Source organism: Rhinoderma darwinii, chromosome 2, assembly GCF_050947455.1.
Source record: "Rhinoderma darwinii isolate aRhiDar2 chromosome 2, aRhiDar2.hap1, whole genome shotgun sequence".
Taxonomy (NCBI): Eukaryota; Metazoa; Chordata; class Amphibia; order Anura; family Rhinodermatidae; genus Rhinoderma; species Rhinoderma darwinii.
This window is the reverse complement of record NC_134688.1, coordinates 352,023,985-352,168,163: the sequence shown is the minus strand read 5'-3', so window position 1 is coordinate 352,168,163 and position 144,179 is coordinate 352,023,985. Positions and strand designations below refer to the sequence as shown.

Here is a 144,179-nt window from a genome sequence, read left to right as displayed (position 1 = left end):
CAGCCCCAATCCCCCCTGTAGATAACGCCATACAGCCCCCTGTAGATAATGCCATACAGCCCCCTGTAGATAACGCCATACAGACCCCCCTGTAGATAACGCTATACAGACCCCCCTGTAATTAACGCCATACAGACCCATTGTAGATAACGCCATACAGACACCCCCTGTAGATAACGTCATACAGACCCCCCATGTAGATAACGCCATACAGACCCCCTTGCAGATAACCCCATACAGACCCCCCTGTAGATAACGCCATACAGAGTCTCCCCTGTAGATAACGCCATACAGAGTCCCCCCTGTAGATAATGCCATACAGAGACCCCCTGTAGATAACACCATACAGAACCCCCCCTCTAGATAACGTACCTCGGACTTCCGGCGTCTGCGCAGTTCAATAAAAATGAAAGGTGCGCTGGTCACGGATGCGCACAAGCGCGACCAGTGCACAATTCATTTCTATGGAGCTGCAGATAGACCCCGGAAGTCCAAGGTTTGTCATGGAGAACTTCGGGGGACTTTCGGTCCCCCGTTCTCCTTATGGCTGCTACAGCGCGACGCCACTGAAGGTCTCATGCTGCGGGCCCCATAGCGGTAGTTACGCCACTGGAGGCGTGGCTTAACAGGAAAATAATTTGCTTCACCCACCACATAAGTTGACCCTCTTGACAATACTACAAAGTTGGGAGGTTTGGTGATAGGAATCCAGGACCATCTTAATCCTGGTATCTTGTTTGTCATGGGGTTGTGGAGTCAGGAGTGGCATGAAAGAGGTTTAGATGCCCAGTCACATTGCGGCCGCCTTGGTATCATGGTGTCACACATTGCTTTTGCCAAATCTTGTGATAGATTGAACTGTGTAGTGACACATTGTCATACAAAGCTCTAGTTACATCATAGCCCCTGCTGCATACAACATTCCTGTTGATTTCTTCATATTCCAAGGGTCATTTGGGATCGAACACGTAAACTAGGAAGTAGAAGGAAAGACGCTGTGTCCCCTTACATTGAATGACAATGATCAGCGAAATACAGAGTGAGTGTGAGAGCACCTGGTAAATCCTTTTAAACTCTGCCTTCATTGAAGTGATTGAAAGTATAAAGCGTATGTCTCTGACCATATCTATTAATATAATGTCTCTTCTATTTCCGCTAATTATTCTTTCACTATCAAGTACAGGCTGGACCCGGCAGAATGCCATAGGGGGAGGCCACCATGATCAGGGATGTTAGGAAGGGAAGGAGTTAAGGAGTTAGGGGTGTGGTTAGGAGGGGGCGGATGTGAGGGGGGCGAGGTCAGTTTACTTAAGGGTAGGAGAGGGAAAGGCGTCGCCATCTTTAGTAACAGCACAGGGAAGCTTGTCCCACCCTCCCTCCCAAAATGATGTGTTCATCTGTGTGACTATTTTGGTATTTCGCTTTGTTGCTCGTTGTTTTTGTTTTTCCGCAGGTACCAGAGGATGCTGTGGAACAGTTTTGCAATGTCGCAGCAGTTGTATGGCGGATTGGGGGTCCTTGGAGTTGGTGGTAAATTACTGTGGGGGGGGGGATTCATAGGGGGTATGGTCCCTCCCCAATTTATTATGGTTGGTAGTCTGCTCAATTTGGGCTCCTGCTGGGTGGTGTCCCGAGGAGTGGTCAATTAGGGCTCCCGCTGGGTGGTGTCCCGGGGAGTGGTCAATTTGGGCTCCCGCTGGGTGGTGTCCCGGGGAGTGGTTGCGGTTGAGGTCAGCCAACTGCAGGTATAACGGTGCCCCTGAGCCAGTAGGGTGACGGCTGGGAGTAAAATACTATGCAGGTGGGCTGTTTCGTGACAGACTTTTGTAGCTCCAAGGACTCCCCTTCCATTGTTATTATTATTTGTAAATTGTTGTTCTTGATGTTTGTTTGTAAATAAAATGGCTGCTGTGGCCAAATTTATCCAACCCAAGTGTCTGAGTCTTATTAGAGGGACAGGGGGTTTGGGAAAAGGTATGGCCATTAATGGGGAAGGTGAGTAGGTGAAGCCACTTCCCCCCCCGGTAGGAGTGTACGCACTCTACAGTCCCCTGATCATGTACTGATGTCTGCAAGTTGATGTATCCCCTCTTGAAGTCTCACATGATGAGCACAGAACATACTGTACTCTGCTCCTGTGACATGTCTTATTTTACAAAGATGTGCAAAAGAGATCTTGTGAACCACCAATGTGCACTCGTTTGTTTTTTTGTTTTTTTTTAACATACTATATACTCAAGCCTCAGAGAAGCTTCCTGGCAAGATCCCTTCATAGACAGTCTTTGTATGCGTCTGCCTGGATTAGCTTCCTTTATGAAGATATAACAGAGATCTTATCTCTAAGGCTCTTTTGTAATACAAGACATATTCTAAAATAAAGCACTGTATTCTCTGCTCTTACACTCACCATAGGCATGCAATAGCTGTGAGCAAAACTATTAAACATGCATGTTTGACTTAATTGAAAGTGCATGTTTCAATAAGGGGAACATTGGCGTACCTGGTGGTGCTGAAGTTACACTCAGGCCCTGGTGCCTATGGCGGCCCTTAAATGGACACTAACTTTTTAAATAACTTATGGTAATCTAATGGTAAGCCTGGTAAGCCTGTTATAGTAGTTGTTTTATCCATGCAAATGATGTGTGAAGTTACTGCCACTAGGTGTCTCCCTTCCTGTAATCTGCTGTCCACCCCCTGTTGTCAAGCAATGTCCGTCCCTGGTTACAAAGCAGAATTGATGGCTGCAGAAGGTGGAGGTTTGCCACTTCACTTGTCACTGTACAATTCTATGGAGAAGGAAGGGGGAGCAGGAGGGAGCAGAGAGAAATAGAAAGTCAGCAATACATGTAAGTCTACAGAAGGGGAAGGGTGAGCAGGGGGAGGAAGCAAGAGCAGAGTGAGAAAGACAGAGGCTGCTGGCAAGATTTCTATGTCACCCCAGTGCTGAATTCTCAGCTACACTGGTCTGTACTGCTGCTTAATTTCCTCCATGCTGCTGCAGATTATATATATATATATATATGTATATACATATATATATATATATATATATATATATATATATATATATATATATATATATATGTGATAGATAGAAATAGTTGAGCAGGATTCTCCTCTACTATGTGTGCAGTGTACAGAAAACATTATGGACGTTAGGCTCCGCCCACTAACCCAGCGACTGAGAATTAGAGCCCGCAGAGAGGAAAACTGCTAAATAATGCCAGCTTATTCTGAAAAGTCACCTAAAAGTTGGGTGGGCTTTAACCCCTTAAGAACACAGCCGGTTTTGGCCTTATGGACCAGGTCACTTTTTTCAAATCTGACATGTGTCACTTTATCTGATAATAACTTTAGAATGTGCTTATTTTTTCACGCGATTCTGAGCTTGTTTTCTCGTGACGCATTGTACTTTATGTTAGTCATAAAATTTGGTCGATACATTAACATTTTTGAACATTTGCAAAAATTAGTACTTTTCTAATATTAAATGTATCTGCTTGTATGACAAATAGTAATACCACACAAAATAGTTACTACTTAACATTTCCCATATGTCTGCTTTATGTTGGCATCATTTTTTGAACATCCTTTTATTTTTCTAGGACGTTACAAGGCTTATAACTTTAGCAGCAATTTCTCACATTTTCAAGGAAATTTCCAAAACCTATTCCAAAACCCCCCAAAAGTGATTTTGCTGGATAGGTGTTAGGGTGCAATGTAGCATTTGCAGAACTCCCTTAGATACCAGAGTACAGTGGAAACCCCAGAGAAGTGACCCTATTTTGGAAACCACACCCCCAAGGCATTTATCAGTTGCCTGGACATATGATAGGGTTTAGGAGTGAAAGAGCAGCATATGCATTTGAGGCCTATTTTGATGATTTTCACAGCATTGACCCAAAATTGCAGGGCCTTGAGGTCAAATAGTAAATTAAACCCCCAATAAGTAACCCCCATTTTGGACACTACACCCCTTAAGGAACTTTAAGGTGTATAGTGAGCATTTTGACCACACAGGTGTTTTTTCATTAGAAATTAATGCGCAGCAGATGGTGCAAAGTGAAAATTTAGATTTTTCACTGATATCCAATTTTAGTGCACAATATGTTGTGCCCAGTTTGTGCCACTGAAGACAAATACCTCATAAAATGTTAAGTGGGTTCTCCTGGGTATGGCTATGCCATATGTGTGGACGTAAATTACTGTTTAGTTACGCTGCAGGGCTCAGAAGGGAGGGAGCGCCATTTGGCTTTTGGAGCGCATATTTTGCTTGGTGGTTGTTCTGTTTGGGGTTTTACTGGTATTTCAGTTTATGATATGGGGGCATATGTAATCTGTGCGGAGTACATCAGGGCATAATAAGAGGGTATAATAATGCAGTAAATAAATAATAATCTGCAGTGTGCAATGTGTGGCCGGTGTCACACTGATAAATGGTGACCAATCTTATCCCCCTTTTGGAACACTCTGCACATTTTGTGTCGTCATATTCTGAGAGTCAGAACTTCTTTTTTTTTTCGCCAAAGGAACAGTGTGAGGGCTTATTTTTTGCGGGACAATTCTGTAGTCTTCATTGGTACCATTTTGGGGTACATGCAACTTTTTGATCACTTTTTATTCCTTTTTTTTGGCAAGCAGGGTGACCAAAAACAAGCAATTCTGACAATGTTTTTTGTTCTTTTTTTTTTTTAGTCTTTACCATGTGCTGTAATTGATATTTTGTATTTATTCGGCAGGTCGATACCATTACGGTGATACCATATGTATATAGGTTTTTTATGTCTTGCAGCGTTTGCACAATAAAATCACTTTTTTAAAAATCATTTATATTTTGTGTCGCCATATTCTGAGAGCCATAACTTTTTCATTTTTCCGTCCAAAAAGCTGTGGGAGGTCTTGTTTTTTTGTGGGATGGGCTGTAGTTTTTATTGGTGCATGTGACTTTTTGATCAAGTTTTATTCCATGTTTTGAGAGGGGTGGTGACCAAAAAACAGCGATTCTGGAATTGTTTTTTAGTTTAAGGTGTTCACCGTGCGGGAAAAATAACGTGATATTTTTTATAGTTTGGGTCGTTATGGACGCGGCGATACCAAATATATGTATTTTTTTAAAAATGTTTTCTGTTTTTTCCTATAATAAAAGACTTATGGGAAAAAAGGCAGTTATTGTTTTTTTTTAACTTGAAACTTTTATTTTTATACTTTTGTACAACATTTTTATTTACTTTTTAACTCTTTTGTTTTGGTTTCCAATATGGGACTTGAAGACATGAAGCCCTGATCGCTATTCTAATACACTGCACTACCTACATAGTGCAGTGTATTAGAGCTGTCAGTTATACACTGACAGCAAGCCTATTCGGCTCAGCCAGGATGCACTGGAACAGTTTTTATAAGGGGAAAATAAAGAATCGGACATGTTAAAATTTAGAACCCCTTTTAAAAATAATTGCATTTATATTGCAGTTGTAATTACAGGCATAATTTTAGTTGCAGAAAAATCGGTTGCTATATTTATACCATGTATTCCTATGGGTGAAAACAAACTTTGCAACATATACATGGTTTAAATTTTGCCACTGCAAAAATACTTTACGCAGCATTTCTGTATGTGCTGCAGATTTTGGATGCAGAATTTCATCATAGAGTTCAATGCTATGTGAAATTCAACAATGAAATATGCAGCAGAAATACACATCAAATTTGCCACAAAAGCCACAACAGTAATTCTGCTGCGGAATTTGCTGTGGAATTACTGTAGCATATTTTGTGGCGTATTTTTATGCCATGTGTGACTTCACCCTTACTGGTCCCTTATTAAAGCTCTAGAATTACCTTAGACGGGGTCCATGCTTAAAATTAATAATATGGTATTGATTCAGTACATGAATACACAAGCAGAGGATCAAACTTTTACATGACCTGCCTAAGTAGAGTCGTGTGTTAACGAACCTTCCCTTACCCATCCTATCCCTCCACCCCTACCTTTAGGAAAGACACGTGACACCGAGGTTGGATGTGAAATGGCCACAGCAGCCGTTTATTAATTTCACAGTTTTATAAAAACAATTTAAATCCGAAACATTCGGATAACTAGTTAGGAATCCACCAGAGAATTCCTCCTAATAATTCACATGACCCAACATGGGTCAGAATCGTAAATAAAAATTTTAACGTTAACATTAACCCGAGCAGAGGAAGTCCTTGAAGCCCTCTCAGATATTCCTTTTTTAAGAACACACCGAGTTAGCCATCTGCAAACCACCAATTACCTCCAGCCGTCAACCAGCTCGGAAGCACCGTTCACCTCTGCAGATGGCTCCAACCACTAGAAGTCCACTTCAAAGGGATAACACCCGATGAAGCCCTCAAGTGATATACCGACCACTAGAAGTCCACTTCAAAGGGATAACACCCGATGAAGCCTTCAAGTGATATACCTTCCACCAGAAGACCACTTCAAAGGGATAACACCCGATTAAGTCTTCAACCATGTACCTTTTTTGGGGGACGCATACCCCCGATGCGACCCCCCCCACCATTTTGTACTGACTGACCTCAAGGACTCCCCCCGCCACAGCGAAACAGGCCTTGACCACCTTAAGCCTGTGAGTTACGCCACACCACCACCGCCCTTTCTATTCCTTCTGCTATCGCCAAGCTCCAAAGATCAATGCCAACCTCGGTCAGATGAACCCCATCACTCCTCCAGAAGTTCCCCACTCCTGACTCCAAATCCCTGTGCCGCACGCAAATGCCCCCGTTTTTTGCTACAAAACGGGACACCGCCCGATTAACTTTAATGCGAGCCTTATTGACTCTCTCCACTGACCTAGCCAACCGCCAATGTTTCCTCGGGACTATGTCCGACCACACTATCACCAACTTGGGATAAGAAACCCACAAACACAACATATCGTGTTTGATGTCCCGCACCAACTCACGAAAGGGGCGGACTCCTAAATCATTCCCCCCCACGTGCAACACTAAGACCTCCGGAACCCTATCAAGCCGGGCATATGTCTGGAATTCCGCCAACACCCTGCTCCATGACATACCTCTAAATCCCAGCCAATGCACCACCGCATCCTGTCGCGGAATGCGCAACTGGCGACCGTCCGGGTGCACGTAAGAATGACCCAGCAACCACACCAAACACGGAGGCGAATCTGAAACAGAAAAACAATTAGACACCACCATATAAAACATTTCTTAAGCGTTAACAACAAACCTCATAACAAATGGGGGCGGACATAGGACTTAAATCTGTTGGACTCCCAACGACCAATGCGCCGAACCCCTTCATCATCCAACCCCCAGCGCCCCGCTTCAGTTGCTGCGCCAATCCTGAAGGAATGAGATGAATATGAGCCCGCCGCGACACCAACCGCCGTCAGACATTTTTTAAATACAGCTCCAAACTGAAACCTGGACAAAAACGACCCGTCCACATGACGTAACAAAGGCAAATCTGGAGACCCCGCTCGCGGCTTAAAAACCCTGCATGCACTCTACTGGGCACATAACCGACCCCGGGAGGGCGAACAAAACTATCAGCTTACCCTTCCCTAATTGGTCAGTTTTTGACCGACGCAACCATACCTCCAGCCGATCTGCGAATAAGCTCACTTCCCCAGATCTCAGCCCCCCTGCCTGTTTGGTACTTGGCGACACCAACTCACCTACTCTAAATGCCCCAAAGAACGCTAACGAAAAAGCTAACCGAAACAAATCCCTTTCGTCTGAAAAACGACAGACCGATGCTAATGAACCGCCCAACGAGCTAAGCAAAGCAAACGACACAGGCCTTCTACTATCCGCCTCCACTCTACCTCGGCGCAACCCCTTCAAAGCCTGTAGCACCAGAAATTCCTTAGATACATCCTGAAAGCCTCGCAACTTAAAACCAAACGCCAGACAGCTTGAGGTTTCTTAAGTTGTTGGTGGTGTTTTTTTATGGAGGTTTATGTGGGTTTTTTCAGCAACTGTATGTGTGTTTTGACAGGTGTATACCCACTAGGACATAGGCATGGTTTGGGCGGTGTTAGAGGTGTGCAGGGGCGTAACTAGGAAAGACTGGGCCCCATATCAAACTTTTGACTGGGGCACCCCCTCCGCTGGGTATCACACAACCCCCTCCCCCTTGTAGATAGTGCCTCCCTATAGATTCCACCACACAGCGCCCCCCTATAGATAGCACCATACACAGCCCCCTGTAGATAACGTCTTACAGCCCCAATCCCCCCTGTAGATAACGCCATACAGCCCCCTGTAGATAATGCCATACAGCCCCCTGTAGATAACGCCATACAGACCCCCCTGTAGATAACGCTATACAGACCCCCCTGTAATTAACGCCATACAGACCCATTGTAGATAACGCCATACAGACACCCCCTGTAGATAACGTCATACAGACCCCCCATGTAGATAACGCCATACAGACCCCCTTGCAGATAACCCCATACAGACCCCCCTGTAGATAACGCCATACAGAGTCTCCCCTGTAGATAACGCCATACAGAGTCCCCCCTGTAGATAATGCCATACAGAGACCCCCTGTAGATAACACCATACAGAACCCCCCCTCTAGATAACGTACCTCGGACTTCCGGCGTCTGCGCAGTTCAATAAAAATGAAAGGTGCGCTGGTCACGGATGCGCACAAGCGCGACCAGTGCACAATTCATTTCTATGGAGCTGCAGATAGACCCCGGAAGTCCAAGGTTTGTCATGGAGAACTTCGGGGGACTTTCGGTCCCCCGTTCTCCTTATGGCTGCTACAGCGCGACGCCACTGAAGGTCTCATGCTGCGGGCCCCATAGCGGTAGTTACGCCACTGGAGGCGTGGCTTAACAGGAAAATAATTTGCTTCACCCACCACATAAGTTGACCCTCTTGACAATACTACAAAGTTGGGAGGTTTGGTGATAGGAATCCAGGACCATCTTAATCCTGGTATCTTGTTTGTCATGGGGTTGTGGAGTCAGGAGTGGCATGAAAGAGGTTTAGATGCCCAGTCACATTGCGGCCGCCTTGGTATCATGGTGTCACACATTGCTTTTGCCAAATCTTGTGATAGATTGAACTGTGTAGTGACACATTGTCATACAAAGCTCTAGTTACATCATAGCCCCTGCTGCATACAACATTCCTGTTGATTTCTTCATATTCCAAGGGTCATTTGGGATCGAACACGTAAACTAGGAAGTAGAAGGAAAGACGCTGTGTCCCCTTACATTGAATGACAATGATCAGCGAAATACAGAGTGAGTGTGAGAGCACCTGGTAAATCCTTTTAAACTCTGCCTTCATTGAAGTGATTGAAAGTATAAAGCGTATGTCTCTGACCATATCTATTAATATAATGTCTCTTCTATTTCCGCTAATTATTCTTTCACTATCATGTACTGATGTCTGCAAGTTGATGTATCCCCTCTTGAAGTCTCACATGATGAGCACAGAACATACTGTACTCTGCTCCTGTGACATGTCTTATTTTACAAAGATGTGCAAAAGAGATCTTGTGAACCACCAATGTGCACTCGTTTGTTTTTTTGTTTTTTTTTAACATACTATATACTCAAGCCTCAGAGAAGCTTCCTGGCAAGATCCCTTCATAGACAGTCTTTGTATGCGTCTGCCTGGATTAGCTTCCTTTATGAAGATATAACAGAGATCTTATCTCTAAGGCTCTTTTGTAATACAAGACATATTCTAAAATAAAGCACTGTATTCTCTGCTCTTACACTCACCATAGGCATGCAATAGCTGTGAGCAAAACTATTAAACATGCATGTTTGACTTAATTGAAAGTGCATGTTTCAATAAGGGGAACATTGGCGTACCTGGTGGTGCTGAAGTTACACTCAGGCCCTGGTGCCTATGGCGGCCCTTAAATGGACACTAACTTTTTAAATAACTTATGGTAATCTAATGGTAAGCCTGGTAAGCCTGTTATAGTAGTTGTTTTATCCATGCAAATGATGTGTGAAGTTACTGCCACTAGGTGTCTCCCTTCCTGTAATCTGCTGTCCACCCCCTGTTGTCAAGCAATGTCCGTCCCTGGTTACAAAGCAGAATTGATGGCTGCAGAAGGTGGAGGTTTGCCACTTCACTTGTCACTGTACAATTCTATGGAGAAGGAAGGGGGAGCAGGAGGGAGCAGAGAGAAATAGAAAGTCAGCAATACATGTAAGTCTACAGAAGGGGAAGGGTGAGCAGGGGGAGGAAGCAAGAGCAGAGTGAGAAAGACAGAGGCTGCTGGCAAGATTTCTATGTCACCCCAGTGCTGAATTCTCAGCTACACTGGTCTGTACTGCTGCTTAATTTCCTCCATGCTGCTGCAGATTATATATATATATATATGTATATACATATATATATATATATATATATATATATATATATATATATGTGATAGATAGAAATAGTTGAGCAGGATTCTCCTCTACTATGTGTGCAGTGTACAGAAAACATTATGGACGTTAGGCTCCGCCCACTAACCCAGCGACTGAGAATTAGAGCCCGCAGAGAGGAAAACTGCTAAATAATGCCAGCTTATTCTGAAAAGTCACCTAAAAGTTGGGTGGGCTTTAACCCCTTAAGAACACAGCCGGTTTTGGCCTTATGGACCAGGTCACTTTTTTCAAATCTGACATGTGTCACTTTATCTGATAATAACTTTAGAATGTGCTTATTTTTTCACGCGATTCTGAGCTTGTTTTCTCGTGACGCATTGTACTTTATGTTAGTCATAAAATTTGGTCGATACATTAACATTTTTGAACATTTGCAAAAATTAGTACTTTTCTAATATTAAATGTATCTGCTTGTATGACAAATAGTAATACCACACAAAATAGTTACTACTTAACATTTCCCATATGTCTGCTTTATGTTGGCATCATTTTTTGAACATCCTTTTATTTTTCTAGGACGTTACAAGGCTTATAACTTTAGCAGCAATTTCTCACATTTTCAAGGAAATTTCCAAAACCTATTCCAAAACCCCCCAAAAGTGATTTTGCTGGATAGGTGTTAGGGTGCAATGTAGCATTTGCAGAACTCCCTTAGATACCAGAGTACAGTGGAAACCCCAGAGAAGTGACCCTATTTTGGAAACCACACCCCCAAGGCATTTATCAGTTGCCTGGACATATGATAGGGTTTAGGAGTGAAAGAGCAGCATATGCATTTGAGGCCTATTTTGATGATTTTCACAGCATTGACCCAAAATTGCAGGGCCTTGAGGTCAAATAGTAAATTAAACCACTTTTTTAAAAATCATTTATATTTTGTGTCGCCATATTCTGAGAGCCATAACTTTTTCATTTTTCCGTCCAAAAAGCTGTGGGAGGTCTTGTTTTTTTGTGGGATGGGCTGTAGTTTTTATTGGTGCATGTGACTTTTTGATCAAGTTTTATTCCATGTTTTGAGAGGGGTGGTGACCAAAAAACAGCGATTCTGGAATTGTTTTTTAGTTTAAGGTGTTCACCGTGCGGGAAAAATAACGTGATATTTTTTATAGTTTGGGTCGTTATGGACGCGGCGATACCAAATATATGTATTTTTTTAAAAATGTTTTCTGTTTTTTCCTATAATAAAAGACTTATGGGAAAAAAGGCAGTTATTGTTTTTTTTTAACTTGAAACTTTTATTTTTATACTTTTGTACAACATTTTTATTTACTTTTTAACTCTTTTGTTTTGGTTTCCAATATGGGACTTGAAGACATGAAGCCCTGATCGCTATTCTAATACACTGCACTACCTACATAGTGCAGTGTATTAGAGCTGTCAGTTATACACTGACAGCAAGCCTATTCGGCTCAGCCAGGATGCACTGGAACAGTTTTTATAAGGGGAAAATAAAGAATCGGACATGTTAAAATTTAGAACCCCTTTTAAAAATAATTGCATTTATATTGCAGTTGTAATTACAGGCATAATTTTAGTTGCAGAAAAATCGGTTGCTATATTTATACCATGTATTCCTATGGGTGAAAACAAACTTTGCAACATATACATTGTTTAAATTTTGCCACTGCAAAAATACTTTACGCAGCATTTCTGTATGTGCTGCAGATTTTGGATGCAGAATTTCATCATAGAGTTCAATGCTATGTGAAATTCAACAATGAAATATGCAGCAGAAATACACATCAAATTTGCCACAAAAGCCACAACAGTAATTCTGCTGCGGAATTTGCTGTGGAATTACTGTAGCATATTTTGTGGCGTATTTTTATGCCATGTGTGACTTCACCCTTACTGGTCCCTTATTAAAGCTCTAGAATTACCTTAGACGGGGTCCATGCTTAAAATTAATAATATGGTATTGATTCAGTACATGAATACACAAGCAGAGGATCAAACTTTTACATGACCTGCCTAAGTAGAGTCGTGTGTTAACGAACCTTCCCTTACCCATCCTATCCCTCCACCCCTACCTTTAGGAAAGACACGTGACACCGAGGTTGGATGTGAAATGGCCACAGCAGCCGTTTATTAATTTCACAGTTTTATAAAAACAATTTAAATCCGAAACATTCGGATAACTAGTTAGGAATCCACCAGAGAATTCCTCCTAATAATTCACATGACCCAACATGGGTCAGAATCGTAAATAAAAATTTTAACGTTAACATTAACCCGAGCAGAGGAAGTCCTTGAAGCCCTCTCAGATATTCCTTTTTTAAGAACACACCGAGTTAGCAATCTGCAAACCACCAATTACCTCCAGCCGTCAACCAGCTCGGAAGCACCGTTCACCTCTGCAGATGGCTCCAACCACTAGAAGTCCACTTCAAAGGGATAACACCCGATGAAGCCCTCAAGTGATATACCGACCACTAGAAGTCCACTTCAAAGGGATAACACCCGATGAAGCCTTCAAGTGATATACCTTCCACCAGAAGACCACTTCAAAGGGATAACACCCGATTAAGTCTTCAACCATGTACCTTTTTTGGGGGACGCATACCCCCGATGCGACCCCCCCCACCATTTTGTACTGACTGACCTCAAGGACTCCCCCCGCCACAGCGAAACAGGCCTTGACCACCTTAAGCCTGTGAGTTACGCCACACCACCACCGCCCTTTCTATTCCTTCTGCTATCGCCAAGCTCCAAAGATCAATGCCAACCTCGGTCAGATGAACCCCATCACTCCTCCAGAAGTTCCCCACTCCTGACTCCAAATCCCTGTGCCGCACGCAAATGCCCCCGTTTTTTGCTACAAAACGGGACACCGCCCGATTAACTTTAATGCGAGCCTTATTGACTCTCTCCACTGACCTAGCCAACCGCCAATGTTTCCTCGGGACTATGTCCGACCACACTATCACCAACTTGGGATAAGAAACCCACAAACACAACATATCGTGTTTGATGTCCCGCACCAACTCACGAAAGGGGCGGACTCCTAAATCATTCCCCCCCACGTGCAACACTAAGACCTCCGGAACCCTATCAAGCCGGGCATATGTCTGGAATTCCGCCAACACCCTGCTCCATGACATACCTCTAAATCCCAGCCAATGCACCACCGCATCCTGTCGCGGAATGCGCAACTGGCGACCGTCCGGGTGCACGTAAGAATGACCCAGCAACCACACCAAACACGGAGGCGAATCTGAAACAGAAAAACAATTAGACACCACCATATAAAACATTTCTTAAGCGTTAACAACAAACCTCATAACAAATGGGGGCGGACATAGGACTTAAATCTGTTGGACTCCCAACGACCAATGCGCCGAACCCCTTCATCATCCAACCCCCAGCGCCCCGCTTCAGTTGCTGCGCCAATCCTGAAGGAATGAGATGAATATGAGCCCGCCGCGACACCAACCGCCGTCAGACATTTTTTAAATACAGCTCCAAACTGAAACCTGGACAAAAACGACCCGTCCACATGACGTAACAAAGGCAAATCTGGAGACCCCGCTCGCGGCTTAAAAACCCTGCATGCACTCTACTGGGCACATAACCGACCCCGGGAGGGCGAACAAAACTATCAGCTTACCCTTCCCTAATTGGTCAGTTTTTGACCGACGCAACCATACCTCCAGCCGATCTGCGAATAAGCTCACTTCCCCAGATCTCAGCCCCCCTGCCTGTTTGGTACTTGGCGACACCAACTCACCTACTCTAAATGCCCCAAAGAACGCTAACGAAAAAGCTAACCGAAACAAATCCCTTTCGTCTGAAGAACGACAGACCGATGCTAATGAACCGCCCAACGAGCTAAGCAAAGCAAACGACACAGGCCTTCTACTATCCGCCTCCACTCTACCTCGGCGCAACCCCTTCAAAGCCTGTAGCACCAGAAATTCCTTAGATACATCCTGAAAGCCTCGCAACTTAAAACCAAACGCCACCGCAGATATAAACCGGTTCACCTTTGCCACTGAAAACCCAGCCTCCCAGGCGTCCCCTAACCAGTACAAAAGTGCCACCAACCTGTCTCTATCCGTATTGACGTCACCCAACGCTCTTACCCACTCCTCCCACCGCCTCCAACAAGCAGAATAAGCACTCCACGTCGTGCGCGCCAAAGACCTTTGTACCAGTTGTTCTACGGGACCGAGACCAGATCCCAAAGATGTTCCGGACAAGCCAAACCGATACGTTCCGCTCCCGGTGCCAATTGCCGAAACCGGTCCCACTGCGAGCGAGAAAGAGCATCAGCGATACAATTCCGTACTCCCGGCACATGCACCGCCACCACCCACGCGTTCAACGACAAACACACCAACACTAAATGTCGCAACTATTGAACTACCGGAGGAGAGGACGCCGTGATGTTATTAATGGCCAGCACCACCCCCATGTTGTCGCAGTAAAAACGAACCTTCTTATCCCTGAGCCTGTCCCCCCAAATGGTCGCCGCCACCACGATGGGGAACAGCTCGAGCAGGGCCAGATTCCGCGTGAGTCCACTGGACACCCAACTAGCCGGCCATTGACCCGCGCTCCACGGACCTCCCCCGTAAGCTCCAAAACCGCCCGCCCCAGCCGCATCCGTAAAAATATTCAAATCACTCGTATCCTGCGCTGGGGCCATCCACAGCGAGCGACCATTGTACTGGCCCAAGAAGTCATCCCAAACCTGAAGATCAGCTCGGTGCTCCTCCTTGAGCCGCACAAAATGATGCGGCACACGCACTCCCGCCGTTGCCGCCGCCAACCGTCTACCAAACACCCTCCCCATTGGCATAATCCGGCAGGCGAAATTCAACTTCCCCAGCAACGACTGAAGCTCCCGCAGCGTCATTTTTTTCAGTCTACAAGCCCGCCGTACCTCCAGCCTCAAAGCACCCAGCTTATCCGCAGGGAGACGACACTCCATTGCCACCGAATCTATTTCAATTCCCAAAAAACAAATCGTCGCTACCGGGCCCTCCGTTTTTTCTGGCGCCAAAGGGATCCCAAAATCCCTCGCCACCTTCTGTAGTGCATAAAGCAAATTACCGCAAACCGGCGAACCCCCCGGGCCAACGCACAAGAAATCATCTAAGTAATGGATCAACGAGTCGACCCCGGATACTCCCCTCGTTACCCACTCCACGAAGCTACTAAACGCCTCGAAGTATACACAAGAAAGGGAACACCCCATCGGAAGGCACCGATCCACGTAAAAAGCCCCATTCCAAAAACAGCCCAACAGCCGTTGGCTTTCTGGATGAACTGGCAACAACCTGAACGCCGCCTCGATGTCGGTTTTTGCTAGCAGCGCGCCCGGACCCGCAGCCCGCACTAAACCCACCGCCTTATCGAATGAGGTATAGACTACGGAGCACAACTCGTGATCTATCCCGTCATTTACCGACGAACCCTTGGGATACGATAAGTGTTGAATTAAACGAAATTTTCCGGGCTCGCGCTTAGGAACAATACCCAACGGGGACACAACTAAATCTTTTACTGGCGAATCAACAAAAGGCCCCGACATGCGACCCAACGAAACTTCTTTTAACAATTTGTCCGACACGACCTTGGCATGCAAGTAAGCCGATTTTAAATTCCTCCGCGTAACCGGAACCTCATAAGGAGGCGGAGGAATAACGAAACCAACACAAAACCCCTCGTAAAGCAACTTAGCCGCCGCCCTATCCGGATACTCATTTAGATAAGGGGCCATCTTTTCCACCCTCACCGGTGACACCCCCTTGACCAGCCGCGGAGGACTGGTTCCCTGACCTCTTTTTTCGCATACATTTTGCCGCCCCGTGTGATGCACCATTACACTCGGAACACACGTGCTTGAACTTGCACGTGGCCCCGAACTTACACTGGCCTTCATTAAATTGCCAGCAAATCCCCGCCTTTCCCCCACCGCCTTGTCCAACCTGACTAGACTGGCCTCCTTGGCCGGCGCTCGCGGGAAAGGACTGCCTAACCGGAGCCGTAACCCGTAACCAGAGAGCAATATCCTTCTGGTCCCACCCAATCGCCGGCCGAACCGCTTTCCGCTGACGGAATTGCTCATCGTATCGCAGCCACGCCTGGCCCCCATACGCCCTATGAGCCTCCCCAATGGCATCAAAATAACAAAACAACGCCGAACAATTTTCCGGCGCCTTTTTCCCTATCACACTTGCTAATATGGCGAACGCCTGCGACCAATTAACGAACGTCTGCGGGATAAGCCTATACCGCCGCCGTTCCTCCTCGTCCTTTTTACTCTCGTCCCGCTTGCTCTTATCCAAATTAAATTTAGCGAGCGGCAAGAGAAAAAAAATCTCAACATATTCGTCCTTCCATATCCGCTCACGCACCTCCTGCTTTAAATGCGCCCCCAACGGACCTTCGAAACAAACATACACCTCCCCGCGAGCACGATCATCAATACGCACCCGATCGCCATCTTTTTGCGCCTCCGTCTGTACCGACACCGCGACCGCCTCTCTAACCGCCGTTACGGGCCGTGCTTGTAACAATCCCACGTCCCTCCCAAACTACCGCCGGGGACACTTCCGTGACTACCGGCGCCACCGCCCTATCTAGGCGCCCGACCAGCTCTTTCAAGCAACCCACTAAATCTGCCAGACCCGCGCCATCACGCCCGCCCGCGCCACTACCGGCCACCGATGCGACGCTAGCAACCCCCCCGCCGACACCCGACATAAAAATCGCTGGATATGACAATGATGGAGTTATACACTCACCGGGCTGCACAGGCGCTGTGTTCCCGTCAGCCGGACCATCCTGACCTCGACGATACGCGTCCAGTTCACCTTCCTCCAGCTCTTCTCTCGCAGACGACTGGCCATCCCACCAACATCTTTGGAATGGAGATGATGAAGCGCTGACCGATGGGCCGGCAACCTGCCGCCCGACCGCTGGAACCCAGACTTCCGACCGGACCTGTTGCCTCGACGTCGCTGTAGATCTAGGCGTCCGTCTTGATGACCCTGAAGAAGCCTGCCCCCTGGCCGGAACATCACCAGGCGGGGCGGCCGTACCTTGTCCTCCGAATCTTCCATCCGATGGGGGAGGGGTGACAGGGAGCCCGGCCTGCGACTCCCTGCATACCGCCGGACCCCGTCGCGGCTTGGGATTCCTGCCAGGACGCAGGGCCTGGGAAGGGGCGGTCCTCCCAGCTGCCTGGCCTGCAGCGTCCGAGATCGGGCTCCCTCTGCGACGCCGTGTCCGCGGGACTGCCTCAGGACTGAGGCGCTCTGGAGGTCGGGACCGCCGGGAGGGACGGGTCGACCCGGCCTGAGTCGCCGTCACCCCCGGCAACGCTCTCTGCCTGCTCCGATCAGGAGCGGTTGTTGCCGACTCCCCCCCGCCGCCATAGTAAGGCTAGGAAGGGGGCCGGGGGAGGGGAGCCTGTCCCCTGCAACAGACCCCGAATGCCGGGCCTGACGTGGCGAAATGGCGTCCGGGATCCTCGTTAATGCAGCCACGGTCTCCTCCAGCCATCCGGGACCGTGGTGCACAGCAGCGGCACGCAGCCGCTCTAATAATAATGCCTCCGACATAGGGAGTAGCGCGGGCAACGGGGAGCTTGTCTCTCCCTGTGTTACTTCTCCCGCTGCTTCCGGCTCAATGCCGAAAACAGCGGGAAGCTCAGCAACGGCCCCCTGACTCCTCCTTGTCCCTCCTCCACCTCCTCCTAACTCTCCCTCCAACTCCCTTAACTATTAACCCTCTCCCTACCAGGGAGGTCATGGAGGCTTCCCCTTAAGCCCTGCAGGCTGCGTCCAGCCTCTTGATCTGCACTGTACATGATGCGATCCCCACATTCCACTTCCATAGACCTGCTGCTTGTACAAAACGCTGGAAACGCGTAGACTGCATACTTTGATACTGTGACTACTTTTCATTCATAAACATTTAAATTACTTAATTTTTGGTCTCATTCCTCTTGCAGAGCTTGGTGCCGGTTTGGCTGGATTTGGTATCTTCTTCCTAATATTTGGTGTTTTACTCTATTTTGACAGTGTTCTCTTAGCTTTTGGAAATGTAAGTATTTTCTGGTTTACTTATTAACCCGCAACAATAATCGGAAAAGATTTAATTGAAACATGTTTCTCTGTTCAACTTGTAGATTCTGTTCCTGTCAGGCCTTGCACTGATTATAGGCCTCAGACGGACGTTCAGTTTCTTCTTCCAACGACACAAACTAAGGGGCAGCTCCTTCTTTTTAGGGGGAGCACTGCTAGTTCTTTTTCGATGGCCACTGATAGGAATGCTTTGTGAATTCTATGGTTTTATCAGTCTTTTCAGGTAAATACCCGTTAAAAGATATAATACAGGTCTTATGTGTATATTTACTGTGTTTGTACATTATAATCATCTTTAAAGGGGTTATGTGGGGACCGAAAATTATTAGCAGTGTACTGACTGCAGTATATGAGTACACCAGGGGCGTAGCTAAAGGCTCATGGGCCCCGATGCAAAAGTTCTTATTGGGCCCCCCCCACGCAAACTCCTCATGGCCGACGGTCCGCAGCTTTCAGCTGCATCGCTGGGTCTCCTAAGTGACCCAACAATGCAGCACTAGCAGCCAGGGGCGTCACTAAGGCTTGGTTCACACACCCTATTTATGGACGTAATTCGGGTGTTTTAGCATTGAATTACGTCCGAAAATGCGGCTCAAAAGCGTCGGCACAAATCTGCCCATTCATTTGAATGGGTCTACGATGTTCTGTGCCAACGGTCATTTTTTTTACGCACCGATGTCAAAAGGCGGCGCGTAAAAAAGACACCCGCGTCAAAGAAGTGCCTGTCACTTCTTCAGACGTAAATGGAGCCATTTTCCATGGACTCCATGGAAAAACAGCTCCAATTACGTCCGTAATGGACGCAGCGAAAGACGCCTGCACATGCCTTTACGGCTGAAATTACGGTGCTGTTTTCTCCTGAAAACAGCACCGTAATTTCAGCCGTAATGGAAGCTGACGTGTGAACATACCCTCAGGGCTTAAAATGTCAGGGGAAATAGCCCCAATACATGTGTCAGCCCAAAAAAAAATGTGTGTATAGGAGACAGCATAGCATATCTATAGCACTACGACCCTATAAACTATGGATAGGATTAGATACATTGGCTCAGCAGACAGTATCACACATGATAGGATTAGATACAGTGGCTGAGCAGACAGTATCACACATGATAGGATTAGATACAGTGGCTGAGCAGACAGTATCACACATGATAGGATTAGATGCAGTGGCCCAGCAGACAGTATCACACATGATAGGATTAGATACAATGACTCAGCAGACAGTATCACACATGATAGGATTAGATACAGTGGCTCAGCAGACAGTACCACACATGATAGGATTAGATACAGTGGCTCAGAAGGCAGTACCACACATGATAGGATTAGATACAGTGGCTCAACAGACAGTATCACACATGATAGGATTAGATACAGTGGCTCAGCAGACAGTATCACACATGATAGGATTAGATACAGTGGCTGAGCAGACAGTATCACACATGATTGGATTAGATATAGGGCCCAGCAGACAGTATCACACATGATAGGATTAGATACAGTGGCTCAGCAGACAGTATCACACATGATAGGATTAGATACAGTGGCTGAGCAGACAGTATCACACATGATTGGATTAGATACACAGCTCAGCAGACAGTATCACACATGATCGGATTAGATATAGGGCCCAGCAGACAGTATCACACATGATCGGATTAGATACAGTGGCTCGGAAAGGCAGTATCACACATGATAGGATTAGATACAGCGGCTCAGCAGACAGTATCACACATGATAGGATTAGATATAGGGCCCAGCAGACAGTATCACACATGATAGGATTAGATACAGTGGCTCAGCAGACAGTATCACACATGATAGGATTAGATACAGTGGCTCAGCAGACAGTATCACACATGATTGGATTAGATATAGGGCCCAGCAGACAGTATCACACATGATAGGATTAGATACAGTGGCTCAGCAGACAGTATCACACATGATAGGATTAGATACAGTGGCCCAGCAGACAGTATCACACATGATAGGATTAGATACAGGGCTCAGCAGACAGTATCACACGTGATAGGATTAGATACAGGGCTCAGCTCGCTGACATTGCGGCTCCAGCGCTGGACCCAGGAAAGGTAAGAATAATAATTTAGCTTCTTTATGTGTTACTGATTATTTTTGTGCGTTTGTTTTTTTACAGGTTCGGTTGTTGGACTTCGGATACGAGGACTTCAATGACGGCGGTTTTTTTATTCTCAATAAAATGGTTAATGAAGGTTGTGTTTTTTTATTTCAATAAAATATTTTTTCTATGTGCTTGTATCTTTTTAAACTTTATTATCACCGCCTTAGTAATGGCCGCTGGCTGATTGACAACCTCCATTACTAAGGCGGGGCTTAATGTTAGCAGGTGCAAAGGCCAACACTAACCACCCATTATTACCCCGGTACCCACCGCCACCAGGGGTACTGGGAAGAGCCGGGTACGAACCAGTACCCGACCATCTGTAGTGACGGGCAGGCACCGGGGTGGCCGCAGGCTGGTAGTATTAGGCTGGGGAAGGCCAAAAACAGTGGCACCTACCACCCTGGTAATGCTGCCTGCTGCTGCTGTGTTGTATCTGGCTGGTTATGAAAATTGGGGGGGGGACCCGACATCGTTCTTTCCAATTATTATTATTTTTTTTTTAAATGACGTGGGGTCCCCCCCATTTTTCATAACCAGCCAGATACAATAAAACAGCAGCAGGCTAGCATTACCAGGGTGGGAAGGGTCACTGTATCTGGCCTTTCCCCTCCTGATACTACCAGACTGCGGCCGCCCCAGTGGCCGACCATCACTACAGATGGTCAGGTACTGAATCGTACCCGGCTCTTCCTAGCACCCCTGGTGGCGGTGGGTACCAGGGTAATAAAGGGGGTTAGTGTTCGCCTCTGCATCGGCTAACACTAAGCCCCGCCTTAGCAATGGACGCTGTCAATCAGCCGGCGGCCATTACTAAGGCGGTAGTAATATAGTTTAAAAAAAAACAGAGACATAGAAAAAATATTTTATTGAAATAAAAAAAAAACCCACACAACCCTCATTAACCATTTTATTGATAATAAAAAAAAAGCCGTAATCGAAGTAGTCCTGGAATCGACCATTAGTCCAACGACCGAACCTGTAAGAAAACACACAAAAAAAACGATTAGTAACACATGTATTAGGCTTAGATACAGGGCCCATGTGTGATACTGTCTGTGGGACCCTGTATCTAAGCCTACAGTGTGGTAGGCTTGTATACAGGGCCCATCAGACAGGCTCACACATGGGCAATGTATCTAAGCCTACCATGTGATTGGCTTAGATACAGGGCCCAGCAGACAGGATCACGCATGGGCCATGTATCTAAGCCTACCATGTGATTGGCTTAGATACAGGGCCCAGCAGACAGGATCACGCATGGGCCAGGTATCTAAGCCTACCATGTGATTGGCTTAGATACAGGGCCCAGCAGACAGGATCACACAATCTGTGATCCTGTCTCATGGGCCCCCTAAGCGCTTGACGTCAGAACCTCCGCTGCGATCCGGAACCAGGAAGGTAAGTACAGTCTGTTACTATAGTAACAGGGGCCCGCGGCCCGAGTTACTGTAGTAACTTTTTATTGATATGGTGCGGGGGGCCGTGGGCCCCCTGGCTTCGGGGCCCGGTCGCAATTGCGATCGCTGCGACCCCTATAGCTACGCCAGTGGAGTACACTGCTGATATATATTTTGATCTCCGGTCGCGCTGATTATGAGATTTTAATAGATTTTTACAGTGCTGCTCGGGGACCGGAAGTTTAGTGGCACAATCTAACTTCATGATGTAACGATTCGTGGTCATGTGACCGGCCCTGCTGCACGCTATGTAATTGCTGTAGCAGTAGTACAGCGCTTACATAGCGTACAGCGGGGCCGGTCACACGGCGACAAGTCCTGTCGTCATGAAGATAGATTGTGTCACTAGACTTCTGGGTCCGAAATGTATATAAGCAGTATACTCATATACTAATAATTTTCGGTCCCCACATAACCGCTTTAATAAATAATACATCCAGTGGCATGAAATAGAAGTTAAACAGTCGTTAGATTTAAATATTCTATTAGGAAGAATAGTGGTAAGTTATTTTGCTATGATGGGAACTATAATTCCAGTAATATAATTTTTCTTCATTGCAAAATATTTTTTTTGTGTTAAGTGCCAAATCAGATTATTGTACCACCGGTCTGTCTGACGTGGCCAGGGTCCATTACTGTCATTGCTGACTTGGCTGCTAGTAATAGGCTGATCCACTAAAATTTCTTGCTGCTTGCTTACTTATCTAGTGCCAACATATTCCACAGCCCTGTACAGAGGTCCCTACGCACTTTCTCCATTCGGGCTCACAATCTAAATTCCCTATTGGTATGTTTTTGGGGTGTGGGAGGAAACTCACGCAAACACAGGGAGTACATACAAACAGATGTTGTCCTTGGTTGGATTTAAACCCAGAACCCCAACGCTGCGAGGCAATAGTGCTAACCACTAAGCCACTGTGCTGTCCAATAAGTGCTCCTAGTGTCAATATGGCCAATACTAGGAGCACTATTATGAAAATGGCAATATTAATAAGAGTAAAGGTTGCCATCAATAATGGGTACTACTATGAGGCTTATATTATTAGTGGGCACCAGTGTTAATCTGGAATTCCTTAGTTCCACCAGAGAAAATGATTCTGACATTCTATCTATACAGAACAAGTGAACATCCATGTAATGTAAGTGGTCTATGGATGTATGTAACTAGCCACAATATAATTTGATTCTGGAGTGAAGGCAGTAAGCCCTTTGAAGTGGCAACAGACATTTATTACATGTTGTTTGGGAAAATCAGGGCCGCACCATCCATGAGGCAAGATGAGCTTCTCGCCTCAGGCGGCGGCCTGCTGCCTCTCTGAGGAGGCAGCGGCGCCAATGAAACCACCACCGCCACCCCCTCCTGCACTAATTGTACCTGCGTCTATAGGATGAAGATACAATTACACGCATAAGAGCTGACTGGCCGGGCAAGTTCCTTACAATGATGCTGATTGGCAGGGCAGAATGACTTGCTCCGCCAACCAGTGCCTTTCAACAATGCTGATGTCATTGCGCCGCTTCCATTGTTGAAAGGCGCTGATTGGCAGGGCAAGTCATTCTGCCCTGCCAATCAGTGCCTTTCAACGACGCTAGTGGCGCGATGACGTCATCTCGTCGCTTGCGTCTTTCAGCCCCAGCAGACCTGCTCATGTAGGTAACAGCAGTGGTTTTTATTTAGAAAAACAATCTATTTTCACCAAGTTATGACTTTCTTAATGCCCAACTGGGCGTGTTTTTACTTTTGACCAAGTGGGCGTTATGGAGAGAAGTGTATGACGCTGACCAATCAGTGTCATGCACTTCTCTCCATTCATTTACTCTGCACATAGTGATCCTGCATTGTTCACTATGTGCAGTCACATGCACACACATTAACGTTACTGGAGCATCTTGACAGTAAATAGACATTGCGTCCAATCAGGACGCGATGTCTATTCACAATTCCGACACTTCGGTATCGTTTGTGTGTGACTTACTCACATAACACATCGAGATCACGCTGTGCTGTCATTTACAGCGAGATCTCGCGAGATTACACTTGCTGTGCTGTAAGTCACACACAAACGTTACCGAAGTGTCAGGATTGTGAATAGACATCCCGTCCTTGTTGGACGCGATGTCTATTTACTGTCAAGACACTTCAATAACGTCAATCTGTGAGTATGTGACAGCACATATTGAAGAATGGAGGATCACTATGTGCAGAGTAAATTAATGGAGAGAAGTGTATGACACTGATTGGTCAGCGTCATACACTTCTCTCCGCAACGCTCACTTGGTCAAAAGTAAAAACACGCCCAGTTGGGCATTAAGAAAGTCATTAGCATAAAGCTAAAATCGCTCATAACTTGGTGAAAATAGATCGTTTTTCTAAATAAAAAACATTGCTGTCATCTACATTACAGCGCCAATCTCATTATGTAGGAAATAGGGCACTTATAATGTGGTGACAGAGCCTCTTTAAATAGTGAGAAGCTGAAGACATCTGAGCAGCAAACTGCAGAAATGGGCTGTGGCCTGGAGAAGTCATCATAGTGGTCTGGACCACCGGATGGAGACAAAAAGAGAAAAAGAACAACTAGAAACTGAGATTGTCACCAGTGATTCAATTAATGTAAATGTTTGTTCTGCCTCTAATCAGTACTGTAGTCTCTGTATGATCTGCAGCGAGATGATGGATGGTATGATTTTTTTTTGTGAAACAGCAACTCCCAGCATATCCTTACCATTGTTCGGGCCATGCTGGGAACTGTAGTTTTACGCCGTACAAACCTATACGGCAGGGGTTGCACTGAGCTGTATTTGTTCTGGTGTTGTATTTATGTATTGAGCTTTGCTCTGGTGCTGTATTTATGTAGTGAGGGTGGTTCTGGTATGGTATTTATGTACTAAGCTTGGTTCTGGTGTTGTATTTATGTGCTGAGCTTTGTTCTGGTATTGTATATATGTATTGAGCTTTGTTCTGGTGCTCTATATGTGTACTGAGCTTTGTTCTGGTGCTGTATATATGTACTGAGCTTGATTCTGGTGTTATGTACGGAGCTTGGTTCTGGTACTATATATATGTAATGAGCTTTGTTCTGAAACTGTATATATGTATTGAGCTTTGTTCTGGTGCTGTATTTATGTACTGAGCTTTGTTCTGGTGCTGTATTTATGTACTGAGCTTGGTTCTGGTGCTGTATTTATTTCAGAACTTCGTTCTGTGGCTGCATATATGTTCTGAGCTTGGTTCTGGTGCTGTATATATGTACTGAGGTTGGTTCTGGGGCTGTATATATGTACTGAGCTTGGTTCTGGTGCTGTATATATATTGAGCTTGGTTCTGATGCTGTAATTATATAGGATATATTTATAATAACAGAATTGCAGGGCTGATGGAGTTGTTTTCAATTCGTTGTATATTTAATGGAAACCTGTCAGGTAGTTTTAACCCCTTGAACCGCCACCATGCGGTAATACATGACCTGACAATATTTCCAAACATTTCCCTGTAATTTTTTTTCAGGTGCAGCAAAATCTATAAAATCAACTTTTAAAACGGTGCACACTATATGCTAATGACTCATTAAAGGGTCATGGGGTGGTGCCGCTATCCTGATGTGTCACATAGTTCTGACTCCAAACCCACCTTTCCATGCTTGATTGACATCCCCCTGGCTGTTATACATAATACCAGTCTCCTCTAACTTTCTCGGATGCGCTATTGCCATGTACTACTTGGGCACGCACAGTGCAGTGAGATGTACTATGCCTGGCTGCACCGCGCATGCCAATACAAGGCAACGGCGAACCCATCAGAGTTGGAGGAGGCTGCTAGTGATGTAGATCAGCCAGGGGATGTCAATCAAAATCTGGGGGCACCATTTTAATTTTCGCCTCAGGCAGCAGAAAAGCTAGAATCGGCCCTGGGGCAATGTATCATGGATAACAGAATTAAGACTGGGGGGTTATCAGTTGGAGAGACAGAGTGTGACTTCAAAGGATTTGCAGATGTACATCCGTTTATCCAAAATGAACACCTATAGTGAGTGGAATTAAGGGATGATGAACAATTTAAATTTCACGGTACTCCCCACCTTTTCACCTCACGGTCCAATCCCCAACATCACATTTGCCTAATAAGTTATTGGACGACTCTAGAACCTAAACCCAGGACTGAGAATATTATAGACTATTACAATAAAAAAATTGGTTCACATGGTTGGAGTCTGATCCATGGGCGGACATATCGCCGCTGCAGACTTTTCACGCTGCGCAGGGCCCCGGAGGGGGTGGGGGCCTGCTCAGCTGCCCTAAACGCTGTGTGCATAGATTGGCACATAGATCGGCACGGCCATGCGGCAGACGGAGGGGGGCCCCCTTCCCTCCCTGTGCAATTTCAGCAACTCACAGATCGGGCCCCCTTTCTTCACATAAGTTATTGCTGCCATCAATAACATGTTAAGGAAGGGGGCCCGATCTGTGAGTTGCCGAAAGTGCACAGATCACAGATCTATTACTTAGAAAACGTATTAGGAGGGCAGGGGCCTGGCGAGGCTTGCTCTGTCTGGTGGTCTTAGTAACCAGCATCACTGTCAGATGCAGTGAAACATCTGACAGTGAAGCTCACTAGGTGACCAAGGCCACCAGATAGAGCACGCCACACCTAGCAAGCAGCATCACTATTTTTGGACCAGTTATTGATCCGGGATAGTGGTGCTGCTGAAATTAAGTTTAATACTGGTTGGTTGAGCCTCTCAGCCAATCAGTGTTAGGGTTTTTCTAGCTCCGCCCCTTGAGCCTGCCGATGCTTTTACTGTTTGGTGTGTATGCTGAGCGTCATGAAGGGGACTGACTGATAATAAAAAGAACTAGGAGTTAGTGGTTGCTGCCCTGTTTGTAGAAAATGTTTGGAGTGGAGCTCAGTGGACAGGTAAAGGGGTTTGCTCTTCTTACGGAGCAGTGTAGCTTCTTTAAATGCCATTCACTTCTGTGGGAGTTATGGAAACAGCGTAGCTCAGCGAGCTTTGCTTTTTTCTTAACTCCTGACCATCTAATCAGGAAGTGGCCAGAAAGCTGCGAGAGCCGAGAAATTCAGAAAGAGGGGCCCCGTTCTAGAGATAGGTACAGGTTCCTGAGGTGGGACCCTCATCTATCAGATGTTTATGACATATATTGTGGATATGCCATAAATGTCCAAGATGGGCAAACTTCTTTAAAGTTTTCACTCACTTTGTGGTCACCACACTGTGGTGGCCTCCTCAAGGTTTGTATAGTGTGCCATCCCCACTTCACCACCACAAATGCACTTATTCTATTAGCTGCTCGGAGACGGGACTCTTGCAAAGGCCAGCATGGTGCAGTGACGTCATCACGCCGGCCTGCGCAGGGATTCTTCCCAGCGCCTTATAGGCTGCAGGCCTTAGCGTGGCCTGTAGCCTATAGTATTCAATTGTGGAGGACGCAGATACAATTGAATGTGGCAGTTCCTAAAACTGGGGCCCTGCTTCTAGCGACACCACCGGGCATGAGGAGGACCCGTGCCGCCCAGCCCATAAATGTTATGTGCCGGACGGCCCTGCCTATAAGAGTAAACAGCAGGGCAGGGAGACAATGTCTCTCTACTCTGCTTCTGGATAAAAGTAGCTCGCTGCCTGGGCTTACCGTTGGATCTGGTGGGCCAGGCCATCGCTGTACGTGGTTGCAGCAGCGATTTGTGTATCTGGGATGTATGGATTGCGTTGGAGTGTGATTTATGCTCAATTTGCAACATGAGTGGAATGTGAGTGCAAGATTGAGTGAATACAAATTAATTAACCCTTACAGTCGCACACACATCCCGTGCTGTGAAGGTGTGTACGTGACCGTCCACTTTGTTGTTATCATTGTACTGCATGACCATACTGTATCATCAATAAACCCTAAAATCCTTTTTGTGAATGAACCCCTAAGAAATAGATCCTAGAGGCAAGTGATTTTAAAGTCAGATCTAAATGGGATAATCTCCTCCTGGAGCGTTTGGGCCCTATTTAGTTAGGGGCTCATTATTGTTCTTCTAGTACTCTGGTGGGCTAGTCAGACCCTGATGGGCACCATTGCGAGAATGACAATACTAAGAATCTGTCACTGTTAATGTAGATTCCTATGGCAGACACTACTATGAGGCTGGCAGTATTAATTGGAACCAGGTTCATAGCTGTAGGGAACCTATGTGGGTATGTGGGTAAGTGCTGGGTGCCAGAAGAGGTACTAACAAGCACTTTTTCCAGGGTATTTAGATAAAGGGCTAGGGCAGCAAACTGAATGAAGTTTTACCTGATTCAATTTTTGCTGATTCGCAAATTGTTTTGTGACTTGTCAGGAGTTAGGGGGCACTGGTAAATCCAGTCTGCAAGTTTGAGATTAGGTTTTGGAGAATTTTGAACATAACTGCTCTATAATGTTCTATAAAATGGCGAATCTTTGAATCAGCAAATCAGTTTACAACTGTTCATTAATCTCTATAGTGAGTTGATCATTTTGCTGTTACAAGAATCCGTGGTATTGATTAATCCAGATATATCAAATGACGTTTTGCTCCATCCTGGACCTTTGTGAAGTCATATCTGGCAGCACAATCAGACGGGGTATGGCCGCGATGTACCACGTATCATGCTGCCAGATACAACTTGATACACAATACAGAATATATGTGATACTGTAGGACAATCAAATAAACTATAATCACTGAGAAACTGTTGTCCTTAAAACATAACCTTTAATAAAGACATTAAAAATTATATATATGCAATATTACAGTAACTGTAAACAAGTTATAACTCAGATTGCATTACAGAGTAATAAATGGATCACAATGTGATTACAAGTCACATAGATCATTTAAATGGTAATTCACCAGATTTGTATTTATTGTGGTGACAGATCCATCAAAAGAGTTACCGGCAATGGGTACGAGCTGGGAATATTTCCTAAAATCTGGTTCGCTGTGAGTGTGGAAAAAATAAAGCGTGGAGGTTTTATGTGGCCTGTCCCTAAGGTAACAGCCTTCAATGTCTCTCTACAGAGCACTGTAGCACAAGGTCAATCATGTACAGTACAGCTATCCCTATTAAACCCTGGAGTCACCTTATCAGAAATACATTGTTGTGTCCCGACCGCATTTCTACTGACATATTGCCAGTGTCATCGGTGGGACTCATGTTATTAAGGAAAGAGTGTAAAAAATATCAAAATGGGAAAAGATTGTAATTCCTCTAGTATAAGGGCTAGGCCATTTTAGCCTGTGAGCATGGTAACAGCCTTACCTTAGAGACAGGATAGAACCTCTACGCTTTATTTTTTCCATAGTCAGATCAAAATGGTACCAATTCTTGCCTACTTCAAACATCTGATGGTCGCTTCCGCAGAGAACCTACAACAAGTTGGTGTGCAATACCGTTTATTCATGATAAGTAACATTAGAGGCTTCATGTGCCAGCTAGACTGGGAGATGCAGCAGAAAGACTAGTATTTGTATAAGCCTGTGTTTGGTCAGGTATACATACTCTATGTACAGCTATCGTGAGGTACACGCTATATTACATTTTCATTTTATGGTGGTAGTTCTAGTTAATGTTTCCTTTGATGTGTTTTTTTTTTTTTTTGTTTTTTTTACAGAGGATTCTTTCCATTAGTGTTTGGATTCTTGGGATCACTGGGCAATATTCCTTTGCTCACCAAGGTAATACTCGTAAGGCGAATTCCCACTACCGCTGTGGCTTCTGTTTATAATAGAAGCCCCAACGCTCTGCCAGATCTGTTGCACGATCGATACCACCGGTACCCGACGAATCTCGTTGCCCTATAATAGAGACCGTCAGGTTCCTTTGTGGCTTGCGTCAAATCTGCCGAGACTGCCGACAGAGGCTTCAAATAGAACCACTGACGGGAGTGCGAATAGAGCTCAACTATCCAGTTAATAAAATACATACATTTGTATAAATGTTACATTTGTGTTATCGGTATGCTGATAATCTTTATTATTTGCCAACACTTTATTTATTAGACAATCTGTTGCTTTGAAAAAAATTATGAAACATTTCCACATTACTGAAAGTTATGGAAAAGGAGATTGTATATTTTTTCTGACCTAAAATACATAACTTAAGAGGATTTTCTGATTTCTGTAAAGCTTAATATCTGTATAATTAAATAGATTTGAAACTTTCTACTATAATTTATTCCTTGCTATTTTCAAAATGTCTGCTTGCTGTTAGTGAATGGTAGCATTAGGGTCCCCACACACATTTTTTCAGAGCATTTCGACAACAAATTCCCGATAAACACTGTGCATGATACGTGCAGAATCTGCTGTGGATTGAGTGTAAGTTCACACGCACTGTTTTCAGACGTAATTCGGGCGTTTCACGCCTCAAATTACGCCTGAAAAAACGTCTCCGCTACGCCTACAAACATATGCACATTGCTTGCAATGGGAATTACGATGTTCTGTTACCACGAGCCTTTATTTTACGCGTCGCTGTCAAAATACGGCTCGTAAAATGACGGCTCGTCAAAAGAAGTGCAGGACACTTCTTGGGACGTTTTTGGAGGCGTTTTTCATTGACTCCATTGAAAAACAGCTCCAAAAACGGCCGTAAAAAAGTTCGCAAAAAACGTGAGTTGCTACAAAAACGTCTGAAAATCCGGAGCTGTGTTCGCCTGAAAACAGCTCCATATTTTCAGACATTTTTGGTCACTACGTGTGAACATACCCTTACAGTGGATTTCACCCCTTCTATCCGCTGTCAACAGATTTAATACATTTTACAGCTATAAATCGGATCCAGTCTAGGCAATTCTCTGGAACAAATTAAAGAAAAGTAAAGTAAGAGAAACTAATCAGGGGGAAAGGGTTTCTCTACTCTGTATAATAAAAGTAAAAGAGTATTTTTTGTATTATTTTTTTTTAGAAGCATTGTAAGGTATAGACACTTTCTGAGCACTACATTAAATATGGCCCTTGAGCAGCAATGTGTTGGAGATCAGAGCCACAATATAGCTTACGTTCTAAAAGCTTTACATACACAAAAGTAACATATAGAACAAAACCAATTTCCCCTGACTCCTGATTTATGAAATCTAAACCAATACATAATTTAGAAGAAAACTAAAACCTGAAAAATAAATAAATACTCTGACTACTAGAAAACAGCTTGTAGTATGCCTAGGCATTTTGTATTGTCATTCTTTATATTCATTGCACACATTAAAACACATAACATACACCATTTATTTTAATTTATTTGTACCTCTTTCTTAATGCTCTAGCTTCTAAGTTACTAATATATGGTTATTTCTTACACTTTGGAAAGAAATTATTTTTAAAAGGACTGGTCCTTTTGTTTATGTCCCACGAGGGAATATGGACCTTGGTACCCTCTTCTATCTACCAGACTGGAGAGTCACTGCAAAAAGTAGCTCCTACTCTGGCAGACTCAATGCAACCATGTATTACATGCTCACGATTCCTTTAAGGCTGGGTTCACACGTGGCGGAATTTCACTTGAATTCCGCTGCGGACACTCCGCAGCGTTAATCCGCAGCGGAGCCGTTTCTCCATTGACTTCCACTTCTATTTAGAAGTGTTCGTTTAGACGATGCGTAAAATTCCGCTGTGGAGCATAGGCTGCGGAGCGGAATTTGGTGTCCGCAGCATGCTCTGTCTGTTGCGGAGCAGTGGCGGACTGGTTGCGGACTCATGGCGGAATTTCTCCATTGACTTCAATGGAGATTCTAAATTCCGCAATGAAGTCCGCAGCTGTCATGCACATGTCATGTGTGCTGCGGATCCGTCTTGCTTTTTTAACTTGACATTTCTTCATTCTGGCTGGACCTATGTATTTCTAGGTCTACAGCCAGACTGAGGAAGTCAATGGGGCTCCCGTAATTACGGGAGCGTTGCTAGGAGACGTCAGTAAATAGTCACTGTCCAGGGTGCTGAAAGAGTTAAGCGATCGGCAGTAACTGTTTCTGCACCCTGGACAGTGACTACCGATCCCAATATACAGCAACCTGTAAAAAAATAGAAGTTCATACTTACCGAGAACTCCCTGCTTCTGTCTCCAGTCCGGCTTCTCAGGATGACGTTTCAGTGTAAGTGACGGCTGCAGCCAATCACAGGCTGCAGCGGTCACATGGACTGACGCGTCATCCAGGGAGGTCGGGCTGGATGCCGAAAGAGGGACGCGTCACCAAGACAACGGCCGGTAAGTATGAAAGTCGTTTACTTTCACTAGGGAAAGTGCTGTCCCTTCTCTCTATCCTGCACTGATAATAGAGAGAAGGGAAGCACTTTTCCCGCAGTCCGCAGCAGCTAGTCCGCATCAATTTACTGCACATTTTGGGCAGATCCGCAGCCGTAATCCGCAACCCGGATTAGGTGCGGCATTGATGCGGACAGTTGCGGAGGAAATCCGCCACGTGGGGGCATGCCCTAAATGGGTGCATGAGTGGCCACAAGCTTTCCATAGTGTTAACAGCTGATCGCCAGGTGTTAGATTGGCTGGACCAATGATGACTATCGAAGCCGGCCCCGTAATCAGCTCATCATGGGTCCGATTACATATATTCCGGTGGTCAGCAACAACTGGCCATATGTTTCCCCTGCATATAGACGCTGCAGGGGTAATATAGTGTAAGGGTATGTTCACATGCAAACTCAAAAACATTCGAAAATACAGAGCTGTTTTCAAGGGAAAATAGCTCCTGATTTTCAGAAGTTTTTTAAGCCACTCACGATTTTGCAGCGTTTTTCACTGCATTTTTTACGCCCGTTTTTGGAGCTGTTTTCCATAGAGTCAATGAAAAACAGCTCCAAAAACGTCCCAAGAAGTGACCTGCACTTCTTTTTCACGGCCGTTTTTTTACGCGGCCGTTTTTCAAAATGGTCACATAAAAAAACGGCCCGTCGGAACAGAACGCCGTTTTTCCCATTGCAATCAATGGGCAGATGTTTGGAGGCGTTCTGCTTTCGATTTTTCAGCTGTTTTTTTGGCAATTTACGGCCGTGTGAACATACCCTTACATTGCATTCATTCAAATAATTCATATCCATTTAATACACTGAGATGTGCTGGGTCCACCAGAGGGCATATGGGCAGTGGTTGTCCTGATGAGACACCCCCATAATTATTATGTTCCATATAAATATTCTAGATGTATTTGCTATCACAGCTAAGTTCATAACATACCAGACCCCTTAATCATGCTGGAACATTTATTTGGTAACTTGGCATATTACTTCTGCCCTGTATTGCAATGCTCAGTGAATATTGTATGCCAATATATAATACACGAGACAAATTCATGTATATCAGTCCACCATGTCTGTGAATATGGCGCACATTCAAGATAATTTGAGCAATTTTCTCTGTAGACGGCCAGCAAATAGCATTTCTAGTTATCTTGTTTTTTAACCCCTCAGCATTTAACATTTGTCTTTTACTGCCTCAGACTGACACTTATAAAGGGCCTGTCCACACGCAATGTAATTGCCGCAAAAACTTGCAGGATTTCCGATGTGGCAAAAACGCACCATTTCCTGCGTTTTTGACTGCAGAAAATGTTGCGGATTTTGCTGCGTTTTCCTCAATGTTGGGGGACGGTGACATCACCTCTGAAAAATGCAACAATTCAGTCCACTATCCGAAGCAGGATTTGACATGCTGCGGTCCGAAAAATCTGCACCGCGGGGCAATTTCTAGTCAGAATTTTTATGCAGCGTGTGGATGAGATTTATTATATGCACTTTACTTTGCTGCTACAGTATTTTGCTGCGTTTTTTCTGACCGCAATTCCTACATGCCGACGAGCCTTAGATGTTATGTTAAATATAGCATCTGAAGGGTCGTCTTTTTGTGGACCCCATACAATCCTTTACATTCCGTATTTTTCATGTGTCTTTTCCATTATGTGAACCCAAACTCTCAGCAGGTCCTGCATGGTTTCTCCCAAACCACAAGTAACCAATCAATCTGATGTCATTCTGTTGCTGTTCATAGTGTCTTAGGCACCATTTACACGTGCGTGATATACGTGCGTGCAACGCGCGTGTCGTACGCACCTATATTAGTCTATGGGGGCATGCAGACAGTCCGTGAGTTTTGCTCAGCGTGAGTACGCTGAAAAAAACTCACGACATGTCCTTTCTTTGTGCGCTGTTCACGCATCACGCACCCATTGAAGTCAAGGGGTGCGTGAAAACCACGCATGCCGCACGGAAGCACTTCCGTGCGAACTGCGTGATTCGCGCAACAGCTGTCAAACTCTGAATGTAAACAGAAAAGCACCACGTGCTTTTCTGTTTACAAACATCCAAACGGAGTGTCATAATGATGACGGCTGCGCGAAAATCACGCAGCCACGCATCATACACTGATGACACACGCAGATGTTAAGTGCCTTTTGCGCACGCAAAACGCTGCGTTTTTTGCGTGCGCAAAACGCACACGCTCATGTAAATCAGGCCTTATACTGTATTAAAAACATTCTGAAATTGTCTACAGCTTTAGAATTGTAAAGCTGTAATGCACAGGCACTATTAAATAAAGAATCCGTATTTTGGGAAGCTGCAAGTGCACAAAAGCACTAACAACATTGTTTAAAAAAGAAACACATTATAGGAAAGTGCACACCCATCATTATAGTAATCCCAATTTTATTAGATATCATAGCGAATTTAAGTGGTTTATAGCTCATCGCCACCTGCGCTGTGATAGCGAGCATGTCGGTGGTTGCTAAGACCACAGGAGGCCTAACAATGCACTCTGGGCCTGACATCTACGGAAGCCTCTTAGCCCCTACCAGAGGCAGGACCTAATAGGCTGCCTGTTAGTGTACAACCGATAGTTGTAATACATTTCACTACATAAGTAGTAAAGTAAAAAAATAAAATATAAATACAAAAAAAATGTTTTAGAAAAATAAAAAATAAAACTTTCAAGTAGTAATAAAATAAAACGTCTTTTGCCTTATCAAGCCCTCTATCATTGGGGGAAAAAATGAAAAAATTAAATAAACTATGCATAATGAGTATCGCTTCCGTAATGACCTGAACTCTAAAAATATTATGTTATTTATTCCGTGTGGTGAACGGCATAAAATTTTTTTTTTAAAAAAATTGCAGAATTATTGTTTTTTGGTCACTTTGATTTCCAAAAATGAAATAAAAAGCCATTAAAAAGTCTCATGCATCCTAAAATAGTACCTATAAAAACGACAGATAGTCCCGCAAAAATCAAGCCCTCATACTCCATTGACAGAAAACAAAAATATGTATGATTTTCAGATATGGCTACATAAAAACATGATTTTGAAAAAAAAAAAAATATTTGTAATGCTATATTTGTACTGACTTGCAGAATAAAGTTAACATGTAATATACTTTATACTTTATACTGCACGGTGAACGGCACATTAAAAAAAAAATGAAAAAAATATGCAGGAACAAAAACATTATATGAAAACTGATCAAAAAGGCAAGTGCCCCCTGAAAATTGTACCAGTAAAAACTACAGATTGTCCAGGAAAAAAATAGTCCTCATACAACTACGTCAATGAAAAAATTTAAAAAGTTAGGGCTCCTCTAAGTCAGGGATGAAAATACATACTGATGTGCAGATCAGAGGGGAACATTTCTTCTATTTCAAAAGGTGGTTATCAAGGTCCTAATATTTGGGAACCACGAAGGGGGAGGCTCAAGCACATATACTGGAAGCGAGGGTGCCCATATTGCACGCTTTCCACGCGAAACACCTGGAGACAAAATGTTTACTACACCACTTGATAAATGTCTTGAGGGGTGTAATTTCCAATATGTAGTCACTTCTCAGGTTTTTTTTTTTTACTATTTGACCTTAAAGCCTCTGCAACTGTGTGCCAATGCTGCGTAAATCGCCAAATTAGGCCTCAAATGCGAATAGTACTCTTTGGGTATGTTCACACGCAGTAGCAAAATACGTCTGAAATTCCGGAGCTGTTTTCTCCTGAAAACCCGGAGCTGTTTTCTCCTGAATTATTTATTTAAAGAATAAATACATTTTAAAAACAATTACGTGGGGTCCCCCCCCCCAATTTTAATAACCAGCCAGATACAACACAGCAGCAGCAAGCTAGCATTACCAGGGTGGGAAGGGCCACTGTTTTTGGCCTTTCCAGCCTAATAATACCAGCCTGCGGCAGCCTCGTTGTCCGACCATCACTACAGATGTCAGGTACTGGATAGTACCCAGCTCTTCCCAGTACCCCTGTGGCGGTGGGTACCGGGGTAATAATGGGGGTTAGTGTTAGCCTCTGCACCGGCTAACACTAAGCCCCGTCTCAGTAATGGACGCTGTGAATCAGCCAGCGGCCATTACTAAACCCGTAGTAATAAAATTTAAAAGAAAATATTAGACATAGAAAAAATATTTTATTGAAATAAAAACCCCACACACAACCCTCATTTAACCATTTTATTGAAAGAAAAAAAAAGCCGCCATCGAAGTAGTCCGTGAATCTGACGTTGTCCAACGACCAAACCTCTAAAAAAACACAAACACAAAGAAAAACCTATTAGTAGCACATGTGGTAGGCTTAGATACAGGGCCCATGTGTGATACTGTCTGTTAGACCATGTGTCTAAGCCTGATTTGGTGGTATGCTATGGGTCGTTTTCGTGCTGAAATGTGAAATTCCTCTTCATCTTCAGCTTTTTAGCAGAGGCCTGCAGGTTTTGTGCCAATATTGACTGATATTTGGAACTGTTCATAATTTCCTCCACCTTGACTAAAGCCCCAGTTTCAGCTGCAGTAAAACAGCCCCAAAGCATAATGCTGCCTCCTCCATGCTTCACTGTGGGTATGGTGTTCTTTTGGTGATGTGCAGTGTTGGTTTTGCGACAATACCTTTTGGAATTATGGCCAAACAGTTCAACCTTGGTCTCATCAGACCATAACACATTTTACCACATGCTTTTGGCAGACTTGATGTAGGTCTTTGCAAAACATAGCCGTGCTTGGATGGATTTTCTAGGTTAGAAAAGGCTTCCGTCTTGCCACCCTACCCCAGAGCCCATATATATGAAGAATACAGGAGATTGTGGTCACATGCACTACACAACCATTACCTGCCAGAAAGTCCTGCAGCTCCTTTAATGTTGCTGTAGGCCTCTTGGTAGCCTCCCGGATCAATTTTCCTCTTGTCTTTTCTAAAGTTTTGAGGGACGTCCAGTTCTTGGTAATGTCACTGTTTTGCCAAATGTAATGCACTTCTTGATGACCGTCTTCACAATGTTCTATGGTATATCTAATGCCTTGGAAATTCTTTGGTACCTTTATCCTGACTGATGCCTTTCAACAATCAGATCCCTTTGACGTGTTCTAAGCTCTTTACGCATCATGGCTTTTGCTGTCACATGCAACAAAGAAAATGTCAGGAAAATCCTAATAGAACAGCTAAACTTTATATGAGGTTACTCAGAATCACATTAAATAATGGCAGCTGTGTACTGACTACTATTTAACATGAGTTTTAGGGTATGTGCACACACACTAATTACGTCCGTAATTGACGGACGTATTTCGGCCGCAAGTCCCAGACCGAACACAGTGCAAGGAGCCGGGCTCCTAGCATCATACTTATGTACGATGCTAGAAGTCCCTGCCTCGCTGCAGGACAACTGTCCCGTACTGTAAACATGATTATACTACGGGACAGTTGTCCTGCAGCAAGGCAGGGACTCCTAGCGTCGTACATAAGTATGATGCTAGGAGCCCGGCTCCTTGCACTGTGTTCGGTCCGGGACTTGCGGCCGAAATACGTCCGTCAATTACGGACGTAATTAGTGTGTGTGCACATACCCTTAATGTGATTGACTAATACTGAACACAACCACATCCCCAATTATAAGATGGTGGTCACACTTATGCAACCACATTATTGTAGTATTTTATTATTATTTTCCCCCTCTAAATGATTTCAGTTTGTTTTTCACTGGAATTGTACAGATTATGGGTCACATTAAAGGTGGAAAAAGCTCTGAAATTATTCATTTTGTACTGATTTTTTGACAAGACAAAAACCTGCCATTTTAACAGGGGTGTGTAAACTTTTTATATCCACTGTACATCAGAATAGTAATATTACCTATCGACTCTATGGATGTGTACAACTTCTGGCTTCTGCATGTTTTTCTGTTGAGATAAAGAGGACACAATGCTATTTTCCATGGAAACAGTTGTAGGAAAATTTCCTAAAATTAAACATGACAGCAATTTAAAAAAAGAATAATAATATTAAAGTTGTTTCATGTCCCCCAGCGATCAGCTGTAATTGTCAGGAGAAGCCACACATTAAGGCCTTATTCACACGAACGTATTTCACGTCCGTGTGCTGTCCATTTTTTTCACGGACACCACACGGACTAATGAAAATCAATGGGGCTATTCACACATGGGTTGTTTTTCACGCAGCGTGTGTCCATTGTGTGAAACTCACTGCATGTCCTATTTCTGTGCATTTTTGTGCACCACGCAGCCCATTGAAGTCAATGGGTGCGCAAAAACAACAGTCAGCACACGGACGTCATCTGTGTGCTGTCCGTGTTTTTCACGCACCAGTTGCTAAAGAAATGATGAGGGAAAAAAATCCCCCACCTCCTTCAGTTTTTTTTGCTGGCGTAAAATCCGCATGACATACAGATGAGATATGCGCGTAAAAACCGCAGACACACACTGTACACGGATGTCACACGGAACTGAAACGCAAGAAAAATGCTGCATTTTTTACGCACGCAAACCAGACACGTTCGTGTGAATAAGGCCTAATAATGTATAATAGTGCATGGCGTCATCAATTGTGTGATCCTGTGATCTCTGCCTCCAGTTGTATAATAGAGGTGTTACCTTTTATTAGGTAGTCCTGTCGTCTGATGATAATGAGAAGACTGATGACCATGTCCTCAGTGTACACAGCACAAGCTGAAAACTGATAGGATGTGTTAGCCTATTGTGAATGCTCAGGGGCCAGTTTGAAAACGACAATATTTTTAAATGATGTTTCATATAGATAATGACATGGAAAACAAACACATTTCGGCTGGGTTACCACTGTGCAGATTTGCTACAGATTTTGCCTACTATTTGTAAGCCAAAACCAGAATTGGATCCAGGAGAGCAGACCTATAAGGCCTTTCTTTATATATTTCTTCTGTTTACGTTCCGTTCCTGGTTTTGGCTTTAGAAATACATGCAAAATCTGCAGCAAATCTGCACTGTGGGAACCCAACCTTAAAAATGAAAAAAAACAGCAGGTCACTTTCTGACAATATATTTCCCTCTATTGCATGAAGTTATACTCAATATTTGCCTTTAAAGCCCTTTATCTATCTGCTCAGCTCTACATCATGCTGCCAACTGATAGAGCAACATTTTTAAATTTAGCTTTATTACAATGTATTCCAACCAAGGACAACATCTGCGTGGCATTTGTATATTCTCCCCATGTTTGCATGGGTTTCCTCCCACACCCCAAAAAAATAAATAAAATACCAATAGGGAATTTAGATTATGAGCCCCAATGGGGACAGTAAGTAAGGACCTCTGTACAGCACTGTGGAATATGTTGGCACTATGTAGTAAGTAACACAAATAATAGTTGCAATTATTCACATCTTTTTTCCTTTCAGCTTTTTCAGAGCCTGGCAGGAGGTGAGACGACCATGGTATAACTATTATAAGATGACCACAAATCAACACACAAGTTCAAGATTAAAAATAGCTGTCTTCTGTAAATGCAGTCTATATTGTGTAAGCAGCACCACGCGGATCTGCATATCTATCCACTATCACAGCCATATGTCAAGAAATAGCCCCCGGAGTACAATGTAATATTTAATATGAAAATAAAACTTTAAACTTGTATCAGTGTTCAAATATTCTGTGTACCTTTTACACGTCTCTTTCAGGGCTTTCTCTGTATTTTCCCTAAGGCCTTGTTCACACAGTGCAGTTTTGATGAAGATTTTGCATGCATTTCTTAAACCAAAACCAGAACTGGATCCAGAAGGCCTTCTTTCAAAAATTTCTTCCGTTTAGCTTCCGTTCCTGGTTTTGGCTCACAAAATACATGCAAAATCTGCATCAAATCTGCCCTCTGTGAAAAAGGCCTTAGGGACCAATTTGCCATGAGAATTTTCCTTTCTTCCCAGCTGATTGCTTTGACTGAAACAGTGCCTTGGATTCACTGCCTCTGAAATGCTCGAGAGGCCTGCGTGTAATGTGTGCTCAACTAAATAACTCAACGTAGGCAGAAAGTCCTGTCCTGGGGAGATGTTGAACATACATTACAATGATCTGCTCAGGAGGGGGCAATATGTTTCCAGGTTCATGTAAATAAAGTATTTCTATGGTACACTGTAAAGTTATGCTACTTATATGCCTTATGTATGATATATTAAACTACAAACAAATAAGTAAAAACATTGGCACCCCTCCAAAAATAAAGCCTGTTCTATACAGGACCGAAACGTTGCATATGGATTAAAATAACCACTTTTTCCACTTTTGCAAATTTGGAGTTCTGCCTTTCCTTTATTCAATTGTAAGAAGATCCTTGGCCTGTATCTTGGGATTTGCCCCCGCCCTGCACATTGAGTGTTATATATACACTACCGTTCAAAAGTTTGGGGTCACCCAGACAATTTTGTGTTTTCCATGAAAACTCACACTTATATTTATCAAATGAGTTGCAAATTGACTAGAAAATATAGTCAAGACATTGACAAGGTTAGAAATAATGATTTTTGTTTGAAATAATAATTTTCTCCTTCAAACTTTGCTTTTCGTCAAAGAATGCTCCATTTGCAGCAATTACAGCATTGCAGACCTTTGGCATTCTAGCTGTTAATTTGCTGAGGTAATCGGGAGAAATTTCACCCCATGCTTGCAGAAGCCCCTCCCACAAGTTGGATTGGCTTGATGGGCACTTCTTGCGTACCATACGGTCAAGCTGCTCCCACAACAGCTCTATGGGGTTCAGATCTGGTGACTGCGCTGGCCACTCCATTACAGATAGAATACCAGCTGCCTGCTTCTTCCCTAAATAGTTCTTGCATAATTTGGAGGTGTGCTTTGGGTCATTGTCCGGTTGTAGGATGAAATTGGCTCCAATCAAACGCTGTCCACAGGGTATGGCATGGCGTTGCAAAATGGAGTGATAGCCTTCCTTGTTCAAAATCCCTTTTACCTTGTACAAATCTCCCACTTTACCAGCACCAAAGCAACCCCAGACGATCACATTACCTCCACCATGCTTGACAGATGGCGTCAGGCACTCTTCCAGCATATTTTCAGTTGTTCTGCGTCTCACAAATGTTCTTCTGTGTGATCCAAACACCTCAAACTTCGATTCGTCTGTCCATAACACTTTTTTCCAATCTTCCTCTGTCCAATGTCTTTGTGCTTTTGCCCATATTAATCTTTTCCTTTTATTAACCAGTCTCAGATATGGCTTTTTCTTTGCCACTCTGCCCTGAAGGCCAGCATCCCGGAGTCGCCTCTTCACTGTAGACGTTGACACTGGCGTTTTGCGGGTACTATTTAATGAAGCTGCTAGTTGAGGACCTGTGAGGCGTCTATTTTTCAAACTAGAGACTCTAATGTACTTGTCTTGTTACTCAGTTGTGCAGCGGGGCCTCCCACTTCTCTTTCTACTCTGGTTAGAGCCTGTTTGTGCTGTCCTCTGAAGGGAGTAGTACACACCATTGTAGGAAATCTTCAGTTTCTTGGCAATTTCTCGTATGGAATAGCCTTCATTTCTAAGAACAAGAATAGACTGTCGAGTTTCACATGAAAGCTCTCTTTTTCTAGCCATTTTGAGAGTTTAATCGAACCCACAAATGTAATGCTCCAGATTCGCAACTAGCTCAAAGGAAGGTCAGTTTTATAGCTCCTCTAAACAGCAAAACAGTTTACAGCGGTGCTAACATAATTGCACAAGGGTTTTCAAGTGTTTTCTAATCATCCATTAGCCTTCTAACACAGTTAGCAAACACAATGTACCATTAGAACACTGGAGTGATGGTTGCTGGAAATGGGCCTCTATACACCTATGTAGATATTGCATTGAAAACCAGACGTTTGCAGCTAGAATAGTCATTTAGCACATTAACAATGTATAGAGTGTATTTTTGATTAATTTAATGTTATCTTCATTGAAAAAAACTGTGCTTTTCGTTCAAAAATAAGGACATTTCTAAGTGACACGAAACTTTTGAACGGTAGTGTAAATATATATATATATATATATATATATATATATATATATATATATATATATATATACAGTATATAGAAAGAAATCCTGCAGCACTCCGGTATGGCAAATAAAGGTGATTTATTTCAAACAGCAAAATAGGATGCAACGTTTCTGTCCAACCTTAGGACCTTTTTCAAGCATGCTTGAAAAAGGTCCTACGGTTGGACAGAAACGTTGCATTCTGTTTTGCTGTTTGAAATAAATCACATTTATTTGCCATACTGGAGTGCTGCGGGATTTCTTTCTATATACATTCATTATCCTTGGATCAGGATTTGGAATTTATCTTTGAGTGCTGCTTTTTTCTATTATATATATATATATATATATATATATATATATATATATATATATATATATACAGTATATAGATTCAGCAGCTCAGCAGACAGTATCGCACATGATAGGATTAGATACAGCATCTCATCAGACAGTATCCCACGTGATAGGATTGGATACAGCGACTCAGTATACAGTACCACACATGAAAAAATTAGATACACAGGCTCAGCTGCCAGTATTACACGATAGTCCTAGATATAGCAGTTCAGGAGACAGTATCACACATAATAGGATTAGATATGGCGACTCAGCGGACAGTATTACACATAATAGGATTAGACACAGGGCCCCACCAGACTGTATCACACTTGATAGACTTAGATACACCAGCTCAGCAGATATTATAGTATTACACATAAAAGACTTTGAAAAATCGGGTCAGCAGACAGTATCACACAATATAGGCTTAGATACACAACTCAGCAGACAGTATCACACATGATAGGATTAGATACAAGGCCCCAGCAGACAGTATCACACATAATAGGCTTAGATACAGGGCCCCAGCAGTTAGTATTACACATAATAGGATTAGATACAGGGCCCTTGGCAGTCAATATCACACATGAAAGACTTAGATACGTGACACAGCAGACAGTACCCAGAAATAGCAAAATGTAAGGCTCGGTTCACACGACCTATTTTCAGGCGTAATGGAGGCCTCGAATTACGCCTGAAAACACGGCTCCAATACGTCGGCAAACATCTGCCCATTCATTTCAATGGGTTTGCCGATGTACTGTGACGACGACCTGTAATCAGGGGCGTAACTAGGAAAGACTGGGCCCCATAGCAAACTTTTGACTGGGGCCCCCCTCCCCCGGGTGTCACACAACCCCCCCCCCCCCCTTGTAGATAGTGCCTTTTTTACAAACCCCCCCTTTTGATAACGCCATACAGCCCCCTTTGTAGATATCTACAGAGGGGGCTGTATGGCGTTATCTACGGGGGGGGGATGTATGGCGTTATCTACGGGGGGACTGTATGGCGTTCCCTACAGGGGGGGCTGTATGGCGTTCCCTACAGGGGGGGGCTGTATGGCACTATCTACATGGGGGGGGCTGTATGGCGCTATCTACAGGGGGGGCTGTATGGAGCTATCTACAGGGGGCTGTATGGCGCTATCTACAGGGGGGCTGTATGGCGCTATCTACAGGGGGACTGTATGGCGTTATCTACAGGGGGACTGTATGGCGCTATCTACAGGGGGGACTGTATGGCGCTATCTACAGAGGTGGCTGTATGGCGTTATCTAGAGGGGGGACTGTATGGCGTTATCTACGAGGGGGGGCTGTATGGCGTTCCCTACAGAGGGGGCTGTCTGGTGTTACCTACAGGGAGTCTGTATGGCGTTCCCTACAGGGGGGGTCTGTAGGGAACGCCATACAGCCCCCCCCCTGTAGGGAACGCCATACAGCCTCCCCCTGTAGGGAACGCCATACAGCCCCCCCTGTAGGGAACGCCATATAGCCCCCCCCTGTAGGGAACGCCATACAGCGTCACCCCCTGTAGGGAACTCCATACAGCGTCACCCCCCTGTAGGGAACGCCATACAGCATCACCCCCCTGTAGGGAACGCCATACAGCCCCCCCTGTAGGGAACGCCATACAGCGTCCCCCCTCCCAAAAAAATGCGACCTACAGTGTGTCATAATAAAAGACATGTATCCCCTATCCACAGGATAGGGGAGACATGTGTGATCGCTGGCAGCGATAGGGAGAACGGAGGACTGAAAGTCCCCCCAAGTTCTCCATCACTAACCTCTGACTTCCGGCGTCTGCGCAGCTCACTAAAAATGAAAGGAGCGCTGGTCACGCATGCGCACAAGCGGGACCGGCGCTCCATTCTTTTCTCCGGAGCTGCCGACACAGACCCCGGAAGTCCGAGGTTTGTGATGGAGAACTTCAGGGGACTTTCAGTCCCCCGTTCTCCCTATCGCTGGCAGCGATCACACATGTATCCCCTGTCCTGTGGATAGGGGATACATGTCTTTTGTTTAATGGCAGAGCGGGGAGATACCTCCCTGCTCTGCCGTACTGTTCAGTGGTGTCCCGCTGTAGCAGCCATAGCGGCTGCTAGCGGAGCCTCCGGCCATGGTGGGGGCCCGTGCCGGCGGGCGACACGGGCCCCCTCATGCCGCGGGCCCCGTAGCTGCTACGGCGGTAGTTACGCCACTGCCTGTAATTTTACGCGTTGCTGTCAAAAGACGGCGCGTAAAATAACAGCCTCGTCAAAGAAGTGCAGGACACTTCTTGGGACGTAATTGGAGCCGTTTTTCATTGAATCCAATGAAGAACAGCTCTAAAATTACGTCCCTAATGGACGCCCCGCAAAACGCGAGTACATGCAATTACGTCTGAAATTCAGGAGCTGTTTTCTCTTGAAAACAGATCCATAATTTCAGACGTAAATGCAGTTATCGTGTGCACATACCCTAAGGAGCAGCACTTTAGCAAAAAAACAAAAACTTGTGATTGGTGCAGGACTTTAAGCCAGTGACCTTCTCCCCATGTGATATAGAAAAAAGATAGTTGGGAAGCAGCACTCAAGTAAAAAAAAAGCGGTTTTACTCACCAGAACATCAGACAGCAACGCTTCACTCTTTCAGTGAGAGCTTTTTCAAGCAGACAGTATCCATATGCGGAGAGCACATTCAGACGTGGCGGCAGGGCCGCTATCAGAAATTTCAGGGCCCCATACAGCTAAATTTTCTGGACCCCTCTACCGTGGCACCGCCTGTTAACGGTACTCCATCCAGCACTATATCATGCTACCCAGGGCCGCCATCAGGGGGGTATTAGGGGTACTGATGTGAGGGGCCCGGCCAAACCTAATTGAAAGGGGGGCCCGGCAACTGCCGCGACTTGCCTTTGGTAGAAAAAAAACAGGCCCCTGCAATGGGGCCCGTTTTTTTCACCAAAAGAATGTCGTGAGCTGCGGGCTCCCCCACTCGTCATGGGGGCCTTCAAACACCGCCCGCCCGCGCAACCGATCGCACGCACCTGCAAACTCCCGCGCGTGCGCTCTCGCGAGCGCGCACCCGCGACCGCACGCATCCGCGACCGCCCGCGCACCCGCGACCGCCTGGAACCGTGCACCGAATTTTGAGGCAGATTTTGACCTGCCCACACTATCTTGCCACGTTTTTTGCCTGCGGCGATTGAGGACAGCAGACAAAAAACGCACCGAAAAATGCATTTTCTGCCTCCCATTGATTTCGATGGGAGGTCAGAGGCGGACAAATATAGTTCATGTCGTGAGTTTTACGCAGCGGACATACGCTGCGTGAAAATCACTGACAGTCTGCACGGCCCCAAAGAGTAACATAGGTCCGTGCGAGGCGCGTGAAAATCACGCGCGTTGCACGGACGTATTACACGTTCGTCTGAATAAGCCCTAACAATAAGACCCAGTTCACAGAGTTTTTGGGCCTTGATATTGACTCAGACACTGCATCATAATCAGCACCAAAAAACTTCCAAAACCCCCTCCCATTGATTTAATCTGAAATCAATGGGAGCCAGTCGCGGAAAAAAGAAAAAGCAGCACGTCCTTTCTTGCCGCGGTTCCGCCTCTGACCTCCCATCGAAATCAATGGGAGGCAGAAAATGCATTTTTCGGTGCGTTTTTTGTCTGAGGTCCTCAATCACCGCAGGCAAAAAATGCAGCAAAAAACGCGGCAAGATAGTGTGGGCAGGTCAAAATCTGCCTCAAAATTCTTTAAGGAATTTTGAGGCAGATTTTTTCGGCCTGCAAAATACTCTGTGTGAACAGGGCCATACATGATCAGCACTTTGAGACACTTTACTCACTGTGTCAGAAGAGCTGCTGGCTCCCACTCCAGTCCTCGTCAGGCGATGTCTTCGATCCAGATGTCCAGTCCTTCACCTCCAGAAAATGGCGGGGATCGTAGAACTCCTGCCGCCGCGCAACAACTGGACTCCTCCCCCTCTCCTTACGCAGCTACGCTGAGGTGGAGGAGGAGGCGGAGGAGGTGGAGGCGGAGGCGTGCCAGCAGGTAACTAGTCTGTGCGCCGCTCTCCCTGTGTGGCTGTCCTTGCCAGTAGTTCGGCGATGTTCTTGTGGTGCGGGCGCACCGCTTCCCTCTTGCCGGCGGGCACGAGCGGGTTGCGTGCCGGCACGCCCGGTCGTGCACGCGCGCTTGTGCGGTCGAGCGCACGCGTGCGCGCAAGCGGGCGGTGTTTCACGGCGGTGTGTGACGAGAGGGGGGCCCGCAGCTCACGGTGGTGTTTGACGAGAGGGGGGCCCGCAGCTCACGACATTGTTTTGGTGAAAAGAACCAAAGGCAAGTCGCGGCAGTTGCCGGGCCCCCCTTTAAATTAAGTTTGGCCGGGCCCCCTACAGTAGTACCCCTAATACCCCCCTAGTGGCGGCCCTGCGTGGCGGAGTTACTGTTGAATTCCGCTGCAGACAGTCCGCAGTGGAAATCTGCAGCAGTCGTTTTTTACATTGGTTTCTATAAATTTTTCGCAAACTTAGTTCAGACGTTGCGGAAAATAACTGTGCGGAATTTGGGCTGCGGTGCAGAATTTTCACTCTGCAGCATGCATATTTTGTTGCGGAGAAGCAGCAGAATTTCACTGCGGATTTCAGCCTTTGCAATGCAATAAATTAAATCTGTGGCAAGTCCGCTGTGATATCTGCAAAGTCTGAATTACCTGTCAAATATGCAAAAGTTGCGGCAGATTTGTTGCGTAATTGCCGCAAATCTGCAGTGACATTTGCAGCGGAAAAATTCTGCCACGTCGGAACATGCCCTTACCTTCCTCGCTCATGAGTTAGGTCTTACCTAGGTGCAGCGCTGGATCCTGATGCCGTTCAGCATCACATCATTATGTACGTCACACATACAACGTGCTGACGCTGACCGACGTCAGAATCCGACTCAGGAGCAAGGAGGGTAAGTATACTGTTACTGTAGTAAAAGGGGCCTTGGTAGTTCACTACATAGGCCCCAGTTACTACAGTAAATGTGAACAGATGTGATGCGGGGGGCCATGGGCCCCCCTAGCTTTAGGGCCTGGTGTGACCCCTATAGCTACGCCACTGCCCTGGACTAACCCCTGTCCTTCTCATATCCTTTGGGATGTGTATTGGTTGTTTTTATTTCCTTTAAAGATTGCGGCCTACCTTTGTTACAGAAGCTTCCTATCGGTGAATACAAAAACTGACGGTCTCCAGCCATCCTTATGGGCTTGTCTGCCTTGTCCACATTGGGAACTTGGTGTCTGTTGAGGCCTTCTGCAGCAGCGGCCTGGATCTGAATGGATGCCATCACTCCACCCTGCAGTAGAGGAAATGTTAGTGTCAGCCCTATAAACTCCTGCTGACATCAATCTGAGGTATTTTTTAATGCCCACTGTCCAATGCCATACAGCAGTTTATGACCACATATGGGATATTGCCGTACTCGGGAGAAATTGCTTTACAAGTGTTGTGGTGCTTTTTCTCCTTTATTCCTTGCAAAAATTGAAAATTTCTATGTTTTATGGAAAAAAAATTAGATTTTCAATTTGACAATCAAATATCACTAAAGTCAGCAAAAAAAAACCTGTGGGGGTCAAAATGCTCACTATACCCCTTGATAAATTACTTAATAAGGGTGTAGTTTGCCACATGGAGTTACTTTTCAACCACAAAAAAGGCCTTACTTACTAAGTGGGAGTGGCTATCACTATTTAATGCACCCTCCTTCTGCAGCATTCTTTGACCTGTCTGCGTCCTGCTGGGAACGGGTTTTCACCCACCCACCCACTTAGTAAGTATGGCCTTTTTTGTGGTTGTGAAGTTATCTATGTCCCATTTTTTTCTGATGGAGTTACTTTTGTTGAGTTTCCACTGTTTTGGTCCCTCAGGGGCTTTGCAAATGCGACATGGTGCCGCTAACCATTCCAGCAACATTTGAGCTCCAAAAGTCAAGTGGTGCTTCTTCATTTCTAAGCCCTGCCGTGTGTGCAAACAGCAGTTTATTGCCAAATATGGGGACTTGCCATAATTGGGAGAAATTGCTTTTAAATGTTGAGGTGCTTTTTCTCCTTTATTCCTTGTAAAAATTGATAATTTCTACGTTTTATTGGAAAAATTGTTGATTTTGATTTTCATGGCCTAAATGCTCACTATACCCCTCGATAAATTCATTGTGGGTGTAGTTTGCCAAATGGTGTTTCCACTGTTTTGGTGCCACAAAACCTCTTCAACCCTGACATGGTGCCTAAAATATATTCTAATAAAAAGGAGGCCCCAAAATCCACTAAATCCACAAAATCCTATGCTTCTGAACCCTGTGCTTCAGTAAATTAGCACACTAGGGCCACATGTGGGATATTTTTTTTAAAAACTGCAGAACCTGGGCAATAAATATTGAGTTATGTTTCTCTGGTAAAACCTTCTGTGTTACAGAAGAAAATTGATTAAAATGAAATTTCAGCAAAAAAAAATTACATTTGTACATTTAATTTTGCTGTAATTCCTGTGAAACACCTAAAGGGTTAAGAAACGTTCTAAATGCTGTTTTGACTACTTTGAGGGGTGCAGTTTTTAAAATGGGGTGATTTATGGGGGTTTCTAATATATAGGGCCCTCAGAGCCACTTCAGAATTGAACTGGTACCTAAAAAAAAGGTTTTGAAAATGTGAGAAATTGCTTCTAAAGTTATAAGCCTTGAAACGTCCAAGAAAAATAAAAGTACTTTAAAAAAACGATGCCAACATAAAGTAGACATATCGTAAATATTTTGTGTGGTATTCATGTCATATTTGAAAAAATTGGCCTGGTCGATGAGGGTATATTCGCATGGCCAATTTTCAGACGTTTTTCGAGCCGTAAACGCCCCGAAAAATGGCTGAAGATACGGGGGCTGAACGCCTCCAAACATCTGCCCATTGATTTCAATGGGAAAAATGGCGTTTCGTTCCCACGGTGCATTTTTTTACGCCCCGTTTTTAAAAAAAGAAGTGCATGTCACCTCTTGAGCCATTTTTGGAGCAGTTTTTCATTGACTCAATAGAAAAACAGCTCCAAAAACGGGCGTAAAAAACACCGCAAAAAAAGCAAGTTGCTTAAAAAAAGGGCTGAAAATCAGGGACTGCTTTCGATGGAATACAGCTCCGTGTTTTACAGCCGTTTTTGGTTTGCCGTGTGAACATAGCCTAAGGCCAATACAGGCTGTATCCTTAAGGGGTTAAACAGTTGTATCATGAGACCTGTATATATATATACAATAGTTATTTGCTTGTATCTGCTATGACTACATATCTAATTGTTTTTATCTGATTAATCAGTTTTTTACTATTTATATATACCATTTTGTTGGTAAACACAAGCTACGAGTAAGGGTAAGGGTATGTGCACACGTCCTATATTCAGCCGTTTTTCGGGCCGTAAACGCCCCGAAAAACGGCTAAAAATGCGGGGGCTGAATGCCTTCAAACATCTACCCATTGGTTTCTATGGGAAAAATGGCATTCAATTCCCAAGGGGCGTTTTTTACAGGCATTATTATTATTGGCAGTTTATCAAAGGATTTTCATCTATTGTAGATACTACCACTGCCCTCACCAAAAAAGGTGCCAATGCCAAACGCTGCCCGGCGGATGCAATCAACGAAACTTTCATCTTGTTGAAAAAAAACTTTTCCACTGCACCTGGAGTTGGATTCCATTGCCACTGGAGTTGGAGCCATTCTATTTAAACTCTTCTCTTCTGGCAGAATCTCCTGGTGAGAGGAATTATCGCAGACCGCAAACTTTTAGCCATCACTCGAAGAATGGCAACATCTATTGGAGGATTACAATCCCCCCTGACGAAAAACAAAAAAAGGAGAGCAAGGGAAGCAACAATCTGTGGTGATACTTGTGGGCATATAGGAACTTTCTCTCTGGCTATGGCAATACTTTGGTGATAGTGGACTTTTTCATCTTTAGTGCATATTAAAAGGTTTCTAATGATACATTATCTTTAGAATTAATTAGAATTTTATGTAATATATGAACTTGACTTAGAAAAGTATTTTATACTATTTATTACATGTCTATTTGCAAACTAATCCTTTGGTGTGTCATATGTTGGAATAATTATGGGGTTGGTCTGGGAGGTGACATTTATCATGCTTGTAATTCCCTGTATTGTTAACTGCATTCACTTTAGTGCTTTTACTCTAATAAAAGTTTGTACTCTTTTTTGATAAATCATATTTGTATTGTTTAAGTGCACATTTTGCATGTTTCACAATCCAGCTGCTCTTTTTTTCTTGGTCATGTTGTTTAAAATGTGTGGCCTTTGTAGCACATTTGTAGCAATTCTTTTTGCTTTAAAATCTTCTCTGACCACATGATTTGACTTCACATTCAATCAGCTATATATATATATGAATCCTCGCCAAGCCCGTTGGTCTCTGTTCTTTTCTTGGTTTAACTACCTACCGCTCCTGGATGCTCTCTACAGAAATTCTGACCACCTGTGTGGCTCTATCTACAGTGGCAGTGTGTGGCACTTTCTATAGGGGGTGGTATGGCACTATCTACAGGGTGTTGTATGTGCTATCTACAGGGGGTGTGGCGCTATCTACATGAGGTGTGTGGCGCTATCTACAAGGGCAGTGTGGCACTACCTACAGGGGGTGTGGCACTATTTACATGGATACTGTGGCACTATCTACATGGAGACTGTGGCACTGCCTACATGGGCACTGTGATACTACCCACATGGGCACGTGTGTAACACTATCTACATAGGCAGTGTGTGACACTATCTACATAGGCAAGGTGTGGCACTATCTACAGGTGGCACTGTGGCACTATCTACATGGGGCTGTGTGTGGCAGTATCTACAGGGGGTAGTGTGGCAGTATCCGCAGGGGGTTGTGTGGAGCTATCTACAAGGGGCAGTGTGGCACTATCTAGAGGGGGTGTGCGGCACTATCTACAGGAGTTTGTGTGGGGCTATCTACAGGGTGCAATGTGGCACTATCTACATAGGCACTGTGGCACTGCCAACATGGGCACTGTGTGGGCACAATACATAGGCAGTGTGTGGCAATATTTACAGGGGGCACTGTGGCACTATATACAGGGGGCACTGTCATTGTCTACAGGGGGCAGTGTGTGGCACTATTCCATAAAAAGTCTTTGTGTAGTCCAGGACTAATAGACAAATGGGTGTTACCTTTCCCATTGTCAGGAGGATGTGTCCCTACACAGTGTGATATTGTCAGCGATGGTTGAAGACTGTTAGTATGTAGTTACACAGCCTTTTGACAAGAGGAAACGTAACACCCATTTGTCAATGCTCACGTAAAAATGTGGGAATGACTATAGACATGGATCGGCAGGGGCAGAGGGAGAAGGGGGGATTTCTGTCGGATCCGAGAATACTACACCTAGTACATGTAGTGCTCTCCTAGTGATGACCTCTGACCACGCCACACTCTAACAGCTCTACCTCCGCTAATCAGTGACGATTCTGGGGATCGCGACCTAGGCACCCTCCTGCAGCAAAGTCCACACCTCTTTGTGGGCTTATTGGTGTAGACTAGGGAATTAGACTACACACCCCAGTCTAGCCTGTGTCAAACGGATTGCAGCTTCTCTCCACATTCTTTTACGTGACAATAACACCTAGCAAATCATCACTACCACAGTGGCCAATCCCTCCAAAACATCTTTTATTGCCACAGCACTCAGAAAAGAAGTTTTGGCCTGGGCACACAGTTCTCTTTTTTTCTGGTCACCTTGGGGCCAAAAAGAGCTTCTAAATTATCTTTAGGTCACATTGGTGGTTCTCCATGAGATGTAATTTTAAAGACTTTTTGGATACTTGTCCCACCTGTGCTCAGCACAAAACCCCTTGAATCACAGCCTTAGTTCCATATCTCTATGGACTTCATCACAGAGTTACCAGGGTGGGTGGTTCTCAAAGTTGGCTTACTTTGTTCCCTTAAAATATCTTTTCCCTTTTCACTTTTCCTGTTAAATGGGTTCTCTGCTTTGGACTGTCCTTACTTGATAGAAGGGTCCCTTGACAATGAGCTGATGATAAAGTGGCCCCCTTGATGGGACCACCATTCTTCAGCCGTAATCTGTGTTGATGCCTGTCAGTAGGTGTTTCATTTCCCTGCAGTGCCACCACAGGGGAAATTAAGTATTACAAAGTGACTATTCATATCAATGGGTTGTTTGTGTAATGCAGGACAGGACAGGTTCTCCAGAGGGAGAGACGCTCTTTGTAACCGCTCTCCACTCTGGCCAAGAGATCAAGATACTGAACTTATGACCCCTTCTATAAACGCAGAATTCCATGATAAGGTGTATGGAAATGGGTTTTTTAAGCTGGACAACCCTTTAAAGAATATAAAGCTGTGGGTACTTTGATCATTAAGTGGGGTTCACACAATCTGCTATAGAGACTTACAATCCATAAGGAATTGCAATCTTAAAATGTCCAATGTGAGAAACCCTGTTAAGTTACTATTTTTTGCTCGCACCTACATTTCAGTATTGGTTTGTTTAGACTACCTAGCACAAAGCTGGTTCTAATACTTTTGAACTCTATTGTTTTATTGTTGTGTATAGTTGGCTATATTGTATTGTGTACCGTTGGATAGCTTAAGTAAGTTAAGAATAGGAAGCTTATAGTAAGATACATAAAATGTCCTCCTTGCCAACCGTTGCTCTTTGCTGCTCAATAAAGAACATTGCAGTACACCTTAGGGTTTAACCCTCGAGTTCTCTTGCTCACACTTATTTACTAAAGTGCCCCTTAAAGGAATGCCTGACCATTACAAAGGAGCATTAATAGATCTTCTGGTTTTCCCATGAAGGACATTTATCACCTAACCACAGGATAGGTAATTAATGTATGGTTGCTGAGGGCCTCATTACTGGGACCACACCGACCCTGTTCCTCCTGACTGCATGATCGCAGTGAGGAGGAGGTTGAATGGAGTGGTGGTCGCGCATGTGCACTGCATATCCATTCATTGTCTATGGGGCCGACTAAGACAGCAGAGTACAGGGGCCCCCAGTGATCATACCTTTATAACCTATCTTGTGGATAGGTGATGAATGTCCTTTGTGGGAAAACCTCTTTAAACAAGACAGGAATATTCTTGGAAAACATTATGTGGTTATTTCTATGCATAAATTACCTATAATGTTTGTGATTGATCTCACCGATCTTTACGGATGACAGTTAGAATATTGTCACCAAATCCTAAATTTCAGTATGTTAATTTATTGGGAACTTTTAGCTGTGCTTATAGTTTCTACCACCCCTGTTTACTATGGAATTTGAAACTTTTTTGGAATAAAATTGGAACATTGCTTCCTTTTAAAACGATCAGCGCTGGATCGTAGTTTTATCCTATCCTCTGCAATAGTTTCTACTGTCAATAGTCACTCACTCCACTTCTTTTGTGCCATACGCCACATTTATGAAGCCACTGCGGCACTTTTTTTTTTTACACAAAAATGTATTTAAAAGGTGAGCTGGGCTTTACGGTCACGCTGAGCGTGACTCAGTTATCAAAGATTTCCGTCACTTTTCTAACAAGAAAAGTGTTGAAAAAAATGAAAAAATTACATATCCAGCCTTTTTGACAACAGCAGAATCTGGAGCATAAGAAACTTGCACACTGCACCAAACATAAGTCTAACACATCTCGTTTTGGGCACACGTTGGTGGTATATGACGATGTATATGTTTTTAAAGTTACAAAAACATATGCATTTCTAACATACGCTTACGTTTTTTGTAGTATACGTCGTATATGTTTTTTATACGTTTGTGTCTGTTCTTACCTCTAAAAACCTATACGTTTTTTGTTATTGAGCTTAATCAAACTTTGTAAAGTCAAGATTTCCTATATATGGTGACAAAAACATATACGTTTTACGTATGCAAACATAGGGTTTAAGATTGCTTACATCGTCCATACATCGCCATTGACTTCAATACAAATAAAAACTTATACGTCTGGTATACGTTTTGGAAAAGCACTGAAAAGTGTAGTAGACTACGCTTTTCAGGAGATAGAAAAAAAAGGATAGAACACAAAACGTAAGCACAAACTACACCATTAGGGCATCCGTCCTGACCATAGAAATCAATGTGCACGCTGTGGTACACGTTTTGACATAGTTTTTTTCATATCAAAATGTGCACGTCAGACGTAGGGTAAAAACAAGATGTGAACTTAGCCTAAGAAATCTTCTCCATTGTCTTAATATAGAAACGGTGTTATTTTCATTATAATAGCCCCAAGAAAATATAAATGTGCGGTGGTGCTGTACAGACATTTTTGCGAATAAGTTTATGGGATATACAGTATGCTATTGAATACGTACAGTATGGAATGGACAATACATTTGTTATTATTTGTTCAAGTTGGTTTACATTGTTCAGGTACTTGTCTTTGAAGGGGATGTCTCTTCAAGTGCTGATGTCAGCTTATCTGGGTATATAAGACAGACATTTGGAGTGGAGAAAAACTCAGAGGTATGAAAGAGCTGACATTCCGTGAGCCTTCTAGAATCCAATTCACAGTAGAGGGACAGCAACAGGATCACCTATTACCTATAACAGAGGTGAGTGACTGGAATGAATTGTTGATGGTAGAAAGTTAATATTGATAGAAAGAGATTACGCCAGTCTTGCTCCTTTACACCGAAAGGTTTGTTACCAGAATATAGCACTATACTTTTCTTGCAAATATTGTAAAAAACAAACAAACACATAGGTCAGTTCTATACAAAATCAATAGAGAAATAAATACTGCTTGACTGAGAATGAATTACAAAGTATATACAATTATTTCAGGGGAGAAGAATTGCAAATAAATTAATGAAGAAATTGACATTGTTTGCTCTTTCTGAAATCTTGATTCAAGCTCGTTCAGCTCTGAGTTTTCCTTCTTTTCACCGTTTAGCTTTTTTTGGAGCAAAGAACCTAAAATTGCTTTGTAGCTAAAGTGATTGTAACTGATGCTTGTGGTCAGTTTGATACAAACTTAAACAAACTAGTATATAATACAAGAGGTAGTCGGTAGTCAGAAATTCTCACTAGAATAGCATTTCTGCATTAAACAGGCGATGAATATCATTTATGTTTTGCTGTTCTGTCTATGAGTACTTGAAATATACTAGGGGAACTAAAAATGGAAATATATTTATGATTAACTAAATAAAACAACTTCTTTTGAGATGTATTTAGGCAAAACTCATGGCTTGGGTGTCTGATTATTGCACTAAATTGTAGAATATTGCTCACCAAGATTATATTGAGAATGCTGAGTGCTGCCCTTGTTATACCCAATATTATAAGTATCCTGCACACTGGATTCTGGACATAGGAAGTGGAATAGTTAAGATGGGCATACAAGACCCCTTATTTGCTACTGGTAATCTAATTGTATCTAAATGTTTAGAAAATTCTTGCTGGAAAAATCCATGTGTATTCACATTATCATTTAATAAAAAGTATATACTGTATACCATAACAATTTTTGTTCATTTCTAAGAATGACATATGTGGTTTTACGCTCCATATATGTTTTTTGGCTTCAAAATACTTAATATCACCCAGTGTGATGTATTCTCTGGTGTTAAAAAAACCTTTTGATTAAGATTAGACAAAAGTCTACTGAAATATTTGAACCCATCTTTAAATCCTGGGGCGGACACAGACAGCAGAGGTCCCGCTGTGCAAAAACACTATATGGGCCCCTGGCTTTCTAATAGTTCAACATAGTGCACCCCCGGTATGTCTATTTAACAATCCAGCAATGAAATCTAATAGACAGTAGGAACCTGCTTCTCAGGTGGCAGTGGGCCCCCTACCTACTTGACCTCTGTGCAGCTGCATAGGTTGCACATATGGTATGTCTGCCCCTGTTTAAATAATTTCACGTGATGTTCCTCTACAGATATTTTAAAGTTTAAATGTAATATGATTTGACCCTTAGGCACATTCACACAACAGTGAAAAAAACAGCCAATAAAAACGGATCAACTGTCATTTTTTCTTGGCCGTTTTGCATCAGCATGTCTCCAAACTTTCATCCATTTCCCGACCATCTGACCGTCTTTAACGTCCGTTTGTCATCAATTTGCCATTTGTTTTTCACGTCTGTTAAAAAAACAAAAAACGGATGAATTTAATTCGTCAGGGTTTCTTTGTCCCAATCCCCTGAAAACACCACAGTGCCCATGTGCCAAAATGCCCCTGTAGCTAGTACCCACATAGATAGTGCCACAGTGCCCAAATAGATAGTGCCACGGTGACCATTGTAGATAGCACCACAGACACCCTGTAGATAGAGCTACACATGCCCTGTAGATTGTGACACCGCCCCCCCCCTGTAGATCACGCCAATCCCCTGTCCGTCCTCTTTGGCCATGCAAGTCTGGTCTCTTCTGATAAAAACATGCCAAATGGCATGGAAGGCAACCAATGGTTCCCTTGCCTCGCCAGTGCTTTCAATTGTATACAATTTAACCCCTTGTGACCGATCCATTCATAACGGCTGTTACATGGATTAATTTATCAGACATTAAAAACCAATCCGTTGACTTTTATAGGGCCGTCTGGCTGTGAAAAACAGCTGTGGGCATACACCCATAGAACTTCATTGTATTAAAAAAGTTTTTAACTGTCGTTTGAATATAGCTATAGATAAAAAAAAAAGAATAACAATAAGAAATGTTTCCTCCAGACTGAAGATCAAGAGAGGAAGGGAGGGAGGAAATGAAAGAAGGATGTGGAGAATAGAAGGAAGTGTAAAAGAGAAGAATGTAGGGAGGAAAAAAAAGAAGGGACGGAAGTAGGGAAGGAAAGGGAGGAAAGAAAAAAAAGGAAAAGAGGGAAAAAGGGATGGAGAAAAGAAAGAAGGGAGGGAGGGAGGAAAAGAAGAAAGAGGAGGGACTTAGGACAGAAGGAAAGCAGGAAGGAAGTAATAAAGTAATGCAAGGAAGGAAAAGGAGGGAGAGAAGGAAAGCAGTATGGGGGCCATGAGTGAAAGAATATTTTTTTCACGTTTAAATAGTTTTTATTGAATTTTACAATATAAAGAAAAAAATCAGCGGAATAATAAAGAAGCAATACAAAGATACATTATATAATATAAACGAAACTATACCAAAATAGAAACAAGTTTACATTTTAAATTTTTATCATAAGCATCAATTAAGATGAGATAGATGACAAAGAATAAGGGTGCTATATAAAGGAGGGATCCAACTAGGGAGATATTTGTAATGACTATTATAAATAATCTCCTCTCGTTACATCTGCAGCCAGTTTAGGTTGAAAAATAAATCTTAACATTTCTTTCAGAATATCTATTTTAGGACGAGGAAATTGCACGGTAGACAGTCCAAGGAGGCCAGTCTTTTAATAAAAGGGATGAGCTGTGATTGTGTGATGCATACATTTTTATTAGCGTCAAAATATGCAATACCGAACCGATTGTTTCCAATATTGAAGGAGAGTTTGGAAGTTTCCAGTTTCTTGCTAGCGCTATCCTGGCAGCTAAACTTAAAGAGGCTCTGTCACCAGATTTTGCAACCCCTATCTGCTATTGCAGCAGATCGGCGCTGCAATGTAGATTACAGTAACGTTTTTATTTTTAAAAAACGAGCATTTTTGGCCAAGTTATGACCATTTTTGTATTTATGCAAATGAGGCTTGCAAAAGTACAACTGGGCGTGTTGAAAAGTAAAAGTACAACTGGGCGTGTATTATGTGCGTACATCGGGGCGTTTTTACTTCTTTTACTAGCTGGGCGTTCTGACGAGAAGTATCATCCACTTCTCTTCAGAACGCCCAGCTTCTGGCAGATCACGCTGTGACGTCACTTCCCCAGGTCCTGCATCGTGTCGGACGAGGACACATCGGCACCAGAGGCTACAGTTGATTCTGCAGCAGCATCGGCGTTTGCAGGTAAGTCGATGTAGCTACTTACCTGCAAACGCTGATGCTGCTGCAGAATCAACTGTAGCCTCTGGTGCCGATGTGTCCTCGCTCGTCTGACACGATGCAGGACCTGGGGAAGTGACGTCACAGCGTGATCTGCCAGAAGCTGGGCGTTCTGAAGAGAAGTGGATGATACTTCTCGTCAGAACGCCCAGCTAGTAAAAGAAGTAAAAACGCCCCGATGTACGCACATAATACACGCCCAGTTGTACTTTTACTTTTCAACACGCCCAGTTGTACTTTTGCAAGCCTCATTTGCATAAATACAAAAATGGTCATAACTTGGCCAAAAATGCTCGTTTTTTAAAAATAAAAACGTTACTGTAATCTACATTGCAGCGCCTATCTGCTGCAATAGCAGATAGGGGTTGCAAAATCTGGTGACAGAGTCTCTTTAAATAGCTAATGACAATTCTGCAATGTCCAAATATTAATCAGGTTCAGGTTTTAGTGGTGTGTGACAGATTGAATTTATGAGTACAATAATGTTTTACAAAAAGGAATGTGCAGTAGGACAAGACCACCCTATGTTGAAATAGGTGCCTATCCACCCACATCCCCTTCAGCAGGGGTTAGATAGTGATGCATTGGTTTTGGAAATTCTGGATGGAGTAAGATAGTAAAGACCTATTAATGCTTTTTTTTGTCTCAAGATTGAGCTCTATGCCAATCATTCAATGTGAATTGAGTATCAAGGCCTTTCTCCTATTTTAACATTTTAGGTGTTCTTTCTCAAAGTCATTGTAGAAATTAGAGATATCCCCTTTCAGGTTTTGAGACATTAAATAGAAAATACATGCAGATTTGGGAAATATAAAAGTGGTTATTTTTGTCTTATATATAATATGACATATTTATAAAAACTTCTTGTAGAAAATACCATAACGATATACAAGAGAATAAAATTCAACCATTTTTATCTGTTAATAAATCCTCTATCCGATTAATGCCAGCATTTTTCCATGCTAAAAGGTCAATGTCAGGCATATAGGAGGAAAGAAATTTTAGCGGAATGGCCGAGGACGTTACTTGTTAGATGTTTTATGCCAATAATAGAATATCATTGGCATAAGGGCCAATCTTATGTTCTTGATTGGGAAATTTGTCGGTGACATAGGGTCCTTCCCAACCTTAGCAAGAGACACTATGAAAGCCTCAAGCATCTCCAAGCATCTGTGCTTATTAAACCAGGTACTGGTACTTTTGGCAGTGTTGGCAGGTGCCAAGAGCTGCGTTGACTCTGGAGTTGATATAACACAATGGACCAACACCAGCAGATGAAATTACTCCCCAAACCAACGCTGGACTGCAAGCAACTTGGATTGAGTGCCTCTCCACTCTTCCTCCAGACTCTGGGACCTTGATTTCCAAATGAAATACAAAATTTACTTTCATCTGAAAACAGGACTTTGGACCACTGAGAAATATCAAGTCCAGAGTCAACGCAGCCATCCACCAGGAAATTTTACAGCTCTTCATGCTTCCCTCTGCTGACAAGCTATATGGAGATGCTGATTTCATTTTCCAGCAGGACTTGGCACCTGCCCACACTGCCAAAAGTACCAATACCTGGTTTAATAACCACAATATCACTGTGCTTGATTGGCCAGCAAACTCGCCTGACCTAACCCCATAGAGAATCTATAGGGTATTGTCAAGAGGAAGATGAGAGACACCAGACCCAACAATGCAGACGAGCTCAAGGCCGCTATCAAAGCAACCTGGGCTTCCATAACACCTCAGCAGTGCCACAGGCTGATCGCCTCCATGCCACGACGCATTGATGCAGTAATTCATACAAAAGGCCACCCGACTAAGTGTTGAGTTCATATACTGTACGTAATTTTCAATAGGCCTAAATTTCGGTATTAAAAATAATTTTTGAAATTGGGCTTATATTGTTACATAGTTAGTACGGTTGAAAAAAGACACATGTCCATAAAGTTCAACTAAGAGATGGGAAAAGGGAAGGGAAAATTTCTACACATAGGAGCTAATATTTTTTTGCTCTAGGAAATTATCTAAGCCTTTTTTAAAGCCATCTACTGTAGCTACTGGGACCAGCTCCTGCGGTAGACTATTCCATAGATTCACAGTTCTCACAGTAAAGAAGGCTTGTCGCCTCTGCAGATTGAACTTTTTTTTTCTCCAGACGGAGGGAGTTCCCCCATGTTTTTTTGAGGGGGTTTTACATGGAACAGGATTTCACCATATTTTTTGTATGGGCCATTAATATATTTATATAAGTTAATCATGTCCCCCCTTAGTTGTCTCTTGTCAAGGCTAAATAGGTTTAATTCTTTTAATCTTTCCTCATAACTTAAATTCTCCATGCCCCTTATTAGCTTTGCTGCTCTTCTTTGTATTTTTTCCAACTCCAGGGCATCCTTTCTATGAACTGGAGCCCAGAACTGACTTCACTAATGCTTTGTAAAGTGGCAATATTATATCCCTGTCCATGCCTCTTTTAAAACACGACAATATCCTGCTGGCCTTTGAAGCAGCTGATTGACATTGCATGCTGTTATTTCGTTTATGATCTACAAGTACACCCAGATCCTTCTCAACAAGTGACTCCCCCAGTGTAGCTCCCCCTAGGACATATGATGCATGCAGATTGTTGGTACCCAGATGCATAACTTTACATTTATCTACATTAAACTTCATTTGCCAAGTGGACGCCCAAACACTTGTGTTCAAATCAGCTTGCAATTTATGAACATCTTCCATAGATTGAACAATACTACATAGCTTGGTGTCATCTTCAAAAATAGAAATAGTGCTATTAATCCCATCCTCTATATCATTAATAAATAAGTTGAATAATAGTGGTCCCAGCACGGAACCCTGGGGTACACCACTTATAACCAGTGACCATTCAGAGTAGGAATCATTGATCACAACTCTCTGGATACGGTCCTTGAGTCAATATTCAATCCAATTACAAACTATACTTTCTAAATCTATAGTCCTTAATTTACCCATTAGATGTCTATGAGGGACAGTGTCAAATGCCTTTGCAAAGTCCAAAAACACTATATCCACAGCGGCCCCTCTGTCTAGGGTTCTGCTCACCTCTTCATAAAAACAAGTCAGGTTGGTTTGACAACTTCCGTCCTTAGTAAAACCGTGCTGGCTGTCACTTATAATACTATTTTTTGTCACATAATCCTGTATATAGTCCCTCAATAGCCCCTCAAACATTTTCCCCACAATGGATGTTAAGCTTACTGGTCTATAATTACCCGGGGAAGACCTAGAGCCCTTTTTGAAAATAGGCACCACATTTGCCCTGCGCTAGTCCCTTGGCACTATACCAGTCACTAGAGAATCTCTAAATATTATGAAGAGGGGGACAGAAATAACTGAACTAAGCTCTTTAAGAACTCTAGGGTGTAACCCATCTATATAATATTCAAATTTTCTGAGACACTAAATTTTGGGTTTTCATTATTTTTTAGCTACCGTATACTCATCAACATTAAAAGAAAAAAAAATGCTGGAAATAGATCACTCTGTGTGTAATGAATATATGAGTTTCACTTTTTGAATGAAATGACTGAAATAAATAAACTTTTTGAATTCATTGAGAAGGACTAATATATATATATATATATATATATATATATATATATATATATATATATATATATATCTCTGCATATGGGCTTGTTAATATGGACATTTACTGACTCAGAAAACACAGCTGACATATGTGTTCATAATATGTGTTCATAACTAACCTTTGTCCTGGTCCTGTCTGAATGTGCACCTGAGGCCTAATTATGTTTTTGACTACTAATACTCAATATCTTTAGTCCCATCTACTGATGTAGCCATCTTTATCTTGACTTTTAACACATTAAATACACAGTTGCAAGAATCGTTTGCTTGACTTTTTCAACGTCTTTTCACTGGCTTTTGTTGTGTGATATCACGCTGCAGCAAGTTATTGGAGTCAAAATAAACTTGGCTACATCCGTATGTATTATTTTATATTCTGTGAGGTGCTAGGAATCACATAGAACTATTAAGTCATTAAAGCCACAGTAAACTATTGAAACATGTAATCTTTCACAAGGATTTTATTAAATCCATAGAAAGCTATAAGACGCTATAAAGTACCATTTGTGACCTCACCTTGACAATGCAGAGACAATACAAGTATTAAACATGGTTTCTCATTCTTCTTCATTCTCCTACCAACCCTAGTTAGGTCTCATGCACACGACCGTGTGTGCCGTCCGAGTCACGTCAGTGATCCGAGGAAAGATAAGATATGTTCTATCTTTCCTCGGATCGGAGTATTGAACCATTTTTCACGTACCCAATTCACTCGCTAAAGTGAATGGGTCTGTGAAGACTATCGGGTGCCGCTCGGATGCCGTCAAAAACGGCCCGAGTGTCACAACGGTCGTGTGCATGAGGTGTAAGCAAAGGCTTCAACTCTGATAAACAGCAAAAAGATGACATCAGTTCCGGATAAATCCATCCACAAGCCACAAACAAGAAGTCTTAGCAGCAAAGCAGCAAGACAATGGGGTACTACATCATTCTAGTGGGGGGTGCCAATATACCTTACTGGATATAAGGAATTACCTCACTACCAAAGCCTACCTGACAGATAGCATAAAACAATATGCACATGGTATCCTGGTAGTATTTTTATAATGAACCGTTTACTGTGCCTGTCTAACACATGTTTAGCGTACCTTAAACTGTAATTAATATGGCCAATGTAGAATTATATGTTGGCAATGATAAAGGTGGGAAACAAAAATAAATATAGAAGTGAACTAATATCTTACATCTTGGTGTCACTAGGAACAGAGAAACGGCAAGATGATATTCCTGGCTTTCTCTCTCCTTGTTCTGGTAGTGGGAGTCAATCTTGGAGAGCCTGTTGAAGGACCTGTACATAACTCCAAGTTAACGGGTATTCTTAAATAATTTTGTTAATCACAAGTATAACTGCAATTGTTTATATGTAATACAATAAAATATAGCATTTTACAATCGTTTTGTATATTTATGTTATTTTATGGTATAGATATAGGGCTAGAATTGCAATCCCCATTACATGGAGTAACATGAATCTCCAGGGCTCCAATACGAAATCTGTAACAGGGAGCCTAGCATGTATGATTCACTCACATAAAAAAAAATCTGCCGTGCGTTTTAGGCATGCTGCGACTTTTTAAATCATGCCCTATCTGTTGCGAAAAAGCAGCCAATTTTCATTTCAGATTTCATTTCAATGCAATGAGTGAAATCTTCAACTAAATTCCGCACTAAATTAAAAAACAAAACCCGCATGTAAAACCTGCGAATTTCATTGGGGATTTTTAGGCCAAGTGTGAAGCTAGCCTTTTCTGACACCCTTTGACAAATAATAATTATTGCAACAGAATTATTCCTGTCCTTGGTTTATAAATTTTCCACTAATGTATAGTGAAGTATAGCTTTATATGGATACGCTTATCTTAATAAAATAGGCAATATAAGCGGAAAGAAACCATAATCACACCCAAATATGAATGATTAAAGTATCCAACTTTTAACTCATTGTCATTTTTAGATCCAAAATTCAGTGCCGATATAAATTTTTTGTTTATATATCTTTACTGCAGTTGGAGTTTGTTTTTTCTAAAACAGTGCTTCAAATCCCCGGCATAGACATAGAGCTATGAGGGTCTGCAGTCACCACTAGGGGAACTAAAAAACCTACTGCATACTGTTTTATTATAGAATAGAATGTATCATACATATGCCGTAAACTACCAAGCTCCCTCTAGTGGGGGCTGCAAACTGTAAGAAAGTTATCAAGCTCCCAACAATATAAAGTTATATCAGTAAATTGGTAAACACAAATTGTTAGACCTATAGTATGTAGATTAACTAATCAAAATAATATTCAAGAGTGGACATTCACTTTAAAGAAACATGGATGGCATACAAATAGTCAATATTGGTTCTAATCTGCAGATGAAATGTGATGTAAAAGTCAGAGATTTACTTCCTAACTAATTAGAAAACTTGATGATAATGACCTGATATTTTTCCTACAGGAGAAGAAATAAGTTTGCTGCCTGCGCTTAGTTCATTACCATGTCCAGATAAAATGCCTACAACATTGAGGATGGAACAGTCACCCATACTTGCCCTTTTGTGTCGAAGGAAGAAAATGTTCCCTACTGGTCAACTTTGGCCTGCTGACCTGCCCAATCCCAGCCGAGTTATTCCTGCACCTGAAGGAGCTTTCTTGGTCGAAAGAGAAAAGGATCTGTCTACCTATAATTGGAACTCCTTTGGCCTGAGATATGGAAAGCGCGAGAGTGGTGCTATAAATTCTAAGGTTAAAATGTGGTAGAGCCAATGTAATGAGGGGGGGGGGGTTGTTTTCTTTGAGGCACAGGTTATTAAAGTGTATATCCACCTTTAATCCCCTTTCTAGAGTATATATATATATATATATATATATATATATACTGTAGCTATAATTTATACAAAAAGTTGAATGTCTTTGTTAATACTTTGCTTTGCTTATTGTGCACTGATCTTAAAGCTGACCATGCACATTAGATAACACTCATCCGAATCCACCTATTTCATCAGGATCGACCGATGATCTAATGTGTATGGGGCCTTTTTTCCTGTGGGAGATAGACCGAACGTGCATGTTTATGGTAGAGAAATAGAAATAGCTGTCGGATGACTGATCCAGCTTACTTGATGACAACTTACAAGTGATCTTGTGTTACACAGGCTTTCTCTGGATGCTGTAGAAATTTATGGTTTAGCAACATAATTGACTCTTTCTGTGCTTTTTTTTTTACTATTACACTGGATTCAGGAGACATATGAAAGATACATTCAAATAAATTTTTCATTTTAACATGGATTTCGACCAATGGTGATGTCTAGACATCAAGCTGTTCTAGCTGGTAAGGCCCTAGTAAAAAAAAATGTTGAGAAGCACTGCACGAGAGCAAGCTCTGTGCAGACATTGAGCTAGCAAGGAAGACTGGGAGATTTAAAGGGACACTTAAAAACAAATAAATAAATACATATAAAATGTCTTCTATAGATAAACCCGCAAAACTTTCAGCAAGCTGCAGAAACAAGCAGCTCTGCTAAAATCTTACAGACTAGGAGGAAGCTCTTTCATCCAAGCTGCCTCCATCTTTGGCTGGTGGTCGGCCGGTATCACTGCTGAAACCAGAATTTCAGGGAAAACGGGTGGGGCATAGCCCACATTGACTATAAAGGACACAGTTAGATGTGCAATGATGAAATCAATGCAGCACCAAGGCAAGAATTACATGAGTTTTGTATTTTTGTTGTTTTCATTTACTTTATATAATAGGGCCTAACTGTTAGTATATACTATATACCCAGATTGGTATCCAGCAAACCTCCACATTGTTTGTTACCCAGCTTTCCAAATTCAGTTTGAGAAAACATGGCTGCTTCCTTAGAGAATTATAAACTTTTATTTTATATTTTAAGTTTTGAAATTGTGATATAGGACAAAACAGGAGCAAGCAACAGAAAGGTAATATGTGAGGTTGTGTTGTTGTTCTCTTTTTCTTTGTTTGGATTCTATGTTTAGTTGTTCTCTAAACTCTGAAACCTGCAGAATTGTAAATGCCGCTCTGGACTATAATATAGAGTAGGCTATATTTCAGCACAAGGACAAGATAAGTTATGTAATGTATTAATTTTATATATAAATTAATTTAAATTAATTATATATGTAAACAGGGAAATGATGCTCAGACTTTAGGGCACCGTCATTTCAACATACTTTGCATAAATCAAGTGTATAAGCGAATATAAGAAACTTTGTAGTATATCTTATTAGAGAAAAATACCTCTTTCTCCACTTATCAGGCTTCTTTACTCCAAACTGTTCACTCACTCTGCATGTACTGCTAAATTAGTTTAAAGAGACGACATGGATTATAAACTCACTGAAGAATCAGGTTACATTCTGCCCATAGAAGGCTATGGTGAGGGGAGGGGGAGGAGGCAGCAGGTGCAGAGTGATAGAGAGACAGAGACACTGCACCTTAGAAAAAGTGTTATATCTCACCCCAGTGCATTACTGCTGTGTGATGTCCTCCATGCTGCTGCTGCTGCTTCTGAGGGCGTAGTACAAAAAAGAAACAGGAAAGCAGTGTTCTCTTTCCTATGAATAGCAAACATGAAAGAAGTTAGGCATCACACATACCATTTAAAATCTAAATGGTACTAAATAGTACGCCACATTGAGGAATGCAAGAACTGAGTTTATATAATATGTATTCCATTCATGTATTATGACATTATAAACGCCCCTAGTGTTGCTAATAGAGTTATACATAGAGTTTTGTGTTACTCTACTGTGACATTAATTTTGGCTTTTATTCTGTCCCTAAATAAATAGCAATCATGGTGCATCAATGCTAATGAAAACAGAACCATATTAAAAAGTAGTGAAATACTAGTGAATCAGCTACATGCAGGGGATACAATGTTTTCATGAATTTAAATCACTTCCTTTTGAATAAAAGAAAATGCTTTTTCATGATGTGGTGGTTGTATTTCTTCTTTTTCACTGAAAATATGGGCAGATTTACCATTATTATTACAAGAGCATTTCACAAAAACAACCCAAAAAAATGCTCCAGGTAGAGGTTAATGGAGAAAGTAGCATTTCTTGTACCAATTATTGAGTGTGCAGAAGGGGTGAGGAAGATAAGAGAAAGTAAAAAGGTTTTACTTTTCAATGAATAAACAGTAGTTCACTTTAGAAACATATACTTGTACATGTGCAGTTTTGATGGTATTATCAGATAAACACAAGACTGTGTATATTCCATTAAAAACCAAAGCTAAAATACTGCATTGGTGGAATATTGCCAAAATTAGAAACTGATTTACAAAATTTAATACTAACATATAAACATTTTTCATTTTATTATATACACTATATTGACAAAAGTATTGGAACACCTTCACATTACACGTATAGGAGTTTTTATGACATCCCATGATAAATCCATAGGCATCAATATGGAGTAGGTTTCCTCTTTGCATCTAAAACAGCTTCCACTCTTCTGGGAAGGCTTTCTACAAAATTTTGGAGCGTGTCTGTGGAAATTTTCGTCCATTCATCCAAAATAGCATTTGTGATGTCAGATACTGATGTTGCTAGAGAAGGCCTGACTCACAATCTCCGTTCTAGTTTATCCAAAAGGGCTCTTTGTGGACCAGTCAAGTCCTTTCTATGCCAAACTCGCCCAACCATGGCCTTTATGGACCTTGCTATGTGCAATTACATCATTTAACCCGCACGGTGAACGTCGTAAAAAATAAAATAAAAAACCATGCAAAAATGGCTGTTTTCTTTGAATCTAGCCTTAAAAAAAATTTGAGAAAAAGTGATCAAAAAGTCGCATCTACTCCAAAATGGTACTGATGAAAACGACAAGTCGTCCCGCAATAAAAAGCAGTCCTACAATTGCATCGGCGATAAATAAAAACGTTACGGCTCTTCAAATATGGAGACACAAAAACAAATAATTTGGAAAAAAAAGTGTTTTCACTGTGTAAAAGAAGTAAAATATACAAAAACTATACAAGTTTGGTATCGTTGCAATCGCAACAACCCACTGAATAAAGTTATTGTGTTATTTATACCACACGGTAAACTGCATAAATTTAGGACGCAAAAAAGTGTGGCGAAATTGCTGTTTTTTTTCTATCCCCCCCCCAAAAAAATGTTAATAAAAGTTAATCAATAAATTCTATGTACCCCAAAATAGTGCTATTAAAAATTACAACTTGTCCCGCAAAAAACAAGACCTTATACAGCTATGTCGACGCAAAAATAAAAAGGTTATAGCTCTTAGAATGAGACGATGGAAAAACTTAAAAAATGGCTTGTTCATTAAGGTCTAAAATAGGCTGGTCATTAAGGGGTTAAACAACCGGGATCCTGTTCATTACAGTGAAGTGTCAACTGTATCATACAGCCGACACCCACGTTGTATGGAGCAGGGTCAGCCCGTGAGCCCGCTCCATACACCCCCTTCCTGGCTATGACGTACGTATACATCATATGTTGGCAAGTGTGACCTTCTGCGACAGTAATTAGTATAATTCCTGTACTCCATTGGCCATCTTTTTATGTCACTTCTGTCTATGAGGCACATTTTTCAAATCCTTTTTTCTTAGTCTCCTTACAAAAACCACATACTGTATAAAGCTACTGTGGATAGCTGTTGCTATCTATTTTCTTTGTCTCCCAGTTGGCCACAGCTGTTAACATGCTCTTTATGCGATGACAAGAGAAAGATTTGAATTATTGAAAAATTCTTTCTTTATCCGCACCTGAGCCCGACTGCAAGAGGAGTAAAACATGTTGCCACGCAATGCGTTCAATACGAACCTTATTTCTTTTCAATTTGCCAACCTCTACAGTTGGTCAATGGGTAGGTGCCATGAATTATATATACTTTTTGTTTTGGATAATTGGAATATGTACATCCCGAGTCTGTCTATGAACTGAAAAATTATAAAGTTACTTCGACCACAGTTTTTTTTTATATGCCTATATGATGCATATCATAACTAGAAAAAAAAGACAAAATGTCTTTGTGCTATGCAATGTATAAGGGTTCACACAGGGTGGATACAATGTGTTAAGGTACATAGCCTAACCGCCCTGGAGCCCGCAGGGAATTCCGGACGAAAAAACCAGACCAGATATTGTGCAGTTTTTTGACCGTAATGTCCGCTGCGGAAAACAGCATGTAAAAAAAAAAAGGTCTATACTTACCCGTAGCCACGGCGATGCATCCCTTTGATATCCTGCAGCCCTGCTTTCTGGGATGACATTTCCTCCCATGTGACCACTGCAGCCGATGATTGTGATTTTTGCGGCGGAATCGCAGCTTTTTCACTGCAAAAATTTTAGCATCTGCTACTAGTTGTGAGTTTTATCTCGCCATTCAATGGGGAAAGCCCGCAACAGAATACCAGCGATTCTGCAACATAAATTGACATGCTGTGGATTAAAAAAAAAAAACGCCGCAGGTCAATTTATGAAAAGCTTTTTGACAGGTTTTTTATGCTGCATGTGGATGAGCTTTATTCACATCTCATCCACTTTGCTGCTACTGTAATACGCTGCAGATTTTCCACAATGAAATCTGTTGCGTAAAATCCGCAGAATTTACACTACGCTTAACCTTGAAGTCGTTTTCTAGGAAAACATATTGATGTTTTTTCCTTAGGACAGGCAATCAATGTGTGACAGGTGGGGGTCCAATCCCCAAGAACCCAACCGATGAGCAGAATGGAGGGGTTGCAGCACTCTGGGTTTGAGAAATGTTAAGGAGAAGAGAGGAAGAAGAGAAGTGTATGGCCTCATGCACACGACCGTGTTTTTGCGTCCGCAATTCCCCCGCAAATCCACGGGAGAATTGCGGACCCATTCTTTTCTATGGGGCCGTGCACACGACCGTAGTTTTTGCGGTCCGTGCACGGCCCGGGAACCCGGACCGCAGAAAGTACGGACATGTCCTATTATGGTCCGGAGTTGCGGTCCGGGCTCATTGAAAACAATGGCCCGGCCATGTGCATGTGCGGGCGGCTTGCGGCTGACAGTCCGCTGACAGTCCGCAGCCGGCCGACACGAAAATCACGGGCGTGCACACGGCTACGGTCGGGCTACGGTCGTGTGCATGAGGCCTAAGTCTTGAGGGAGGGGTGTGAAGAGAGAGCAAATCAGAGAAGTACCAGTAATGAATGCTAGGTCCAGTAGTCCATGAAAGATAGCAGTCAGTCACTGCTAGTACAGCGGAAGTACCTGCTAGTGCGTTAGGTGTGAGATCTTAATGACCAAGGTGCAACCACTTCCATGTATTCCTGTCGTAGTATTCTGTAGATGACTCCACGAGGACCCACAGTGGGACCAAGTTAATTTTTCGAAAGCTGATGTTTGATCACTCAATGGTTTGCTTGAGCAGAAGCTTGGCTTCCCTACTGGTGTATAGATCCTGAACCCTGAACTCACCCAGAGTGGTATAGAAACCAAGGTTTTTTTCTTTCTGACGAATCTCTAGAAAACATAAATGCAAGTGCTATCGTTATCAGACATCTCAGAATGCACCTTACATTTTGGTGTAGATTAAAGTATCAGATTTTAACAGAAAGATGGAAGCCTTAAGCAATTCTCCATCTCGAACCCCATACACCATAATTATTCCCATGGTGGTGGAAATGTTTAATGTTTCCATGTTCAACAGGAAAAACATGAAGAAAAACATTGGGTTGAAAGATTACACACTGGCCCATTTGGACCCAATCCTCGAAAAACACCAGATGGACTAAAACTTGAATGACTGAGAAGTAGATATATGACAAGCAGTATATGTGATGCCACCAAAACAATTTTCAATCATGTCAACTCTTTTCAAAAACTAGAGGCTATGTATAAGGAAAACATACAAGTCATTGACTAGAGCAAATAGGTCAGAAGGACATCGAGATGTTTAAGCAATTCTCTGTGGTTTTACTGTTTGTGGAAAAGTTTAGTATGCAAAGACCAGGAGGGCAGTGCCACAGTGTGTGATTCTGGTAGAGTATTGCAAGAACAATTTGTGTCCAGTTTTCACAGGTGTTCCCTGGAAGAAATTGACGTTGAAATCAATGAGAAGTATATAGTCTGTATGTGGCTTTACAGAGAGTAAACAATCCTGAAACATTCTACCTGTTGCATTAACAGTAAATGTGACTGTACTACAGAATTTTATTAAGGTACAAGAGCTGAGGGAATAGATGGTATAGCGACAGTTAAGCCAGAATTATGGTCCAGCTAGACCCTGTCTATTGAAAGGTTCACAATCCACTTCCTAACATTGTTAATGCAACCAGCAGGTATATTTTTCAGGAGAGCATACTGCCGTCATCTTTATGCTACCTCCTGCAGCTGGAGGGCAAGCAGCTGGAACTGTCAACACAGGCCCAACCATAGAGTAGGGACTACAATCATGTTATTAAACCAGTGGCGGACACAGACTGCAAAAGGCCCCTGTGCAGATAATGTGCCAGGGCCCCCCCCCCCCCCACCCTGCAAACTTCTCATGGCCGACGGTCCGCTTTCAGCTGCATCGCTGGGTCTCCTAAGTGACCCAACAATGCAGCACTAGCAGCCGGGGCGTCACTAAGGCTGGGTTCACACACACACTATTTACGGACGTAATTTGGGCGTTTTAGCATTGAATTACATCCGAAAATGCGGCTCAAAAGCGTCGGAAAACATCTGCCCATTCATTTGAATGGGTCTTACGATGTTCTGTGCCGATGGTCATTTTTTTTTACGCGCCGCTGTCGAAAGGCGGCGCGTAAAAAACTGCCTGTCACTTCTTCAGATGTAAATGGAGCCGTTTTCCATGGACTCCATGGAAAACCAGCTTCAATTACTTCCGTAGTGGACGCAGCAAAAGACGCCTGCACATGCCATTACGGCTGAAATTACGGTGCTGTTTTCTCCTGAAAACAGCACAGTAATTTCAGCCGTAACAGACGCTGCCGTGTGAACATACCCTCAGGGCTTAAAATGTCCGGGAAATAGCCCCAATACATATGTGTCCGCCCCAAAAAAAAGTGTGTGTATAGGAGACAGCATAGCATATCTATAGCACTACGACCCTATAAACTATGGATAGGATTAGATACAGTGGCTGAGCAGACAGTATCACACATGATAGGATTAGATACAGTGGCTCAGAAGGCAGTATCACACATGATAGGATTAGATACACAGCTCAGCAGACAGTATCACACATGATAGGATTAGATACAGTGGCCCAGCAGACAGTATCACACATGATAGGATTAGATACAGTGGCTCAGCAGACAGTACCACACATGATAGGATTAGATACAGTGGCTCAGCAGACAGTACCACACATGATAGGATTAGATACAGTGGCTCAGCAGACAGTATCACACATGATAGGATTAGATACAGTGGCTCAGCAGACAGTACCACACATTATAGGATTAGATACAGTGGCTCAGCAGACAGTATCACACATGATAGGATTAGATACAGTGGCTCAGCAGACAGTATCACACATGATCGGATTAGATATAGGGCCCAGCACAGTATCATACATGATTGGATTAGATACACAGCTCAGCAGACTGTATCACACATGATAGGATTAGATACAGGGCCCAGCTCGCTGACATTGCGGCTCCAGCGCTGGACCCAGGAAAGGTAAGAATAATAATTTTGCTTCTTTATGTGTTACTGATTATTTTTGTGTGTTTGTGTTTTTTTTACAGGTTCGGTTGTTGGACTTCGGATACGAGGACTTCAATGACGGCGTTTTTTTTATTCTCAATAAAATGGTTAATGAGGGTTGTGTTTTTATTTCAATAAAAAAAATTTCTATGTGCTTGTATCTTTTTAAACTTTATTATCACCGCCTTAGTAATGGCCGCTGGCTGATTGACAACCTCCATTACTAAGGCGAGGCTTAATGTTAGCCGGTGCAGAGTCTACACTAACCCCCATTATTACCCCGGTACCCACCGCCACCAGGGGTACTGGGAAGAGCCGGGTACAAACCAGTACCCGACCAGCTGTAGTGACGGGCAGGCACCGGGGTGGCCGCAGGCTGGTAGTATTAGGCTGGGGAAGGCCAAAAACAGTGGCCCTTCCCACCCTTGTAATGCTGCCTGCTGCTGCTGTGTTGTATCTGGCTGGTTATGAAAATTGGGGGGGACCCGACATCGTTCTTTCCAATTATTTTTTAAATGACGTGGCGTCCCCCCCATTTTCATAACCAGCCAGATACAATAAAGCAGCAGCAGCCTAGCATCACCAGGGTAGGAAGGGCCACTGTATCTGGCCTTTCCCCTCCTGATAATACCAGCCTGCGGCCACCCCAGTGGCCGACCATCACTACAGATGGTCAGGTACTGGATCGTACCCGGCTCTTCCCAGCACCCCTGGTGGCGGTGGGTACCGGGGTAATAAAGGGGGTTAGTGTTAGCCTCTGCACCGGCTAACACTAAGCCCTGCCTTAGCAATGGATGCTGTCAATCAGCCGGCGGCCATTACTAAGGCGGTAGTAATATAGTTTAAAAAAAAACACAAAGACATAGAAAAAATATTTTATTGAAATAAAAAAAAAAAACACAACCCTCATTAACCATTTTATTAATAAAAAAAAAAGCTGTCATCGAAGTAGTCCTGGAATCCGCCGTAGTCCAACGACCGAACCTGTAAGAAAACACACAAAAAATGATTAGTAACACATGTGTTAGGGTATGTGCACACACACTAATTACGTCCGGAATTGACGGACGTATTTCGGCCGCAAGTACCGGACCGAACACACTGCAGGGAGCCGGGCTCCTAGCATCATAGTTATGTACGACGCTAGGAGTCCCTGCCTCGCTGCCGGACAACTGTCCGGTACTGAAAACATGATTACAGTACAGGACAGTTGTCCCACAGCGAGGCAGGGACTCCTAGCGTCGTACATAAGTACGACGCTAGGAGCCCGGCTCCCTGCAGTGTGTTCGGTCCGGTACTTGCGGCCGAAATACATCCGTCACTTACGGACGTAATTAGTGTCTGTGCACATACCCTAAGGCTTAGATACAGGGCCCATGTGTGATACTGTCTGTGGGACCCTGTATCTAAGCCTACCACAAGGTAGGCTTAGATACAGGGTCCAGCAGACAGTAATCTTATACAGTATAAGATTACTGTGTGCTGGGGCCCTGTATCTAAACCTACAGTGTGGTAGGCTTAGATACAGGGCCCAGCAGACAGGATCACGCATGGGCCATGTATCTAAGCCTACCATGTGATTGGCTTAGATACAGGGCCCAGCAGACAGCATCACACAATCTGTGATCCTGTCTCATGGGCCCCCTAAGCCTGCTACATCGTAGGCTTAGGGGTTGTGCAGTCCCTAAACATTGATGGCCTATCCTCAGGATAGGCCATCAATAGCTGATGTGTCGCCCGGGACCCGCAAATCAGCTGTTTTGAAGGGGCCGCAGCACTCGTACGAGAGCTGCTTCCCCTTCATTTCACTACTCGCCCACACTGTGAATCGCCGAAACCGATTCACAGTGTGACCGGAATGAAGTGACAGGAATGAAGGGGAGCAGCTCTCGTACGAGTGCTGCGGCCCCTTCAAAACAGCTGATTGGCGGGTCCCAGGAGTCGGACCCCGCCAGTCAGGGCTATCTTACCTTCCTCTTCGGCCGCGGCGGGAGTTCTGTCGTCTCGATGCTGTGCGCGGCGCATAGCGCTGTGACGTCATGTGCTGCGCACAGCGCCTGACGTCAGGACCTCCGCTGCGATCCGGAACCAGGAAGGTAAGTAAAGTATGTTACTATAGTAACAGGGGCCCGCGGCCCGAGTTACTATAGTAACTTTTTATTGATGTGGTGCGGGGGGCCGTGGGCCCCCCTGGCTTCGGGGCCCGGTCGCAATTGCGACCGCTGCGACCCCTATAGCTACGCCAGTGGTCCACGGGCCTCTGTCTCAGTCCTCAGCATCGCGCAGCTGAGAACTGAGTCGGCCAGCAGAGGAACGGGCCCCCTTCCCACGCGGGGCCCTTGTGCAGCTGCACCGGCTGCACATGCGGTATGTCCGCCCCTGTATTAAACCCATAGATCAAACAGACCTATATGTATAATGCTATGTTTGTTTGATTGACGCTATTATAGCTATATAATAGGCTATATCAATCTCCATTCCGAAGGGTAGGTGGATTAATAGTAAGATGGGTCAACATAATGGCACATAGTCATTTGGTTATTCCAGTAGTGGTAATTAATAACAACAATGGATATTGAATTTGTTGAGTGTCAGTTGTCTTCAAAAGTTGTATTTGTTTTAAATCTAAATAGGTAATTAGGGTAAATATTCCTAATGGAAAAAATATTAAAAAAAAGTGTTGTGGCACAATATATGGGACAGGTGAAAGGGTATTCCCAACTTGAGCATTTATGGTATATTCACCGTTTGCCAATTCAAAGTGGCCATCAGCCACTGCTTTTATAATTTAAAACAATTGAGAAGTGTCAACACATGTGTGGCTCTCCCTACCAACCCAACGCGTTTCATCCACCCTAATCTTCAGGGGTCAGTTAGGCAGAGTATGTATCAAAGTGCCAGAGGCATAACAAAGCATTGTGGTATTATTGGCATTGATAAGCTGTAGTTCTCATATGGATAACTCCTCCCTCTCTTTCTCCTGCCCCTACTGTTGTCCAATGTTCCCTCTAAGTCTTGGCAACTCCTGAGCGGGGCAGTTAGGGAGCAGGGCAAGTCTCCATCAATGGTGGGTGATCTGATGACCAAAAGTAATACCCCCAGTAAACACTAATATAGCTACTAAATAAGAGAATAAGAAAACTTATTTTAAATTACTTTTTTTTAATATTATATTACAAGTACAGCAGTAAAATAGAGAGTTGTAAACACCAATTATAGGCATCAATGAAAGAATCATTTATTACACCACTGCCCCTATAGATAGCGCCACACAGACCACCTCTAGATAGCGATGCACACACACACACCCTGTAGATAATGCCACAGACCCCCTGTAGAGAGCACCACACAAATCCCCCTGTAGACAGCTTCACCGCCCCTGTAGATAGCGACACACACAGCCCCCTGTATATAGCGTCACACACATCCCCCTGTAGATAGCGTCACCCCCTGTAGATAGCATCACATACAGCCCCCTGCAGATAGTGCCACACACAGCCTCCTGCATATAGCAACACACGCAGACCCCACTGTAGATACTGCCACACAGCCCCAAATAGATAATGCAACACAGACCCCTGTAGATAGTGCCACACAGTCCCCCCTGTAAATGGTGCCACACAGACCCCCTGTAGATAGTGCCACACAGACCCCCCTGTAGATAGTGCCACACAGACCCCCTGTAGATAGTGCCACACAGACCCCCCTGTAGATACTGGCACACAGCCCCCCTGTAGATAGTGCCACACAAACCACCCTGTAAATACTGCCACACAGACCCCCCTGTAGATAGTGCCACACAGACCGCCCTGTAGATAGTGCCACACAGACCCCTGTAGATAGTGCCACACAAACCCCTGTATATACTGCCACACAGCCCCCTGTATATTGTTCTACACAGAAATTCACCCCTGTATATAATGCTACACAGCACCTCTCTCCCCTTGTATATAGCGCTACACAGCCCCCTCTTCCCCTTGTGTATATAGTGCTACACAGCCCCCCTCTTCCCCTTGTGTATATAGTGCTACACGGCTCCCTCCCCTTGCATACAGTACTACACAGCAATTCCCCCCTGTATATAATGCTACACAGCCCCCCTCCTCCCATTGTATATAGCGCTGCATAGCAATTCCCCCCTGTATATAGCGCTACACAGCCCCATCCTCCCCTTGTATATAGCGCTACACAGCCCCCCTCCTCCCCTTGTATATAGCGCTACACAGCCCCCCCTGTATTTACTGCCACACAGTCCCTTTAAAAAAAACAATAAGATTGTACTTACCTTGCCCCGTTCCAGCGACAGACGGGGCGCTACACTGATTCTCCGGCGGGACGCATGCACAGACCGGCATGATGATGTGACGTCATTACCCCGGCCTGCGCGACTCCTAGCGCCTTTTAGGCTGCAGGCCTAACGTGACCTGCAGCCTATAGTTTTCATTTGTATGCGCGTCCTGAGGACGCACATACAAGTGAATGTGGCTGTTGTTAGCACCGGAGCCCCCTCCAATGCTAGCGACGCCACTGCATCCGCCCGCCGCCTGTGACAGTGCACGGGCTTTAAAGTTTAGTGAGCAGGCGGAACGTGGAAGGTGCGTGGCCCCGCAGCCGCGCACCTTATAGGGAACACTGACTGTCAGCCTGTCATGCTGACATCACTAAGCATCATTGGCTAGGATCAGCTGTGTGGGCGTGGTGAGCTCTCCTTCTGTGTTTCCATAGGAATGTATCAACACTGCTTTAGCACCATTGGAAGTTAATCAAGAATTTTGTACTGTACGCCCATGACACTACTTCTAAAGGTGACTCCCCATTTATAAAGCTACAGACTGTAAAGTGGCCACATCTGAAGGTACCCCTTGGTCTCTGTGCAAGCCATGTACCTGCCTGAGATGTTAGTGGATAGTCACTTTTAACCAAATGGTCCTTCAGATTTTTGCCCTTTCTGTACGTTATTGAGGGGGGCACAGGCAAAACATCAGATTTGAGAATCTATAAAGATACAGACCAAACGATAAACGCTTATAATAAATGTCCACACATATCAAAAGAGAAATGAAGAATGAATACCCATAACTGTACGTGTGGACAAATCACACATCCAAACAGGAATAAATACAACAAGTACACATTTGTACCTTGTAATAATGACAATACTTTATTCAAATGCACATAAAAACATATTGGCCATCAAGACCTAAAATAAGACACACAATTTAAAATGCATAGATGTGGAGCACATAGAGGCTATTGTGAGTAGAATATACTCAGTAGATAACAACATCAATATATATATAGAGGGTAACTCGGGAAGGCATATACAAATGAAAGGATTCAAATACCACAAGTGTGTTACTTACACCCAAGCCTTCACAAGAAATCAATTAAGCAAGGACAAGTATAGACAGGGGAAGGCACACCACACGCTGGTATACGTGTGAGTGTAAAGATATCAACAAAGAGTAGCCATAATGAAGCCTAATCCCAAAAAACTATACCAACCAGTATATGTCATGTTGAGCCTAGATATGAACACCACACTGCAAGCCCCGACGCACGTTTCGCGGTAGCTTTATCAAGGGGTACCTTCATTATGGCTACTCTTTGTTGATATCTTTACACTCACACGTATACCAGCGTGTGGTATGCCTTCCCCTGTCTATACTTATCCTGGCTTAATTGATTTCTTGTGAAGGCTTGGGTGTAAGTAACACACTTGTGGTATTTGAATCCTTTCATTTGTATATGCCTTCCCGAGTTACCCTCTATATATTTTGATGTTGTTATCTACTGAGTATATTCTACTCACAATAGCCTCTATGTGCGCCACATCTATGCATTTTAAATTGTGTGTCTTATTTTAGGTCTTGATGGCCAATATGTTTTTATGTGCATTTGAATAAAGTATTGTCATTATTACAAGGTACAAATGTGTACTTGTTTTATTTATTCCTGTTTGGATGTGTGATTTGTCCACACGTACAGTTATGGGTATTCATTCATCACAAAACATCAGATTTGGTCTTAAATTCATCCAGGGTCTTGGCGAAGATCACTTAATTGAAAAAAAAGACTTTTCTTCATGCCATTTGTCAAATTGAATGCCTTTGAATGGGTAAAAGACATTGACGTGTTTGCAAGGACATTAAGGTTGAGAACCTTTTTCGAACGGCACAATAAAAAACACTGGAACAGGAGTTGGAAGAAAGTGACATCTAGGTTCTATTGTCGTTAGAAAAATGTACAGAATCAGCTTCAAATCCAGAAGGTCAAGAACCCTTCACAAAACTACGTCCCAAAAGCTCCCCCTTGGGAGACTATACTAACATAGAGTTTTAAATGATTCTATCTGATACGCCTTCTTCATAGAATAAATTGACTTTCTCGAATAGACCTTTTGCCATATAGCAGCGTAATCCACTGCCAATTCTGACGTACAAATCTAGACAGAGGAATATGCAAGAGCACAGAAAGGACAAATAAAGTGTATGCGGAACCAAATAAAGTGACACTCACACCTTGCAGGCTATGGAGCAAGATCCCAAAGTGGTGCACAGCAAATATATACCAAGCGTACTGTATCCCTATACCTATACATCAGTCTGGTTTCTCATTTTATCCTGTATCCATACCTCTGCAAGATAAGGGAAGAATGGGGGAATCTATTGAGACTGACCTAATCTAAAAAGCACTGGAGCACAATGGCGCATACCACTTAATATGTTGGGTGTATCCCTGGCTGTCTGTGCTCCAGAAAGGGAAATCTGTGCCAGCTATGGGCTGGCATGGATTTCCATCATAATTTCCACCAGATTTTGGCATTAATTGTGACAAAATCGCTAAGCCACGTCTACTTTCCAAAAAAGCGGCTTAAATGCATGGGGGTTCACAAATCTTTGTGCAAATTGCGACTCTTGATGAATGTGTAACTTTTCTAGAGTATTTGGTATTTTCTCCCTCAATATATAGTATATTACACTATCTTCTGGAATACACTCACTTCTGGAAGATCTGAGGTTAGGAAAAAAAACGATATACATATCTATGTGAATAGTAGTATATGATGTATGATTAACAAAGTAATCAAGTAAAGAGGATACTAACCAAGACGAGACAGATTCTGCAGTGTACCAGGTTGTTAGGCTACTGTAACAAATCCAAAAGAATAAATCCATGGAAAAAGGCGAGTCCGGATTGTAGTTGTCACGTTGGGTACGTGGACGCACTGGGCCGTACTGCCTTGACGGTATGGCAGCTGGCCAACAGGGCGCAGGTCACAGTCTATAGTTCGTATAGTGTACCTGTGGCAGCTCAGACAGTAGCAATAACATGCTCGGCTGGGACTTACGCAGCAGGCAGACGTCAGGCGTGGTGTTGCAGGACAGGAGTGGAATACAGCACATCATGACTACAGTTCAGCGCGGCACTTGACCAGGATAGCACGGGATACAGGTTACAGGATACAGGTACAGGAACGGTGAACACTGGGAACTGTGAAGCACTAGGAGACCATTTGCTTAGACAAACTTTGGGTACGACAACAACGCTCAGGCCTGGGAGGAAGGGTCTGGGTTCTTCTTATAGTCCAGGGTACTCATGGGCTAATTTTGACATTTAACTCCGATGCGAGCGCTGGCCCTTTAAGAGCGGGCACGAGCATGCACGCGCACCCTCCGGGACCCGGCCAAGGTAAGCGGAAGTGAGCGCAAGCGTCTCCTGATGAGGAGGCTGGGGCCAGCGCTCGCAGACCCATGTCTGCAGCCGTCAGGAGGTGAGTGAGCCTGACAGCCTGCGGCCATGGACATGACAGTAGTGCAAAAACAGGTGTTTTATTCACCCAGTGTATAGGCAACATTTTACCTTCCCATTTAAGGCATTTTTAAGCAATGAATCAATGTGTGTATGGCTTAGGCTTCGTTCACATCTGCGCCAGGGTCCCGTTCCAACGTTCCATCAGAGCTTTCTGTCGGAACGGGACCCTGACTGACACAAACGGAAAGCAAAGGTTTGCATTTCCATCATCATTGATTTCAATGGTGACGGATCCGGTGCTAATGGTTTCCGTTTGTCTCAGTTGTGCAAGGGTTCCGTCGTTTTGAAATCAATGGTAATGGAAACAGAAACCTATGGTTTCCGTTTGTGTCAGTCAGGGCTCCATTCCGACGAAAAACTCAGACGTTCCGTCGGAACGAAGCCCTAGAGCGGATGTGAACGAAGCCTTGTAAAATAGTGTTTCAGTGATATAATCAAATAATTAAGATAATCAATAAGATTAATGTAAAACAAGTACAAAAACCGTGTTACATTGTGACATACAAATCAAGACAGAATCCATACAACATGTATGGTAAATATAAATACACAATACAAAAGTGTTTATAGATTGTACAAAAATAGAGCTAAAAACATCTTAATTGGAATAATAATGTCATAAGTAACAGCTGGCACTCACCTCCTAGTAGTTACAAACAAATACACATGTCTATTTACATAGCATGTAAATGTATGGCAGAACGGCATCTCGGCGTTGCATTGGACCCCTTGTGCATGCGCCAGGTTGTTAGGTTATTTCTCTATTCTTTCCACACTCTTAGGAAACTGCATGACGCACCAAGTTCCACAGATTCAAACCAATGCCCCTCCTTTCTGAACGATCAGCATTATTGTTAAAGGATATATTACAAGGTTTTTAAAGCAGATCAATTAAACGTTTAAGTTTTAATGTACTATATTATTTAGAAAGCTCACCGGATATTCAGTGATATAGTATTACAGGGCCAGCTAAATTAAGAAATTCATTATTCATGTACCCTAATTACCATTGACAATTGTTGTTTTTAGCTGCATCAGGCCGAGGGCACAAATTTTGTTTTTCAAGGGGCATTTTTCAGCACAAACAAGGCTGAATGAATAAAAGAGGACAATTATAAGTCTTTCCATTATACTTTTCGATCCACTCCTGTCTATGGAGAAAAAAATGCATCAAAACGGCATCAGACTGTTTAACTGAGAAACTGCTGGCAATACTCTTATTGCCGTGGGTTCGGCAGCTGAAATCTCTGGTGATCAGCTATTACTGCAGCTCATTGCAGGAGAAATGACTATGCAGTACATGGTTGTGCTAAGTCCTCGAGAGCAGTAGCCATTGTTCACTGTGGCTATGATGTCCATATGAACTAAAAGGGCATATGCACTGGCACTGTAGGACAACTCCTTTAAGCTATGTGTAGCAGTAATGATTGCAATACTGTAGTTTACGAGCAATCGTAAAAATTGTTGCTTAGTCCACATGTACTAAAAGATAATTTATCAGTGATCAGATCTGATGATGTATTTATAAAAATTATCGTTACCGGTAATGGTAAATGTCACTTATCCGACATTTACAAAACATATGATGCTATGATTGAACTTGGATTCAAAAATGGCAGCATGTGTAGGATGACTGTCCATTAAATACTGCAAATGTTCATCAGATACTGGAAATGTCCATCAGAATACATTTTAGCATCATAAATATTGGCTTTCTATTATTTTCTGACATGGAAAAGTTGCAAAGGCCTGTCGTGTTAATCAATGGCTCAAAATATATTAGACTGAAATTTAGACAAGTCCAAACAGATTCTCAAGGCCAGACCCCATTAGTCAGTATCCTAATTAGGATATTTCACCGATATATATCGAGAGAGGAGAAGAAAACACACAGACGCTGCTGATATGCTGAAAAATACTCCTCTGAAGGATTTATTACCAGACTCAAACTGTTAAACTGAAATTCAGAAGGGGTGTAGGCTTGAGGTTAACCAATCAGAGACAATGTAACAATATTTGTTATTCAGTAAAAAGCATACAATAAAATACATCCCAGATACATCATTATAATTCTTCACACATTAGGTTTGCAGGTGGCCTTATCTCTTTTTGACAGAATGTTCCTGTGGAGATGGGGGGAGACCTTCCTTTACGCATACTTGCCACCCTCCCTTCTCACTCCCTACAAACTTCGCATGGGAACCAAGGTTAAAGATAAAACATACGAAATCAACATTACTTGTATTAAAGGAACAATGACTTTTCTATTCACTACAATAAAACCAAGATGGGAACTCCAGACAAGATGGCTGCTGCACGAAACTAAATCATTTAAACATTATCATCACTTTCACATAATACATATCTTAGTAATTCGGCATCCTGCTTGATAATTCACAATGTAATTTCATACAGAGAATATAAGCAAATAAACCATCCTTCACAATTTTAGCATCATAAATATTGGCTTTCTATTATTTTCTGACATGGAAAAGTTGCAAAGGCCCAAAAGTCGTAATTTACGACTTTTGTCCATTTTACTTTGCCCTCGCCACTTTTGATACAAGTGGCAAGGCTTAACAAAATGGGTCAGGCCACCTTCGGCTTGACAGATTTAATATAATATCTTCCAGAAAGTGGCATTATTTATAGCGGAAATCTACAAGCTGGCTGAGATTTTACCCTGTGGGGCGTAGTAAGGTAGAATGTATAGTCAAGTGGCAAGTGGGCTTGCATACAATTTGATCAAAATGTTACAAAGAACCTCTCGTTCATATTTAAATATTTTGCCTAGCCGCAATTGATCATAGTATACAGTGGATGTGCGGTCCATTTCTAGTCTCTCCCATTTGGTAGAATGTATAGTAACAGCAACACATCCACAATATTTGTTAAATGGCGCAGGAGGGTGCACAGCAGGGTGAAGGGTCCAAGTCCACAAACCTCCATAGACATAAAGGAGAAAGAACTGCAGCAATCAAGAGTAAAGTAGAAGTGTGAGTAGAAATGCTCACCTCACCGCTCCGCTTCTCTCCTCACCGCTCCGCTTCTCTCCTCAGGATCTCACAGCAGGGCATGGCTCATACAAGGTACTGATGCTGGGCAGCTACCGGACATTGTATGTAACTAATTACTCAGGACGTTGAGTGCTGATCAGCGTCGGTACTGCGGCCTGCTGTGAAAGCCGGAGGTGAGGAGCGATGAGTTGAGTTTTTTATTTTATTTTTAGTGGATTGGGCCTGACCGTGGTGACAGGAATTGTTACGCCACAATTGTGGTGCACAGCCTGCCAAAAGATGTGACATTTATTAAAAGGCATTTGCCTCTTGATAAATGTGTCATAACTTACTTCAGCAAACTGTTTATTAAGACTGACATATGAAACGTGTAACGGTCACAGTCACAGACCGCAGACCCCTCTCATCCTGCCGATGTTTCCTTCCCCGAAGATGCCAGCACATGTGGCCATCCTGCCCTGCAGTGACCACTGGGGTGCGCACATGTAAAGAATTTACTAATTACTTCCAGATCACCCTGGACTATAAAAGGGGCCCCGCTCTTTCACTCCTTGCCTGAACTTTGTTTGTATTCCTATGTTAGTCTTGCAAATGGTCCCTTAGTCGTATCCTGTTCCCAGTGTTCACGTGCCCTGCTACCTGTATCCTGTATCCCCTGCTGTATTTGTTCCTGTGCAATCTCTAGTGTTGGAGTTGTGTTGTGCCGTCTGCTACGTCTGAGGTCATACACCACGTCTGGTGTCATCTGCCACGCCTGGTACCTCCTGCCACATTTTGCATCACCTGCCATCAAAGTCACTATTACAGGTACCCTTGTGCTTGGACTTTGTAGAGACTTGGTACACTCTTGTTTGGCCAGCTGCAGCGGTGCGGCCTAGTGGGTCCACATACCCACAGATCATGATAGTACGCTCAGGCCTTGGACTCCGCTGATCAATCCAAACCCTTGGCGACTCCACAAGTCATGCAGGTGGATATGCGATACCTTCGGTCACGACAGGACCAACTCCTCCTGGCAGTGAACGCTATTGCACATCGTCTGGATACGCAAGCTCCAGCCTTCATGGCACCTGCTCCTTTTTCTCCTGCTGTTCCTCCTCCTACACCTCCTGGCAGTATCGATTCTTGATTCTCTCTGACACTACCTCCTCGCTACGACGGAGACGCAAGGACCTGCAGGGGATTTTTGAACCAATGTCAGATCCATTTCAGTCTACATGCCCGATCTGTAAAGGATTTGCCTGACACAGCTTCTGTGTCGACGCCCGTGGTTAATCAGCCTGCATCTGTTCCTAAGTCTGCTAGAGTGACTCGATCTGCTACTACTCAGGCTGGTAGGCTGAGGAGTGGGAGAGCCTATCGCAGCCTGGGCAGATGGTTCTAGCTCCCGCCCTTGGTCCACTTATACCTTCATTTGCTGCTTGTCCTTTGCCTGTGATTCTCTTGCTTCCTGGCTCTGCTGTTTCTGCTGTTACTATTGACCTCTGCTTCATATTGACCCTGGCTTGACTGACTATTCTCCTGCTCTGCATTGTTACCTCATACACTCCTGGTTTGACTCGGCTCGTCCACTACTCAGTTGCTCACGGTGTTGCCGTGGGCAACTGCCCTTCTTCCTTTGGTTCTGTGTACCCTTGTCTTGTTTTGTCTGTCGTGCACATATTGAGCGTAGGGACCGTCGCCCAGTTAGGACGGGCTGTGCAAGTAGGCAGGGACTGAGTGGCGGGTAGATTAGGGCTCACCTGTCTGTCTCCCTATCCTGACATTACACGATCATTTCCTTCTGATGATGCTAGGATCGCCTTCATAGTCTCTCTTTTTACTGGCAAGGCCCTGGCATGGGCAAACCCCATCTGGGAATGTCAGGGACCAAAGACCAGTGACCTACAGTGTTTCCTATGGACCTTCCGCACAGTATTTGAGGAACCTGGGGGAGTCTCTTCTGCGGCTGCATCCCTGCTGACCCTATGCCAGGGAGACACCTCTGTGGGCGAGTACACCATTCAGTTTCGTACCCTGGCGGCAGAGCTGACCTGGAACAACGAGGCCTTGGTGGCTACATTCTGGCAGGGTCTATCCTCCGATATTAAAGACGAGCTTGACGCTCAAGATCTGCCTTCTACCCTAGATGACCTCATTCTTCTAGCCACCCGGATTGACTCGGGGAATCCAGGAACAATCTCAAGACATTCGCCGGGTCAGAAGATTTCCTAGGCTGGCTCTTACATTCCAGCAACCCCGGCTGCTCTCATCAGCCTATGCAAGTAGACCGCTTGAAGTTGTCTGTCCAGGAGAAACAACGCAGACGCACTTCAGGACTCAGGACTGTCTGTATTGCGGCCTCGTAGGCCATTTTGTGCATCTGTGTCCCCAAAATCCAAAAAACTCCAGCACCTAGGAGTGGTTGGAGAGGAAACTCTAGGTGGAAAAAGACTAAATTGCAAACTCTCTTCCAAATTGTCCATTCCCATGACCATAGTGTCCAGTGAGAAGACGCACCGGGTCTCTGCCTACCTGGGTCTGCGGCCAGCTTTATCCAACAGGACCTAGTGAATCAGCTCCAGTTGCCGACGGTTCCCTTGGAGCCACCCGTGGCTGTTGCATCGGTGAATGGACTTCCTTTGCCTGATCCCATTGTGTCTGAGACCTTGCCACTGAGGCTCCAAGTTGGAGCTCTTCACACTGAGCAAATTGTATTCCTCATCTTGCCCAAAGCCGTCAATCCTGTGTTGCTGGGTCTGCCTTGGCTCCGGCTTCATGTTCCAGTCCTGGACTGGAATTCCGGAGAAGTACTCCAATGGGGCTCCAAATGTCACCACTGCTGCCTGTTACAGATCGATCCTATCCTGCATCATATGTCTCAGTCGTTAACGGGATTACCCACTCATTATGCGCAATTTGCAGATGTCTTCAGCAAGAAGGAGGCTGAGATGCTTCTCCCACATTGGGCATACGACTGTCCAATTGAACTGGTTCCTAATGCTTCACCTCCCCGTGGATGGGTATACCCCCTCTCCTTGCCAGAGACTCAGTCCATGTCTGCCTATATCAAGGAGAATCTGGAGAGGGGTTTCATACGAAAGTTCTCCGCCATTGATCTGTGAATTATTTGATCATATATGAGGAGCCAGGATCTCCTCTAAACTAGACTTGCATGGGGCCTACAACTTGATCCGAATCTGTCAAGGTGACGAGTGGAAGATGGCATTTAACTAATGAGACGGGTGCTATGAATACCTGGTGATGCGCTTCGGCCTGTGTAACGCTCCCGTTGTGAATTATATCTTCCGAGATCTCCTCTAAGTGTCTGTGTGGTTGTCTATCTCGATGACATTTTGATCTTCTCCCCAGATTTGACAACACATTGGTGGCATATCCGTCAGGTTCTGTTGCGACTAAGAGAGAATCGCCTGTATGCCAAATTGGAGAGGTGCATTTTTGAAAAAAATTCTCTGCCCTTCCTGGGCTACATCATCTTGGACCAGGGCCTCAAGATGGATCCTGAGAAAGTCAAGTCCATTCTGGAATGGCCACGTCCTCAGGGCCTGGCGGTCCATACAGCGTTTTTAGGGATTCGCTAACTTCTACCGGCAGTTTTTCCCAAATTTCTCATCTCTGACAGCTCCCATCTCTACCCTTACCAAGAAAGGTATGAACGCCAAAGTGTGGACTCCAGATGCAGAATCAGCTTTTAATAGCCGCAAGAATGCCCTCATTTCAGCCTCGGTCCCCCATCATCCTGATATGCCTCGACAGATCTTGTTGGAGGTGGGCGCTTCCTCTGTTGGTGCAGGTGCATTTCTGTTCCAGAGAAGCTTTAAAGGAAAGACTGTGGTGTGTGGCTATTATTCTAGACTTTTCTCTCCCGCAGAGCACAATTACTCTATTGGGGGTCGGAAGTTACTGGCCATCAAGTTGGTACTAGAGGAGTGTTGATACCTGCTAGAGGGCACTGCTCACCCCATTCTGATATACACCGACCACAAGAATCTTACCTATCTCCAGTCGACTCAACAGCTAAAGACCTGTTAAGCCAGGTGGCCGCTGTTCGTCACCCGTTTGAAGTTTTTGCTCCACTACTGTCCCGCTGACAAAACTGTGTGGGCCGATGCCCTGTCCACGTCGCTTGAAACAGAGGACAATGTGGAGATCCCTCAATGTATCATAGATTTCATTGTTTCTGCTAATCCTCTGCAAGTTAGAGACATCCCTCCGGGGAGGACTTTTGTTCGGTTGGCAGACAGGAGAAGAATTTTTTCACTGGGGACACAGATCCATACTAGCGGGGCACACGGGTGTTCGTAAGACTCCACATCTGACTGCTCATCATTTCTGGTGGCCCACGCTGCCCAAAGATATTGTGGACTTTGTCTCTTCCTGCACTGTCTGTGCATCTAACAAGGTTGCTCACTCCAGGCTTGCCGGTCTACTCCAACCTCTGCCTGTGCCCAATGCTCCCTGGCAGCATATTGCAATGGACTTTGTTACTGATCTTCCTCTCTCGGCAGGATGCAATACTGTCTGGGTGGTGGTGGATTGGTTCTCGAAGATGGCACACTTTATCCCACTGACCGGCCTACCTTCTGTCGCTTGACTGGCATATCTCTTCATCCAGCACATCTTCGCCTTGTATGGCTTGCACCTCATATCGTTTCCGATCGTGGGGTTCAGTTCACCTCAAGATTCTGCAGAGCCCTTTGTAGACTCCTGGATGTGAAATTGGACTTTTCCTCAGCCTACCAACCCCAGTCCAATGGGCAAGTCGAGAGGATTAATCAAATCATGGAGAATTATCTTTGTCATTTCATCTCCATTCAGCATGATGACTCGGTACAGCTTCTTCCATGGGCCGAGTTCTCATATAACAACCACACAAGTGAGCCCACTGCTTCCACGCCGTTCTTAATTGTCTACGGCCAACATCCACGCATCCCAGGTACCTGCAGCTGACTCTGCATTTGGGTACTTTCTACGAATCTGGCAGCAGACCCGGTCCACTATTCTGCTGGCAGTCGATTGCATGAAGTGAAAAGCAGATACAAGAAGAAGAGAGCCACCTCAGTTTTTTCCGGGGTACCAAAGTCTTGCTGTCCTCAAGGAATATCCCTTTGAAGGTGCCTTCGTACAAATTTGCTCCCAGATTCCTCGGTCCTTTTCAGATCCTACAACTGATTAACCATGTCTCCTATAAGCTTCGGCTGCCTCCTACCCTCAAAATCCCCAACTCCTTTCATGTGTCTCTCCTGAAACCTGTGGTGCTGAACCACTACAGTAAGACTCCTAGTCCTGCGGTTACTCCCTAGCGGTTCTACTGATGTGTTCGAGGTAAAGAAGATCCTTGACTGCAAGAGGGTAGGAGGAATGACTTTCTATTTAGTGGATTGGAGAGGGTTTGGTCCTGAAGAGAGGTCCTGGGAGCCAGAAGAAAATCTTAATGTCCCTACCCTCATTAAAAAATTCCTCTCTCGCTTTGGACTCAAGAAGAGGGGGTGTAAGCCGGGGGTACCGTAACGGCCGCGTCACGCGGACCGCAGACCCCTCTCATGTTGGCGATGTCTCCCTTCCTGGAGATGCCAGCACATGCGGCCCTCCTGCCCTGCAGTGACCACTAGGGTGCACGCGCAAGCTCATTCCCGGCCTTAAAGGGCCAGCGCGCGTCACATGTAAAGAATTTACTAATTACACCCAGATCACCCTGGACTATAAAAAGCGCCCTGCCCTTTCACTCCTTGCCTGAGCGTTGTTTGTATTCCTATGTTAATCTTGCAAATGGTCCCCTAGCCGTATTCTGTTCCTAGTGTTCCCGTGCCCTGCTACCTGATCCTGTATCCCGTGCTGTATTAGTTCCTGTGCTCTCTCTAGTGTTGGAGTTGTGTTGTGTTGCCTGCTACGCTTGAGGTCATACACCATGTCTGGTACCTCCTGCCACGTTTTTCATCACCTGTCGTCAAAGTACCGTCTGAGCCTATCCCTGCAACTGTCTGGACTATTACTATATACAAGAGAAATTGAGAATATTATCCAATTAAATAACCTAGACAAAATGCAAAAATTTTATGCCCGTTGCTGTCCAAAATATAATATGACAAACACAAAAACCAAAAGGGTCATTGGACAAAACCAGCATACTCTAGGTAGAACATATTAGTATCAAAGTAAATACAAATGTATTTATTAATTTTAAAAATTATAGTCGATTCCGTTTACTTTATAAGGTAAACACTCATAGTCCAGGAAACAAGGATCTATGACATACAATAAAGTTGGTAAAAAAAAACCACAAGATCAGCTGAAAAGATAAATGTATCACAATAAATACTATTAAATCCAAAGTTCAAAAAATTGCAGACTCACCTATGCAAACAATATATATAGTATTAAGTAATGCATTTAGAAAAATCTGAATAAATGTATAGAATAATATATGCGCATGGATCCAAATGTACTTATCTATTTCTCGACGTGATCAAGGGACCCCATTGATAAAGATCTCGCACAAAATGTAAGTTCTGCCGAATAATCGTCCATCAGTGATGGTACAAGGTGCTTGTTGCTACGTGCCGGAATGAAGAGGCGCAATGATCCCTTGAAAGGCAGCTCAAGTTGTTGAAATCAAATTTGTTGTGGGAGAAAGATATATTTGACTCCCCAAACAAGACCGGCATGATCCAATTCAAGCCACGTGGTCAAATAAACATCCACCCATATCATAAGATAAGCTGCAAGATAAGTCCCAGTTACGTCCTTCAGAACGGGATCAATAAGGGAGGTAAGTTCCTGGCACTCCTCACCCGACAAAGCGATCCAGCACAAACCCCGTAGCTTGATCTATGTCCACCCATACATCATGGCTTAAGGTGCAGTACAAGACCGGGTTACCATGACCCAGCAAGGAATCAGCTCCAGAGCAGGTACACGGCGTGTGACGTCAAACACGCACGTGTCAAATAAAAGTTTGATTGGTTAACGCGTTTCATTCCCTCCGGGACTTCCTCAGAGCCGTCATAGACATCCAGGTATCCACACCTTATATAGTGTCCATTTTGAGTAGGTAATACTACTCCAAGCAAAGCGACAAAGACATTTTCAACTAAACATTGTATATACTAATCTATCCTGCAGATACATGTATCTATATATCCCACAAGATCACGTTAAGTTAATACTTATGAATTGTTAGAATTAAATGAATTTACATTTTTATTTATCTTATTAGATTTTTAAAAATATTACTATATTATATGTAAGTTAATAAAAACTACAATAAAGAGAATAACCACTCGATAATTATAGGTTATTTTTGATGTCAAGGATATAGTCGTATTCCTGACTGTTACATAACAATCTCCATACTTGAAGATATTACATAATAGAGTCTTCTATTCATAAAGTGCAATACAGGACAAAATTGTCACACATATAATAGAGACTCTATTTTTGCTTGTGGATAGATGCTCTAAAACAAAAAGGGGACAGAGAAGAAAAAATTAAAAATTAAAATTATAAATATATAGAATTGGGGTATAAGATAAAAGAAAAACCAAGAAAGAAAAGGAAAGAAAAAATGGCACATAGCTAATGGATGTAACTTTTATGCAACTTCCCTCAATACCCCAAAATGGGGGATCCGTCAATAAGGCTGCCAACAGGCAACGCCAGGCAAACACAGATGGGATGGAAGGGGGCAGTGAACAACCAAACACCCCCCGAGGCGACAGGGAGCCAGTCAAGAACAAGCAAAATTGCCCTCCCAGACCGGGTCCCCATCACACCCAGGGGGGAAGGATGCAAACAACAGCCCACAAGAGGAAACAATTACCAATATAAATCCCAAAATGTGACTGTTCGTAAAAGATTAATGTCACCAAAAGTGACCTGAGGATGTCAAAATTCTCAGTCAAAATTATCAAGAGACTGAAGGGACAGGATGATATACCATAATTATTTTTGGGAGACCCAATTATTCTGATTAAATAGACTTAGTTAATTTAAGTCTGGGCTAGGCATATAAGAGAACTGTTCGATCAGTATTAGTTAGATAAGGAGGGAGACAAGAAATAAAGTAAAACAAGGAGATAGTCAGGGAAAGGTTTAGACATCGGTACACAGTCATCAAACCTGAACTAACCCTGCAGTTTGAAAGAATAAGAGTAATATTAAAGAAACATGTTAAATTTAATTTCATTAAGACCACCTGGGGCCAATGTGCCCAGTGTGTATATGCACATAGTCACTATTTGAAGAAGTACTTTATTTCTGTCTCCCCCTCTCCTATCATCAGATAATAAATAAATACCCATATATTTTAAGCCAGAAGGGGATTGGCGATAATACATTTTAAAGTGAACTGCCAGCGGATTCTTCATTTCACCTTTTTTTATATCCGATATGCGTTCACTAATACGCATATGGAGTTCACGTACGGTTTTCCCTATATACATTTTGTTGCAGGGACAGATGATACAATATACCACCATACAAGAACGGCAGTTAATAAAAGTTTGTACTCGAAACTCCTTTTAACTTTTAGAATCACTAAACTTGTCTGTTTTAAGGGCATATTTACAATAAGAACAGATTCCACACTTAAACATGCCTTTTGGTCTATTTTTAAGCCGGGCTTGATTATCCTTAGTTTTTCTTTTAAATTCGGAACCAACCAAAATATCTTTCTATCATTCCTGGCCTTAAAGGGCCAGCGCGCGTCATGTAAAGAATTTACTAATTACACCCAGACTATTACACCCTGGACTATAAAAAGGGCCCTGCCCTTTCACTCCTTGCCTGAGCGTTGTTTGTATTCCTATGTTAGTCTTGCAAATGGTCCCCTAGCCGTAGTCTGTTCCCAGTGTTCCCGTGCCCTGCTACCAGTATCCCGTATCCCGTGCTGTATTTGTTCCTATGCCCTCTCTAGTGTTGGAGTTGTGTTGTGCTGTCTGCTACGCCTGAGGTCATACACCACGTCTGGTACCTCCTGCCATGTTTTGTATCACCTTCCGTCAAAGTACCATCTGAGCCTATCCTCGCTACTGTCTGGACTATTACTATATACCCTTGTGCTTGGACTTTGTAGAGACTTAGTACACTGTTGTTTGGCCAGGTGCTGCTCCGCTACGGCGGTGCAGCCTAGTGGGTGCACATACCCACAGATCATGACAAACCGCCAGTCTTCATAAATCTCCCCCAAATCACACAACAGCTGCATATAATTACGTGAACATAAATGTAATGTAAGCTTTGTAAGAAGAACCGTAATAAAAAGGTTTTCACAGTGAAAATGCTACAGTGTAATAAATCCAGCAGTCACTATATTATTTGCTGAGTCCTGAAAGGCTTCCTCACGGATCACTGTATTGTATTTGTGATGCCTGGGAGACAGCAAGGAGAGATGGCTTTTCCCGGGAGAACAAGGCTCCCTGGGATCACGCTCCGCATAGTAAAGCATAAAACATTTACAGCTAGTGAAAGATCCAACGTCAATAAGAACGTAGCTAAACAAATTTGTACTTCAACTGTTATCTCTTTTCATCTTTACTTTTTATGCCGTTTTCTGACTACAGAATTTACCTTGGGCTCCAGCATATAACACTAGACTAAAGAAAAATAAACTGTGCTCAATTACAAGCATGTTATTATTAAAATATTACTGTGTTTCTTTTAAAAGTTTATTAAACTCACTATTGTGGAACTGGAGTTCCCAAATGTATTTATTGGGAAATACTAGTTATACAATAGCGACAGCAGAGGTCTAGAAATACAGCAGTGCCAGCAGTGGTCTAGATATACAACAGTGGCAATAGTGGTCTGCATATACAAGAGTGAGAATAGCGGTCTGGACACAAAACAACAGCAGCAGGGACCTAGATATACAACAGCAGCAGCGGTAGAGATATATAACAGCGGCAACAGCGGTATAGATATATAACAGCGGCAACAGCGGTCTAGATATACAATAGCAGCAGCAGTGGTCTAGATATACAACAGTGCCAGCAGTGGTCTAGATATACAACAGCGCCAGCAGTGGTCTAGACACTAGACATACAACAGCGGCAGCAGCGGTCTAGATATACAAAATCAGCAGCAGTCTAGATATACAATAGCAGCAGCAGTGGTCTAGATATACAACAGTGCCAACAGTGGTCTAGATAAACAACAGCGGCAGCAGCAGTGGTCTAGGTATACAACAGCGGCAGCAGTAGTGGTCTAGATATTCAACAGTGCCAGCAGTGGTCTAGAAACACAATACCATCAGCAAAGGATCTACACAAGTGGCAGCAGTGGTCTAGGTATACAACAGCAGCAGCAGTGGTCTAGATATACATAAGCGGCAGCAGTGGTCTAGATATACTATAGCAGCAGCTTATTCCTTATTGCTCTTTAAATTAGCTAGATGTATGACCTTCTCCTCAGATATATAGAGGGTACTGAGATTATGGGACTCTTTGTCTTTCTATCCAATATTTATTTACTATGTTGTTCTAAAACTGTCGATGAACGACCATCTGTTTATGCTATACAAACCCAAGAGAAATTCCAAGATGCATTGTGCTTTCTATTTTTTTTCCATGTGCTTTATAGCAGCGACACATAAATAATAGTGACAGCATATGCAGCAGTAAATGAATGAATGCATAATAGTAGAAATATAACTATATTGCTGATATAATACCAGCAATAGTGTCCATGTAGTGAAAGTCATAGTTCACAATACCAACCATAGTATATATATATATATATATATATATATATATATATATATATATATATATATAAACAGAAGGTGTACCCAAACTGCAAAATTAGAACCAAAACCGAAGGCCTCCAGCGTGGCCCACTAATATGGACATTCAACAGAGTCAAAGGCCTTGGTGGTATTCATGGAAATCAACAAACTGGTACTGGTGTTGTCATGCCTAGCTTGTATGTTAGAGTACAGCCTCCTAGTGATGAAGAAAGTTGCTTTGTTGGGCATAAAGCCTGTCTGAATGCATAGAACTAAGGCTAGTATAACAGTTTTCAATCTATTAGTTAAAATCTTGGCTAGGATTTTTATGTCAATTTGCAACATGAGCCTGTACAAGTCACACAGCAAAGGGTTTCCTGGCTTGGGAAGAACAATAATAGTATCTTTGTACATCGAGAGAAGGAGGCTTCCCACTTCCTTGGCTCCGGACAACATTGCGGGGGGCAGACATATCGCCGATGCAGCCGGTTCGGCTGCACAGGGGCCCAGAGCGCATAGATCGGCACATAGATCGGCACATAGATCGGCACGACAGATGGAGGGGGGCCCCCTTCCCTCCCTGTGCACTTTCGGCAACTCACAGACCAGGACCCCTTCATTCACATACCAAATTTTTCGGATTATAGGACGCACTGGACCATAAGACGCACGCATAAATTGTAGCATAAGTGTATGTTCACATGCAGTGAGCAAAAACATATGAAAATACGATGATTTTCAGACGTTTTTTTAACAACTCACGTTTTTCGCAGCGTTTTTTACAGCCGTTTTTGGAGCTGTTTTTTAAAGGAGTCAATGAAAAACGCCTCCAAAAACGTCCCAAGAAGTGTCCTGCACTTCTTTTGACGAGCCGTCATTTTACGCGCCGTATTTTGACAGTGACGCGTAAAATAAAGGCTCGTGGGAACATAACATTGTAAAACCCATTGCAGGCAACGGGCAGATGTTTGTAGGCGTATTAGGGGAGTTTTTCAGGCGTAATTCGAGGCGTAAAATGCCCGAATTACGTCGGAAAATAGGCTGTGTTAACATACCCTAAAAGAGGAGAAAAAAAAGGTTTTGCCTGTAACTGTAATATTGAGACAATAGGGTACCACAGTGCTCTAATACAATGCCAGCCACAGTGTCCCAATACAATGCCAGCCCCCAATGCAATGCCAGGCACAGTGCCCCCAATACAATGCCAGCCACAGTGCCCCAATACAATGCCAGCCACAGTGCCTCAATACAATGCCAGCCACAGTGTCCCATAACAATGCCAGTCAGTGCCCCAATACAATGCCAAACTGCCCCAATACATTGCCAGTCACAGTGCCCCATAACAATGTCAGACACAGAAATACAAGATATTGGCAGTAATCATGCTCTCACCCACCCCTGAACTAACCAGACAGAGATGTGGAAAGGCAGGGGTTGAATGGTGTTGAATGTGCTCTTCTTGCTCTGTACATAGGAGGGGGCGTGGCTAGAAGGTCCTTACAGATCAGCATCTGCACAGATTTACTGTGCTGTGTGTACAATTGTCTTGGTTATCTGCTCATTGAACTGGGATATTTCACAGAATTGTGTGTGTAAAATGTGACGGTTAGTGAGCAGATAACACAGAGATTTTTTACACACAGCACAGGACATGCTGCTTCAATTACACTGCACTGCAAGGACCTTTAACGCTCGGAGCTCAGTGGCTTCTTCCTACACTGACAGCTGTCTGCCTTCAGGAGATAAGACGCAGCAGAAGATTATAGTACAGATTCTAAGATAAAAACTGCGTCTTATAGTCCAAAAAATACGGTATGTTATTGATGCCAAGGAAGTGGGCCCGATCTGTGAGTTGCCGAAAGTGCACAGGGTCGGAGGTGGTGGGAGGGGGCCACGCCGATCTATTACTTAGAAAACGCATTAGGAGTGGAGGGACCTGGTGAGGCTTGCTCTGTCGGGTGGTCTTCATCACCTAGTAACCAGCGTCACTGTCAGATGCAGATGCTCACTAGATGACCAAGACCACCAGATAGAGCTCGCTGCACCTTTCAAACAGCATCTCTGTCTTTGGACCAGTTATTGATCCGGGATAGCGGCTCTGCTGAAATTAAGCCTAATACTGTTTGGCTGCTGAGCCTCTTTTGAATTTTAAAAACGAGCTTTGTTGCTAGATTCACCTTCACTCAGTGTGTAGTGTAGCTCAGCGTTCTGCAGCCGCTGGCTTCTCATTTACTCGTTATCCAGTGCTCTGCATCACTTACAATACAAGCCTAGCCTTATAGTGATACTATTCTAGCAGCACGCATGGTCATTTTAATCATTTATGTGGTTCGTTTAGTTGCTTTCATAGCCTAATAAAGATAGTAATCATTGTTATGGTAGTTGGGAAATAGGGTTTTTTCTGCCAGTTGGCATCGAGTCAGTATATGTTGCTAAAGTGCCCACCAACCACCAGGGTCTCTTTTTTTGTAATGGTGTATCTCTAGAACGGGGCCCCCTAAACCCTGTTCTGCCTTTCTCGGCTCCTGCTGCTTCCCGGCCACTTCCTGATAGATGGTCGGGAGTTCTGAAAACAGCAAAGCTTGCTGAGCTATGCTGTTTCCGTAACTCCCATAGAAGTGAATGGCATTTACGGAAGCAGTGTAGCACGATAAAGTCATTATAAGTTAGCTACAAGGGTACTTTGTGTTATACTCAGTTGTTAAATATTTAAATTATTTGCATTATTTATGTTTGTTACTTGTGTTCTAAACTAGTAATAAATTGTGCAATATAGATTCGTATAGTTTTATATGCGCGCGGGCGGGATTAGGTTATGGGGGGCCCAGGAACATTCTTTGCACAGGGGCCCGCTGCAGGCTGTCTCTGCATCTGCAACATTGCACTACTGCTATTATTATGAATAGACTATGACCGCCACTATTATATGTGCCTTATGGCTGATATATATATATATATATATATATGCCTCCCATGGCTGCCACTTTATATATGCACTATTGCTACCTCAGCTGGGTATGTATTACTGTTGGTATTATTATGTAGGCACCATGGCTGCTACTATTATATGCGTTACTGAAGGTATTATTATATCTACACTATCGCTACTGCTATATACTGGATGCTCTATGACTGTTACTGTTATGTATACACTAGTGATTTTTAATAATTTTCTAAGGGGCGCATTAACCCCCTCATCCCATAGCACACTGTAATGAAGTAGGCATAGTGACGAAACCTAGGTAGCCTTGAAAGCTTGCTATTTGTTTTGATTTTAGATTACATTATATTTCAGTTAGCCATGCTGATAGTAATTAATAGGACAGAATAAAAAAATAACTTTCTAAAATATTTCTTCATTTTATAATACACAGTAGCATGGAATAAATAATACTAGACATTAGAGCAGAACAAAAACAATAACAATAATTAATTCCACATTACATATTGCCATTTCGGCCCACTATGACCTTTGCCCCCTTATGCTTAATATCATGGCTCCTGTCCTAGCTAAGGTTTGGGAACAATTTTTGTTACGTTCATACTGAGAACCAAGCAGGGGCATAGTGTGGGAAAGTATCAGCCAGCCAGTGAGAAGCAGCCCTAGCCTCTTGACATGGGGGTTAAACTCCTAAATCTGCAATGATCAAGTAATGATGGGAAGTAGAGGACATAAGGGTGCAGACAGGTCTTCAAGGCTACACGGCTTCACACAGAATGCAGGTCACAGAAAGATGCCAGAGACTGTCAGAAGAAAGTGAATTCTTCAGTGCCTCTGATGCACAGCTATAAAATAAAGCTGAATATTGTATCTACAGAAAGTGTATTAGAAAATTGTATAACTTTTCATCATACCGTTAACAAACTTTATTTGCTGAGACCATAATACTCCTTTACGAATTATTAACTAGGGGTGTATTTATACTGATCCACCATGCTCTTGTCATGATGCCAAAGAGAATAGAGGCACAGAAAAAAAATGTAGCTACATAATTATTATTAAATTCACTTTTTTCCATAAAATTATCTTTATTGAGTTTTGGTTGAAAACAGAATCGGTGTGAATCATATAAAAGATAGAATAATCTAAAAGTTAGTGCAAGTATATCACACAAGAAATATAAACAGTATAAACATGTTCACAAGCAATATCTCAGTGAAGAGACAACAGACTCTGGAAAAAGTGGGATCGCCCATCTCTATTGGTTCAAAGTATGTTAAGTATAACTATGAATGGGGTTGCCCCCAATTGGCTTCAGACGTCTATCTGCAGAACCTTTATAGTAGTTCGCTCTCTCCACTGCCTCTGTGTTCCATCAAACAAAAGAGGAAAGGCTGTTGAGTCCAGTGCATGATGAGTAAGAAAATTAGAAATGGCTTCCTTAATGGAGACTTGACACACTGCAACTTTCAGCTTTAGATTCAGCCTCCATTGCCATTCATGTGCGAGTGTCCCAGAGAGTTCAAGGGTCAAAAAGATAGTGGCATAAGACTTCCGGTTCCGGCGCTGGCGATGCAGGACGCATGTGACTGAGCTCCCGCTCCCGATCGGCCTGAAAACCTGCAATAGTCGCTTCGGCGATGAACATCGTGTCACTGCCTGCATGGAGAGATACTTCCTCCGTAATGCACAGAAGCCAGCCTTGGACGACATAGAGCAAGCCACTGAGAAGGGAGGTAAGATGGTGGCTCTTCCCGCCACTTCTCCCCCGCTGTACTCGCAGGAGGATGATGTCACAGCCGGCCGCAATCTCCATCTGTATTTAGTGCAAAGCTCATACCTACCCCTGCACCTGTTGATTATGTGGTCCTGGCACATGAAGTTGCTAAAAGGACAGCTCCTGACCTCCAAAAAGCGCTAGAAACAACGGTGCAAACTTCTCTTAATCGCATGCATGCGGACTTGGCACAAATCACCTCAAGGACAGGAGAATTAGAAGAGCGTATAAGGTTGTTAGAGGATGAAAATTAGCACTTGCAAACTATGCTAAAAATGGTTATGTCTACTACTGCTCAGTTGGGGGACAAGGTGGAGGATCTAGAAAACCGATCCAGGAGGAGTAATTTGAGAATTGTGGGGCTGAAAGAGACGGTGGCTCCTTCTGATTTACAACGTCTCTGTGAGAGGGCCTTGCCGGCGGCCCTAGGTTTACAATGCCCGTGCCGGGTGGAAAGGGCGCACAGAGTGGGACCAGACCCGAGAAATCACCCGTCATCTGATACTAATAGACCACCACGTCCCAGACAAGCCATACTGAAGTTACTTGATTATAATAACAAGGTAGCACTCATGAAGGCATACCGTCGTAGATCTCGGCCCTTGGAGATTACGGGCATGAGGGTTCTGCTTTTTGAGGACTATTCCACTGAGGTTGTGAAATGTCGCCGATCTTTTAGCAAGATTTGCACTGCCTTATTTCAGGCTAAACAACGCTTTACTCTACAATATCCCGCCACCCTACGGGTGTTTCAAGTGAACGTACACACCAAGGCATTTAGCTCAGCAAGTGAAGCCGAGGAGGAGCTCGCGGAATTATGTAGGGGGTGCCCTCAACATGACGCGCGACGTAGTCCGGAGCACAGTCCACGTCGCAATACAAGTGATACCAGACGGAGTCGGGCTGAATTGGATAGGACCTGGTCGGAGGCTTTATTTTCCACACCTGGAAAGGCTCGCAGAGAAGGGTCAAGGAGAAGAGTGGACTCTCCCAAACCGCAAAGGCGGCCGAGAGACCGAATCCGGTTTCCGTCTCCAGATTGAAGACGCTGTAGATACCCGGTAGTTCTTTTAAATGTTATCGCTGGGCCTCCTTTTCTTTTTCTTTTTTCTCTTCTTCCTTATAGTACAGAATTATATTGTTGTTCCAGGATTACCTGGCACAATGTGACGGCGGACAGATGATGCAATTTTTCAATTTTCTATTTCTCTAATTTTATACTGTCTGCTTTAAGTTACCCTGTCTTGTAACTACTGTACGGGGCCAATGGTCCGCTATATATATATATATATATATATATATATATATATATATATATATATATATATATATATAATATATTTTGTTCTACAGGTCAGGGAAGGAGGCGGAGGGAGAGATATGTTCTGCACGCCAGAAAAAAGTGAAGTCTAATACGCCGATGGGTACTTGGGTTCTGTATATCCTTAGCAAGGGCGCTTTCTCTTTTTCTTCTTCCCAAAGTTTGTTGATTTTGCTGCTGTTATTTTTTTTTCTGCCTGGTTTTGGTTATGTATTTAATGTTCATGCATGGCTTTTCTGTAACGGTGGATCCAACTTCCCGAACCACTCACGGCTTTCTTGCAACTTAGATCACTATATGCATAGCCCAATTACATGAAAATAGTTTCATGGAATGTAAAAGGGCTTAGATCCCCACATAAAAGGACCAAACTCTTGAGACACTTGAAAAGACTTCATCCGGATGTGGTCCTTTTACAGGAGACTCACCTTACTGAACTAGAATTTAAATATTTGCATGCGATTAAGAGAAGTTTACACCGTTGTTTCTAGCGCTTTTTGGAGGTCAGGAGCTATCCTTTTAGCCACTTCATGTGCCAGGGCCACATAATCAACAGGTGCAGGGGTAGGTATAAGCTTTGCACTAAATACTGATGGAGATTGCGGCTGTGACATATCATCCTCCTGCTAGCACAGCGAGGGAGAAATGGCGGGAAGTGCCACCATCTTACCTCCCTTCTCAGTGACTGGCTCTATGTCCTCCAAGGCTGGCTTTCGTGCACTACGGAGGAGGTATTTGCCTAAGCCGTGATCTGGGGCAGGCGGAGGGGGAAGTACTTTTTTTTTTATATACTATGCGAACCTGGTTATATGCCATGATTTTTTTTTTTTTTTGTAATTTCAATGTTGCTCAACTTTGGAGCATTTTCTATGTGATCTTTTTATCTGTTAACAACAAAATTTGTCAATGAAAATGATGTTTAACAAAAAAAAGAAAGTGGCGTGTTCTGTATAATATAATTAAGCCGACTGAGGCATCCAGATGCCAAGAGAGCAGTTGACGGCTGATCATTAAATACACTTTATAATTCTTCTTGCCATGTTATCTAGATGAGAGATGGCGGGCCAGGAGAGTGCCAAGTTTGTCCACTTGAGGAAAGAAATTATGTCGAGACCATCGTAGGCTCTTTTCGTCCCAACTGGTTAGAGAGAGAGATTTAAATCAGTTCTAGCTTGGTCAAGTTTCCGCTTAGTCGCTACAGTCGGGAATGTTTTATATTGTTGATTTAAATAGACAAACTTCTGTTCCTTTTCCTGCAGTGCCAATTTAGAATCTCTTTTACGTCGTGTGGCAATCTCAATCATTTTTCCCCGAAGTGTGGCCTTATGTGCTTCCCAGTTAGTTATTGGGGACGTATCTTCAGGTTTGTTAATAAGAAAGAAGGAGTCTAGTTCATCTCTAATAGATTGAGCTATGATAGGGTCTGCTAGTAAAGATTCATCAAGTCTCCATATAAAAAACGGGGATTTGTCACATTCCACAAACGAAGTTGAAAAGGATCGTGATCTGACCAGGGTGTAGCTAATATCATGTACTCCTGGAATAAGGCATGAGGAAGTAAAAAGGTGATTTATGCGAGTGTAAACTTTATGAGCCTGTGAGAAATATATATAATCTCGAGTAGTGGGGTTACATTCTCGCCAAATACCTATCATATCAAATGAGTTGAAAAAATGAGCTACCGTAAGACTAGTTGGTGTGGGGTGTATTCAGTGACCCAAGGGTGTGCTAGACTTAACCCATGAGGTATCTAAGTCAATATTAGAGTCCCCTCCCAAGATGAGCGGGCCTTGTTGAACGGGTGTAATTTACGCCACATACGTCTAAAGGACTGAAGTTGATTGGAGTTGGGGGCATAGTAGTTTATAAACGTGATGAGGGAATCGTGTGGGGTTCCTGAAAGAAGAATATATCGTCCCTCCGGATCCCTGAATTCAACCAAAACTTTGGGGGGTACAGATCTAGCAAACCATATACCAACACCTCTATGCTTCAAGTCAGCACATGCCAGATGGCTTTGTGGGAATGCCTTGTGGAAATATCGAGGAACTGAGCCTGTAGAGAAATGAGTCTCCTGTAGGAACAAAAGATCTGCATGAATGGATTTATAATAAAGGAACAGTGGTAAATTAAAGCCTTGGACATTGTGAGAGACGATATTAAATAGTGCAGGTCTCAATAAGTCAGCCATTATCAAGCATACAGTGTATAACCAGCTTAGATAGGAGAGCCAGGCAAAGGAGCGGGGAGGCGGGAGGGAAAAGAGGGGGGCAGGAGAGAGTGGGAGGGGGGACAGAAAAAGACAGGAAATCAGAAAAAGAGAATAGAGAAAACCAGAGGAACAAATAAATCATCATGTTAGACAGTGAATTCAGGTGGAAGGTATGGACTTACCACGTTAAGGAACAATAGGTAGTGTGGTCAGTAGACCAGTCAGTCTCTAGTGACTGAGTAAGTGGGTGCAGACTCTCAGAAGGGCTAGGCTAGCAAAATATACAATTTAAGAAAATCAAAACAATATTGTAAAGGCCATATAGTCGTTGTCAAAAATCTTCTGCATGTCATGTCTCCTAAATCAACAATAAAAAATAAAAACAACATATGAGAGGCAATCAGGGGGAGGGTGTAAGGGACACCCACAATAATTGTATGATAAACAGAGTGAAAATATAGGATAGAATATGTGGTCAGGGATCTTCCAATGCGAATGTCTCGTAGTCGGAAGGATTATTGATGTGTCGCCCAGTTGCAGAGTATCAAGGATAAGGTTTATAGGTGTGATGAGTGCATATTGCACTGCTAGGTGTGTCTCTGCAATGAAACCTATATATGAGCAGAGGTTTAGATCGCTCAACCATCTAGAAAGTCCTCGGTAAGTGTAAAGGGAAGTGCCCCCTTCTAATGGAGATGGAGGGGGTGTATATATGGCGTATTTCTTAATGTCCCATGAGCCAGGTCTGTAATCACAGACCTGGTCAAGGGAATCTACTCATACAGGACAATGACAATTAGTCATTGTCCTGACTTAATTAGCAGAGAGTGAGACAGGAGATACTGCCTTTGATTTAATGTCTCCACACTCTGCAGGGGGCCAGAGAAGTAATTGGGGACGTATCTTGTGGTGCACTCGTGCACCATAGGACATCCCCTCACTGATTAACTTACCTCCCCGTGCGCTCATGAGTCGGCTGGTGATGTCATATCACCGCACAGACACATGTGAACGGCGTGCGAGCGGCACTTTTGTGTCTGCGCCTGGCTCGGGAGTGAGCGTACCTGCGGGGTTTAAATAGCCCTGTATGTCCGCTCTCTCTGTTCCTGCTCGCCCACACCAACGGACCTCCTCTCTTGCTCTCCTCTTCCCGGCTCACCACTCTACCGACGTCCTCCGCTCTCTCTGGCCTCCCTCACTGCTACAGGCCTGCTCCCTGCACAGACGACCCCCCCGACACCAACAATTCCCTGGACAACGAGCGCTAAGTATCCACGTGTAGCAGCAGCTACACACAACCCTCTCTCCCCTACATCACACACCCTTGCTTCTCCTCCCTACTCTCCCCCTATAACACCTACACTTCCCTAGTAACCATTTCCCAACTGCCTACACATTATCCCCTGGTCCCCTTGTTAACCCTTTCCCACCTGCCTGCACATATCCCTTGGTCACATTACATCCCCTGGTACCTGTTTAACCCTAGTTAAACCTTTAGTGCACAGGGACAATTATAGCTAGGAGGCAGTGCGACAGAAACAGTGAGCATGTGTGTATTGTAAAGCAACTTATATGTATGTTTAGATAAGTGGGTGGTGGTATAGATTAGTAATGTAATACCTTGTTAATTGTACTGTGTCCACTGTAGTGTCAGTGTATTCAATACATATTAACTTGTTATATGTATTGGGATACACTCATACTATACTGTGATTATTTCCTGTTTTTTTGTGCATTTTATAAGTAAGAGTGATTACAGTTTGCAATAATAAATATTACCTTTATTTACTATGCAATTGTATTCCCTTACTTAGTAGCAAAGCAATTAGATTGACGTTAGTATAAGAGAAAGGTAGGGGAACTAGGCATGACCCTAGTGACCCTGATATAAAGGAGGTAGTAGTAGTGGGCGACACTAGCCAGTGAACTATTTATACGCGCCCTTTTACAGTAAGTATCAAGTTGTCGTGATAATTTGCAACGTGTTGGAAGGTAAGCAGTCCAGGGAAGAAATATAGTTGGGGTGAGCAATGACTATACGTCACTCATGACAGGAGCTAAGAGGCAAAGAAACAAAGAATTCTCACGTCGAATCTCGGAAGGTTGTAAGAAATGTCCAGAAAGACTGCATATGAAGTATTATTAGGTTGCATGGAAGGAGCGTCCCCTTAACGGATCATCCAGGGGTCTCAATTGTTTTTGTAGCTGCCAAATGGGGAAAGCAGGGGATTATCTCCAGTGTGGGGTCGTGGTTGTAGCTCAGTATCTGGTTGCGGGATGAGTCTAAGTTTGGTGAGAAGTTCCTCGCACTTCTTGGAAGGTAGAGAACGAAAATTGTTTCTTACGGTATGTGGAGCATAATCTAAATGGAAAAGCCCACCTATAGTTGATAGTTCGGCTTTGTAACACAATAGAGGGCACAAGGTTCTGCGTTTATGGATCGTGGAAGGTACGAAATCAGCATATATTTGGACTTCAAAATCAAGTAGAATGATTTTAGGAAGTTTCCTGGCCGTCTCCATAAGCTTTTCTTTTACAGAATAGTAGTGGGGCTTGACAATAATGTCTCTCGGGAGGCCAACTGTTCTAACCGTTGTCAATGAGCTATGTGCTCCATCAATCTCCAGGCATGATTCAGGAATGTCAGGTAGTAGTAGTTTGATCAGGGTGCTCGTTAGAGCAAGCACATCAGTATGGGATTCCGGCATTCCTCTAATGCGGAAATTATATAGTCGGGATCAATTTCTAGGTCCTCAACACGGCCATTAGCTACGTCTAGCTGGTCTTGGATGTACATTAGATGTCTTGGTTGATTCTAGTTAAAGTGGTGTCCAACTTAGCGTCAATGGCAGTCATATGTGCACCCACCTTTAGGAGGTCATGATGAACCACAGATATCTGAGATCCAAGCTTTTCCATTTCCCCTTTAAGTGCACATGTAACACAATTGTGGATGATGTCCTCCATGCAGTCTGGTTATAGCATTGGCGGGAAAGATGGCGGGAGTTCCGCACCAGCCTGTGTTACCGTTATGTCTGGGGGTTTCTCCAATAAATCGTTAGTTGGGGAGGAGAGAAAAGAGAGATGAGTATCTGGGACTTGAGCTAAATGACTTGAGCTGGGATGTCTTGTGAGGTGAGGGAGAGCGGTTCAGTCACCTCCCGAGGTGCGAAGTCCAGGATCAGTAATGGCGCCGGGTTATGTGGTGTTAGAAGAAGCAAGTTTGCCACGGAACGCTGGGTTATTTGGGATTTACCCTTCTTCGTGTTGCCTTCAGCCATCTGGTACATGAACAAAGATACGAGGAGTCGACGTGGACCAGTAAGTAGAGTCGTCCTAAGCTGAATGCTGTGTTATTAGCCATTATGCCCTTCCAAGGTGCGGAGCTCAGCGGCTATGCGTCTGCCATGTATATATAAAAAAACCTGTATGTTTTGACAGCAATATTGGTTTTATCAGGTTAAATAGTTGTTACCTGCATTAATTCAAAGGATGGATGCTACTTGCATAGGAGGTGCTCCAAACACAATCAGTATAGTATTCTATCACAGAAATATCAAGCTGGCATACATGTAATTTAACGGAAAATAAATTGTCATCTCCGCTATGTTTACTTGCGTAGTTTATTATTGATGATGACAGTGATAAATAGGGCTACTGGGGCTTCCCTCAACCCATGACTGTTTGGTAGCAAATTACATTTCCTCTACTACTATTGAACTTTTTTCTGTGAATTCCCACGGGTGTGATATTTTGACGTATCTTTTAATACGGTGGCTAAAGGTTAAAGCCAGATTTAAAGACCCTAGATTGGATAAAAAAAGAGGAACGGACAAATCCCACCAATCCCATGCAGTTGGTAAAAGCCAATGACTCCTATATAAGAGAGCAGAGCGGACAGAAAACTAAAATAGCAGAGGTAGTTAGAAAAATACATAAAAGCAAACAGACAGAAATATATGTGACAGGCCAATTCAGACTGAAGGATATTAGGAAAAACAGAGTAAGATACAAAGAAAAGCAAACACAATTAATAGCGCAGCTAAGTAGAGACGGCAAAGAAACACAAGGAGAATACAAATCTAGAAACAAACGTGAGATATCCAAGTGTTTGGAGAGTTCCTGGAAGATCTGTGACTAATGCCAGCTGTTACCATGCGAGTATTCTTACTTGCTTTCTTCATGGTATCCTGTGATGGACTCAGAAGGTAAGCCCATTCTTTCCAGTTTCTTCTCAATTTGCATGGCACTTTTCCAAAAATGATTAAATGTCGTGATACCAAAGGATAACGTATACATTGAACATTTGGCACTCACGCATGCAACTGTATACTATTCAGTTGGATAATTCGCCATGTTGAGGCATACCACCCTATCATATGCCAAAAGGACGTTCTTTTGGTATATGACAAGTCTATAGAAGTCTATAGCGTAAACATTTGGAGCATTTCCTGGCGTATATGCTGAACACGCACTGCAAGTGTGAATAGAGCCTTACTTTAACCCCTTCCCGACATCCGCCGTGTATATGTACATGGTGGAGATCAGGAAGGTGAAGTATGGAGCACCTATATAGCACCAAGGAGGAATAGCTACAAGCCAGGCTTCTGCAGTCATTTTATATAAAAAATTTTAGGAGAAATGAGAGGTGGAATCTGCAACTTCTACATTTTTCTCTTAAACTTGTTTTTATAATTATTTTTAATTTTTCGGTAGCATTTAAAAAAATATATTGGGGGAGATTTACTAAGACTGGCGTTTCATACAGTTCGTACTTGATAAATGTATCACATCTTTCGGCCCCATCCCTCTACGGCCCCGAAATCAGACATAAAATAAAAAAAATTGACTCACCTCAACGTCCTGAGTGCTGCGTCACATACAACGTCCTTACGCTACCCGGCGTCAGTACCTTCTATGCGCTGTGGCCTGATACGGAAGCCTGAGGGGATCCAGAGGGGGAAAAGCAGAGCGGTGAGGTGTGTACATATATATTTTTTTATTTATGCCAGTCTATATTTTGGACTATATATTGGATCTCTGCCACGCCACTTATGGGGAGTGATTGCAATAACATTATATAAGTGAGTTCTTCGGCTGTTGTGAAATAAAGCTATGTTACATTTCATGCAATACACATGCTATGTGTCTCCGACAAGTCTGGAATTTTGTATGACTTTAGCAATTCCTGGAATTTTACTCATATGTGACATTTTACTAACGCACTACTTCAGGATGATTTATGATGATAATTTGTCTCAAACCAAAAGACACTGGGGAAAATGTATCAATAATGTTGTAATATGCATACATTATTTTGGGGTGGAAAAAATGGCACAAAGACATTGGGCGCAATTGTTAGGCGTGTTATACACTTTTCTTAGTTCATTTTGCGATTCTTTTTAGCTATGACCTTTTTTCTTTGTATCTTTAAAAACTTGTGGTCAAGAAGGTGTAAAAAACCAAAATTTATCACGCGCCATGTACTCCATTATCTCAGTGCCTTATACTTAGAAATCACTATGGTGTACTATACAGTAAAATGTGCAGCAATTCTTTATTAAAGATTTGTGCTATTTCTTGACACAAAATACGCATGTACATATATGGCAGCCATGAGTTCGTAAAGAAATTAAGTGTGTCTAATATGCATAGCCAAATGTATCATGCCTTGTGCGCCATTTTGATATATTTGGCGCAACTTTTATCATTTTCGATGTTTTGTAAACTAATATATCTTACTAAAGTATTGGAATATCTCCCCAGTCTTTACTAGTACTGCATTTAGGCGAGATATGCGTTCATTGGCAATACAAACTGACACCCCTATTGGTTATCAATGTCTATAACACAACTTCATGTGAAGGATAGTGATAGCATAGATTAAACAGTTATCTAAAACTCTTAGGTTCTTGTTATTCTATCTTATTCTAGGGACAGATCTCAAAAAGGATAAAGTATCAGAATTTTCTGTCAATGTCAGGAGACAACACACTACTCCACATTTATTAAGACTGGCATTTCATACGCCGGTCAAAACAGATTGTTGAATTAAATTGTACGCCTCTTATTAAATTTGGTACATTTTGGACTGTCCTAAAGTCAGAAAAGAAAAAGATGTGCGCAAAAATTTGCACCATTTTTTAGCTTTAGTATGAATAAATCTGTCTAAAAGTGAAAGGCCACACCCATCTCCAGTAAGCCACGACCACTTTTCTTGGCATTTTAAAACTGACAAATGATGAGAAAAACCAAAATCTTTTGCCCATAAATGTCATCTACCTTTAGGAAAATGACCAAAGCCAGAAATCGCACTAGATCGAAATTTTTTGCACAAATTGCGACTTTTGTGCCATTTGTAACTTTTTCTATTACAGGAAACTGCCGTAGAAAAGGTTGTCTATTTTTCCCTGTGTGCCTTAGTACAGGCTCCGTTTCCACAGCTCTGACATGTGAATGAGGCCTTATTTTTACTGCAATATATGAAGTCAGAAAGGGAAGAAATTTTAAATGTGATCTCTAATAATAATGAATTAATTTGAACACATATTATAGTTCACACAGTATACAGCACAGACAAATTACTGTAGGCGTTATTTCATTGCTTTTATATATGGTTTTATTTCCAACTACAGAATGCCAACATATATAACTTGCATCTGTTATATATTCATTAGCTTCCACTTAGAATCATATCAATAAGAAATATTCTAGATTTATGACAAACTCAGTTTGCTCAATATCAGGGACCTAAGGAGGAACTGTCTCTAGATTACGAGATGGCCTCCAAGGGTAGAACTACTGGGTACATGTTTTAAAATTAAATGACCCTAGAGGTGTACCTATAGGTGCAGAGGTAGCAATCACACCCATGGCCCTGGTGCCTGTGGGGACACACGGTACGTAACGGGCCCTGTAACAGAATATGCATTGGGCATAGGAGCGTCACGTTACATCTTTAAATGGCCCACAACCTGTAAGACAGGTGTAAATAGTACAAGGCACACAATATCTTCGAATGAGCATATTTAGGCTACGCTCTGGTCCATGCAGCATCTCCTTCACACTGACAGCGCCACTTTTAGAGCTCTTGGATGGCATCTGCCAGATGCCCTAGTTTCTAGAAGCCTGCCCTAGTAACAAGTCCTCTTTAATGATAGTCCTGTATCCTGCTTTGCTTTCAGATTTATTTATTTTTTACTTCCTTACTACCCACAGTACATTGTTCAACCAGAGATTTGCACGTAGAGCGATGCAACGTGAAGTATTTCCTAATGAAAGACTTTCTAAATTTAACTTCACTCTCCTCGATTCAGAGTTTTGAGTGGTGCCTGTTTATCCAAAAGGAAAACAGTTATAAATAATTGAGCACAATACACATCACATGAAAGTCTTCTATAAAGCTCCACAGGTTTATTATAGAGAATATACAGGCTTCCTTGTCCACTGGGGTTAAATCATTTACATTCTAAAAAGTGTAAACCCATATCTCTTGGTTTGATACATTGCGGACAATGAAAAAAAACCTTGCTCTTACCTTTTTATTGAAAGCTATTCACAACTTCATGACAGCAATGCATTTGATAAAACATCAATACATAATTACAAGTCATGGCTGCGGTTAGAAGTACGAGGTTGCCGAGAAGGGCAAGTCATGGCTGTGGTTGCATGGACAAGGATGCCTTGCTGTTAATATACCTCAAAGTGCTAAAGATCTATATTTAAACACCATTAAAGTAAAATTAACAAACAAATGCATAATCTGGGAAATAATGGTAGCTATAAAAAGAGTATATTGCAGTCTGGTGATCTAGGCATCATGATATGTTTAGGAACTCTGTAACCAAGAAGAAAAAGTAGAAAAAAAGTGTGGGTCCATTCAGAGGTGGCCTTACGTTATATGGTGCCCTGTGTGTTACCTTCTGTTAGTGCCTTCCTCCCCCATGTGGTCATACAATATACAAATAACACTTCTATACAGGTGCCTAAATAACATTATTATACAGTGCCGCCACTAATATATACTGCAAAAAAAATATACTATACAATACCTAAGTAGCAATGCCACACATTGTCTAAGTAAATACCACTATACAGCGGTCAAATAAAACTACTACACAGTAACAAAATAAGGGTATGTTCACACGATTAACAAAATACGTCTGAAAATACGGAGCTGTTTTCAAGGGAAAACACCTCCTGATTTTCAGACGTTTTTTGAGCAACTCGTGTTTTTCGCAGCCTTTTTCGCAGCGTTTTCGCAGTGTTTTTACGGACGTTTTTGGAGCTGTTTTCAATAGAGTCTATAAGAAAACGGCTCCAAAAACGCACCCAAGAAGTGTCCTGCACTTCTTTTGACGAGCCGTCATTTTACACGCCGTATTTTGACAGCGACGCAAGCAATGGGCAGATGTTTGCCGACGTATTCGAGCCGTCTTTTCAGGCGTAATTCGAGGCGTAAAACACCACCATTACGTCTGAAAAGAGGTCGTGAGCACATACCCTAAGGGTATGCTCACACGCTTAACAAAAAACTTCTGAAAATACGGAGCTGTTTTCAAGGGAAAACAGCCCCTGATTTTCAGACGTTTTTTGAGCAACTCGCGTTTTTGCTGCGTTTTTCCGCAGCGTTTTCACTGCGTTTTTTACGGACGTTTTTGGAGCTGTTTTCATTGGAGTCTATGAGAAAACTGCTCCAAAAACGTCCCAAGAAGTGTCCTGCACTTCTTTTGACGAGGCTGTAATTTTACGAGCCGTCTTTTGACAGCGACGCGTAAAATGACAGGTCGTCGGCACAGTACATCGTAAGACCCATTGAAAGTAATGGGCAGATGTTTGCCGACGTATTGGAGCCGTTTTTCAGACGTAATTCGAGGCGTAAAACGCCTCCATTACGTCTGAAAATAGGTTGTGTGAACCGAGCCTAACAGTTGCATGTGTAATTTAATAACAGTGCTATACAATGAATATTCTGAGCCAACTGCTTTAATGCATTGAAGCAGTTGGCACCGTACATAGCATAGCGGCTGTGCTGCCGAACTGCAGTACTGCTCGGCTGCTATTCAGTGGCCGAAGCCAACTGTTTCCGGCATGTACGTCCAGTGCTCGGAGCCAGCCGAAGCGACTTAACGGTGCGGGCTCCGGGTGTCGGACCCCCACTGATCATGTACTCATGACCTTTCTGGTGGATAGGTCATCAGTTGTCCAGTAGTGGACAACTCCTTTAATTCACTTAAAAGTTTATTGTCAAAGACGTTTTAACAATTATCAATTAAGATTTTCCATTAGGGCTAAATTATATAGGTAATACTGCACTCATTGCTAAGAGGACATCAGCATGGTGTTAATGGGAATTACTGAAAGCCTAATACCCATGAAATCATACTGGCCAGATTACAAAAAGGCAGACCCTTTTTTCTAATAGTGGACCTCCTTCCAGTGTCTCTGAAGCATCTCTGAAAGCCAGGTACACACAGAGCAGTTTGGTACAGTTTTTGGTGCATTTTTTTTGTAGTCAAAGCCAGAAGTGCATTTTAAGGACTTGTCCACACGTAACAGAATTGCTGCAGATTTCTGCTAAAACTAGCAGACATTCCGCTGCGGAAAATTCCTTTACTTACTGCAGAATAAGGTGCGGATTCTGCTGCGTTTTTCTCAATGCTGGGAGATGGTGACATCTCCTCTGAAAAACGCAGCAATTCAGTCCTCTTTCCGCAGATGGAATTGACATGCTATGGTACTAAAAAACGCACCGCAGGTGAATTTCAGGACGGAAATTTTATGCAGCATGTGAATGAGATTTGTTAATTCTCACTTACTATGCTGCAGATGTATTCCGCTGCTTATTTTCCGTCTGCAATTTCGGACGGAAAATATGCAGCAATTCCGTTACGTGTGGACAAGCCCTAAATGGACAGAAAAGAACCAAAGTGTTAACATTAAGGGTATGCCCACATTTCTTCCGCCACTGTTCGCATCAATGCCGCACAGAATCTGAGTTGCAGATTCTGTTGCGGCTTTGCCTAAAATGGGCATTAAATTGATGCGGACTAGCCATTGCGTATTGAGGGGAAGAGGGCTTCCCTTCTCTCTATCAGTGCAGGATAGAGAGAAGGGACAGCCCTTTCCCTAGTAAAAGTAAAAAGAAATTCATACTTACCCGGTCGTTGCCTTGGTGACGCGTCCCTCTTTCACCATCCAGCCCGACCTCCCTGGATGACGCGGCAGTCCATGTGACCGCTGCAGCCTGTGATTGGCCTGTCATTGGCTGCAGCCGTCACTTGGACTGAAACGTCATCCTGGGAGGCCGGACTGGAGGAAGAAGCAGGGAGTTCTCGGTAAGTATGAACTTCTATTTTTTTTATAGGTTGATCTATATTGTGATCGGAAGTCACTGTCCAGGGTGCTGAAACAGTTACTGCCGATCGCTTAACTCTTTCAGCACCCTGGACAGTGACTATTTACTGACGTCGCCTAGCAACGCTCCCGTAATTACGGGTGCACACACGTAGTCACCCGCAATTACGGGAGCCCCATTGACTTCCTCAGTCTGGCTGTAGACCTAGAAATACATAGGTCCAGCCAGAATGAAGAAATGTCATGTTAGTAAAACCAATATGCTCCGCAGCACACATAACATCTGCGGACTTCATTGCGGAATTTTGACTCTCCATTGAAGTCAATGGAGAAATTCCGCAATGAGTCCGCAACAAGTGCGCTACACGTCCGCAACAGTCAGTGTATGCTGCGGACACCAAATTCCGCACCGCAGCCTATGCTACGCAGCGGAATTGTCCACAACGTGTAAACGAACCCAACCACAAAGCTGTGGAAGGCAATGGAGAAACGTGTAAGCTGCGAATTTCCGCTGCGGACTGTCCGCAGCGGAATTCCAGAGCAATTCCGCCGTCTGGTCATGCCCTAACAATCTTGGGCATTAAATCAAGGTTTCTTAAATTGACCTTATAAAGGCACGTTCAGACGTGGCGGATTTGCTGCGGAATTCCACTGCAGACAGGCCGCAGTGGAAATACGCAGCAGACATTTTTTGCTTTGGTTTCTAAAGCTTTTAAGTTAAGTTAGTGCAGACGTTGCAGAAAACAACTGCGTGGAATATAGCTTGTGGTGAGGAATTTACATTCCTCAACATGCACAGTCTGCTGCGGAGAAGCAGCGGATTTTCACTGTGGATTTAAGCCTTTGCAATGCAAAAGCTGAAATATACAGTAAGTTCGCTGCAAAATACGCCATGTCTGGACAAACCCTCAAATATTCTAATTTTGATGCATTGCTTATTTGCCGCGAATTTACCGCAAAATCCGTAGTGGAAAAATTCTGCTACGTCCGTATTTTCATCTATCAGTAAATACTGTCAGTAAGGCCTCATGCACACGACCATAGTGGTGAGCACGGCCGTGCTTTTCGGCTCGGACGACCGCGGATTGTCACCCGCAAATCGCGGGCCGTGCACATGGCCGCGTGCATTTCTATGAGCCTGGACCGCAAAACACGGCCTTAATAAGACATGTCTTATCTTTTTGCAGTCCAGGCTCTTGGGCAATGCACGGACCGTGGAAACCACGGTCGTGTGCATGGACCCATAGAAATGAATCGGACCGCAATTCACCTGCAGATTTGTGGGTGAATTGTGGCCGCAAAAACACGTTCGTGTGCATGGGGCCTAAAGGCAGATCTGTAGTCATCCGTAACTCATCCGTAAATACGGTCCGTATTGCATCCGTATTTGATCCGTATATACGGTTCCGTAAAGAAAAAGAGGGAGGTTGCAAATGATGTCACCAACATGTTGCATAGCAACGCTTCTGTAAATACGGACGGTTTTCGGATACACATCCGTAGCCATCCATATTTACAGAAGCACCCATAGGCTTCTATGAGAGAGGCCATGCCATAATTACGGACAAGAATAGGACAGGTTCTATAATTTTTTCATAAATACTGAAAGGTGTCCGTGGCCAATAGAAATGAATAGGTCTGTAATTACGGATGAAATATACAGTTGTGTGCATGGGGCCTAGATGTGCCCTTTGGTTGGCTGTGTTCACTATTTTGTCTGGCAAAACAACGGGCACCATGTCGGAAACTCAACGAATTGGCGCTTCCATTATTTTTGTTGTGACGGAGCAGAACAACAGAAAAAAGGAGCGCAGATGTGAACGAAGTCTTAAATAACCACACTGATATTACAATACCATAACAAACATATATGTTTTAGGCCTCATGCACACGACCATATTGGTTTTGGGGTCCGCAAAACCACGGGTCCGTTGTGGTCCGTCAGACCACAAAAAACCCTTGTTGTGCATCTGTGTGTCATCTGGACTCACAACAATTCACCAGTATTGGTGAATCTTCAAATTCAGACCGTAAAATAACGACTCCTGAGTTTTTGCAGTCCGGATTTGCAGCCCCCCGCACAGATCCGTGTAAATCACGGTCATGTGCAAGGGGCCCTAGAAAAGAATGGGTCTGCAATTTATCCGCAAACATGTGGATGAATAATTATGGTTGTGTGCATGAGGCCTTAGATAAAAATAAATTGTAAAATATTGTTCTTAGGCCACATTCACACGCTCGTTTTCAGAACAATAGAGTTATGTGTGTATACACAAGGCCGTTTCTTTTTAACGGGAAAGCGGGCCATCCAAAAATAGGACATGCCGTTTTGACAGCCCCAACGGCTCCCATAGAAGTCAATGGAACAGTTTTTACCGGCCGTTTTTTAGGAATTAATCCTTGTAACGGCCGCTAAAAACTGATCCTGGCTGAGGATTCCCCACAGACAGCCCTACTTTGAGCGCTGTGCCTGGGGAAGCTCATATATGGACAGTGATGTCGGGCTTTCAACTGTGGAGTCTCTAGCCAGAGCATCGTGAGATCTCTGGCCGGGGACTCCTGTCTTCCTCTGACCACCCCCAGTAGATAGGGCCCCCCTTGATAGCATTGGTGACCGCTACTGGGGGGCCTTAGCCCAAAGCCGTAGTCCATAGCCCCCCCCCAGATAGCGCCGCTGTAGCTCCTTGTAGGAGCGGAATCCTTGGCCGACAGTGATGTCAGGGACTACCTCTGGAATCCCCTGCCAGAGCGGAATCCCTGGCTGATGCTCTGGTCAGGGGATTCCGCTACTGGAGAAGCCCCTGGCGTCACTGTCCATATATGGACACAGATATCAGGGGCTCCCTCTAGGAGTGAAATCCCCAGCCAGAGGGATTCCACTCCTACAGGGAGCTACAGTGGCGCTATCTACAGAGGGGTGTGCCATTTACGGGGGGTGCTTTCTAGAATGGGGGTTGCTATCTACAGTAGGGGTGGTGCTATCTACAGTGGGGGTGGTGCCAGCTACAGTAGGGGGTGGTGCTATCTACAGTGGGGGTGGTGCTATCTACAGGGGGTTGGTGCTATCTAAAGGGGTGTGGTTCTATCTACATGGGCACTGTGGCACTATATAGGGGTGTGACACTACAGGGAACACTGTTGTGCTATCTACGTGGGCACTGTGGCACTTTATATGTGGGCACTATGGCACTATGTCACTTTATGTGTGGGCACTGTGGCACTATGCAGTGGTCACTGAGGCACTATGTGGGCACTATCTACAGTGGGCACTGTGGCACTATCTACAGGGTCATTGCAGCACTATCTACACGTGGAACTATCGTGTTTTCAGGGGGTTTGGCCAATAAAACCAAAAAATTAAATCCATCAGTTTTTTTAACGGCCTTGAAAAACGGATAACAAACGGCCATAAAAACAGACAGACGGACTGGAAATGGATGAAAATTCGGAGGCACACTGACGCAAAATGGCCATGAAAAATTGACAGTTAATCAGTTTTTAGTGGCCATTTTTTTTTTTACTGTCGTGTGAATGTAGCTTAAAGCTTATTAATTATTCTTTCATTCTATTGTAGGATTCCACTCCGAAAAATGCCATCAATTCGTGAGACTCTGAGAGCCATGAGTGTAAAAGTCGCAGATGTATTCCCACAACTAAAGCTGACAGGATCTGGAAATACTAATAATGGAACAGCCCCAACAGTTCTTACCAACTACTTGGATGTGAGCAGCAGAAATATGAAACACAATACAATACATACGCATACATATATATTATATTTGGAGGGGAGATACAGGAGAGCAGGGGGGCAGAAAGGGAATCGAAAATTATACAATATGTAGGCGATAATGGCAAAAAGAGACCTTTTTTTAAGACATATCTGTTAAACGTATACCATTATAATCTATGGTGACAGACGCCAATGTTAGGCATCCCTCAGAGATTATGGTTAACATATGCGTCAGAAGCTTTTCCCGACGTATAAGTCAAACGTACGCAAAAAACGTGACGTAAACATAGTCTTTATTACTAGAGAATTATTGTATAGGAAGGCCACAATTAGAAGGGAACTTCACACATATAAAGGCTGAAAAATAAAGAATTCTTTAGTTACTTGACTTTAATCATCAGCAAGTTTTATACAATTTTGTTTTTGTTCTGATTTATCTTTGCAGACACAGTATTTTGGTGAGATCAACATTGGTTCTCCTTCACAAATATTCAAGGTTGTTTTTGACACAGGATCTGCCAACCTGTGGGTGCCATCCAGTCGATGTTCCCCATTGTACAGTGCCTGTGGTAAGCTTAAAAACCCTATCCTAAAATTAAAAGGACAAAACAAAAAAGGAAAAGGACATTGCTTTAGTTGGTGCTCCAAATATTGTTAATGGGAGGGGTTCAGTCAGACGCCATCACTGCCTGTCTATAAAGGACAACCTACCTGGAGTGCTGAGGAGGAGACATGAAGTACAGCAATGATAGCTTATTTAATTGTACCCTGTCACACCTAATCCCACCAAACCCTAGTGTTCTTATTTATTCAGGGAAACACTGATTAGTAAAAAATGTAACTCCTTAATGACTGCCCAAACGCCTTTCCACGGCTGTCATTGAGTGTACTTATGCCACAGCACTGTGAAAAGGTGGCGTTGTGACAAAAGCCGAACCGGGGGGGGGGGGCGGGGGGTTGCCGACTGAAGCGAATGTTGGGCTGTCTAAAGGGCTCCTGCTTTAATGGGCAGGATTTAAGTTTCCTACTTGTTTAATCCCTTTGATGCTGTGGTAAATAGCGACCGCGACATCTAAGTGGTTTCAGAAGGAGGGGGCTCCCTCTGTCGCCCCTAGGCACCCCTGCGAGGCAATCACTGGGTATTGATGGTTTTTATTGTAGCCAGGAGCCTAACAAAGGACACCAGTTCTGCCTTCAGTGTATGCCTATTAGATCCTGCCCAAGACAGAGCCTGATAGAATGCCTGTCAGTTTTGGGCCTTATTCAGACGAGCATGTCTGTTTTGCATCTGCAAAAAAATTAATCGTATTTCATGCATTTCCGTTTTGTGTGGTATCAGTGTGCTTTCCGTGTGGCATCAGTGTTCCTGTTTTTTTTTTCTCATCATTTCTTTAGCAACTGGTGCGTAAAAAATATGGACAGCACACATATGTCATCCGTGTGCTGTCTGTGTTTTTCACGCACTCATTGACTTCAATGGGCAACATGGTCCGCAAAAATGGACCAAAATTGAACATGCAGTGAGTTTCACGCAACAGGCACACGCTGCGTGATAAAACACGGATGTATGAATAGCCCCATCGAGTTGTAAAGGCCCATGTGATGTCAGCACATGGATGTATAATACGCTCATCTGAATAAGGCCTTAGACTGAGAGGCATAATAGACTTCCATACAGAAGTATTGCAGTGTATTATAAAAGAATTTAAATGATTGAACCGTAAAGTCCCATAGTGGGACTTGAAAAAAAGTTACAAATATTTTTCTAAAGTTAATAATAAATAAATGAAAAATTGCAAGAAATAAATAAATTAATAACTCATTTTTTCCCCTTACAAAATTCTTTCTTATAAAAAAAAAAAACTAAAAAGGAAATAAAAAGCTACACATAATTGGTATCGCTACATCCCTAACGTCTCGAACTATAAAACTATTATGTTATATAACCCGAACGGTGAACGCCGTAAAAATAAAATAAGAACATAATGCCAAAATTGCTGTTTTTGCCTTCTAAAAAATGAAATAAAAAGCGATCGAAAAGTCGTATGTACCAATAAATAAGCCCTCATACAGCTATGTTGGGGGAAAAATAAAAAAGTCATAGCACTTAGAATATGGCGACTCAAAAAAAAAAAAGTAGTAAAACTAAAAAAAAACAACTATATAAATTTGGTATGGCCATAATCGTAACGACCCACGGAATAAAGTTATAATGTTATTTAAACCACACAGTAAATGGTGTAAATTTAAGACGCCAAAAAGAATGGTAAAATTTCAGGAGTTTTAGGGTATGTGCACACACACTAATTACGTCCGTAATTGACGGACGTATTTCGGCCGCAAGTCCCGGACCAAACACAGTGCAGGGAGCCGGGCTCCTAGCATCATACTTATGTACGATGCTAGGAGTCCCTGCCTCTCTGTGGAACTGCTGTCCCGTACTGAAAACATGATTACAGTACGGGACAGTAGTTCCACGGAGAGGCAGGGACTCCTAGCATCGTACATAACTATGATGCTAGGAGCCCTGCTCCCTGCACTGTGTTCGGTCCGGTACTTGCGGCCGAAATACGTCCGTCAATTACGGACGTAATTAGTGTGTGTGCACATACCCTTATCATTATCCCCCAAACAAAAGTTAATAAAAGTTTATCAATAAATTATATGTACCCCAGAATGGTGCCATTAAAAAATACAACTTGTCCAACATAAAAAAAGCCCTCACATGGCTATGTTTATGGAAAAGTAAAAAGTTATGGCATTTGAAATGCGACGAACAAAAAGGGGTTAAAGGCAGAACATTTTTTTTCTTTTTTAAATCCATAAATTACCCCCTTCCCCTCCCTGCCCAGCTGTACTTATTAAAATGGTTAGATTCCTGCTAAGGTAATGTGCCCGCTTATTAATCTAGCCCTAGTAGATGTAATATTGTGTAGGTGCACCTTCTTCACCTTCAGCTTATTATCAGAATTGTAGCACTCTAATGACAAGCACAAAGGCCTGTGGAAATGTACACAAAACTTCCTACAGTCCTGTGTCTACATCTTAAACAGAATACAGGCTGCTATAAATGGCTATATCTATGAGAAATTTCAATCCCCTAAATCGCTGCATCTGAATTACTGGGATTTCTTCACTTGAAATAGAAAATAGAATTACAGTTGGTGGCGGTTTACCATGCGTGAACATTTACTTTAAGGGCATGTTCACACGTGGCGGAATTGCTGAGGAATTCCGCTGCGGACAGTCCGCAGTGGAATTCTGCAGCGGCCGTTTTTTACATTTGTTTCAATACATTTTTAAACAAGTTAGTTCAGACATTGCGGAAAACTCCGCTGCGGACCATAGGCTGCGGTGCGGAATTTTCCCTCCGCAGCATGTTGCGGAGAAGAAGCGGAATTTCACTGCGGATTTCAGCCTTTGCAATGCAAAAACTGAAACCTGTGGCAAGTCCGCTGTGATATCTGCAACGTCTGAATTACCTGTCAAGTATGCAAATGTTGGTGCAGATTCGTTGCGTAATTGCCCCAAATCTGCACCAACATTTGCAGGGGAAAATCTCTGCCACATGTGAACATGCCCTTAAGGGAATGTCTGATTTTCTTTACATTTACATTTTCTGTGTAATGCTTCCCTGCGGTGGCACTGGGGCGATTGCCTACCGTGGACATGTGGTGCTGGACGACATGTTGTCACACTGTGATGGGTGTGTGTCACTGGTCATGCTGACAAACCACTGAATTTTTTTCCTTTTAATTTTAAACTATATAAATGTGATGTTTAGAGGTTGGTTTATCCCTTTTAAAAATGTAATATGAAAAGTTCTGCAGCTTCCTAACAAGCTTTGTGTTTAAATACATTAGAATTTTAAGATCTCGGCTTGCTGTCATTGATTTGGAACAGGATAGAAGAGAGATTCCTGCTACTGCTGTGTTTAGCCAGACTGCCCCTTTAATGCATAATTTAAAAAGCTGTTTAATATGCATATTTTCTCAGTAATCCGTACTGTGTATGTAGTTTCCCATTTACTTGATTTAGTTGTTAACATATAATTTTTGTATGGCAGCATCGCACAATCGATATGACTCATCTAAATCTCACACCTACATTGAGAATGGAACTGGCTTTTCAATACAATACGAATCTGGAGGAGTAAGAGGTTTCCTAAGCCAAGACATAGTTGCTGTGAGTTTTACTGCCATTGCCTGCTTTACAGAACATTTTCATGATTATTTATGTATGTTATTCAATATAAGATATCAAAACTGGTCAACAGAAAAAATATATATACTCTTCTAGAGAATTAGGACTTAGATACAAACAAAATTCTGGCCAAGGAAATCCGGAAGTTCCAGTACACAGACCCTAAAAAACATTTCACCCTAAGGGCAGATACAGACGGACGTTGCGTGTGTCATCCGTGTATGATGCGCGGCTGCGTGATTTTCACGCAGCCGCCATCATAGAGATGAGGCTAGTCGACGCCCGTCACTGTCCAAGGTGCTGAAACAGTAACTCTTTCAGCACCCTCGACAGTGAATGCCGAACACAATATACAGCAACCTGTTAAAAAAAAAGAAAAAGTTCGTACTTACTGAGAACTTCCCGGCTGTTGCCTTGGTGACGCGTCCTTGGTGACGCGTCCTTGGTGATGCGCCTCTCTTGACATCGGGCCCCACCTCCCTGGATGACGCGGCAGTCCATGTGACCGCTGCAGCCTGTGCTTGGTCTGTGATTGGCTGGAGCTGTCACTTGGACTGAATTGTCATCCCGGGAGGTCAGACTGTTTTTTTTACAGGTTCATGTTTATTGGGATCGGTAGTCACTGTCCATGGTGCTGAAACAGTTTAACTCTTTCAGCACCCTGGACAGTGACTATCTCCTGACGTCGCGTACCGGAAAATTTTTTGCCGGGTTCGGCCAAAACGAGTTCGGCCGAACCCGGTGAAGTTCGGTTCGATTGTCCGGGATCGCTCATCTCAAAGATACTCCATTTGGATGTTTGGAAACAGAAAAGCACGTGGTGCTTTTCTGTTTACATTCATCCTTTTGACAGCTGGTGCGCTGTTTCAGTCGGTTCGCACGGAAGTGCTTCCGTGCGGCATGCGTGGTTTTCACGCACCCATTGACTTCAATGGGTGCGTGATGCGCGAAATACGCGGAGATATTGAACCTGTCGCGTTTTTTGCGCAGCAGACAAACGCTGCGCAAAAAGCACGGACTGTCTGTACTGCCCCATAGACTTGTATTGGTCTTTGCGTGGCGCGTGAAAACCACGCGGCCTCACGGACCGAATACACGTTCGTGTGAATCCCCCCTAAGGCATCTGTATTTGTAGTACAAAACCAGGATTGGAACCTACACAGAGAAAATATGTAGTGAAAAGATTTACACATCTTCCATGTTTGGATCCATTCCTGGTTTTGGCTCACAAATACTGAATGAAAATGATGAATAAAAGCAGCCTAATAGAAAACGAAAAAAAAAAAACTACCTGAAAATGTAAATCTTTAAATTGTCCTTCTCTGTCAAGTTATTAAAGAGGCTCTGTCACCACATTATAAGTGCCCTATCTTGTACATAATGTGATCGGCGCTGTAATGTAGGTGACAGCAGTGTTTTTTATTTAGAAAAACTATAATTTTCACCAAGTTATGAGCGATTTTAGCTTTATGCTAATGGTTTCTTAATGCCCAACTAGGCGTGTTTTTACTTTTGACCAAGTGGGCGTTGTGGAGAGAAGTGTATGACGCTGACCAATCAGCGTCATACACTTCTCTCCATTCATGTAATCAGCGCATAGTGATTCTGCGTTGTTCACTATGTACAGTCACATACTCAGACATTAACGTTACTGAAGTGTCTTGAGAGTGAATAGACATTGCCTCCAGCCAGGACGGGACGTCTATTCACAATCCCGACACTTAGTTAACTTTTTTTTGGGACTTACAGCACAGCAAGCGTGATCTCGCGAGATCTCGCTGTAAATGACAGCTTACAGCGAGATCACGCTTTCTATGCTGTAAGTCCCACACAAACATTACCGAAGTGTCGGGATTGTGAATAGACATCGCGTCCTGGCTGGACGCGATGTCTATTTACTGTCAAGACACTTCAGTATCGTTAATGTGTGTGTGTATGTGACTGTACATAGTGAACAACGCAGGATCACTATGTGCAGAGTAAATGAATGGAGATAAGTGTATGACGCTGATTGGTCAGCGTCATACACTTCTCTCCCCAACACCCACTTTGTCAAAAGTAAAAACACTAGCCCAAAGTCCCTTTCCCCTCATCATTTTCACAGTAGAGGAGGTCGCAGTGTTCATGAAAGCGAAAACCCTTTGGCGCTGGTCAGCTTTTTTAAAAGAAAAAGAACTCCAATAGAAACATTCTTCTCCCTTCATCCCTTCAAAACCCACATATTAAAACAAGAAATCCATGCTCCGTCATTAAGGAACAGCCTCTTCATTTCTACGCTCATAGCAATATGCTATAAATTATGATTGATATTTGGGGCGCTCTGGTAGAGATTTTGCATTGAGACATAAGACCATGAGTGATGTTTCTGAATCGAAAAATATTTTTGAGTGCATATACTGTACATACTTTTCTGTAGGCCTACATTTCAATTTAAAAAATCATTTTTGAAATTGGGCTTATATAATATTCAGATTTTCAGAAAGACTACATTTTGGGTTTTCATTAACTGTGACCATAATCATCAACATTAAAAGGAAAAAAATGCTGGAAATAGATCACTCTGTGTGTAATGAATCTATATAATATATGAGTATCACTTTTTTAATTGAATCACTGAAATAAATGAACTTTTTGATGATATTCTAATTCATTTAGAAGGACCTGTATAGTCCACAGGGGACACAGAGACGTCTTATGTTATAGAAATAGCATCAGTGTAAGCAAATGACACATGGACTAACACGGTTATATCAAAATGTGCCACATAGTTTTAATTTTAACATTTCGAATATGTCATTATGTACAATTGCTTCACACTGTATAGAACTGATATATATTATAAATCGTAGGTATTGATTAGTATAGAAATTTCGCTGTCTACAATTATTACATTATTGTACAATTGTTATGAAACACCAGGAAACTTTGCAAACATTATAAGACTGCTATTCTCTTAACAGACAGCAGAACTCGTGGGGCACCTGTGTCACGGTGCAACGTCAACCTCAGCCCATCTAAAGTCATTGCAATGCTGCAGTCATGGTGTCATGGTGCTTCTGCATTTTGCTAGTGATTTGTGTATTTACTATAGTACTAAACCAGCAGCTTCCACTACAAAATGTACATAGTTTATAGAAGATTGTGGCATATTTATTTAGCATTTTCTTCTCTCTTTGCTGTATACATTACAGGTGGCAGATATTCCTGTCGTCCAGGTTTTTGCAGAAGCTACAGCACTGCCTGCATTCCCTTTCATCTTTGCCCGCTTCGATGGAGTATTGGGAATGGGGTTCCCAACGCAAGCAATTGATGACATCACACCTGTTTTTGACCGGATTCTGTCTGAGAAAGTCCTTCAGGAAGACGTCTTCTCAGTGTATTACAGCCGGTGAGAGGGAATGGGGCAAAGTAAAAGTCTGGAATCTATATTATAACTTACAGATATGTTAGTTGTATCTTATATCCACCACAACATTTACATCTATACAGTTTTGTGATGCTCGCGTGCCTGCATGCTGTAGTAAACTTTCTATTTATATTTTATATCTCCTTTACAGACAATAATTTGCACATTGTCAAAATGTTATTCTCACATTTAAACTTCTTACTCTCACTTCACCTGCTATTAACCTTTATGATAAAATACCACAGCTGCTTGGGTAACCAGAATCTCCTTTCTTTGCAGAGAATACAAGTAAGAAGATAAGTTCCCATCCCCTTCCTATCGATGTCCCTCACACTAACATGGTTCCCAAGAGCTACTTTTAAAAAAATATTTTTTTTGCTATACACCTTGTATTCAAATTTTACCTCATTATACATCATTTATAAGGAACATATTCCTAAACTTTTAAGAATAAAAATACAGTTTGCTTATAGCTTAAAAAGATTGTGTAAGATTAGGGAAAAAAAACAGTGCCAACCCTGTCTCCAGGTTGTGTGTGGTATTGCAGCTCAGTCCATTTCACTTCAATGAAGCTCTGCTACACTACCAGGCACAATCCATGGACAGGTGTGTAGCTGTTTCTGTAAAAAGACAGCCATGTTTTTCTAACGCTGGACAATCTCTTTAAGTCAGAATTCGTCTATAAAAATAATGTAATTTATTAAAAAATTACCACTAGGTGGCACTGTAGAATTTATGGTAAATCTCTGCCTGCTTGCTATAATAGGTGTTTCAGGTGAGGAAATTCGATCAAATAAATTTGGCTTGCTGTAAATAAACAAGTAACGGAAAGGAACTGATCTCTGAGCTGTTCATCCATCTTTCATAGTTTATATTAATCGCTTACCCTCGAGTCTAATAACTTTTATGATTAAAAGACAACACAATCTTTTTGAATATTTAAATTATAATGTAAAATTGGCCTGGATTGTAGTTGTTTATAACATTATATAACATTATTTACAGAAATTTAATTCTGATGTTTATAACATGTTTTATACCTGTTTTTAAATTCTGAATTGTTCCAGTTTGGACAAATATGGCAACTTCATTCAAGGATCAAACCCCACTTAAACTAACCACACAACCTATAGTTATGTTGAGATTCACTATTTCTCTACAGTGCACCGTGTATCTTGCCTCCTAAAATTTCAGCAATATTCGAGAAGGAATTTTTCCAACAATGACTGATTTACTGTTCAGACTGCTCTGTGATTTTAGGGATGTAAGGATTTATGACAAATTTTGTACTGCTGTTCTTAATATGGAAGAGATTTTACCACATCTTTGTCACGAAAGATGTGTGTATACAGTGTACATGATACGCTTGAAATTGCTAACATATTCTATTTATTATTTTAGATATTCTGAAGTAGTTATATATTATTATAAAAAAATGTTTTATTAAAGAGGAGTTGCTGAGTTGTCTATATTTGTCCTTTAAATCTGTTCTTTGCCAAAACATATTACATTGCATTTAAAGAGACTCTGTCACCAGATTATAAGTGCCCTATCGCCTACATAATCTGATCGGCGCTGTAATGTAGATAACAAGAGTGGTTTTTATTTTGAAAAACTATAATTTTTGAGCAAGTTATGAACAATTATAGATTTATGATTATTGTTTCTTAATGACTAACTGGGCGTGTTTTTACTTTTTACCAAGTGGGCGTTGTAACGAGAAGTGTATGTCGCCGACTAATCAGCGTCATACACTTCTCCTCATACATGCCCAGCTTGTTTCACTGCACAGCGTGATCTCGCTTTTTTAATCCGCAGCATGTGAATTTATGCTGCAGAATCATTGTACTTTTGTTGAGTTTGTCCAATTGAGTTTAATGGGAAGGTAAAAGCCGCAACAAATAACAAATGTTGCCATTTTTTCAGCTGGATTTCCGGCACAAAAATCGCAAATCTGAAAAAAAGACCTTTTCTTGTTTAAATTGAATTAAAAAATATATACTTAACCCCCTGGCGTTGGCGTTTTCATAGTGACGGCTCCATGTTGCCCCGATTGTTCACCGTGCAGCCCGGTCTGCTGGAATGATGGTTCATCCCATGTGACTGCTGCAGGCAATAACAGGCTGTAGTGGTAACATGGGCTACAGCGTCATTACAGGAGACCAGGCTTCAAAGAGACCGGTGGGAAGCGTTACTATGGCAATGCCACTGAAGGTAAGTATTGCCTTTTTTTCCCCTGCTCGCCCTTCCGCAGCAGCGATTCCGGTTGCAAATCTACAGCACTATTTGGTGCACTCATTCGGCCAGAATCCTCTGCAGGTCCTAGGTTGGATACACTGTGTACTATTATGCAGCGTATCCGACCTGTGCGAACATGTGATAAAAGTGAACTAATTGGTGCAAGTGAACCTACCCGGCCTTCTGAGAGGCACTTTGTGAGGCCATTTTGTATGTGATTTTGGACATTCTAGTTCAGTCTGTCCTAGTAAAATAATCATTGTACCAACCCCTATTGGATTTGTTCGACTTGATAGGTGGGTTAATTTAAACATATCTCCTTTTGTTTTTAGTGCCTTTTTGAAAAAATATAATTTATATGGCTCTGCTAAGAAGAATACATTTCAATATGTGTTTCAAACCCCTTATGCAGTGTTGTTTGTATTTTGCTACAGGGATTCCCATCTAAACCCTGGAGGTGAGATTATCTTTGGTGGCTCCGATCCTTCTTACTACATGGGCAGCTTTCAGTATCTCAATCTTAAGAAGCATGGATACTGGCATGTTAACATGAAAGGGTAAGGCTCTGTTCACAATATGTTTGAGCCCTACATTTGGCGTAAATGCTACCGGTATATAAACCAAACGTATAGGGGTCCATTTACCCAACGGAGGCAAAAAGTGTATCCTTTTGGCCTCCGTCGGCCTTATACGTTGGTATAACATTTTAAACCACGAATGCACAACACATAATCCCATGAGTTTGGATGTCACACAGGAAGGCAGGGGCTTACCAAGAAATTTTACTGGGGGGTCCGTGAGATGCCTGCTGCCGACACACTCCTCCAATGCCTGGCAGATTCCCCGTACATCTCTGTTCAACTGAGCGGCCAGCTCAGTAGCCTTTTCCTCTGTAGGTTGTGCTCACTGGCTCCACTTCTACTCTGATGTGCTTCTCCCATGGACTAATTTAAAAATAAAATCTAGGGGGGTGGGGTGAAAAAAACACAAACAGTGGTACCACACACACTATCAGCCACATAAGTAGAAAATGTTTGAAGTAGCAGGGTAGGCATACCCCAGACCAGACACCAAAATTAATACAGACTCCTAAATATATAAGGCCCGAATCAAAACTCAAAATAAATACAGACTTCAAACAAAATACCCAAATTAATTCAGATCCCAGGCAAGGCCCTCTAAATAAATGCAGAACCCCGGACCAGACCCCTAAATGAATGGAAAACTTGATACGCTTGAAATTGCTAACATATTCTATTTATTATTTTAGATATTCTGAAGTAGTTATATATTATTATAAAAAAATGTTTTATTAAAGAGGAGTTGCTGAGTTGTCTATATTTGTCCTTTAAATCTGTTCTTTGCCAAAACATATTACATTTCATTTAAAGAGGCTCTGTCACCAGATTATAAGTGCCCTATCGCCTACATAATCTGATCGGCGCTGTAATGTAGATAACAAGAGTGGTTTTTATTTTGAAAAACTATAATTTTTGAGCAAGAACCCCGGACCAGACCCCTAAATGAATGGAAAACTTAGACCAGACCCCCAAAACAAATAAAGACCTCAGCCCAGTACCCCAAAATAAATGGAGACCTCCGCCCAGAACTCCTAAATAAATTGAGACCTCAAACCAGACCCCCTAAAAAACATTTTGTGAATCAGATTTTTTATAATTGTTCCACTGTTTAGAATGTAGGTCAATGAGTAAAAATGAACCATTATGATATTTACCATGATAGGAACATTTTCTTCCATGGGAAGAACAACATGAATGTAGCAAAATATTTTTGCATGTATATTATTGTTTTTTTTGGATTCGCATTCCAATATTGAACAATTGTATAATTTGTAGGATTAGTAGAAAATCTATACCTTGGATCACATGCCTACCTTTAGACTTGGCAAAAGAAGGTAACAGGAGAATGCAGGGGGAGGTCAGTGGGCCAACTTCATGGAGCTGAAGGCATATGTTGCATGTGTGTTGCCTACATGGCATTAAATGTTATGTGTGTAGTGTTAACTCTTCCTCCATTTTTCTCTAGACCTGACTTTACATTTAGGGGGGATTCACACGAGCGTGTATTCGGTCCGTGCGGGCCGCGTGGTTTTCACGCGGCACGCATGGACCAATACAAGTCTATGGGGCAGTACAGACAGTCCGTGCTTTTTGCGCAGCGCTTGTCTGCTGCGCAAAAAGCGCGACAGGTTCAATAACTCTGCGTATTTCGCGCATCACGCACCCATTGAAGTCAATGGGTGCGTGAAAATCACGCGCACCACACGGAAGCACTTCCGTGGGACGAGCGTGATTCGCACAACAGCAGTGAAAAGGATGAATGAAAACCGAAAAGCACCACGTGCTTTTCTGTTTCCGAACATCCAAACGGAGTGTCTTTGCGATGAGCGAAGCCGGACAAGCGTACCGAACTTCACCGGGTTCGGCCAAACTCGTTTTGGCCGATCCCGGCAAAAAAATTATCGGTACGCGACGTCAGGAGATAGTCACTGTCCATGGTGCTGAAAGAGTTAAACTGTTTCAGCACCATGGACAGTGACTTGCGATCCCAAAATACATTAACCTGTAAAAAAAACCGAAGTTCTAACTTACCGATTACTCCTGTCTCCTTCCTGCAGTCCGACCTCCCGGGATGACACTTCAGTTCAAGTGACAGCTCCAGCCAATCACAGGCCAAGCACAGGCTGCAGCCAATCACAGGCTGCAGCGGTCACTTGGACTGCCGCGTCATCCAGGGAGGTGGGGCCCGATGTCAAGAGAGGCGCGTCACCAAGGACGCGTCGCCAAGGCAACGGCCGGGAAGTTCTCGGTAAGTAGGAACTTTATCTTTTTTTTTTATAGGTTTTTCGCTGTTGTGTTCGGCATTCACTGTCGAGGGTGCTGAAAGATTTAGCTCTTTCAGCACCTTGGACAGTGACGGGCGTTGACAAGCCTCATCTCTATGATGCCGGCTGCGCGAAAATCACGCAGCCGCGCATCAGACACGCATGACACACGCAGCTGTCAAATGGTTTTTGCGCTCGCAAAACGCTGCGTTGTTTGCGCGCGCAAAAACGCAACGTTCGTGTGAATCTGCCCTTAATGTAATATAGTTTACAAAATCTGACAACTTAATGTAATGGCCTACAGGGTGTCAGTTGGTGCGGAGGTTCTGTTCTGCAAAGAGGGGTGCACAGTGGCGATAGACACAGGAGCATCTTACATCACTGGCCCTGCTGGCTCAGTATCTGTCTTGATGAAAGCAATAGGAGCCATTCAGCAACCTGAAGGAGAGGTAATGAAAATAATAGAAACTTACTCTTTAGATATTTTTTTTTTCTAGTCTTTATTCATATGTAAGATGACAAAAAAACACACAGCTCCTTTATCAAACCGCTGAGATATAGCATGATGCTAAAATCTAAGACCTTACTGAGCAGCTTTTAGGCTGGGTTCCCATGTGGTGTAAACACTGCGGAATTTCCGCAATGGAATTCTGTGCGGAAATTCCGCAGCATTTATGCCCTGTTCACACTGAGTTTTTTTGCAATTCCTTCAGGAATTTTGAGGCAGATTTTGACCTGCCTGCACTCTCTTTGCCGCGTTTTTTGCGGCGTTTTTCTCTGAATTTTTTCGGGCCCGGCCATTGAGCGCCGCGGGCAAAAAACGCAGCAAAAAACGCTTTCTCTGCCTCCCATTGATGTCAATGGGAGGTCAGGGACGAAAACTCCTGAAGAAAGGGCATGACGCTTCTTTTTCCTGCAAGCGCTTTTTCCGCTCGTGGGAAAGAAACACCTCTGCCTCCCATTAAAATCAATAAGAGTCGTTTTCAGCTGTTTTTTGGCGCGGTGTGTGGGCCTTACAGAAGCAGCAAAGTGAGAAGATTCAGGAAATCTTATGCCAACGCTGCGGAAAAACCCCCAGTTTAAACGTTAATAAATTGACCTGCGGTGCGGAATTTAATTCCGCAGCATGTCCATTTATGCTGCGTTTTTGTTGATTTTCCGTTGCGGATTTTCCCCATTAAATTCAATGTAGATGCAAAACCCGCAACAGAAAGCCCAGTGTTGCGACTTTTGCGGCGTATTCGCAGAGATTACTACTCACCCAGAATGCCCTCCTCCTTCCTGCAGTCTGGCCTCCTGGGATGACGTTACATACCATGTGACCGGCGCTGAAAATACGTCTGAAATTACGGAGCTGTTTTCAGGCGAAAACAGCTCCTGAATTTCAGACATTTTTGCACTATGTCGTTGTCGTTGGAACATACCCTTACATTGTATTGTCATTTTTATGGGCTTCTGTTAAGCCCTGCCAGAGGCAGGGCTTAACAAAGGAAGAAAGAAGGCAGACCTGGGGTCCTTCATTAGGCCCCCGGGCTGCCATGTCAACCATCAGCATCCCGCAATGACATTGTGGGAGGGTGATGGGTTGTGCCACGGTCGCTATTGACTACGCCATTGAAGTGGTTAATCGGCCAGTAAACAGAGCAATCTCAGTTCCTGGCACTTAGTGCAGGGTGTCAGCTGTATTCCACAGCTGAGACCCACAGTGTAAGGAGCGGGCAAAGCTTGTGAGCCCGCTCCATACTTCACCCTCCCCCCCCTGCACCAGGACGTGCAGTTACGTCCAGTTGAGTGAAGTGGTTAAACTTCTGGTGGGTAATACGGTTGTTATCATCATCGAAAGTACCCTTTAAATAAAATTGACAGTGGATAAACACACAGTTGAGATCATGGGGCAGTGCAAAAGCAAAAATAAAATCTCAGACTGAAAACAAACTGCCAGACAATTAATTATTTAATTCAGATAAAAAACAAGGTCGGTATTTTGCACAATATACTGCCTTTATTACTTAGTTCTTTTTAACTGACTTTAATATGATGCTGTAGTTTCTTATGTTGGCTTCTTATATACTGTTCATATTTGTTTGTCCTCCAGTATACTATGGACTGTGATAAAATCTCCCAGCTTCCTGACATCTCCTTTCACATGGGGGGAAATGAGTATACACTAAAAGGACAAGCGTACATCCTGCGGGTAGGTCGAAGAGATGATATTTTTACAGTTTGATACTTGCACCAGGTGAAATTTAGGTGTTGGCTGCACACATTTCGGTTGCAGATTTTCACTGCGGATTTTACTCCTTTCAATGAGGAGGGGTGAAATCCACAAGTCTAACATGCGGATTCAGTGCTGATTTACATCAAATTTGCAGATGAATTTTTGGTGGATTCTTCCACTACTGTACGTGTGTGCATGTAGCCTTGGGTCATGGCCAGACGTGGCGTGTTTCTGCCGCCACTGTCCGCATCAATGCCGTACATAATCTGCGTTGCAGATTCTGTTGCGGCTTTGCCTAAAATGGGCAGGAAATTGATGTGGATTAGCCGATGCGTATTCAGGTGAAGAGTACTTCCCTTCTCTCTATCAGTGCAGGATAGAGAGAAGGGACAGCCCTTTCCCTAGTCAAAGTAAAAGAAATTCATACTTACCCGGCCGTTGTCTTGGTGACGCGTCCCTCTTTCAATATCCAGCACGGCCTCCCTGGATGACGCAGCAGTCCATGTGACCGCTGCACCCTGTGATTGGCCTGTGAGTGGCTGCAGCCGTCACATGGACTGAAACGTCATCCCGGGAGGCCGGACTGGAGGAAGAAGCAGGGAGTTCTCGGTAAGTAGGAACTTCTATTTTTTTAACATGTTGATCTATATTGTGATCGGAAGTCACTGTCCAGGGTGCTGAAACAGTTATTGCCGATCGTTTAACTCTTTCAGCACCCTGGGCAGTGACTATCTCCTGACGTCGCCTAGCAACGCTCCCGTAATTACGGGTGCACACACGTAGTCACCCGTAATTACGGGAGCCCCATAGACTTCTATGGGCCTGCCCATGCCGTAATAACGGCCTGTGATCACGGGTGTTTTTACGTGCATGGGGCCTCAGTCTGACTATAGACCTAGAAATACATAGGTCCAGCCAGAATGAAGAAATATCATGTTCTTAAAACCAATACGCAACGCAACACACATAACATCTGCGGATTTCATTGTGGAATTTTGAATCTCCATTGAAGTCAATGGAGAAATTCCGCAATGAGTCCGCAACAAATCAGCCAGTGTATGCTGCGGACACCAAATTCTGCACTGCAGCCTATGGTCCGCAGCGGAGTTTTCCGCAACATGTGCACGAACCTAACTAAAATGCAGTGGGAAGCAATGGAGAAAATGTCCGTTGCGGATTTCCGTAGCGGACTGGCCGCAACAGAATTCCAGAGCAATTCGGGCACGTCTGGCCATGCCCTAAGAGGACCTGTCACCTCTGCTGACATGTCAATTTTAGTAAATAATGGTATTCCCCATGAAATAACATTCTAGCGCATCTTTTCTTAGAGCTCTATGTTGTGTCGTTTCTCTGTTATTCCTCCTCGAAATTTATGAATTAATTGACCACTGGGTGTTACCAGGTGGGGGTGTGTCCTCACACAAACTGACAAGGTCCAATCAGTGCTGACAGAGCGTGTAGGGACACATTCCTTTGACAAGGGGAAAGGTAACACCCAGTTGTCAATTTATTCATAAATCTCTAAGAGGAATAACCGAGGAACGGCACAACGCCGAGTTCTAAGAAAATATGTTCCAGAATCCTTATTTAATGTGGAATACAATTATTTACTGCGATAGACAGGAGAGGTGATGGGTCCCTTTTAACATCACAGTTAAGAGTTGCTTAGAAGCACTGCAACATTAAATAATTGTAACACATCAAACATGGCATTCTTTCATGCCAAACATTGTTCACAATGTGTCATTTATAGTGCAGCTCAGACTATATTAGAGAATTACATAATGTACCCTAATATAATGTTATTTCTAGAATTGGTCCCTTTACAAGTGGGAAAGAGCTAATTACATTTTGCAGGGCAGCTGTGAAGATCTATTCCCTCTCTTTTGCCATGCAGGTGATGTCACCATAATTCAGGTGCCACAACGGGGACGTACGTAGAAAAGATAGCACAATTTAGAATGTGGCTCCTGTTAGCTCAAAGAATCCCTTTCCCTGTATTTGAGGCCAAGAGTGCCCAATGCTTGATCATCCACCAGACTGCTCATCCTTTGTAGGAGAGAGGGTTGGTGGTAGTCTCTCCTGGTCTGGTTTCCCCCTCCCTTGTCTGTGATGATCCAACCAATTCAACATTAAAATAATAACTAACTACGTAAAATCACAATTTTTTTACATGTTCTTTATGTCCTTTTTTCTGTTACAGCAATTAAATTTTGGAGAGGAGGTCTGCTATGTTGCATTCTCTGGCCTGGATATCCCTCCTCCAACAGGACCTCTTTGGATTTTGGGAGCTACATTCATAGGACAGTATTACACTGAATTTGATCGTCGTAATAATCGTATTGGATTTGCTACATCTCTCTGAAACGACTTTATTTTTTTATTTCACTATCATAGCCACAAAGAGTTTTTTGTTTGTTTAATTAAAGAGTAACCGCACCTTCAAATAACTTTTGATATATCATAGACACACAGCAGACATTTTGATCGGTGGGGGTCCGGGTGCTAAAACCCCCACCGTCGCTGAAACAAATGTGCAGAAGTGACCAGCGTAGTGCTCTGCACCTTTGGCTGTGATTTACTGTTCTTGTCAAGTTAACGGAGGAGGCTGGTCACACTCACAAACTGTTACACACTGTTTTCGGTAAGCCACCTTTTTGTTGTTTGTACCTTTTTGCAACTATTATCTAATGATGTTGATAACTTTGGTTATAACTTACCTATTCACGTACTGCACATGGTAAAAGCAATTCAAATATAGATTCAGTCTCCATTGTTCAATTTTTCTCATCTGCAGTATATCTCTGTATATCACACGTGCATTACATTGGACTCATTCACAATTAGTTGCATTCAGGTACATACAGACATACATAAGTCTGTTGTTTAACTTTATTTTGGCTACCTGTATACATTGTCTCTTTTTTACCACTCTTATGCTACATATTCATCAGGATCTTGTATCCAGCATAAATTGAGTGTTGAACGGTTCAGAGTTGTATCCATGTCCTTATTTCAGTCTGTTTTTTTTTATTTATCTTAAAAAAAATATATATTTTATATTCATAATATTATTCTTATCGTGCATTTGTGGATTGTATGACTCAATTTTTTCAAGTAGGTTTGATATATGTGTGGAGATTTTTGGCAACCACTTTCTAACATTGTAGGAACATTGTCTAAGTTTTTCTTGTCAAGTGAAGACAGATTCACATAGAATGTCTGAATCTGTTTTCAGGCTGACGAGGAGAACCAATCACAGCCAAAGGTGTCGGGCGCTTAGCTGAGCACGTCTGCACCTTAGTTTCAGCGACGGTAAAATTATGTTTTTCATATTTATTTTAATTTCCATTTTAGTGCATTGTGTCTATTCAGTGTTATAATAAAAAATTAGGTTTACTGTAAAATAGAGGCAGATATGTTACTTTGGTTACTATAATACAGTTAAGTCCAAAATTATTTGGACAGTGACACAATCTTCATGATTTGCGCTCTGCATGCCACCACATTGGATTTGAAATGAAACAACTGAGATGCAATTGAAGTGCAGACTTTCAGGTTTAATTCAAGGGGTTGAACAAAAATATCCTGTGAAACGTTTAGGAATTGCAACCATTTTTCTACACAGCCTCCTCATTTCAGGGGCTCAAATGTAATTGGGCAAATTAACATTACCATAAATAAAATGTTTTTTTAAAACTTTGTAGAGAATCCTTTGCAGGCAAATGACTGCCTGAAGTCTGGAACTCATGGACATCACTAAACGCTGGGTTTCCTCCTATGTGATGCTTTGCCAGGCCTTTACTGCAGCGTCTTCAGTTATTGCTTGTTTGTGGGTCTTTCTGTCTTAAGTTTTGTCTTAAGTAAGTGAAATGCAGCTCGATCGGGTTGAGATCTGGTGATTGACTTGGCCATTGCAAAATATTCCACTTTGCTTTACAAAACTCCTGGGTTGCTTTCACAGTATGTTTTGGGTCATTGTCCATCTGTACTGTGAAGCGACGTCCAATCAACCTTGCTGCATTTGGTTGAATCTGAGCAGAAAGTATATCCCTGAACAATTCAGAATTCATCCGGCTGCTTCTGTCTTCAGTCACATCATCAATAAACACTAGTGACCCAGTGCCTTTGGCAGCCATGCATGCCCATGCCATCACACTGCCCCCACCATGTTTTACAGCGGATGTGGTGTGCTTTGGATCATGAGACGTTCCAAGCCTTCTCCATACTTTCTTCCTCCCATCATTCTGGTACAGGTTGATCTTAGTTTCATCTGTCTTTAGAATGCTGTTCCAGAACTGGGCTGGCTTCTTTTGATATTGTTTGGTAAAGTCTAATCTGGCCTTTCTATCTTTGTGGCTGATTAATGATTTGCCCTTGTGGTAAATCCTCTGTATTTGCTCTCATGAAGTCTTCTTTTTAACGGTAGACTTAGATACTGATACACCTACTTCCAGGAGAGTGTTCTTCACTTGGTAGATGTTGTGATGGGGTTTTTCTTCACCATGGAAAGGATTCTGCGATCATCCACCACTGTTGTCTTCTGTGGACGTCCAGGCATTTTGGAGTTGGCGAGATCACCAGTGCGCTGTTGTTTTTCAAGAACTTACCAAACTGTTGATTTGCCAACTCCTAACATTTGTGCTATCTCTCTGATGTATTTCTTGATTTTTTCAGGCTAACGATGGTCTCACAGCAACAGCTTCCAAATCCAAATGCCACACCTGGAATAAACGCCAGACCTTTTACCTGCTTAATTGATGATGGATTAACGAGGGAATAGCCCATGCAGCCCATTAAATAGCTTTTGAGATAATTGTCCAAGCTACATATTAAAGAGCTGTAATTCCTAAACCTTTCCTCAAATTAGGATGTGAATACCCTCAAATTAAAGCTGAGAGTCTGCTCTTTAAGCGCATATTGATTATTTAACTGTATATGAAATATGTTTTGGTAAACAGCTAAAATGCCAAAACTTGTGTCACTGTCCAAATAGTTCTGGACCTAACTGTAAGAACTGCATACCTGGCGAAGCTTTCCATACCTTGCAGTTAAAGAGTAAATGTATTTTCAATAAACTTGATATGTCATGAAGACATATCAGACGTTTTGATCGATGAGGGACTGGTTGCTGAGCCAGGTGCAAGTGACCCCCACTGTGGGTGAAACGAAGGTACAGAAACACTCAGCTGATGACCCTGCACCTTTGGCTGTGATCGGCGCTGAAGACGGGCTCATACACATTCTACCAAGGTGCGCCGATTACAGCCAAGATGCAGGGCGCTCAACTGAGCACTTCTGTACCATCGTTTCAGCGACAGTGGGGGTCTTAGCACCCTGACCCACATGAATCAAAACTTCTGATATGTCTCTATGACATTTAAAAAGTTTTCTGAAAGTACAGTTCTTTAAGTTTTCTTCTTTAAAACCTTGTGCAAACTAAACTATTTATAATAATTGTATTTCAAATTCCCTGTGAACATGTGAGAAATTAACTTTCTAAGGGCCAGTTCACACAGAGTTTTTTGACGCAGAAATTGCGTCGGAAAACGCGCCAAAAAATGGCCGAAAATGCCTTCTATTGATTTCAATGGGAGGCGGAGGTGTTTTTTTTCCGCGAGCGGAAAAACCATTTTGCAGGAAGAAGAAGCGACATGCCCTATCTTCGGGCATTTACGTCTTTGACCTCCCATTGACATCAATGGGAGGCAGAGAAAGCGTTTTTCGAGGCATTTTTTGCCTGCGGTGCTCAATTGTCGCGGGAGAAAAACTATGCGAAAAACGCGGCAAACGTCGTGCAGGCAGATCAAAATCTGCCTCAAAATTCCAGACAGAATTTGGAGGCAGAATTTTCTGCCTGCAAAAACTCAGTGTGAACATACCCTAAGGCCTTATTCTCACAAACAACAGACAGCACACTGACCCATACAAGTCAATGGGGCTATTCACACATCCGTTTTTTAATGGAGCGTATGACTATTGCGAGAAACTCACAGCATGTCTGGACGACTTTTGTGGAACAGACAAGTCCAATGAAGTCTTTGGGTGTGTGAAAAAAATGCGCGATATGCGTGTGGTATCCATTTTTGACGGATTAGTTGCTAAGGAAAGTGAAACCAAGAAGTGCTTGCAAAATAGAAAAACAGACGAGAAAAATGGTTGACACACGGAAAGCACACTGACGCAACATGGACAGTCACATGAATGAAAAATGCTCTTTTTTTTGCAGATGCAAATCGGACCCCCTCGTGTGAATTGTATTGTATTAATTCCTCCATACTTTTTTTCAGCATTTACTCAACATTCAACCATAAAATGTTACTTCATATAGTAGTTTGTGACTATTTTTTTTAGAATTATTAGATCAGTGGGAATTGTAAAATCAGGTGCCAGATTTATTATATGTACTTACACTGGTTATTGATACATTCATTACATATTATTTTGCATGTAATAAAGGGTTTTCTCTATTTAATTGTCAGTTACGTTATTTCTGCATGATGCAATTACAGGTATTTTTGAAGCACTAGGATCCTATTTACTTTACAGAACAAAAAAAAACATTAGACCCACTGCCAATTTAATCATCGGTTATGATAAACCTTGCAATATGAAGAATAAATGGAGTAATATTTTGGGTGAAGAAATCTTTATACATATGATGTTTTGGATTGTAACATTTAAAATGAAGGTCTACCTTAGCAGCCAATTTTTATTGTTTCAATGGTTCTAATATAAAATATGAAGCACGCCCTAAAATACAAATCGCTTTGTGTCTACAGCACCTATACAGACTACGGAGTACCAACAAACCCTGCATAGTCTGAACCTGCAATCCTTCCATTTATTAATTACTACTTATTAACTTCCATCTGTTTCTCGACATTTCCCAACAGGGGAAAAAGGGATTGGACAGGTTGGATTTTTACCTATACATAACATGCCCGTTGGAATCATAATAGAGGAGTCAGGGAAGGGAGCTGTCAAACAAACTATAATTTGGCTATGATATGACTATATGTGTCACATTGCCTGGAAAAAGATGAAATACAATGTAGCTAAGACACAATGGTACACTGTACTCTGCTTTAATGATCCATGGTATCGTTGATCACATAACTGAAAACATAAAGCAGACTTTGACAGCATCGCTTCATGTCTATGATGCAGCAGCTTGTTTAAACCCAAGGATAGATTCTTACTACATTTTTCCTGTATTGGCTTTTTATGCTTAGCAGAAAAATAATTTTAAATGTGCATTGCAGTACACAAAACAGCATCATGGTGGCACTAGACCGCGTGTTCTGCACTATGGTCTAATACTAATATTAAAGAAGGGCACAAAATGTAGACAAGAAACTTCCAAACATGAGATCCACTTTGCAAAGTATTTGTTTACTATTCAGTTATGCTAAAAACAGTGATGGAGCTATGGCACAGAATGGCTGTTAATACAAATAATAGATAAAATAACAACTTCTGTAGCTTCTGTTGTATCTCATGTAACCTTAAAAGATTTCAGAAACACCTGCAGTATATAGAATGGGAGATCTTTAAAGGGGTTGTCTCATTAAGACAGTTCTCTGTCTGACATTTCTCTAACAACTGCGGCTCTGGCAGATGGGAAATGTATGGCCTGACAAAACATTCCCTGGTAAGTTAAAGGGGTTTTCTCACAGGATATGTCATAAATGTCAGATAGATGCGGGTCCCACCTCTGGGATCCGCACCTATCTCTAGAATGGGGCCCCTAAACCCTGTTCTACCTCTGGGTGTGTCGGCCACCATGAAGGTGAGAACAGCATAGCTGGCTGAGCAACACTGTTTTCGTAAGCCCCATAGAACTGAATGGTAGTTACGGAAACAGCATAGCTCGCATTCTACGCTGCTTCCGTAACTGCTATTCACTACTATGGGAGTTACAGAAACAGCGTAGCTCAGCGAGCTGCGCTGTTTTTGTAACTCCCGACCATAAAGTCAGGAAGTGGCCAGGAGTCAGCGATAGCAGACAAAGCTAAAATGGGGTATAGGTAATGGATGCACTCACCTGACGCCGTCCAGGGCCAGCAGAGAGTCCGGACCGGGTAAGTGGAGCTCGGGATGAGCAGCTGGTGAGGGAGGGCGCCGGAACCGGAGCAGAGGCTGTGGGGACGGCGGGGAACAGCGCGGCAGCCGTTACAGTAGCTCAGCGAGCTACGCTGTTTCCATAATTCGTGGTCGGAAATCACACACTTCAGCCACAAAACAGAGCAGTAGAAAAGGGTTTAGGGGGCACCGTTCTAGAGGTGGGACCCGCATCTATCAGACATTTATGACATATCCTGTGGATATGTCATAAATGTCCCTGGCGGGAAAACCCCTTTAAGTTCCGTGGTAAGTTTTTTTTATTTTTTTTAAATCAGTAAATTTTTATTGAGATTTTCCAAATTAACATCAATCAAAACAAGACTAAATAGTCGTACAATGTAGAAAGGCTGAAGGAAACATAACAGCCTGAGATAATAATAATAATCTTTATTTATATAGCGCCAACATATTACGCAGCACCTTACAATTTAGAGGGAACATGAAATAAACAATATCAGACATTACATAGTGACAAAATTTCTTTACAAGATGTAAATGAAAATATTTTTTGTACAGTTAGCATTCCATTACAACAATGCATGACCTGTAAAAATGAAACACATATTACAAGTTCCAGACCAAGGAAGTAATCAGGAAGTACAGTAATGCATACATTGTTTCAAATCGAGCAAACCTCCAAAAGACAGACCTCAGCACCCCATAAGAGGACCACAGGCCCACCAGCAAACCTAAAGGATAAACGGCACAGATCAGCTCTTGAAATAAGAACTTTGAGACCAACACTCCCATTTGTTCTTAGATTTGGATTGTTGCAGGTCTTGATTAGCCAGCAATTATTCATACATATAAGTAGTGTTAACCAAAGTCACCACTTCCTGGATGAGGGGAGGGGACAATTTCTTCCAATGTCTTGTAATCACTAATTTAGTGGCCATAAGTACATGGGCGACTACTGTGATATAGGGAGGTGGGAACCGTTCTAGGCCAAGGAATAACAGAGCTAGTTCAGGAGTCAAGGAAAACTCCATATCACTAATGTTCCGAATTATATTGTAAGCATCTTTCCATAAGGATTGGATTTTAGAGCAATTCCATAAAATATGCAGAAGGGTATCTGTGGACCCATAAATTCTCCAGCATAACGGTGAAGATGTAGGAAACATTAAATGCAGAAGAGAAGGGTAAAAGTACCATCTCAAGCTGGTTTTTGAAACCGCTTCCTGATATGAGGTGCTTCGGAAAATCTTATATACAAGGTGAAATGCAGTTTCCCTTTGTTTCAGAGAAAATGTGGAGGCAAGCTCTCCTTCCCATCTGATCAGGGGGGAAGGCTTTGCAAAGGTGTTTTTCCCTGTTAGCAAATTGTAGAAAAGGGATATACCTTTACGTTTCTGAGATTTGTTCGAGAGATGATGGACAATCTCCTTTGTAATACATGTAGAGGTAGGTACTTTATGTTGTAAGAAATGTCGTATTTGGAGAAACTTATAGAACCCTGGTAAGTTTTAACAACAGGTTCCCTACTGGATGACAAAAATATGTGTGGGGTGCCCAAAATTATTCCTACTGTAATAACCAAATAAAACAATGTCAATATTCCAAATACAATATACATACACTATAAATAAATATTTGTGTATGTAACAGTAATATCCTATACATTTTCCAAACATGTGTGAGCCCCACAAGCCTAAAATATTGAACTGGATTGCTACACTATTAATATAATTATATACACACCTACATGCACACCTACACTCACTACATTATGCTTATATATTACTTAAAGGCCTATATGTGCACATTCAGTGTCACGAAGGGTCTATGGACCCACTGGGCCGTACCACCTTAGCGGTAAGGCAGCTGGCCAACAGGGCGGCAAGCAGACGTCAGGTGAGGTGAAGCAGGTCAGACATAGATACAGCACGACACGACCTTGGCACAGCACAGTGTTCGACCAGGAAGGTATGGAATGCTAGCAACAGGAACAGGAACTGGAACAGGTACAGGAACAGGTACAGGTACCACACTAGGAGGCCATCACATTGACAGACTAGGAATACACAACAAAGCTCAGGTGTGGGAGGATGGGGCTGGGACCTTCTTATAGCCTAGGGTGCTCTGAAGCAATCAGCTCAACTACCAACATGCGTGTGCTCTGGCTTCTCAAGTCTGGACTGAGCTAGTGAGCGCACCCTGGTGGTCACTGGAGCAGGACGGCCGTAAGTGCAGACATCTGTTGAGAGAAGGGAGTCGACTGGATGGAAGGAGTTCGTGGTCAGCGACCACGGACGTGACATTCAGTAACAGAGCATGCAGCCCAGTAAGTTAGGTTGTCTCCAAGCTTAATGCACAGAGACGGTGCCAGATAGAGTACCAAAAACAAGCTAAATGCCGACTTACAGTACTGGAAACAAGCACAATATATAAATACAATGCTAGGACTGAGCTCATTACATAAATACAATGCTAGGACTGAGCTCATTACATAAATACAGTACCACAACCAATCCAAAATAAATTGCCAAGTCAGGTTAATCCCTGCTATATAACTTTGTATGATGTGAAACTACAGCTCCCAGGCGTTGTTTCACAAACAAGAATGCTACCACCTATCATCACACTGTAGACCATATGAAAATAAACAATGATATTTAGTGACTCACAAGTGACGTCTTCTCCGATTGAAGCTGCTCTCTTCATTTTCTTCTCCATTGAACCTAGAAAATTATGGATAATAAAAGAAAAGTAAATAAAATAAATGTTGTGAAGAACGTATACATATTATTTTGAATACCATTTTCTCAAAATGTTAAAACTCATAGGAATTAACAATTTAATTATTATTTGAGATTTTAACTATTTACTTCTACCTGCGAGTAGAACTGTTCACATGTATTTTCTGATGTCTCAACTGTTTAATAAAGTCATATTGAAACAGAACCTAGAAAATTATGACAACTTTTCCTGATCAGGACTAGTCTCCGCAGAGTTTGCCGTGCAAACATCTTTGGCTCCTCCTGAAGATAATAATGCCACACTGTGCCCCCTGGAAATAATGGCGCAACTTACAGTGCCCCCTTAAAATAATGGCTTTTTGCATTGTGCCCCATGTATATAATGATTTCTGACACTGTGCCCCCTGTATACCATGATGTCCCAAACGGTGCCCCTTTTATATAATGATGTCCCACATGGCACCTTCTGAATATAGTGTTGTCCCACAGTGTGCCCGCTGAAAATAATGTCACATGCAGAATCCCATGAAAATAATGATTCCATACTGTGAGCCCCCTGAACATAATGCTGTGCCACACTGTGGCCCCTGAATATAATGCTGTCTCACACTGTGCCCCCTGAATATAAATCTGGCTCACACTGTGCCCCCAGAATATAATGCTGTCCCACACAGTGCCCCCTGAATATAATGCTTAGCCACACTGTGACCACTGAATATAATGCTGTCCCACACTGTTACTACTTATTAAAATGCCCCAAACAGTGGCCCTTGAAATAGGTGTCCCACACTGTTGAGGGGAGGATTATATCACTGTTTTATGTTCAAGTCGCAGATTTTGTTGCGGATTCAATGCGGCTCTCACCCTTTACATTGCAAAGAGTAAATCTGCATGGAAAAACCACAACTAATACGGAATGTGTGAACCCTCGCCTTACTGAGACTGAGGTGGTTGGCTGAATGGTCCGGTGGAGCAGATGCCAAAGAACTTCTAGTTCAGTCCTGCTATGACTACTGCTTTCTGCTGCATGGTCACTGCCAGGATGGTGGGGCAGTGGCAGTGTGGTAGCAGGATTCAAACAAAAAGGAGGAGTGGGAGGAGGACCAAATAATCCCCTCCCTCTCTCCCTGCCCTGTTCTCTCCCACCTCTAAAACTATCTGATGCCTGCAGGATCATTGCATCTGGCAACACCGGAACTGGGAACCAGCTTGGGATTCTGTATATACCCTATTCTGCGATCTGACTTTATTTTTACCAACCGGATCAGCAGTACCAGGAAAAACCGCCGAATCCCACCACTGGCTCATTGGCTGGGCTTCCAGCAGCAGGACTCGCAGTGATCAGCTTTTTTTAGTGTTCTTATGAGTAAAAGATATTAAATAAAGTGGCGGTGGCCCTTTAGGTTACATGCATTAATGCTCATTAAATTTCAACAGAGAAAAAAGACCAGATTTACTAGACAGCTCGGTAAGACAGTAG

The 144,179-nt window shown here is 43.0% G+C and overlaps 3 protein-coding genes and 2 long non-coding RNA genes across 8 annotated transcripts; 3 read left to right on the top strand and 2 right to left on the bottom strand.

Moving 5' to 3' along the window:
- The first annotated feature begins 9,172 nt into the window (after positions 1–9,172).
- GOLT1A (golgi transport 1A) lies at positions 9,173–40,042 on the top strand. 2 transcript variants are annotated; one of them, XM_075850703.1, is made up of 5 exons: positions 9,173–9,272; positions 18,388–18,479; positions 18,565–18,743; positions 29,762–29,825; positions 39,810–40,042. In XM_075850703.1, exons 1-5 carry the CDS (start codon positions 9,248–9,250, stop codon positions 39,849–39,851), a joined length of 402 nt encoding a protein of 133 aa, XP_075706818.1. In that variant the 5' UTR covers positions 9,173–9,247; the 3' UTR covers positions 39,852–40,042. The 2 variants fall into 2 exon arrangements, with proteins under 2 accessions (XP_075706818.1, XP_075706817.1); XM_075850702.1 differs by lacking the exon at positions 29,762–29,825.
- Positions 36,626–48,203, bottom strand: LOC142741329 (uncharacterized). Of its 2 annotated transcripts, none has more exons than XR_012881100.1 (3): positions 47,934–48,203; positions 38,270–38,316; positions 36,626–37,531 (listed from the first exon to the last, which is right to left on the bottom strand). It is a non-coding gene; the product is annotated as an uncharacterized LOC142741329 (long non-coding RNA). The 2 variants fall into 2 exon arrangements; XR_012881099.1 differs by lacking the exon at positions 47,934–48,203 and adding an exon at positions 39,028–39,099.
- A 7,065-nt stretch (positions 48,204–55,268) lies between these two features.
- KISS1 (KiSS-1 metastasis suppressor) lies at positions 55,269–67,273 on the top strand. The gene is made up of 3 exons (XM_075850701.1): positions 55,269–55,384; positions 63,594–63,705; positions 64,838–67,273. The coding sequence occupies exons 1-3, from the start codon at positions 55,298–55,300 to the stop codon at positions 65,137–65,139; spliced, it is 501 nt and encodes a 166-aa protein (XP_075706816.1). The 5' UTR covers positions 55,269–55,297; the 3' UTR covers positions 65,140–67,273.
- On the bottom strand, positions 55,621–142,689 carry LOC142741327 (uncharacterized). 2 transcript variants are annotated; one of them, XR_012881098.1, is made up of 4 exons: positions 142,628–142,689; positions 66,865–66,960; positions 63,578–63,681; positions 55,621–56,924 (listed from the first exon to the last, which is right to left on the bottom strand). It is a non-coding gene; the product is annotated as an uncharacterized LOC142741327 (long non-coding RNA). The 2 variants fall into 2 exon arrangements; XR_012881097.1 differs by lacking the exon at positions 142,628–142,689 and adding an exon at positions 70,627–70,854.
- REN (renin) lies at positions 116,812–134,238 on the top strand. The gene is made up of 8 exons (XM_075850700.1): positions 116,812–116,955; positions 117,409–117,532; positions 121,030–121,148; positions 124,358–124,554; positions 127,245–127,367; positions 129,960–130,104; positions 131,751–131,849; positions 134,077–134,238. Exons 1-8 carry the CDS (start codon positions 116,824–116,826, stop codon positions 134,236–134,238), a joined length of 1,101 nt encoding a protein of 366 aa, XP_075706815.1. The 5' UTR covers positions 116,812–116,823.
- Positions 142,690–144,179: the final 1,490 nt, after the last annotated feature.

Coding starts and splice junctions, on each gene's coding strand:
- GOLT1A (XM_075850702.1), top strand. CDS start 9,248: ATGACAATGATCAGCGAAATACAGA. Junction 18,480..18,564: donor TTCTCTTAGCTTTTGGAAAT/GTAAGTATTTTC, acceptor TTCAACTTGTAG/ATTCTGTTCCTGTCAGGCCT. Junction 18,744..39,809: donor GGTTTTATCAGTCTTTTCAG/GTAAATACCCGT, acceptor TTTTCCTTTCAG/CTTTTTCAGAGCCTGGCAGG.
- KISS1 (XM_075850701.1), top strand. CDS start 55,298: ATGAAAGAGCTGACATTCCGTGAGCCTTCTAGAATCCAATTCACAGTA. Junction 55,385..63,593: donor ACCTATTACCTATAACAGAG/GTGAGTGACTGG, acceptor TGGTGTCACTAG/GAACAGAGAAACGGCAAGAT. Junction 63,706..64,837: donor ACATAACTCCAAGTTAACGG/GTATTCTTAAAT, acceptor TTTTTCCTACAG/GAGAAGAAATAAGTTTGCTG.
- REN (XM_075850700.1), top strand. CDS start 116,824: ATGCCATCAATTCGTGAGACTCTGAGAGCCATGAGTGTAAAAGTCGCA. Junction 116,956..117,408: donor TTCTTACCAACTACTTGGAT/GTGAGCAGCAGA, acceptor TTATCTTTGCAG/ACACAGTATTTTGGTGAGAT. Junction 124,555..127,244: donor TTCTCAGTGTATTACAGCCG/GTGAGAGGGAAT, acceptor ATTTTGCTACAG/GGATTCCCATCTAAACCCTG.